Raw genomic sequence first — 139,432 nt, forward strand, 5'->3', positions numbered from 1 at the left:
CACTGGTAGGTTCCAGGCTCTCCACCCCCCCTCCTGACTCTCCAAGATGAGCAACTGATATTTGACCCTCCTCAATCCTTTCCTCCCAGGGCACCGTCAGTTCTATAAGGGCCACGTGTTTGGAAGCTTGGGACCAGAGCACAATATCTGGACACAATATTTCAACACTTTCATGTATAAATGTGTAAATAATGATGAATAATTATGTATATGTATCATCCTGTAGTCTCTTCCCGCTAAACGTACTGAGGCCAAAGATGGCTGACCCATTAGAAAAGCTCCTGTGAATGTCCAGATATATTAAACTGGTATGCTTTTGTTGGCTCACCCAACTGAAATAGAGCCAACAACCAATCCAGCGCGTGGATATTATATTACTACCACCGTGCAGTACCATGAGGTAATTTGAGCAAAATCATGCAAAAATTCTCCATAAATACCTCACTCAAAAGCCCCCACCTACTGTTATGAGAGCTTTTTGATTTGCCAAAATGTGTGACAATGAGTCTTTCTGAAGTTTTGGTCGTCATGCTCATGTAATTCATCAGCATTAACAAGCATCTTTCCTAATAATTCTTGGATCCGAATAATTCATGTAATTAGACTCACAAAGTAGAGCCAATGAATTGGCTACAGCCAGTGAGTAAATCAGATTAAATCAGTTGGACACCTGCAGTGGAAATTTGAAAATGCAATAACATTCTCAACTGCAGAGAAACACTTAAAAACAAGTTTGAACTAGTTAGACCAGAGATATCCTGCTGCATGGCCCAGGCTGTAAAACTGCACTGTGAACAGCTGTCATAGAAAATAAATAAATCCATTCAATCACTGACCATACCAGGCTGCAGTGGCTAGTGGAGGGGTCCACCCTGGTCAGTCCCACGCTTCACACACACTGGGCCCTGTTTAAATGATCTGTTGCTCATGATTTAAAGTGTGTTTTGGGTGTGTCCATTCAAATTATTTAAATGATGCATGATCTGATCTGGCAGACATCAACAAATGGTTGTGATTAGTTTTTGATTAATGTGTTTTGTGCTGGGCATGAATGAGGCAAACAGATTCCTTTAAAGGCCTTTCACTGTTGAAGTGACGGATGGAGGAAGTTGGAGCTTTCTGTTGAAGAAAGAACTTATTATTCACTTATCTGTCTGAAAAATATTTCCTGACCCTGAAGTTTAATGGTGTTTCCTCTGAGGAGTTTCCTCTGTCCTCTCAGGTTCATAAGTAGAGTTTTCAGTTCCATGGATTTCACTGCGGGACATTACCGCATGCATGGGAAAGTTTGACTTCCAGCAGCCTTGTTGCTGTAAATACTTTCTATACAGAAGTGGAAATTACTTGGAAAACTCCCTTTAATCATCAATATATTTTAAAAAAGTTTGATGGAAATAGGGAAAAAAATTTTTACACACATTTGAGGTGGTTGTCTTTTTTTTTTTTTTTTTAAAAGAGAAAATATAAAATAGGACATGGAAACTTCTTTTTTCCAAGAAACTCTGATGTAGTGAATCTTTACCTCATGTGACCGACCAGCTGTTTTTTTCCCCCCCTGGCTGCTTCTTCCTTGATATTCTCAAATGTTCTCCTTATTCTCAAGTCAAAGTGCAACAACATGGCCAACAATAGCTGACAGCAAAGGACGACTGCAACCTGGAGAAGTGAGAGTAATGTCTAAAAACCTTTCTCCATTTGGCCAAGATGACATCATCTTCTCCTACTTTATTTCAACCATGTGAAATGTTGCTTTTACTACCATCCTTGGATGAAAGTATATATTGTGTAGCATGACCAGCTGACAGAAACACGACTGGTTCACATTTCCTCTTTCTGTCATTAGTCAGGATCAAGGATGGCTGCTTCAGCAATTAGATGAATAGAAGATCACGGAACATGAATTATTTTCCACCCAATCCAGCAGTTCTTCTGAAGACCCATGGGGTTGACGCAACGTCCCCACAAAGACTCTGTTTTCATATATATATATATATATATATACATATATACATATACATATATACACACACACACACACACACACACACACACACACACACACACACACACACATACATATATATATATATATATGTATATGTATTTTTTTAGACATTTAATGCACAATTGCTGCCTGGAGATTTTTTTTCAGGAAAGTGACCGTGATCGGTGCTTGCCAAAAAAGAAAGGACAGGTCATGACTAATAAGAACAATCTGCATGCCAAAAATGCCCGAAGTTGCCATTGCTGCCCATCCAGAGCAAGACACTGCTGAAGCAGTCTGCAGGGTTTTCAGAGGTTTGTGTTTTAGGGGTCTGAGGCTCCTGCGTCTTTATGCATTTTAAAGAAGACGCAGTCCTCAAATAATCAATGATGTTATGCTGGTGGTCTCATGAGTAAATGCAGGTATTGTACATGTGTTTCTCCTGTCATCAAACAAGCTGAGCTTTTGACAGAGGCTGCAAGAACCTGAAAGCAAGCCAGCAGACTGTTTAGCTACCGCTGCAGCAGGAATTCACCAAAGTTCCCTTAGGTGAAACAGGCGTGACGTACACAAGAATAATCTTTCACACTGGAATGTTTTACTTGAGCTCTTAAATATGTTTGTTGCTGTGTGCTTAACAAGCAGCCTGTAAGTGCATTTTAATGTCTGTACACTGAAGCCTCTAAGGAGCTGGGGAAAAAAATAAAAGAAAATACTGCGCTACTGATTTTAGACCAGTTGTTGTCAGGCACAAACTCTACGCAGCCTCAAGAGAGGAATGTAGCTGTTGGTTGGTTCTTGGTGGAGGAACAGATGATGAGGTGTGTGATTTCAGGTCAATGGTTAGCTAATGAACACATGATTCATTCATGAACTGATTGCGATCCAAACTGTAACAGCTGTGTCACCTAGGAGAATAATATTCTGCTCCTCTGATGAAGGACGCTGAACTCGAGTTATGTAGTTGCATCACAGGCTGCATATGTTGCACACACACACACACACACACACACACACACACACACACACACACACACACACACACACACACACACACATTCTCTCTGTTGTGGCAGACTAAAATGAATGACTGCAAAGAATAAAGGCTCCTATAACTTCTGTCACTAATCGCGCAAGTTATGTGCCTCAATGGCTTTGGGTTACAATTATGTGTGTATTTATTAGTGAAATGTACTCAGTGGCCTTTGACATCACAAAAACAGCTTTTGCGTCACTAACTTGGCATGTTTTCACTCTCTTCTGTTGGTCTGGAAAAAGAACCACCAGGCTGATGTTTTATGAAACTTTGTGGAGACCTGAATCGTGCACCAAGGAAGAATCAGTTCTACTTTGGGCCAGCTCAGTGAAAGAGCAACAATTCTTGCTCAGGGCAACATTAGAGCACCCTGGGGCTGTGGAGTATCACGCTTCCAAAGCTAACCTTACCCAGCGACTCAACTTCCCTATAACACAATGAAAACTATAAAAAAAAATCCTGATATTATGATAAAACATACACCTAAAGACACACGGAGGATGAGGAGTTCTGGTCTCAAAATTTTGTCATTTTTGTAGAATGTTGAAGATTTGAATCTCTAAGTGAAATGCTGTGGTGGAAGGAGAAAGAATTGACAGTTTTGTATTTCAGCAAAAGAAAATAAAAGAAACCTAACTTTTAAACAACCTTTGACAGGAGCAGTTGCGTCCACGCCTGTTAGAAGTGATGAAAATCAAATTGTTGCAGGTTTTATTGCGGATGAAGCCACAGCATCTGCAGTAAATGAATGTAGGCTACAGGAAAATCCCAGTGGGGAAGGCCGGCATTTATCTTCCCTGTCAATTTTTTTTTCCACCTGGGTCCCTTTCGGTCACGGGGCCCCTGGGCTTCAGCCCCTTAAGTCTGTTCATTAAAACAGGCCAGCTCACGGTGGAGGTCTGCGCTCTGTATGCGGTGATCTGCTCCACTGTGGGGTGCAGGAAAAGTTCACATTTGTTGAACTTGACCTGACCGTGCTGTTGATTTTCTTCGTCTACAATAACAAACTGAACTCAAGTTTGAGACCTGAGAAAACACGTTGAAGAAAAGAATCAGTTCAGTTATAGTTTGAGTCCCTAAAACTACTAGAAAAGTACTGCTGGTGACTTTTGTGAATTTTCATCTCTATAAAGGCTGGAGTTTGCTGGTGTATCTTTCTTTATCCTTCATCATTACCAAATATGGATGAAAATACATGTAAAAAGTTGTCAAAGAGAAAATAAGGTCAAGAAGAGTAAAATTACTTCAGTAATTACATATAATTTATAAATAAAACAACTCTAAACAATTGACAGTTTAGGAAGTGAACTTTATTTAAATAAATAGCCACATAAATAAACAAATCCTCTTGAGCTAACATTCTCACATCTTTCTGTTGCCCTCCACACACACTCACGTAAGAACACTCGCACGCACACACACATACACAGGCACACACACACACACACACACACACACACACACACACACTCAGACATGCACATGCTCATACAGTCAAGTAACAAAAGAAAAAAAACCAAATGAAATACTTATTATCCAAAGTTTATCAAAAGGGTCATCTTACAGATTTGCATCAGGAGATGTAGTGTTTCGATCATTTCTGATGTTTTTTCTTTTCAACATGAGAGAAAAAAACAAGTTCAGCAATAAGAAATAGGAGTAAAGTGCAATCCTTGCTTGTGTGGTTACACAGCAAGGTCAAAGGTCAGAGACAATATCAAAAGGGGGCCTTTCTTCCTTCAGTGTTCAGCTCAGAGATGTCGACCTCTGATCGTAGGTTTGTTCATGTAAAGGCACAAGTGACTGGAGTGAGTGCAATCAATCAGAAATATCAACATTGCGTGTTTCCGATGTAGAAAACACAATTATAACCGCTGTTTGTCACTGATATGATCCAACTAACTTCCAGTATTTCTACATTTTTTTACAAACTCCACAATAGAACACACTGTTGCAGGAATTTCTACCCATTTCTAGTCACTCGTGGACAAGTGAAAAATGTTTTCAAGTTCTTTGAAAGGAGAGTACAAAAAAAAAATGAATACCACCGCGGTCCTTACAGCTAGCGATATAACAACACGTAGCGTTAGCATTTGGTGGGTCACAGCAAAAGTGACGGAGACTTTTGGTTAAAAAAAAACAAAAAACAAAAAACCCACCATGCAACATTTTTGAGGCTGCACTCAAAATGAAAATTCAGTAGTGTATTTACGACAGATCCCTCTTCTCTTGGAGCTGTTCACTCTTTGGTAGAAACTAAAATTGTTCTTTTCAGTTATAGAAGCTCACAGCGTGAAGAAACAGCATTTTTTGAAATACAGTCAGCCACTCCTCAGTTTTCTACAGTTTCATGTTAACTAGTACCGTTTCTAGTCAGCTAGCAAGCAGGGCAGGTCAAAAATGATTGAAAGAAAATACTCCTCAGGACAATGTCGACCATCCTATGAGTTTTAGCCCCATTCTTCTCTATTTCCATGAAAATATTGCACTGTTCCCACAAACATATGAAAAGTCAGTCCTCTTATCATACGTGTGATACTTGATTTTAAAGATATTGCTTTCAATTTTTTTTTTTTTTTTTTTGGACATGTTGCCTGAGGAGGTAGCAGAACGATCTAGAAAGAAGGTGGTCACCAAGGGGAGGGGTTGATGCGACCACACACTGCATGTGTGAAGTGCTACTATCCTGACCTGACGTACCTGTTGTGCTTCTCTCCATCAGCTAAACACTATTTTCCTTCACTTTTTTGGCTGATGAGGATGCTCGCAGTCTTTTTTTGAGGTAAAAGCAGCATTTGCACAGCTCGCACAAAACAAAGAATCACAGTTTCAGTATGAATCTAAATTCTTCACGCACGGAAGCTTTGGGCACTATAATCGTGCTACAGAGCGAGAAAGGCGAACAAAGTGGGAAGAAACACAAAAGAAATTTTTTGGTCCTCTCTCCAGTCTCAAGTCAGTAAATGACCTAAAAAAGTGACTATAAAACGAATGATTGTGACTTCCTACTTTCAAACAATGAAAAATGAATCCAAATGATAACCTAGACAGCATCAAAACATGTTTCATCTGCTAACGTCGGCTCTTATTTCAGTCCTCAGGAGGAGCACATAGATGAGAGTTGTTCAGTCTATTATTGCTTCTCTGGCTGTTTGATACGGGTTTGTGCACAGTTTGGTTACTTCTCAGTCTTTAGCTTATATATGATATCAAAAGCACACACATTTGTGTGGACACATTCTCACATGTGTACCTTCAGATCTTCATCTATTCCTTCGTCTCAAAGTCAAGTCATTTTGCTCTGAGGGCCTTTTACGGATAGAACAATCAGCCGTCTCCATGTTCTACTTCACCATCACACAGCTGCTGAGCTGCTGCTGTCCAGACAGAACCAGGTCCTGCATGTCAGGATCTGCGCTGGAGGCTGAGCCCATGTTCCACATGGCGGGTTTGGACATGATGTGGAAGGTGCCTTGTGTGGCTGTGTGTGGCTGCTGCTGGAGGCTGGTGAGGGGGGTAGGTTGCTGGCTAATGTGCAGACGAGCCTCAAGAAGGTAAGCAGCGGAGGCCACGGGGGACAGAGAAGAAGAGTAGCAGGATGAAGAGGAAGTGTCGATGGCTTGTTGCCAGAGGCCGTGCTGCAGACCCACCGAAGCCTGTGGACGAGGCAGGCAGTGCTGAGGCTTGCTCTGGAGGATGGAGGAGGTGGGCGTGTCAAACAAAGAGGAGGAAGGAAATACTGAAGTAGGTGGAGGAGAGGAGGACTGTTGCTGGGTCAGGAAGAGCAAGGGATTCTGGGTAGGTCCTGTTTGAGCAGCTTGGGCCTGAGGTTGAGGCTGGTGCTGGATTTGTAGCATCCTGTAAAACACAGAGTGAAGATGAGATTCTGCTTCTGTATCATCTGACATGTGGAATTCAACCAGAATGCAACTCACCGCTGCTGGTGCAGCACCTCCTCCAGCATGCTGCGATGCTCAGACAGGGCTGGACTGAGTGACCCACGGCTGCCGCGGTTACAGGAGGGTGGAGGGACAACTTGCCTCGTCAGACCCTTGATCTTGTTTAATCCCAGAAGCCCTTTAGTGCGTGTATTTTTTCTCAGCTGCTGGCGGAAAGCTTTGAGGCCTGTGGAGAAGCATGGGAATGTGTTACACAATACTCTTTTGATCTTATGACACGTTGGGCATGAGAAAAACAAGAATCCAACTTGATTCAATTATTCGCTCTGGTACCTTGTGTAAGGGAAGTGTCTGAGGCTCTGCGACCCTCCTGGAAGCTTGCAGCAGGAAGGCTACCCTGGATTTGTGGCAGGAGGTGGGAGGAGAGGGCCAGGGGGGCACCAGCAGGAGGCAAGGCTCCACCTTTAGCCCCAGAGGCCAAAAGTGTTGACATGTCACCCATAGCAGCCTGCAGAGTGGGGGCAGGACTGGATGAGGACTTCAGACAGCTGTCGGAGGAGGCGCCATCTGAGGGGCTGACCACAATACCTACAGAAAAACAAGGAGATATTAGACTCAGTACAGCTGACAGATGGGATTAGTGGGCTGCCTGATGTGTAGATTCATACTAACATGGAGGGTTGCACTGGTGGAAACGTGTGGACACCTCAGCCAGAGTGTGTCTGCGGGAGGTGGTGGTGGGGGGGAGCAGAGGCCCGAGAGTTTGCGTTGCCTCCTCCTCTTCTAGGTCTCTGGGTCGCACCTCCTCGCTGATGCTGGTCTCCAGCAAGCTGTTCGGTGAAATGGAGCGATTCCAGAGCAATCTGTTCAGGCTGGCCTCCACTGGAAACACCACCCGCTGGAGAGACGATTCAATTATTAGTAACTGATTGACAGACGTAGGAGTAAAGTTACATAACTGTTGAGTTAATCTCAGGTTTTATCTATTTACCTGGAACAATCCACCTTGGTCGCATTCCATCTCTGAGTACACAGGAGGAGTGTTTTTGGCAGGAATTGAAAATGCTGTTGTTCTAAAGCTTTCGCTGGACTTCATGATCACCTATCAGACAGCAGAGTATTTTTAGTCTCGGAAGGGAAGAGACCGCATTAGATCAGAGGTTCATGTTTGAGCTTGTAATGCACAGTGGGGAGCTCACCTCTGGGGTGGAGTCAGAGGTGCTCCTGGGTCTTTGGCTCCAGGTTCCACACTGACGGCTCAGCTGCTGGCTGCGATGCTCTTTAACTCGCTCCAGCAGCAGGTAGTAGATGGCAGAGAAGTGGTTGTAGCTGCTGCTCTGCAGAGACTGAGGATAAATGATAGACAGAAGATGAGTTTCACTGCACTTCCTGGAGCTGCGATCCATCACATCCCATCTCTAAATGTGTATTTTTACGCTAATTAACTTTTAACATCCTTAAAAACTCATCAACAATTAGCTCTTGTTCACTCACCTCAATAGTCCTCTGACGGTCAATGCCCAGTGTGTTCATGATTCCCAGCACTGGCTCGCTATAGTCACCCAGGTTTGAGTTGTACTCAGTCAGGGAGTGGCTCAGGGTCTGGTGGGCAGCTGTGGGGTCTGCTAGCATCCAGCGGTGCTGCTTGATCTGGGCCACGCTGATCCGCTTGGCTGGATCCACCACCAACATCTTGCGTATCAGGTTTTCACAATCTGGAAAGCGCAACAAAAGATTGAGTTGGTCTGCCGTGGATATAAATGGGAAGTTAGCTGTCGTTGTGAGCGTCAGGGTGAATAGACACCTTGGGACATGAAGAAGGGGATTCTGAAGCGTCCCTCGGTGACTCTCTGCTTGAGTGCGGGAAGGCTGGGCCCATCGAATGGAAGGGAGCCGCAGACCAGAACATAAAGCACTACACCAAGGCTCTGTAAAGACAAGAACATTAAATAAATATTTTTTAAAAGATCATTCTTTTGCTTAGAATATACTCTCTATATGTTCCTTGCTTACCCAAATGTCCAGCTGAGGCCCCTCATATTCTTTCCCTTCAAACACTTCAGGAGCAGCGTAAGGCGGGCTACCACACCACGTGGACAGAGGCTCCCCGGCATTGTAGAAGTTTCCAAAACCAAAGTCTACAAAACACAGAGAAACACAATGATTTCATTATATCCACTTGTGTGTTTTCATTGAATTCCAGTAAAAGGAGCTGCAGGCACCAGAGCTGCAGACTCTATCAAATGCGTGTTATGTAATTTTTCACCATAATAGAGCAGATGATATCACTGTGCCATGACGACAATCAGATTCCTGTATGTTAAAAGTGCTTGTTAGCTTGCCTGCCGCTGATTTTCCCGCATATTAAATAATGAGGGAAATATTCCCTCTTAATTAGCACAGCAATTATTAAATACAATGCTGTGACGATCCTAAAGCCGCAGACGCTTTATCCAATATAATTAAACAGAAAGGATTTCAGGGTTCACATTGTATAATTGTAGTTGCGGTAAAGCATAAACAACAGACTTACCAGCTAATTTGATGTTCATGTTGGCATCCAGCAGAAGATTCTCAGTTTTTAGGTCCCGGTGAACAATGTGATGTCGATGGCAGTAGTCAACCGCTGTGAGAATCTGCCAAAACTTCTTTCGTGCCTCATTTTCACTCATGCGGCCATTTGAAGTGAGATAGTCTAAAAAAGGAGGGGAGGATTAGATAATTTATGAGAATCCACGTGTGAATATTCATCAGAATTTTCCTTTAAAATCCAAACTTACCAAACATTTCTCCATTCTTTGCATATTCTGTCACGATGTACAGCATGTCTTTGGTCTCCATGACCTAAAAGATGACAAGAAAAACAGTTTAACCCACCTGGACACCAGCAGCTGGGGATGATGTGTGATCATTTATCGGAGTAAAACCTCCTTTGTGTCACTGAGTGCAGACCTTGAGGAACGGGACATTTCTGACCAAAGAAATACCGTTCCAATACATCCACCCTGCTGCTAAAGCTAGCCCCCGGTCATGTTGCAAGAGAATTCAGCCACACACACATTTAAACACACAATCATATCAACTACCCCAGCAGATTATGAACAGTGGAATGACGAAATTCCTGGTTCTTCCCTATACTCTCTAAGGGGTCGAGCAGCTGAGCTAAAGGGTTGCGCAACAAAGCCATTTTCTTCAGAAATTAAGTCCAGCATGAGTTGCGTTGCTGGTCAACTCTGAATTAAATTAATTAAAAATCTTTAATCACACTGAATGGTGGAGCTTCATTCTTTTCAGCCCCTTTAGAAAACCAATCAAAAAATATTGACTACACAGATGCCTGCGAGAGGGGAGCGGGTTTATCTGTGAGATAGAGCAGCAGCTCTCTGGGGCTCTGTCACCTTGAGGTGCAGCTGACGTCATGACTCTAAAGAACACAAATAGCACGTCAAGGGCCCTCAAACCCCTTCACTAGAAGGACATGAATAAGAGTAACTCAAGGTCAAAGAGAGAGAAAGAGGAAGGGAAAAAAGAGAAGCTTTAGAGGAAAAACATATTTGCGTCTCATGAGACAGAACGGAGGAAGCAGCAGCTGATTATCACGCAGCATAAATCATTGACGACTGACCATCACGCTAACATCACGTCAAGCCAAGGTCATGGGAAAAGAGAGGTCATCCATGCAAGAGCGGAGATAGCACCTCAGAGGACGGCTGATAGTGTTCCACTATTTCCTATTTCCCTTTATCGTAATAATTCTGACACTGTCACGCGATAAAAAGTCCGAATAACTTCTTTGAACGACGATTATCTGACTCAAGACGTTGAGAACGTATTAACTTCACTCTTACATTTGTTCTACTGGTCCACATCACCAGTCAGTTACTATTACAGCTTTAGCACAAGGCGATTAGTCCTGATGGGAAATGCTGACTAACTCTGCTGTTGACAGATTTCCCTCCAACTGTGTCTGAGTATTTATTCGTATTACAGCTGCATTCTGAGGAAAAATAAACTCCCTAGTTGAGATTACGCAAAAGTGACTACAACTGAAGATCACAACATTCCTTCATACTTTTGATTGACTGGAGCAGAAAACAGGCAGGTGTATAATCACCACACTAACTTGAGGTTGTAACCACTTCAAACTTCATTTTTTAAATTTCTAGTTAATCGTTGGATTAAGAAAAAGTCTGAAAATAATGACAATACAATATTCTTCCTGCCCCATCCTGCTGAAATGGAACTAATTATCACTTGAGTCCCCCCCCCCCCAAAAAAAAATTACAAGCACAAATTCTCATGATTTTACTGGCAAGATATGTTAACGATAAAAAATCAGCTGTTTAATTTTCAGATTCTGCTCTGTTTCAATTCTATTGTGTATCCAATAAAATGAGCTTTCCAGAAAATAATGTCATGCTTTTATTTTGACATTCAGAGACATGATTTCACAGGAAGTTCTGACTCAGCCGGACCTGAAATAATCCTCGGGGAATAAAAAAACAAACAAACAACAACAACAACAACAAAAAAACAGTAGAAAAAAATCCCTGGTGAAATTAAAAAAACAAAACAAAAAGCAACGTGTTTGTTTACATGCTTGTGGTGTTTGTTGCCAGACGCGTGCCGCAATGCTTGCAAAGGCCGGCTGAGGGGAAAAAAAGAGGATTCTCTTGACTAAGTCTTCAATTTGATTAGCAGTAAAGCAGTGCTTTGTGGGGAGGCCTTCACGTGACGCGCAGACACATTGCACTTGGACGCTAATCGGACTTAATGTTCAGACCTTGCATTACCCAGAATTCTCCTGCCTGCATATCTGGACAATCAGTTATGCTATTAAAACATCACATAAATTCTCTGCTCCCGGCACTGACTGGTAGCCTCAATATTCCCACTCCCTACCTCTCTCTCTCTCTCGCTCACACACACACACACACACACACACACACACACACACACACACACACACACACACACAAAGGTCAGAAGGGATTGCACTAATGCTCTTGTGCTGTATTTATGATTCAGTGTGCTCTGGAGTCAGCAGCTGACGCCACACTTGTAGTTAACAAATAATGGCGCCGTATATCCACAGTAATGAGGCACAAAGCTCTGCACCACAACATCCTTATTGAGACACATAAACACATCCCAACAATCGACACAAGGGCATTTTAATCCCAGACGTGGGCGCCCTGCACACAAACAACAGTACGAATTTACAGTACACACACACACACGCACACGCGCACGCACACACACACGCACACACACAGGGCAACATTGCAGAGGGATAATACACACCTGGTAGAGTTTGATGATATGAGGGTGATTTAGCAGCTTCATAATCTGCACTTCCCTGTAGATTTTCTCCAGATTGGAGGGGTTCAGCCGGGTCTTGTCAATGATCTTTATGGCCACCTGGAAAATCAGAAAAACTTTTACTTTTCTGTGCATCGGGTTTTGCTTTAAAATATGCAAACAAGAAATACTCTAACACACAGGAGAAGAGTTGCTGACCTGTGTTTTAGTGACTTTATGTTTGGCCAGTTTCACCACTGCAAAGTTTCCTTTTCCCAGGGTGCGGATGATCTCGTAGAAGCCCACCTGCAGGGGTCTTCCCTGGGCAGGGCTGGGCTGAGCCCCTCTGCTGTTCTCTGACATGATCACCATGGTGCACCAGCAGCGTGGCCTTACTGAGCGGGGACAGTTTGAGGCGAGTGCCTGCAGAGGACACATGTAGTCGGATCTATTAGTCTTATATGGCCTTACAGTCATTTCCCAGATATACAGTCTATTATAGGCCTGGAGTGAGTGAGGAGGTGTAGTTATACTACAGAGAGTAATTATTTTTAGACAAGTCAGTTTTAAATGTGACTTTAAAAAGGTTGTTTGTCTTCATTTATCACCCTAAAAGCCATATTTCCATGAAACACTTTACTTGTTGGGTCGTACACACAACAGAAACTGAAGTAAAATAAGAAACCGGCTTGACAAGTCCGACAGCTCCAGGGTTGGTAATGACATCACCACACTGTCAGTAAGGAAATATCAAACTGTGACTCTACGGAAATACCAAAATAGGCTTAAGGAAATATTAAAATGCGAGTAAAACGTTTTATTCAAACGTTAGAGCGTCTTATCCTACCTTAAAATGTGGACATAAAGCTCCTCTCACAGTTCAGACGTCTGTCAGAACCAAAGTAAACCATCCCACAGTCGAGCGACGAATCAATAAGCACCGACACCGAATAAAAGTACAAAACTTTTGCGAGTTGTTCTCAACAAGTCTCTCGGCCCGGGACTGCGCTGCGGCCGGTGTGTGCGATCCGCCGGAATGCAGAGCAGAGGGCTTCGGTACTCACAGGGGGAACTCCTCCTTCCTTTCCCCTCCCCTCCACCATAACAAATTGATACCCACCTTATTAACGTCACACCCGCGTCAGAGCTCCGAGCTGGGTGCATGTGCATGGCAAGGCCGGACCCGAGCGCAAAGAACGGGTTGCCAGGCAACAGCGCGGCTCGGGCGCCTGGTGACGTGAGTGCTGATGGAGGGGTTGCTTAGAGATGGGGAGGGTGACGTCAGTCAAGGCGATGTGTCACCACGTGATGTTTCCCTCTGCCGGGCTGCTGCTCGATCAGAGAGAGGAAGCAGAAGCAACTGGTGAGTTTCAGGAAGACGGCTGGAGCGGCTCTGCTCCATTCTGATCTGTTTTACTGTGTTAGGTAGATGGACTACATGGCTGCGTTTCTGCATCCATTTTATTGTTCATTATTCGCGTTATTCCAACGTTAATAGAACTCTTGCTGTAAAGATTCCCCTCTTAAAGCAATGCGACTTTTCAAAGATGGAGGAACAGTCCACACCCCCCCCCCCCGCCACCACCAGCACCACCACAAATGAAAATAACAAATTACTAACACACCGCGACTCACATGATCAACATTTAATAAACATGAATTTATGATTATAATGTCTACTGACTCCTGTTACACCACATCTTAGCATGAAGTCCACTTAAAACAAACAAAACAAAGACACTATCAAGATTTCTTTTCATATTCTTTCACATGACCCTCAGTTTAATAACATAAAATACGTTGGTAGAAGTAATAATACTGCACTTTGATGTCAGTGCACTGACGCACGTTTCCACCTTTTAAAATATAATAGGATAAAATTAAAACTTACATCCACCACTTAGTAATCAAAGTACAATACATATACTTAAATATAATACTTGAGTAAAGTAAAAAAGTATTTCTACTTAATGACTGTCCAGCAGTGAGTATATATTTTAGGGGGAGTTATAATAAACAATAAAAGTCCGAGCAGGTGAGCGTGAATATCAAACACCAGGTCTACACTGCGGAGTCTCAAACGTTGCAGGAATGCAAACATCATGCAAAGGTTTCAGCCGACAGGTCATGCAGTGTTTTGATGTTCACTTACAATAAAACCACTCAGCTCCACCTCTCACTGTTGTCTTAATCAAATGTGTCAACCTGCTGTCACCTGAATATCCGCTTGCATGATACAGTTGTTGTACTTCCGGAGTGGGGAAACAGCTGTTACATAAACTGTCAGATTATCAAGGTTGAGGATGTAGGACACAGGTGAGCCCCCGCCACCGCCACCACCACCCAGACATGCTGTTGAATGATAATCAGTATAATGATGAAGGATAATGTTTGTATTTCAAAATAACTTCATGCATTTGACCCCTCTAGTTGCTAAATAGCATTTTATCAGACGTAACATTTTTTTCTTGTTCACGCAATCATTTTTGGTGCATTGTGGCAATGATTTCCCCTCCTTAATTCCCAAATTCCCACGTATTTCTTTCTGATTTGTGTTTAAAAAAAAAAAACTAATGTAGGAGAGGAGGGACGTGTGTTATATACACTGAGTGTGTGTGCCAAACCACATTCAGCACCAATCAGTCACCTGCCCAACTACTTGTTCCTGGAAATGACATGAGTTCCGCACTGTCTAACTTTATCTAACACACGCGCGCATGCACAACAACCTGCGTGACAAATGAAAATGTCAACAAAAATCTTCTTTCTTTTTTTTTTGCGTGACAAAGTGTGTAGTTTCACACACATGCGGCTGCAGAGATATGCAGAAAAGGAATCCCTGCTCTCAAGCGTCTGCTATGAACCAGAAGCGTGTCATCTATCGGCCATGTTTCCCTGCACATGCACAACCAGCCGGGTCACATGTGCATTTGTTTCAATAAAAACGTACGTGGAGGTCACCGCGGAGGATATCCAGGCTTCTTTAGCGCTGATTCACTTTTGAGTTCAAATTAACGGTAAATGACGTGTTTGAGATGATTTCATTACTGGCGGAGTTTCTCTTTGCACAGGTAAGCACGTTGAGGTTTCACCAGCGCGCACTTGTAATCATAATTACCGTCAACATCGTCAGTAATGGCAAGAATGAAATCCTCGAAACGCACAAAGGAAGGCATTCAAAGCGAAGATCAGACATCCTTGTTAATCGGATGCCTCTTCATTACGTCCACCTACCACATCTAATTCAATTCAGATGTCCCCCGTGTGCTCTTCCCAAACAATACGAACCGAGATCCAGCTGTACTTCAAGGTCAGGATCACATGAAAATTCTTTGATGCTGAGATGTGCAAAACAAGATTAAAACTAACCCTGTGGGCAAAAAAACACATCCCACACTTTCACATGAAGGGACGGCCCGTACTCCCAGCTGGGGGAGAAACTCTGTCGACTCTGCTCGATTCATTTTACCTTCCACATCCACCTTTAGTCTTTCCAGCTTCCTTTATTTTTCTTTCATGCGTGAATGTACTTTTCATGCAACGGTCCAGTCAGTGCCGCTCGTTACGGTCACCCTCATGTGTGGAAAATATGTTGAGTTTACTGAAAGGTCATTCTGTTTTCTGTTTTTGTATGTGGTCGTTGTCCTCTTCCCCTCCCCATTTACAGAAATGGCTTTTGGGACTTTTTGAGTGAAAGTGAAGTAGAAAAAAATATTTTTAAATGGATATTTTGTCAATGTAAATGCTGTAGCACAGTTTCATGTTATGACCCAAACCACGTGTGTTTTAGTGGACAGGCAAAGACCGATTTTACCCACCTGCTGATATTATATGCCTGAGAGGCTGCATGCGTAGGAGATTTTCATTATTATCATCATTATTAATATTTATTCATTTTTGAAGTCTTCAAAAGTCTGAAAATCAGTGTACAATTAACGGAACACTGCTACTGGGAATAAAGGAAACTTGTGTTACTGCGAGGGAAAAAAAATCTGTTTGTGCAACTTTTCGGAACTCAAAAAGTTTCAGCTAGACGTATTTTTCTCAGTAATGAAAGGCAAGCTCCAAGGTGAGCTAGATATCCTCTTTCCAGCCAGCAGATGTTGCATTTACTCTATAATGTGATTGAGTAACAGTATGCATGTGCAAACAAGATGGGACCTTGAGCTCCTAAATTCCCCAGGTCAGACACCCACTCCCGCGTATCCAGGACCAGACGATGAGGATATCAGTAGCCATACCATCAGGGTTCTATCTCAGAGAGACTCAGATATCTTGCTGCATGCGTCACCCCTGAGACCTTTGTGAGTAGGTTCACATCCCCTTTGACCTTTCCTGGCTGCAGAGGTGCGTGGGGGAGGTGTTGGGTGACTGTCTAGAGCTGCTGCTAGTTAGAATGGATGCTTAGATGTGTTGTCCATGGACATGAGTGGCGATCTTCAACAAGGCCATCATCTGTGCGAACTCACTGTGGATCATGAGGCTAACAAACAGGGCAACAGACTGGGTAAAGCCCAGCTAGTTAGAGCCTACACCCACTGCTCCATCCGTACTGTGCCAAGCCAGGCCCTGGCACAGCTGGAGGAAGCGGGCTTAAGAACTGACCCAAGACCAAGTAGGGAACCTTCAGTTTCAGAGTCCAGTTTATGGAGGACTTTTTGTCTGCAAGCCAGAAGTTACTGTAAATGGAGTCATTAGAGGTAAAAAAGCTATGAACAAACTCTATCAGAGACACATGACACATGAGTGCCCACACATGAGCTTTGCACTTCTGTCTTCATGATCACGTTTGATGTATGCAACACGTTTTTAATCTCATCCGGCTACTTGTTAGCAACCGCTGGTTTTCTTTTTAGGCACATACATGTTTGAATGAGTGCAGAATTTACTTTCTGGCATGAACACAGTGTTAAAATATCTTCAGCGAGTGTGAAGCACAAACCATATGTCAAGCATGAAACAAAAAAAACAACACCCTGCTAACTTTGATCTGAGGGAACTGGATGTTCAGCACTGCTAATCTAACTCCAGGTTTTAGGACTCATTCCTGCACCACTCTACTGAGCACTGAGTCTATGCTAGCTCCTATTATGTTACAGTGGTCCTAACTTGTCACCTTTCAGTACAGTGTGTGTTACACTGTGTACAGCTCAGCGATGACGTAAGCGTACCCAGGTCAGGTCAGGCCTGGAGCGATGTGAGCCCGGGCCAGCAGGGGAGTAGGGAGGAGGTCCAATCAGGCTTCAGGCTGATGAGACCGAGCGAAGAGTGAGTGAGTGCACCCTTAACGTTGGCAGGCTGACCTGGATGATCAACGATGACCTACTGACTGGGTACTGACACTCGTAAGTTTTACCATTGTCTCTTATTTCACAGTCTCAATTTGAATGGCCCCTGTGAGGAGGTAACACAGGTTGGCAAGGCCATGTCCATGTCCTGAGATAATCTCCTCAATAACATCAAAGCCAACAAGCTGCCTCTCATGCTAATCAATGATGGGAGCAGTTTACCCTGTGTATGAACTTATTGGTCTGTTGGGCTCATTTAGAACACATTATGTTGAATATATCAAAAAACGGGGGCGTGATGTGTTCACTATCATGAAAACAAGTCATTGAGCATGCATCCATGCATTCAGTTTAGGTCCGCTGAGGTAACCAGGTCAAGATTTGTATCTGCATGTGTATGAAAAGGATTTTCCTGATAGACGATAACACCACCTCTTTAATGCCCTGTTAAAAATTTGCTCCTATGTACAATCTGACAAAGTGTGTGAAAAACGCTCATATCTGATGGTTTGTTGTCATTATGTTCTGGCGAGGACAGGGGTTCCATTCTTCTGAGGTGATTAATGCTCCTCTGTGTCGTCTTGTTGACTTTGGCGGGAGGCATCTGTCCTTGTGAGCTTGTGCGTCAAGACATCATCCAGGAGGTCCAACACCAACCCTCCTCAAACAAACACTTTCATTGATGAGACTTGCAGTGCTCCCACATGCATATATGTTTCTCACTGATTTGAAGCTCAAAATGTGAATTGTCATACAGAGGGCAGATTATTTTACTCAACACAGCTGGATGATTGTTCACTGTAGGAAAATGTTTTAATAATGTGATTTTCACAGCACTAGAAACTATTCTGCTTTTCTCTAAGGTACACAGAACAATGGATCGTGACTGTTGTCAGAAGTGACCGCGGTAATGGCGCCACATCGTGTGGCGTTGGCGTGACGTCTGTTAAAGAGCTTGCACCGCAGAGACAATGAAAAGGATCATTTTTGTTGCAGTCGATGCAGAAAATACACGCTTCACCGATACATCTCTCTGGGCGGTGGCTGTAAACAACACCCAATGAGTGACGTTGTTCAACCAGGGAATTTAAGTCCCCACCACAAAATGCATCCTAATTTACTTCCACTGGCATCGGCTCTGTGCCATCGCCACAAACTGAGGTGCGAAGAGGTTGTGTCACTTCATGCATTTTCTGCTAAATGACAGCTGTTATGAGACTTTTTTTCTAAAAAAGAAAAACAACCTGTATTCATGCCCAGCTGAAGGTGTACAAATCTTAAACACGTCTCTGTAAGGAAGAAACTGGTTTCTCTTTTATTTCCAAGCCTGTGTTTTTTTAATAGTCCACTAACACCAGAACATGTACAGGGGCCCTATTTCTTTCCATTTTGTGAAGTTAGTAGGACTTGATGGTGGTAATGAAAGCCAGTATGGAGGTTGCAAGGTCACTCGGTCTTGCACGTGATTGAATAGGTTATCAGAACTCAAGGGGATCCATTTGTGGAAGTATTTCTGTAATGAAAACGAATGCGTCATTTTCTAAGCTCATATAAGGCTGCATTTGTTTGTGCATGCTTGAAGACAAATTAAATTAAACTGAATAAGGACCTAGTCTTTTCGTCATTTCAGTGTAACTGATTTCAGCACAGCAGAACAGGATATACTACTTTCTGCTTTTCATAATAGAAGGCTAACATTGTGTTTTCTCCAAAACTGTATGGAGTTTCATGTCTTGTTAAGGCAATGGTTACGTTTTGGTGAAGAGACAAAAAGACTAGTTAGCTTGAGGGAAATATGCTGGTTTGTTTTGAATGTACTTCTTTGTTCAGGTCAGGGGATCCTTTTCATCATTAATGCAGTAATTAGCATGCGGTGAACAAACAAACATGGAACAAAATGATTCTGGTGTTGCTTTGAGGTCATCTTATTTCCAAGGTCTTTGTTCTGGACAAGTTATAATTCCTAAGACCGCAGCAAGGCTTTTAACCAAAGAGCTCGCGAACGTAAGCACAAGACATCTTAACAGCCATTTGCTCAAATGGCTGCTGATGTCACTTTACGACGGAGGCGTTCCTTGAGTTGAAGCAGTATTAGTTTTTTCCTAACATCCGTTCTCTTGACCAGCAATTGATGCTTTGTTCTTTTCAAGGAAGATAATATCGCTTTCAGAAATTCACAGTGTCTCCTGTTGCATCGGGGAGCTGAGTCAGCTTCTCTGATTACAGTCATGACAATAGTTGTGTAAAGCTTACGGAAGCTGGTGGATTGTTTCTGGTTTATGGGTGCAAAAGTTAAAAAAAAAAAAAATCCCCGAAACCTGAGATTAAGGGAACTGTAAAATTATCTTTGTACGCAACGCCACTCAATGCCCCTGATACCTGTTGGCTACACTGCAATCTGTTTTTATGATCACTATTCATATTGGAAATAAAAGCCTTTTCTTCTCAAGAATGCAGTGTATTGTATTAAGAGAGTGGCTGATACAGTAAGCCTGTGGTGTTAGTTACTTATCTGGAGATGTAAATACCTGGCGAGTGAGTGTATCGGCAACACAGAGCCTTCATGAATGCTTGTGTGCGCAAAAGCCCCTCTGGAGACAGAGCCATGTGCGTCATAGCACGGATTAGCCTAATATCCAGGGCTGAGGGTAGTAGGGGACACGACTGTGGGGTACCCGAAAAGGCGATAGTAAGCTTGACAAACAGAGTGAAATTAAAACTGGGTGGAAAACGATCATAGGTGGAAGTACTAAGTGGATGGGATTCCAAACAATACGGGTAGGAGAGGAGAACAATAAATATGGAAATGGACGAGAGGGCGCGGATACAAAGAGAACAGCGAGGACATCAGGTCAGCTCTCGTGATGATGAACCTCGAGTGATGATGTGGTCATGTGATGCTCTTATTTGACCGCTCTAATAAAACATGCACACGTGCGCAAACACACACACACACACACACACACACACACACACACACACACACACTGGGGGGGGGGGGATTTTAATACTAAAGACTTACTTAATCCACTACTTGCCTAACCTTAAATACAGATACATACTGATGTGATTGTGGAGCAGAAGACCAAGATAGCAATTAGGGTGAAAAAAAAAAACCCAGAGTGAGAGCACTAAAAAAAAAGGTAAAAAGATTTTTTTTAAAAATCTTCAATCAGTTCATCCATTTTTTACTTTCTGCAAATGTAAAATGGTAACAATTTTATGCACAAATTTCATTAAAATCAAGCACAGTCTAAGCTTAACATGAAACAGCTAAGAAAGCGATTATCTGAAAGTTCAGTCACCACTGATGTGAAAATAAAAACGCCTGCATCTCTCATGCGGCCATGCGTTGCTTCTTACTGAGGCGTCTGTTGTCTGACATGCACTATTTGATGCAGCGAGTTGTGAATGATGTCATGGATTCATCTCATTAACTCACATTCAAGCAGCTCTGGTCTGCCTGCCTCTTTCTGGTTATTCTAAGTGAACATGGTGCTGAAGATGCAGTGTTACAGGAGAAGGATCCTTGTTTGATGAACGCACGAACCAATGCTAAGTATGCATAGATGAGATGGGGGAAGAGGAATGACCTTAAGTCCAGATGGAAAGAAAGTTGCAAGTTTAATCCCTCCAGGTGTTGAATCTTATGCTCCTGATCCTGCTGCTTGGTGACCATATGGTCACTCAGCTGGCCCCCTAAAGCCGGATAACAGTCCTTAACTCACCAGAGGAGGGAGAGGAAGAGGAGCAGATAACCAGAAGCATATAAATACTGATAGATGATAGCGCAAGCGACCATCCAGTGCTGATTTGTCAGAGAAAGAACAGGCTCCACTCTGCATAACAGCATACGTTTGACTTCATGATAAGACTCGGAACATTATGACTCATCCTTGCACATTTCCCTCTGACTTGTCTGCACTCAGCCTGATTGTCTTGTCTTTTCTTTGTTCATCGCAAAACTGTCCTGATTTTTTTCATTTTCTTTGCCTAATTTCTTCCACCTGACCTCCCCGCACAGCTGTCAGATTCAGAGGAGATTGAGTGAAACGTAATGTGTTTTTCATTCGTTGGTGGGGAGTTTGAGGGATGTCTGCCAGAGAAAAGAGCAGTTAAGCGTGGATTAAGAGACCTAAGCTGGGTGAAGGAGGATGTCTGAAGCACAAGTGACATTCAGGACATATGTGTGTTCTGCTCCAGCCATGTGAGTGCTGGACCTTTCAGACGAATGGAGGGAGGGTGAAGGGGTGGGGGGGGGATCCTTCTCTATACCAAAGCCAAAAAAGGAAAGCAAGCGCTGGGGTCAAGAGGTCAGACTTCATGAGTTGTAGTCGTGCACGCAATGTGCTGCGGTTTAAGTGGGGACGTGACGCAACAAAACAAGTTCTTCTAACTTCTGTGTGAGAAAATAACGTGTTCTTAATAGAGACCCAAACAATTAACCTTCTCTGTTGATTTTCTTAATGAATCAATTATTTTTGCGCTAACAATCAATTACTTGCTTAATGATGGTACTGAATAAATAAGTTCAACAGAAATTCATCATCTTGACACAAGAACTTATACAAGCGCTGCAAGAGAAGGAAGACACACACACACACACACATACACAAACACACACACACACACACACACACAGAGCACAGCACACAATGTTTTCTTGTCCTCCCCCATGTGCCAGTGGTTTAGATGTGCCAGAACAATAAATCCAGAAAACATGCTCCAGTTCCCTGTTGAGCTGCATGACAGTTTTTATTTAATTTTAAGTAGCTGCACTCAGTCAGATTCCTCTGATTCTCAGAATTAAACTGCACGTACCCCACAGAACAAATGGAAAGGGACAGAATGTACTAGAAACACCAGCGTTAGCACATGCAGTGTTTGTGCAGCCCTGTTATGATCCTCTGTGTCAAAAACTTGCAATCTAAGTACGTCACAAGAAATGCAAGGATTCTTGTTCGTTTTTAATGTTGTTCTCGACCCAAACTCTCGTCAAGCCTCTGTCACATTTGCATTTTGTACATGCGGTCGAATTATCACATGGGAAAAAAAACCCTGTTGTACATGAGAGAGGTTTATGTTTGATTTTGTTGCTAAGGCTGTTGGGAGATAAAGACATCCATCAGATAATTTAACACAGGTCCCTCTTTGTTCCTCATCCAACTTGACCAGTTCTCTCCATCCAGACCACCACCAGACCATCTATTATTCACTTTAATGATTAACTTCAGATTAGCTACAACACAAAGATCACTCTTCCTTCTGGCTCCATTTACACTCCCACGCCACCTTTTCTCTCCCTCAGTCTATCTCCTTCCACTTACTTCTCCGCGGCCAATAAATGTCAGCCACTTAGGGCAGGAAAATAAATATACCAGTGAGTGGAGCAGCCTGAGATGTCACCTGCTGCAGCAGCAGCTGCTCATCCAGCTTAAAGTGCACATCATTTTAGTAGCAGAAGTGAAGAGTTTTAGCCCATTTGTGCCTCTAATGCTCCTGATGACAAACTATTGTTATAAAACAGCATCCTTCTCTCATAAACTTAAGCTTGTTCTGTCTATTGCCAACTTCCAGCTGTTGTCTGACATCAGACTGATAATATACACCATATGAGGCTCTCTTGTTCCTGATATCCAAGCCTCCCACACTGTGAGTCAAATATCATTATCTCAGTGTGATACTTTCAGTATATAATTAGCATCAGGTAGAGGGTGACATTTCAGCAGCCTTAATTATACTTTGAAGATATGCAGAGGAGGGCTAATTTTCCTACTGGAACTTTGGTATAAATAATCACAGGGGTGAAGTGGGTGACTGAATGCCACTTTTCAATTTTTTTTTTAAATTACCCCCCCTGGACTAAAGCTTCCCCTCAGAGCGCTTCATAGCATTTTAGTTAGGTCTTGCACTTATGATATTCTTTTTAAAAAATCTCCTTTCCATCTCACCTCTTCTGTAAATTTTCCCGTCTGTCTCTTCCTCCTACTCCCTCCCCCCCCCTCCCCCGGCAGTGAACAGACAGCTTGGTCAAAAGAAGGTATGAGCAATGATGTCAGCAGCCTACGTCAAACTCTCAGGGGCACGTTTACAATCCCCTTAGCCTAACTGAGACTTCCATTGAGATCGTTACACACTAATCAAATCTGTACTGCCAGCGGTGGGTCTTTGTGCATGTGCCTCAATTTTGTCCGCCAGTTCAATCCTTCGATTCACAGCGAAACAGAGAAACTGCTGCAAACCAGCATAGCCTTGAGCTAAATAGACTCCAGCTAACAAATCCATGCGACATGAGTGTTAACACCAGAACAAACAAATTCACAGTATTTCTCTTGCATGAGTCTGGATAAACAATGTCTGACCTTGATATGGCCCAGTACATTTCTTCTGGTTGTTCAGCAGGGTGAGGGTGTCATATTTTGTGTGTATCAATGCATCGTTGCTCTCCCTGCATGTTGTGGATTTTGAGAAAGAAAGAGCCATTACTTGATTTCTACAGAAGTCAAACAACAATTCCAGGAGAATCGATTCTGTGATATTGAAATGCTGCTGTAGGCTCAGTGGAAGGAGCCAGCTGGCGGGTGGTTTGCATGCTTGTCTGCACCATGATTTGGCCTAACACGGTTCCAAAGTTAATAGAAATCAAGTATGTAGAGTCTGTAAATGAAGCAGGTAAATCAGAGATAAACAAATAAAGAGAAAGATTTTAAATTCAGGAGCACTACGTCAACAATTTGCAACAAAGTGCAGATAGTCACTCTAGACAATAGTCTACTGGTTAGCAGCATCTGTCAGTAAGGGACAGGAGCACAGGCGTGTTTTACTCATCTAGAGAATGTGTGCACAACCTAGCAACACGAGACCAAGCCTAGGATTAGGATTACAAATGATGGAGGGTTGGTGAGTGCGTAATCTACGTAGTTTTTCTAAGATGGCTGCAAACTGTGTTGAGATCCACCATGCAGCTCATCTGCTTTACAAGTGGCTCTTGGCCGTCCAGTCACAAAGATGCTGTCGACGGATGTTCTAATCATGGCCTGATGTTGCAACACGTCTTCTGTGGGCATGCGGTTGACTGGCGGGAAGTCAAATAACCTCTAAGGAGACATAACATTTACTGCTGCTGCAATTTCCAGAACGGACACATCAGCATGACACATGCTGATTAAGATCGTTCTTGTTGACCTGTGACATCTTTGGTTTTGACAAGTGACAATTCAGTAGGACGATGACCTTTTACTGACCCGGTCATAAGCAGCATCTGTTTAGTGATCACAGCTTTTAATCAGAACCTGATATTCTGCACCTGTGCAAGAGAAGGGTTGGTGTAGTGAAGAAGAAATGCTTGCTAAGTGACACTAATATTCAGAATGTGTCTAAGTATCTAAATAAACGTGTCAAAGAGTTCCCAGGGAACATGGAATAGACAGTAACATCTATTGTGGCTAGCTAAGTGCTCAGATCTTTACAAAGCGCCCCCAGCTTGTGGTCTCCAGTCATGGTAGTAGCGTTAAATGAATGCTTACATCAGTCAATCATATGTGAATGTAGGCTCTCATGCTAATGCAAAGCTAAACACGGTAGTGGCTGGCAGGAACTAGTGGCCATTCTTTTTGCAGGTATTTCATCATAACACAAAATATTGGATGAATTAAAATTGTGATCTTAATATAAACATTTAAATCCAGCCTAACATTGTGACATTGTCAGCGTTCTTTTTCCAGAACTTTGAAAGCTCCTCCAAACTCATCCTCCTCCTTTTTTACTTTATTTGTAAAATCAGTAGAGTTCCTGCTGGGCCCGGCATCACGCGCACTGAGTCTGAATGTGAACCTCGCACTTGAATCATATCAGACAAATGACAGCGTGTTGGTGTTTTCAGTGGGTTCACAGCTTCTGCTAAAGCTTAGCAAGGCTGCAGAAGAGAGTTTGAAGGGAGGGGTAGGGAGCGTGAGGTAACCCATTAACTGGTTAGAGCTGTCAGAGGGGCTGTGAACGCACAAACCGAGCATTTGTGCTGCATTTACGTCAGACAGCAGCTGTGGTTCTCCCCCCCCCACCCCCCCACCCCCTGCAATACCACGAGAGTCAGCCAGACAGGAATCAGGACTGGGAAAGAAAAACACTGTAAGGAGCCATATGTTTGCTTTTGCGGACATGCTGATCCACAATGCTTACACCCGACTCACAGACACACAAATGAGATTAAAGTGGTTGTCCATGGCATTTCCATGGAGGTGACACGGGAAGATTCATACACATACATAAATCTTCCATAATCCACAACATGACATCTGCTATAATCCTCCTTGGCATTTAACGCACACGGCTGAGCGATTATAACAGGTGTCTTGTCATGTTGAAGACAGGATTATACTGGCTTCTCCAGCATACGTCCAGCAGGAAAATCTCTGGGCAGCAGACTCATAAATTGTGTTTATTGTTTTAATTAGAGCATGTGCGGTGTGACGTCTACTGTCAGGGCTTTAACTTCCCACTATTGCCTCTGCGGGAATTTGAGATGGGCAGGGACTCGGGAAGAAAAATATAAGTGCAGACGAGGCATTCAATGGTTTTAACATGACGAAAAAATGAAAAAGTATCAATTGTTCTTCAAGTCACTCCTCGCCATTGTCTTCCTTTCCACACGCTAGAATAATGCTTGAGGACCGTATACAGTACATTGTGTTTATTGTTAGAGCCATTGACGTGTGTGTGTGTGTGTGTGTGTGTGTGTGTGTGTGTGTGTGTCCTCCACAGACAAAGCAAAAGCTGTTTACTAACCAGGTCAAACTTTGTACCCAAAGCAGCTCTGGTATGTTACAGTACACACTGTTAATTGATGCTATATAGGAAAACCTTTACTGACAACACTTTTCGTGCATTTTAGCTAGAAATTTATTTTTGGGGGGAAACGACTGTCAGTTTTATTTTTTTCCCAACATATATAGTCCCATTTACATTTGGTAATTTCCTGCATCTGCAGATCTTTACAAACTGTTCTCAGACATGATTAAATACTTACCGTGCTAACGACAATCATCAAAATGTACAGGTGGACTGATATTCCATGTATTTATTTAGCAGGATGCTCAATGGGAGGGGGGGGGGGGGGGGATCTAGAATTTGGTTTGGAGCCTGTTTGAAAAATGTTACCTGTTTGTCATAGGGGTGGTCAGTATAAAATGTTACCTGTTCGTCATAGGGGTGGTCAGTATAAAATGTTACCTGTTTGTCATAGGGGTGGTCAGTATAAAATGTTACCTGTTTGTCATAGGGGTGGTCAGTATAAAATGTTACCTGTTTGTCATAGGGGTGGTCAGTATAAAATCTTACCTGTTCGTCATAGGGGTGGTCAGTATAAAATGTTACCTGTTCGTCATAGGGGTGGTCAGTATAAAATGTTACCTGTTCGTCATAGGGGTGGTCAGTATAAAATGTTACCTGTTTGTCATAGGGGTGGTCAGTATAAAATGTTACCTGTTCGTCATAGGGGTGGTCAGTATAAAATGTTACCTGTTCGTCATAGGGGTGGTCAATGTAATTCCTGGTTACTTTTCTGCAGAGGTTCCAGTAATTTGCTGCAAGTCTACAATCGTCATGACAAACAATAGCAACCCCCCCCCCCCCCCCAAAAAAAAGTGTTGTCATAAAAGCCAATTACTGGAAAGGATTTAGTGCACTTAAGCATATTTTTGCGCTTGGAACAATGCAAATCCAGGAGGGGAGAAGACGGAGTTCTTCCAGGGGAGGGGGGTCAGGGCACTGTTGCTACAGAAGTTGTCTGATGTGGATTTCAGTTCATGAAATCTGCAGCCTGCCAATTACCTTATAGGCTACTTTTACAATGCTGCTATTGTGAGAAAGTCAACAGAAAGTGCATTCTTAACCAGTGAGGGAAGGAATCATCGCTCGACTCTGAAATGGTCAAACCTGAGGCATCATCATCAGACACAACCAGTAATATATGTCTTCCTACATCTCAACTAATGAGGCTTCAGGACTTCATACACAGCACGCATTGATTTGTTTGTATTTGCAATACCTTGGTCCGTCATCTGGACTGATGTCATCACCACTGACATCATCTCTGACATCAGAAACTCGACTGTCAGACTGAGACATCATGTGAGAGGTTGTCATCCTCCCTGGCATCATCCAATCACAATGCTTCATTGCTTAGCATCCCCCAGTGAGAGAGTGACTCATGTGTTTAAGACAACGTGGTCGAGGAAAGAACGAGCAGCAAGCTGCACACTGAACGGAAACTTTGGGCACAGCTCAGATTTCTCTGACTTGACGTCACGAACAACATCAACGATGACAGCTTCTGACTTACGAATATAAATGTTCTAAACATATTTTCTGATGTTTAATTATTCCTGCATCTTTTGAGGTATTGGTTGTCCAACAGTTTCTGGGTGCGTGTCCACCACCCACTGATCTGGAATATCTTTTTCCCCTCTGAGTCGGAAAAGTTGGTAATCTCTGAGATGACCAAACCTCATGGCAAAAATAGTGTAAAATTTCTTACAAATTAGAGAATCCGAGAATAAAATCCTCCAATGACATGGATGTTGGAATCCACAATCAGGGTGCAATTGAGATTGAAAATTAATTCACCTTTTTCCTGGAACTGTTGATATCATCACTTCTCAGGCGAGGTGACGAGAAATAACACAGACATGTGATGCTGCTTTTATGGAAATGTTTCACAACATCCTTCCTCTTAATGATCATCCTGTGTTCAGTCATGAGTTCTTTAAAGGAATAGAGGCCATCAGCTAGAAAGATTTTCCCATGTGGGTAACTGCGGGCCACTTTTTTTGTTTTACAGGTAAATAAGTCTTAAATATGAATTGTCTGATCAGCGCTAGTGTGGTTACATGGCTTCCTTTTTTCGTGCATTGGAGGTTCCGTTCTTACCATAACCTTGAAGAGGTTTAGCGCCAAGTTTACAGTTTTTGTCTCGTTGACATTCTGCAGTAACAGCGTCTCTTACATTTCTTCCTCCTCAAAAAATTACTGGTAGGTAAATTGTTGGTCCCGTGAAGGAGAGAGTGCTTTGTGAAGCACAAAAAAAACATTCCTCTTATTTTTTATTGCTGGGAAGCGATATATTGTCTATATGTGTTACTTTGGCAAGGACTAAACCCCACCCTATTTAAGTGTTCACAATTCTGCTTGTTTTTACAGGTTTTCTTTACAGTTCTAAACTTTACAGGCGTGAAATTCACACGTGATTGTCCTCTCGAAGCAATTGATATTGTTAATACAAAGTGACTAAAAGAATATGATGCCTTCTCCTCTTCTCTTTACACTAAACTGATTTCTTTCATTCCATTCCTCTTGGGACCTTTGGTGTACATGAGCTCACGAGAGTGAAATGAACATTTGAGCTTCCCAGAACAATGCGACAGAAGCAATGAAGAGAATATAGTGGAAGCAAATACCAAGACAGGCACGTATGTGAGTTCAAACAGCAGGAAAGGTTATCTGCAAGCTACAAAAAGAAAAATAACACCTTGAAAACTAAACCCCGCCTTGTCTTCTGTACTTCATTCACCCCTAAAACTAAACGGATTAAGGACGTGATTTTTATGGTCTATCCTCACATGAGTTACCTTTTAAAGAGGAAGAAACACAAGTAACAGGGTTACATGTCAAATCATACAAACTGTCAGTTTAGAATTCTACTTCCGTAAGGCCTTTTAATACCTGAAGAACTGCCAGTTCATACACTAAAGTATTTTAATCACCGATGATAAGATCATTAAGATGAAAGATTTCATTGCACGGAAAATAAAAAGGGTCAGAGCTGTGAAATCTTTCTAGGTGTGACGTCAGAGCGTGACTGAACACCGGAGTGCCATAAAGAGGAAGGATGTAACCCGTCCTGGCGCAAGACACTTTCATGAAATCAAGATCACAAGTCTTTGCTTTTCTCCTTGTCTAGCCAGAGAGGTGATGATGTCATTGTTACCTGGGAAAAGGTGAGGTAATTTTTCATCTTAAAACATTATCTTCAACAGGGTTTCTCAACTTCGAGAGGAATTTATGATGTAACTTGTTGTTTTTCAGTGATGATTTAATCTGAGTGCTCTTAATCAACATTTTTCTATTCAAACTTAAAGCCATACTTCACTCAGAAGAGTATTTTGTCTTTCATGTGCTTACAAATAGGTGTTTTGGGCTCACAAATATATTTTCTTCCCCTCCTTCATCTCTTCTTTGTGATTCCAAAATGCAGAAGGGGCCAGCCATGTATATTTGGCTTGAAGCTAATGGCTTCGCATCGCCAACTACAACTTCAAGTTACAGCAGAACAGTCCAAAAACATCCATGTGTCATGTCAAGCACGTTGCACGGTACAATCTTAGTCTTCTTTATTAGTTTACACCTTTAGCTTCGAGCTCATATACGTGTCAGGCCATTTCAACATTCTTGAGTAACAAAGCAGTGAAAAAAACTTCTTTTTTGGGCTCCAGGTACTGTATCTCTCTGTGAGTACATGAAAAGCAAATGCACTTTTTGGGTGAGGTACCAATTTCATTCATTCATTCATTGTCTTCCGCTTATTCCTTTCCTTTAAGGGTCGCGGGGGGCTGGAGTCTATCCCAGCGCCTACGGGCGAGAGGCGGGGTTCACCCTGGACAGGTCACCAGTCCATCACAGGGCCAACACATAGAGACAGACAACCATTCACACTCACAGTCACACCTACGGTCAATTTAGAGTATCAATCAGCCTCGTCCTCTCTTGATGTCTTTGGACTGTGGGAGGAAGCTGGAGTACCAGAGAGAACCCACACAGGAACAGGGAGAACATGCAGACTCACACAGGAACAGGGACAAGGTACCAATTTAAATATTTGAAATGTTTTGCATGTTGAAACTACTGAGGGCCACAAGCCACATGTCTCCATCAGCAATCTCATTCTTGGAGTCACTATCCAAAGTGACTCTCTTCGTCATGGTCTCCACCCTCCATTCACCCCCCCCCCCCCCACTTTCAAAAAGTCCCTTGACCTGAATGAATCATAGACGTGACCTCTTAGATTAATTTCACGGTGGTGCTAAAAAGAGAAGTCACTTGCAGTCATCAAACCTGTCATGATGATAGCTATGGTATGCATTGCGATTTACGACGGTCAGACACACGTCAAAGCAGAGGTGCAGTTAAAGTGAGGTACGGCCTCGAAAGATTTAGGCAGAGGGGTCGTCCAAGGATGCCTGGAATTGTAAAATCTTATCAGTTGTCAGATTGTTTGAGTATTTGCCTCCTGAATGACTTACAATGCAAACATTCCCCCACTTCCACCACTGGCGTGCTGATGCTCTCGTACATTTCTGGCTGCTCATCACGTTTGTCATTCAAGTTCATGCATCAAGCATCGCATCGTTTCAGCTCAACTGACAGGTGGGTCGGATGCAAATGCCTCCTGCTAAAACATAAAACAAATCAAATACCAAACCGGAATGTTTGACTTTTTATCAGCTTTTCTTTACATCTCAATATCCTATTGGTACTTTTTTTTTTTTTTTAAATCAAATGTGTATTTCCAAATCTCTGGAAATTCAAGACACAAAATAGAATTTGCTTTAGAAAAAAAAAAAGGTGGCTTTGAAAGGAATGCAACGATTGTTCAATAGAATAAAGGAACATTAAACTGAAACTGAAAGAGAAAAGAGAACTTCAGAGTGAAAAGAAGCAGTTAATCATAATCTCTTTGTGTAAGCGCTGGCACTGTGCTGGCGTCAGAGGCAAACTGATGTCACCCCCAAAGCTGCAGCCCCTCCTCCTCCTCCTCCAACATGCCCAGAAAGACTACATCACTGCTGAGCCTAATGAGTGCCTTGCTTCTCCCCAGTGGGCACCTCACTGAGTGTAAATAAATGACTAATGACCCCCTGATACAGGTGCATCTCAGCAGTTGTATATTCAGCTCCAGACAGATCTCATAATCTAATGAGAGCAGAAAAAAGATTCATCAGTGTGGTGAAAGAACAAAGCAACATGGGGAGGCGAGGCAGTTCACTGTGAATGTGAATGTGCACCGTGAATACTTTGAACGACAGATGGTGGAACAGTGTGTGTGTGTGTGTGTGGCAATATAGCATACTTCCTCTCTGCAGTGACAAAATGAATCATGCTAAACCAAAAATGGCACAGGATATATACCAGGAGATATATATATATATATATTTTGTGTGTGTGTGTGTGTGTGTGTGTGTGTGGTCAATTTTTCCCCAGCATGTGCAGCTCTGAGATAAGGCAGTGAGGAGAAAATATGGGAACCTTGTTACTGAATGATGGAAGAAATGGTCCCATCACGATATTGAAGTGTTTGTCAGGAGAAAGAAGTACACAGTCTTGTGGGTATAAACAAATATACTATATATTTACGTTTATGAAAGACTTGTTCACTATATCTTGTGGCTGATTTCTATTTTTTTTTTTTTTTTTGGCACAAGTGTCTACTAGGATTCAATGATGAAACAAAAACATTTTGGTGGTCAAAGGTCAAAGGTCCCTGTTTCAAGCACATTTCATAAAGGCCTGTTGTGAAGTGTTAGATTTATTCCTGAAGCATGGATTAGGATTTTGTTGCAGTGAAAGATCCTGAGAAAAATATATTGCTAGAGTGAAAGTTTCCACATTCCTCACTCCCAGTGATTTTAGGGATTCTGTGCTGGATCTTACAGAAAGATGGAGGCTCTTTACCATGTCCATACATCTCCTCCACCACTTAACCAGCACTGAGCTTCTTCGTCTCCCTTGGAGAGACAGCTTTAGCTGGATTAAAAGATAGCATCATGCTCCTGCTCAGTGGGACCCAGTCGAGTACAGTAGTGTTCTTCAAAGCCAGCAGACACTTATCGCCCAGGCACAATTGGTATTTCGTTCTGTTCTTGTCCCTTTCATCATAATATGAGTACTTTTATGACAGAGACACGTCTTTTTCACGTCCAGCTGCACATTGAAAAGGGAACCAAATGATCTCTTAAATTGCAAATATAATGTGAAATATAACTTATTACGATTAAAAAGTAATCTGTTACTATACAAATGACCACTGGCTTGCATCAGGACTGTCTATGCTGGGTTAGAAAGGACCAAATATAAGAGGCGTATTGATTTCTTCATCTAGTGTTTTCATTTGCAAGCTTGTTCTATGAAGGCTTTGTCTTGCCTCTACATACAGAACACATTCACGAGTTTCATATCTTTCCAATACTAAACGATTGACAGCAGCTCAACTGAATTTGTTCTTTTTTTTTAATAATCCAAATCAAATAAAGCACACCTGGTCAAAAATGTCTTGAGGGCATCAGGAAGCAGGAAAGCAACCATGTGGAGATGCGTGTAACTACAGTGCAGTGAAAAAGTAAACATCTGACATGCGATACATTTGCCTGAACAAAACCGAGAGCTTTTGAAGGTTTAAGTACTGACTTTAAGTTTTACAATTATTTAACATGCCTGACAAACAGCCTTTGTGACTTTAACAATAAAAGGAACACTTAAACTTTTTTCTTTTGACCGTCTTTTTTTGTGAAATCGTTATCTTTCGGTTTTTGTCTTCCAAAACTAAAAATGTCTTAAAATCTACATGGGTGCAAATTGTAGAGAAGTGGGGGAAAAAAATCCATGTTGTAGTTTATTCTCAGTACCAGCGAAGTGTGTAATAATAAACCTGAACGTGTGGAATCTGCAGGCTGTAAATCTGTCAGTGAGCCACATTCACCTCCACACACAAGGTCAGACCATCAACTGCATTACATCACTGCTGGCCTCATGGTTTTCCTCTTCTGCAGCTTATTCGTTCTTTGCCCCACCCTACCCCGATTCTTCTTCCACCAAACCCTCCAATAGTGCTATGACCTTACAATGTGAAAAAGCACAAGTCTCTGCCTATTTCAGTTCCAGGCCAAAATATTTCAGTGCTAATACTTCGCGATGCTGAATTTGGCATACAGGCTAACTCTTAGCAAGGAGGAAAGAGTCCACCAAACCAGAGGACGTTTTAATAACCGGTGTCACAGCTGGCAACGTGGTTTAAATGGCGCATGCCTCACATTTGTTAAGCTAAATTAATGAGCTGGATCAGCAAGAAGTCACAACAGTTGTAATGGACGATGCTGGTTGGTCTGAGTCTGGGAAATGATTTACACCAAGAGGAAGCTGAAGTCACAGGAGAAGAATGTTTACCTTTGACCCAGACAAAGAAAAGCAGGAAGCAGGAAATACTCTGGATTATACATTACTTTGCTCGACTGCATACTTAGTAAACATTGGCAGCTCCAGAGATTAGGAAGCTTCTTTCTTCCCATGTGTACATTAAATATTCCTGCTCACGTTTGGTCTGGTTAAAGTTACTGGCGAGCTGATAGTGTTGCATTGAATAGCACGAATGCTTATTTTATTAATATAAATATTTGCAGGAATCCATACTCCAAGCCGTTAAGACTCACCAAAATAAATGAATCGCTTCATTTGTCTTTAGAGTGCAACCCCACATGCTTTTACAGTGACAGAATTGATATCCAACTAACATTGATCGCCCTCTAAAAAGAAGAAGAAGAAGAAGTCCATCCATCGTTGTCTTCCGCTTATTCCTTACTAGTAAGGGTCGCGGGGGGGGGGGGGGGCTGGAGTCTATCCCAGCATCTACGGGTGAGAGGCGGGGTTCACCCTGGACAGGTCACCAGTCCATCTCTTGGCCAACACATAGAGACAGACAACCATTCACACTCACAGTCACACCTACAGTCAATTTAGAGTATCAATCAGCCTCGTCCTCTCTTGATGTCTTTGGACTGTGGGAGGAAGCTGGAGTACCAGAGAGAACCCACACAGGAACAGGGAGAACATGGAGACTCACACAGAAAGATCCTGAGCTGGTGTCAGGACTGGAACCTGGAACCTTCTTGCTGTGAGGCAGCAGTGCTGACCACTGCACCACCGTGCAGCCCAGAAGAAGAAGTATATTTCTGATTATTGTTCACACTCTCACCAGCATACTCCTATCTGGCCATGGAAGTGGGGAATTTTCATGCGTCGTCTTTCCATGATTTCATGATCAAATTCCTAATAATGTGTAGAATAAAGCATCATCTGCATACAGGAATATTTCACGTTATTCATCCTTGGTTGGTTTTTACACCAACAATATTGTGTCAAATCTATAATATGTGCAACTCTTTTACTAAACGTTTATGAAAATCAACATTAATTTGATGTGAGTGAAAAAAAAGAAGCCAAAAAGCTACATACTGTATCATACTGTATGTGTGTGTGAAGTGACCAGAACAAACTGAAAAGCTGACATGACTATGAATTTTGGCCTTTTTTTTTTTTGAAAGGCCAAAATTTACCCAAGTAACTACAGAAGTCATGATTTAAAAACAAAAACAAAAACAAAACTTAAAATTATAGTCAGACAACACTCAACAACCCTGTTTCATCAGGACGATTTGGTTTGTGGTGATGACTGTAGTTTTTACTGAGATGGGTATGTGCATATTGTGATTTACTTGTTCTGGTGAGTTGTCAGCTCTCACTTAAAAATGTCAATGAGGTGAAGTTTCTTTAGTTTTATTTTCCATACTATACATATTTTTGTAGGAGATACAAGTTAAATGGTTTCGATGGCCGTGACGTTTTTGATTTGAAGTGCTCAATATAGTTTTATGAAATCAAGAGAAAAAATAAAACGAGTGTTTAAATTGTCTGTGATTTAAAAGAAGTTTGTGATTTTGGACTTGTTCTTATTTCGTTGTGCAACTGGTCTTGATCAGCTTTGAATGCATCACTGACCAGTTATTCACTCCTTTTATCTGAAACTTACTGAAAGTACTGAAGTTTCCCTATTCTCATTCTATTTATATGTTTAATCTTACAGTATTTCAAAATGTCACATCTTCCGAAATTAATCTTATCACTTCCTTTTTTTTTGTGGCTTAGAAAGTTTAAGACTCTAAAAGAAGAAGTGCAAGTCGGCAGTTTGCATTTAAATTTGATCATAAATTTCAGCTTACTAATCTTTAGCCATGTGTAACTGTGGATTTCACACTCTTGGAACGATGGAAGGACGATGGCAAATGTTTCAACACACAAAAGATACTGAGCTCCATTTCCTACATCGTTATGATGAGCAGAGGCCATTACTCAGACACGATTACCCACCAGTCCCATTGCTGTTTACCAACGTGATCCCAAACACTTTTGCGTCATTCTTACTACTTCTGAGTTGACTCAGAGGAGTATTACCAAGTTTCAGCAAATATTCTGGGAAGACCATCTCCATATGCCTGACAAATAGCAGAAAAAGACACACAGTCATTGACTTTTTCACATGGTCAGAGCTGGCTGGGTCAGAGCAGAGGTTGAACTTCCCTCCCCTCAGGAGGATGATTAGTATTGATGTGGACTAAGTGGGCTGATGTGAGCTGGAAGACCGGGGCAGCAAGGCTGAGTCTAATTGAAGAGTTACCGGTTCACTCCCTGGAGACTGTGTCGAAGACCCTGAGCAAAACAATGAACCCCCAATAGCTCCTGATTAGACTCCGCAATCAGTGTGTGAGGGTGAATGAGGAAACACTGCAAAGTGCTTCAAATAAAAGTGCAATATAAATGCAGTCCATTCACCATTTACAAAGACTCTGGTCTGCCTGTCTGGTCCGAGCAAACTGAGCAAACAGAGAGCAGTCAGGTGGGATATCGACCCAGGCTGATAAGATAACAGCAGACATTCCTGTGTCGATGTGCAGCCAAGGTCAATACAAGAGATCCAACGGGAGCAGACAGCAGGTCCACAAATTCATATTGGGGTGACGCATGAAGGGGAAAAAACAGACCTCAGTAAACTGTCTGATGGTCAGGAGAACGGAGAATGATTCACCCACAAAAAGGAAAAAAAACTTGCAGTGATTCAGCTAGAAAGTTAGCTTTTTTGTTAAAAAGAAGTTTTATTTTGATTGCGCTCATCTACCAAGTCTGTCGATATTTGTTGTAGTTTCACAACAATGTGCGAAAAGTCAGTTCATATTTGTATTTGAGCGAACCATTGTTATTTAAGATATCTTATATATCTTACATGTATAATTGTACATTATTACTTCATAATAATCTGCTAACCTGCCCATCAACTACCATTGATTGGAGCAAAGCTAACAAGCAGTCAGCTAGTTTCTCCAGATTTCCCCGTCCCCCCCCTCCTCGTGGGTAGAATGAAGAATTATGGTACTTCCCAAAAAGTTGGTGTGTTTCTTTAATTAAATATAACCTTTACAGTGAAGCCCAGTGGTTGGGTGAAGTGGGCAATTCTGTTGTGTATTGAGATGAGTAAAATATGATTCATAAAATCTTCTGTGTGTGTGTGTGTGTGTGTGTGTGTGTGTGTGTGTGTGTGTGTGTGTGCCTGTGTGTGTGTGTGTGCGTGTGGGCGCGTGTGTGCGCGTGTGTGTTCGTCCTCTGAAATGTTGTAAACACGTTTGTGTGTACTTGCACACTATAATGCTAAGAGAGGACCCCAGCAGAACAAAGGCCTGTACTCCAGATAGATGCTCTCTCTCTCTCTTTTTTTTCAGTTTTCTGAATATTAATGAATGCACAAATCCATAAATATTGACCTTGATATCTTGTGTAGAACAGAGGTGAAGGAAGTCATTGGGAAAAACGTTAATTGTGCCTTCTCTGGTACGCTACACGGTGGGTCAGTTGAGTGAATCGTGACATCATAGCTACGATGACGCACCTGGCAGAGGTTCATTAACATTCTCTTCATTCCAACACATTTTTACCAACAGAAACAGGTCTGGACCTGACCCAGCGCGTGCTGTCACTCCCTTTGGGATAAGCTAGTTGAGTAAAATACAAAACAGAAGAGTTGGCCAAGCTTTCCAAGAAGAGGGAATCTGACTCTGGATACATGGAGTTAACTACTAACCAGAACTGCAATACAAGTCCTGTGCTTTATATTTCATTCTTCTGTATTATTTTATGCATATGTGCTGCATATACGTCTCTACTAAGTACATTGTTGTGCAGCTTGAGTATCTAGGGTCTTGGACCGTCTAGGGTGGCCGAGATGGCTCAACTCACCTGGACTTACCGTTTTAGCAGAACAGCTTCTCTCTTCATTCATATATGCAAAAATTTATATTGATCTTGTGTCTACAGTTTACAGCCATACTAGTATTTGCACTTTGGGCTTTGTAGACATTTAATAAATGTTTTTATAATTTGCTACAACATTGCACTGTACTTAATTATCAGTCATTTGTAAGTTTTTCTTCTGTACTTTGTGTATTTACATCTATTTCTATATGTATTGACTTTACTTCTACCTACCAAGGGACTACAGATGACTATTAGCACAATTCTGTAAAATCTGTTGTGTTCCTGATGTTTATGAATGTTCATTGTTCTCATTCAAATGCATCAATTATAATAGACTTGTTACAGCTCATGGATGTAACATCATGCAATAAACATGATATGACACAGTAAAAATCTTCCTCTGGTAGACATATATTTTTACATTTAATGTCAATTCTTCCTTGTTGTCACTGGTTCAACGGGGAAAAACCTGACCCGTATATCCCCAGTTCATGTTGTATACTGCCATCTTGTGGTAAAGAGGAGAGTAGCGCATTTCCAGTCGTCATTTTTTTCCCGTTCAATCTGAGTTATTTTCCTGTCAGTAAATTTCGTTTTTTTCTCCATTGCTAATTGATCAACATTTATCTTTGAACGATAATGCAGAAATACAAAACAACAAAGACTGTGAGGCTCAATGTGACTGTGTCTGTGAAAACTGAATACAACACAAAGCAGAGCTGTAAAATGATTTTTTTTAAAGTTGGCAAACACTGGTGTAAAACATTCTCAATGGTTTGTTCGTTTGTTTGTTTGATCAACTGCAGCGAAGATTACAAACAAGTTGGAGAAGCTTCACATTCGCTTCAGTTGATCTTTGAAATTAACTTTGGCACTGAAACAGTTCTAACTTGTTGACAGATTTAAAAGTAGGCTGCCCAGTTACACCATTAGTTTTTATCATAGATTGACATATTGAGCAGTTGAGTGAGAGGCACGGTGGTGCAGTGGTCAGCACTGTGGCCTCACAGCAAGAAGGTTCCAGGTTTGAGCCCCGGCTCCAGCACAGGATCTTTCTGTGTGAGTCTCCATGTTCTCCCTGTTCCTGTGTGGGTTCTCTCTGGTACTCCAGCTTCCTCCCACAGTCCAAAGACATCAAGAGAGGACGAGGCTGATTGATACTCTAAATTGACTGTAGGTGTGACTGTGAGTGTGAATGGTTGTCTGTCTCTATGTGTTGGTCCTATGATGGACTGGTGACCTGTCCAGGGTGAACTCTGCCTCTTGCCTGAGAGCTGCTGGGATAGACTCCACCCCCCATGACCCTTCACAGGATAAGTGGTAGAAAATGGATGGATAGATGTTTCTTTTTGTCTCCTTGTTATGAATGATTTAAACAACAACAAAAAAAGATAGGATAAGTTGAAGAAAATTGATGAAAAATGGAGCAGTTGAGTGTCTTTGAGAACTAAATAGACATAAATCAGCCAACAGTTGACACAGCTTTGTGTTTGAAAACTTTCAGAGTTCCAAAAGTTTCAGATTGTACATTTATTTCAAGTTATCAACTAAACATGACTGCCACCCTGTGGCAGTAAATCGAACTACAGCCTAATGCGCGTGTGTGCTCGTGCGTGCGTGCGTGTGTTTGTGTGAGTGTGTAAAACGATTAGGTGAAGCCTTGAATATTCACAACAAAATGGATGAATATGAGGTTGAACTGATGGCTAAATAAGTTTCTTTTTCTTTGTGGTCATGTTTATTTAACAAAAATGGAAAGTAACAGTTCATTTAACCAGCTTATTCACTTTCTACTTCAAACAGACCCATAAAGACCATCAATGAATTCAAAATGTGATTTCTGCATCCATGGCCAAGGCCAAGAGACAGTCACCATAAATGTTTTATTTTAAACTGGATGAACTGATGATCAGGCTCAGAGATGGGAACATAATGGAACAAGGACCATGTGATCATGATTGCATACATATACATATATAGGCCACAGAGGGGTTTTGTGTGTGTGTGTGTGTGTGTGGAGGGGGGGGGGGCTACTTCAATTTAAATACATTAACATTTACATCTTGTGACCACGAATTAATTAAACCGAGAGAACATGTTATAGCTCGTGGCGTGCGCGGCCTCCTCAAGGTGTTTCTGGATTAAATACAGTATGTTCACAGTGTGCACCCCCTCGGCGGTTGGAGGGTGGCAGTGTCCTCGGGCAGCAACGTGCTCTCCGCCTAAATCTAGCCACAGAAGAAGAAGAGGCGGGAGTCTGGATCCAGTCCGGACTTTGTGGCTCTCTCGGTGGTTCTCAAGTTTCTGTCCAGCGGGTGCTGTTCCCTGTCTGCTTTGTGTTATCGGGCAGAGACGCACACCAGCGAGGGCGGCGTGTGTTCAGAGACACAGACAGACACCACATCAAACAACACCGCATCAAAACACATTTTTCTACCGGACTAAAGTTGATAGTGATCATTTCGCTTTTCTACTCTTTTTTGTTTGCTACGATGTCGGTAGGAGCCGAGTCTGGATTCTCGAGCGAAGAGGTCTTAAACACCCGCTTCCCTCTCCACCGGGCATGCAGAGATGGAGATGTCGGTGCCTTGTGTTCCCTTCTCCAGTGCACCTCAAACCCGGCTGACCTCGCGGTGGAGGACACCTTCTACGGCTGGACGCCGATACACTGGGCCGCTCATTTCGGAAAGGTAGCTCACGAACCGGCTGCTTAGGTGTTGCCAGGAAAATTTGAGCAAACACCGAAGTGCGACCATTCTCCGACATGAGCCTCGTCTCGGCCATTTCCTGATGTTGGCCCTGACTTTTAGCTGATGAGAGTGAAGCAGCCGTGGTTAACGGGAGGCAGACAATGGAGCTGTTACCGTCCGTTACCGAGCTAACGGACTCTTCTTTCATTTAACGGGTGTATATCGTACTTAAGAAGCGTTCAACAATGTTTATTTGACTACATTTTAATTGAACAGGAAAATTGTAATGCTAATACGATCAATGAATTACAACGTTACAATAGGTTAGCTCGACTAAGATTAGCTAAATTAGCTAGCTTACCTGTCATGAATTTACGCGCTAACAGTCGGGTAAACTGGTCAAACCTAGCGGTAGTCAAGCACGCGCTGATGTCCTTTTAATGGCAACTTTTGTATTTAAACAAAAAAGGCAGCATTCGAGGCAAAATTTTAATGTTAATGAAAAGATAACGGAACTCCTTTTATTATTTAATAGCGCATTTCATGTTTTAAGGCAGTTTCAACAGATTGAATGCCTCCCCATAGTAGAATGAAACGGTTTATACTTGCATGTATAGTTGTTCTCTCGCAGACATTGTCGTACACTTGTCCATACCTGCCTAGTGTCATTTCAGCAAAGCAGTAAATAATAATTGACACTGCCTTTGTATTTTCACAGTTGGAGTGTGTTATGCGTCTGGTTCAGGTGGGCTGTGGTGTGAATGCTGTGACCTCCAGGTTTGCACAGACACCTACTCACATTTCTGCATTTGGAGGCCACCCGGAGTGCTTGTTATGGCTACTGCAAGCTGGTGCAGATATTAACAGACAGGTATGACATAAAAGGAACTCGCAACAAATGAATCCACACTGCACACTAAAGTTTGACACTGTTTGGCTCTCAGCATAACATCCAATGTGTCAAGTAAGGTTGCAGGAATTGGCCTGGATGATAGTGCATAGACTGGCAAAGTCCTCACTCTCAGAGGAAATGCACTCCTTTTATAGGCTACATTTTGAATAGAATATGTTAAAATGCGCATGCAGAAAAGAGGAGAATTGCATGAGAGGTTGAGTCTTGACTGATCCCATCAAGGGGGATCATTCTATCTTGAGGTGAGCCTTGCGCTTCTCCACTTAACCCATTTTCAGGTTATGAATAATCATCACATTGACTAAGACTTTCTTTCAAATTGCTTTGGGTTTTGCTCATCGCATCTTTTCCCTTTCATGTATTTTCATGACTAGACTGAGGCTCCGGGGATATATTTTATGCTCCACTGCACGACTCGAGAGAAATCAGATTAGTAGGTCAGGATGACATAACACAGTGTCGTCACCAGGAAACACAGTAAAGACTTTATTGCTATTAATTGGCTTAGAATTTATTTAGCATATGTTAAAACAAATCATTTTGAAAATTCTTGGACTTAAGACTGTTTTCTGATAGTTTGAGCCAGCTGTTGAAGAGGAAGGATGACTCACATTAGGTGTATTTTTTTCCCCTCTCTCTTCTGTCTGCATTCTTAATAATGTGTGCCTGTGAACGAGTGTGGGCGGTAGTGAAGTCTGGGTGAATAGTTCAGGCTCTGCCATGCTGAGTTCTGCCCTATTCTCCGAGAGTCTGTTTTATAACCTCAAATGTAAAAAGAGGCAGTTATAGAGTGCATATTTATTCAACATAAAACTGACCCGGCATCAGAAACTGAAGAATGTCAAGACCCACACGTCTGTTCTTGTGCACAATGCAGGCTTGCTTTCCTGTATTTAACTACAGTCTTGTGTTATCTCTCAGGACTATGTGGGCGAGACGCCCATCCACAAGGCTGCCCGTGCGGGCAGTCTGGAGTGTATCAACGCTCTCTTGATTCAGGGAGCAAAAGCTGAGTAAGTCCTGTGATCAATCTTGTGTGCTCTTTTCTTTCCCTCTGTTCTATCCAACGTTTCACTTACACCTTTGCAAGGGATCACCACCAAACTCAAATCAGAGCAGCCACGATATTTACACGCAACACAACCGACAGACTGACTCAGATGGTTTGAGTATTTTTGTGTGGTGAACATCAATCTGTGAAATGCGTTTACTTAAAGGATCTGGTAATATTATATTGACGGGCGTGCTTCACATATACAGCCAGAAAGGAAGCTGCTCTGCTCATTTTCTGTAAAATCCCTGTAAGCTCTTAACTTTGTAATCAAAGCACGATGTATTGTTTCAATTTAAGCTAATGTAATTTTAAAGAAGTGTTGATTACAGCAAGTGGATAAGTCTTCCAGATGCAGTAAACCTCCATCTTAGTCTGCGATCTCATTTTCATTCTGGCTTCATCGCCCGGAAGCTCTTCATTCATGGGGGTGATGCAATTGTCAGATTTTCCTTTTGTTTTTAGAAAGGTCTTCTGTTGGAGAATGCGGTGACTGCAGAGTCAATTTTTCTCCTTGACCTTGCTCTTAAAAGTAGTTTGACCCTGATATTTTTAAAGTCAGTAGATTTGGTGGTGCTCCCCTGAAAATGTGACACATCTGTTAATCCTTGAAATTGTTGTTTATCGTTGCAACAATTCTCATTAAATTGTCCTTCGTGTGTGCGTGATAGTAATGGTTAATACGCTAAATATGTAACAAAAGTATTAATAGATTTTTCAGTCACGTTCAGTTTGTATTCAAACAATCTGACCTAACTTGTGTGACTGGAGAAGGAGTTAAGTGTTAATGAAAGTAGATAATTACCTCAGCTCACAGCCCATTATCTTGACAAGCAGTCTTGTAAATCCAGTATAATTATTACACAGACACAAGGACAAGTTAATGTCAAAGTTGATAAACTGTTCTTAACCTAGTAGGCCATGTTGCATGATCTTTGGTAAAACTAGTGTGGTTTTCTTCGTTAACATTTGTTTTGGTAAGTGTTTTAAATATAGTTTGGTTGAATGACCAAATGCACATTGTCGTTGTTTTCTGAAACTATTCCAAGCACCAACAAAAAGTCTGCAGCCCTGTTGCATTGAATGAAAATGTGTTGCACATCTTGACCTCAGGAACAAGAACGACATAAACGGTTTCCTAGTTTTGCCGTTTCTTTTTTGGCTAATGCCTTTTCTGAACAGGAGTCTTGGACTAAGAATAAGATACAAGTCTTATTGGATAAAATGATTATAATTTAGAGTGGAACATGCTTTAAAGTATGCTTCCTGGTATCAGAGTAAATGAATGAGTAACTAATTTCAGTGGAACCCTGTGCCACACCTTACCAGTTGTAAGTATTTCTAGTTATAGAATACTTGTGTTACTGTTGGTACACCCAAAGCATGAACAAAGACTTGAGAGACGTAACTCAACCTTCCAGTTTCTTCAGTTTAGAGCTCAAGGTTGATTTGATTTCTTTTTTTAAGCCATACTAGATTTATGCTTTATGATAGTGTTAACATGCAGCGTTGCTTGTTATTCAGATTCGGCCACATTTTCGGGATCTGTATAGTTAATAAGTATTCAGTGTGTGAAATGCTAAAACATTTTAAAACATTTTTCCTTCTTGGTTTGAAACATTTTACATGCAGTTTCATACTTTGCAACAGACTGCCTCATTGTACTGACACCACTGATGACCTTGTGCCTTAAAACAACCAGGGAGTTCCTAGATGTGCCGGAGACTTGTATACTCATTCATCATGTCACTGCTGAAACAGTCATGAGGTGATCGAACACATCTGAGCTCAGCAGATTTTGACTCTGAGCAAAGTAGCTTGGCCATAGTATATTTAGATGCTTTTATTAAGCACTTCAAGAGGAAGGACACTAGTCTGAATACTATCAAATCTGAACCTCTAGTTCCTTCTGATTACTACGAGAAATGCAGACGACAAAAATATACCATTGAAAAGTTAATGTGTAATATATTTCTTTAGTTTTTATTAGACTGCATAACCACTGGTGGGAAGTAAATAAAAGAACTACCCTAATGTAACTCTTATACAACTTTTTGGTTTGATTCAAAAAGATGATGTAGTTTTGTCGCTGTCAATATGATTTTCTACCTCCGTTTGTTTTTTCAACTTTTCGCTTTCCAAGATGTGAAGCGATATACAGAAATATATATATATATACATATATACATATATACATATATATATATATATATATATATATATATATATATATATATATATATATATATATATATATATATATATATATATATATATATAATTACTGTTTTATCAATGTGATTATAAAGGGCCAATCAGAAAAATATGTTAAAGGATCCATAAAATTGTCAGTTTTGTTTTTTAAAATCGATTCAATTTTTTTTTTTTTTTTTTTCCCTCAGTATTCTGTAGCAAATTAAATCCCTGGTTGCTTTGGCACACCAAATTAAATCTGATGTCCTGGTGCAGACATGTTTGTGTGTAGCGCTTTGTCTCTGTCTCTTATGTGCATTTGGTTTTCACCTGATGAGCAATATGCATAAGTGATAAAAATGATATGTGATTTTTTTTCTTCCTCCTGCAGATTACAGTTATTGTATTTAGTCTGTTTATGATCAGATTATTCATTATAAGTCATGACCCAGAAATATAGTGGGAGGGAAGCTAATGCACACTAGGTGGGAATGAGGCTCATGACAAAATAACTTTGGATTAAACTTAGTAACGCTGGTGCCAAAGACTGCCACCGAAAGACGTTTTGTGTTCTATTACAGATATTCACCAAAAAAAAAGACATTTCAAAGCATAGAAAATATTAACAATGAGAATTTTTAGCTAAAAATGTACTCTACATTGAAAATGTGTTGGTTTTGAATCATGTTTGTTAAAAAAAAGAAGAGAATCAGTATATCTGCATAATTTAGTTAAAATATATATATAAAAGAAAACCCGTCCATCCATCCATCCATCCGTCCATCCATCCCTTTTCTTCACTGCTTATCCGTTAAGGTTTGCAGGGGGGCTGGAGCCTATCCCAGCTGACATCGGGTGAGGGGCAGGGTTCACCCTGGACAGGCCGCCAGTCCATCACAGGGCCATCAGGAGCAATTAGGGGTTCAGTATCTTGCTCAAGGACACTTTAACATGGTCACCGGGCGAAGTGAGGAACAAACCAGTGACCCTTCGGTTGCTGAACGGCCACTCTACCCCTGAGCCAAGCCTCCCCCCAATAAAATAACGTGAAACTGAAAAAGATCAATATTGAAGATGACTCCGTCTTAGATTTAGATTATCAATATTATCACCACCAATATTATCTGAAGCAGATAATGATATCACCAGCATCAAATTTGAGAACTGGTCTGACAACAATACATCAGCTGCAGTAAATGGGGGGGGGGGGGGGGTGATGATCTACATCTTATAGACCCCTGTGATGACCTTTTGAAAGAGTCCAAACATACACAGTTCATTTTGTAGTTGCAAATACATTTGAACCAAATATGCTCCAAGACATGAATGTGGTTGATGGATGGATGGATGGCTGGATGGATATAATTTGTTGGTTCACCGAGGGAAGCGGTGTTACTGCACCACTGTCAAAGAAGAAAGAAAAAATATATAGAATGACAAATAAAAGCAGAGTTACAGAACAGGACAATAAATGGTAGCGGTATGTACATTATATAGATTAATACATTTTTGTATTTTGACTTGATTTACACAGAATTAATCAGAAAATTACAATATCACATGAAGAGCTTTTCATGTAGATAATTAAAAAAAAAAAATCATAATGTACAATACACCCCAATGTGGACTAACTCCAACTACAATGAGGCACCAGAGGCAGGACAAAAGAAACTAATAATGAATAAAAACAATAAACAAGAGACTATTTTTGTTAGTAACAAATTAAGTATTAATCAAATGCAATTTAATGATTGTTAGTGTAGGCTAAAGGTAAAAATATAGAAGGGATGAATAATAAAAGACCAAAAGGGGAGTTTTATTGAGATGATTAGAGTTACAAATAAAAGTTAAAAGAAAAACTATTGAGGGAATATATACCTAATAATGGTAATAGCGATACAGGGAGAAAAAAAACAAAAATGAAATATGTACAAAAATGAATGGACAAAGAAATGTAAATATTAAATGCAGCAGTGCCACACAGTGATGAGGAGCAACGGCAGGAAGGTACAATACACTATAAAACTTCCAGTGACAGCCAAGCTGAACCAGGTAGTGCGTCATGGAGGTGGTGGCATCTTTCGTCCAAAACCGATTGAAGCATCTGACCTTTGAAGTTCTAGCCTTACAAATGAGTTTGTGGATCCTTCTGGCATTTGCCACTGATGCTGACACCCATCAGACCACGCACTGTCACTCACAGCCACAGACGGGAAGAAGATCTGCATCATCTCGTTGCCTGCGTTCAAACTTCGTCTGCAAATAGTTTGCCCTTCTTCTTCTCCTTGAACAAAGCATCACTGTTGGTCCTCAAGTCCAGTCTCTTGTTTATGTGGACACCCAAATACTTGTAGTGCTCACACATCCGACCTCCAGCCCTCACTCAAATGTTTATGGGCCTTGTGGTAATTCTTGTTCTCCTCAAATAGACCATCATGTCCTTGGGCTTTAAACCATGATGGTGATGTTTCTGAGCAAATGTTTTGCTTCCCCTCCCACCACATAATTTCTTATAGTTTACTCTTGTATGCACGCTGCACACTGATTGCAAGACAGCTTAGTCGTCGCGAGGAAACAACAAGTTAGTCAGTAGCGTGCATTCATATATTGTCTTATTATATGGTTGAAAAGTAATTGTAGAACTCTGCTGTGGCGAAGAGCCTTTCCTGCTTTTCTTTGTACTGGCACCACAAGGCTTTCAGATTCAGCCAAACAGCAAGTCTGAGGTCTCTCTTAAATCTGGCTCCACCGCTGATTCAACACTCAGCTGGTCTAACGGGTCACTGCGCTGCTAGATTCACTACAAAAATGCAGCAGCGGCAGTTCATGACAGTTCCACCTCGTCTGTTGACTGTCTGTTGATAAACCAAGGCCCTACAACCTCTTATCTGTTGATTAAGATATGTCAGTCTTGAAACTTTTCATGGAATGTCATAGTCTGCGATCTGAAATGTTCATACCATCTTGGATTGCCTAACAACTCAATGGAACTTGATTTATGCTACTTGGAGTCTTGTCATGAGCCATATGTCCGCTTTCTCTTTGGGCCAGCCAGTTCACATTCACAAATAAGAGTATTTTCTCACAAAAGCTTCAACTGGAGGACCCCGACTCTTGACAGAAGACGAGGAATATAACATCTGAATAGTCTGGTTGGACGATGAAGAAGAAGAAGAAGAAGAAGAAGAGGAAGGCAGGGACATGCGTCAACAGAAGGGCTTGTCAAATGGAAGGCTAATTTTCACTTATTTGTGACTTCAGATCTTTAGACTGAAATCCACAGAGATATGCATTCTTAATCAGGAATGTATCTCCCTTTTTTCATTTTTCTTCATGCAACTTAAGCCTTCTGATGCGGTCAAACCAAGGACTGGATCATGCTTCCTCCCCCACCTCAGAATAGGTCTGTTTTGCACCCCTTTGCGTGCCGTTGCCCTGTAAAATCCTACTGTAAGAACATCTTCCTGTTAAAATTGACTGTCAGTGCTTTTCATTGCCAAGTAAATAAGCAACATTATATTGGCTAATCTGCTTATCAAACCATACAAACTTTATATTAAAGAAATTTTCCTATTTAAAAAAAAAAAAAAAAATTTAACTATAACAATCAATTTCACCCAGTGGGTTTTGCTAAAAATCTCGTAGAAACTGTCCATAAAAATAAACTGATAATAAATGACATTTTCATCTCCACCTCAAAATGTGATGTTAGTTGGGTTGAAAGGAAGTTAAATGAATAATTGACACCCGTTAAGATAAACAGCATGCGGATGTATCATTTATTAATCTTCCTCCAACTCTGTCAAATGAAATGTTTTTGGTTTTTGGTTTTGTTTTTTTGTCATGAGCCTCAAGGGTGTAGGGTGGTCCATTAGCAAGCTAGCTAAAGGTAGGGCAGTCCTTAGAGGCTTGTGTTGATGAGTAGAGCAGAGAAGGAGGCTTAGAGCAGCTGAGTGAGATGGGTTAGATTTGCATAGCACCATGTACTGACCTATTAACTGTATAATGCTAACAATCATCCTGTTACAATGGTTATTCACTGTCATTTCACTGTCACAAATATATTTTACTTTATGCAAAGAAATGTTTTATTTTGAATGTCACAGTATTAACCCTATACAATATCATAGTCTGTTTTGACGTCTAATCTTTGTCACCTTTTCCTTTATGAAAGTGACAATAAGTTACAGAAAAAGTTTTCTACACTGTTAACAGAAACGGAACCGTACATCTTAATGTTTTGCAGCCATTGAATTGGAAATGACTTGGTTTTTTCAAGTAATCCTAGAAAGGGGGAGAATAGACACTGCTGAGTCTGCCCCGTTCCCTGGGATAGCCGCACTGTTGTGGCATTGAGTGTTCTCACTATCGCTTCCTATCTACACACTGGCAAACTGTTGAGGTATTTCTTGCGGTGATTGGTTTTAATGCTAGGTTTTAATGAATCAAAACTAAAGTTTTAGACCTGCATGCTTTGCTTATTATCCATGATTGTTCTTATATCTAGTATTTGTTTTTATTTTATGATTTGTTTTTGATTTTGTGAACTAACCATAGGAGCCCTTTATATGGACAGGTTTAATCACGTGAGTCCCATGTCAACCAGTAGCATGATAATAGGCTGCCTCTGGAAGGTTAGACGATAGTTAGAGAAGATACATATGTGCTTAGGACGGAAAAGCAAAGCATACCAGGCATTTACAAAGAATTAACGCTTCCTCGTTAAATCATCATACCAAACTGGCAGGGGGGGGGGGGATTGGTGTACTTCTGTTGGATCAGTGCATATTGTAGATGTCAGGTCTCACTAAAGGAATGCTCACTTTATTAGATGTTTGTTTGTTTGTTTTTTTACATGTCATCTCGTAAATTAAATTTGAAGTTGATTTACAGAGAAGTTAATAGACGTCAGGCTGCAGAGCAGGGGGGGGAAAAAAATGGAGAGGGGGAGGGGATTTCCTGACTCCAACATGAATTGAGACCAGGAGGAATTTTTGAGCAATGACATCAACTGGAAAAATATTCCAATTTCTCTTTAACTGATCATTTTCTGTATCAAAATACAAAATTGGTCCAAAACATCTGCATTTTAAATGCTACAGCATTTGAAATCCTTTTTTTTTTCTGAACAAAAGCTGATAATATCTGTAACTGCCAATTAGTGAATAAGAGCTTTACTCTATAAAAGGATGGGTGGACTTAAAAGTTACTCCTCCTTCAACAGAGAACGATGATTGATAGCAAATATATTAGGGAGACAGAAAGTTTGTGGAATTTGAGCTTTGAAAATACATTGCAAGGACATGTTAAAAGTATCAGACTATTATGTAAATGATGAAATGATACATTTTAATCCGTAATGTTTCTGTTTCAGTTAAAACTGGTGTCTGTCTGGCCCATGCTGCTTTGTTCAGGGAACTCGTCTTGGTCATAGCTCAAACATTTAGAGCATTAAATTGCTGAGTTAAAAATAGCAAGTAATTAGTAACGAGTAGGATTTTCCTTCCTTAGTGAGACCAGTACCAATCTACCTTAACTCGAAAGTGGTTGATATAAGTAACCTATTGGAATAATCTTTTGGAAGCGTTAATTTGAAGGGGACGGGTAATGTGCAACAAGTTATTGTGTGATTTTTTTTGTTTGTTTTTTCAATCTTAAATGTTTTTCATGTGCACTATTTCTTGAAATGTTTGATTGCAGAAGTGTTGATTTAAAAAAAAAAAAAAAAAAAAAAGATGCAGAGGAAGAACCATTCCTAAACAAAATGAATGACCAAACAGTCAGAGTGGGCTTGACATTGTCTTATTTGTGGAGGTCATTGTCACTTGGTTTTATGATAAAGGGCTTATTGGATTTTTCAAAGCGTAGCTAGTTTTAATGGTTGATTTATCGAAAGCATCCACCAAACAATTAGCTCCTACAAAAAAAAAAATCTTGCATATGATTCTTTGATATGAACATGAGATAAGATGCAAATGAAGTTAAACTTTTGTCGCACTTCTAATACAAGTCGAATTTTGGATGCAAGCCAAACGTCCCAATTATTCCACAAAGAGTTAGCTGTTTGCTCGGAGAACTCAGTTAACACTGGGGTGACCTTTAGACACACAACAATGGAAATGGCCGGCAGAGAGGAAAGAAATTCTCGTCATTAAACTAAAAGGCATCGTCTGTTGGTCAGTGGGAACAAATGTTTGGATTTGCACTATAGTTATACAGCAGAAAGAAGAAATGGACTGTATTTATATCAAGCAGTCTTAATACTAAATAACTTCAGCAGCAATATACATAGTTGGTAGTTCATTCTTAAGCTATATACTTACATTTTAAGGAGTATTTACATATGTGGGCATAATGTCTAGTGAAATGGCTTCCACACTTTAATACCATGTAATTTAGCAGAATCTGATCCGACGAGCTAGTCTCTTCCCTGTTTGCTCATTCATTCTAGCGCTCAGCTAATCTGCTGCAACTGGGTATGATTAGCACAACTGAACGTCATGCACAGGCTGTAACCTGACACAGGAACAGATGAACAAACGCCATTTCATTCTCTTGTTTTTCCCTCTTCAACCAAGATGAAGACTACACATTGGAAGTCAAACTATTCATAAAGCTCCACCCTTTCAAGTGAAGACTTCTGGATCCTTGAAGATCACGCTCTGTTCTTGTTCCATTCTCTGTATTAATCATTCATTCAATGGATTTTCTACTGAAGATGCATCTCCTCTTTCACTCCCAGCCTCCTCTGAATGACTTGGCTGACTTTGGACTCATCGTAGAGGAATTCTTCAGTCCTCCTTTCTCCATCTGGGTTAAATCCTTTTTTGTTTTAGCACTACTTTTTTTTCTCCTTTGGCTGTAAATTTAGATCTTTTTTTATGCATTATACATTCGTAGAACAGATGCACTCCATGGTTTAATTTCTGTAGCATACATGTGGACATCCAACGCTATTACCTGGAATTTTGATTGCATATCTCAGGAGTCCTTGAGCAGCATCACCGGTGGAAATGTGAGATGATGGCAGCTTTTCGGTCTTCGCCGTGTCTGACTTGATGGCACATTTTTTTGCAACAAAGCAGACCAAGCATTCTACAGCTGATCTCCTTTGGGTTCATTGCCCTCCCATGATGCAAAGAACGTCATCCAGTCACATCATTTTTAAGTAGTCATGTAAATAAATGTGTGCATACCTTCAGTTGTCTTGATCATGTCCCTTTCGCAGCAGACAAGTTTCCCAAATTTTTTTGGAAACTCTTTCTAGCTCAATAGAAGATTCAAATGATCCCAAAGGATCAGTCGTCATCTCTCATGACGATGACGAAGAGGATGTGAGAGGGTAGAGCAGAGCAGGCTATTTCTATACACATTTTTTTTTGTGTGTCTGTCTGTCTGTCTGTCTGTCTGTCTGTCTGTGTGAAAATGTACTTAATGAGTTTGTGTGTATGTGTGTGTGTGCCTGTGATGAGTGTGTGGATGTGTCTTATCTTGTATTAATTTGTGTAAAGCAAGAAATGTACATTGAGTGCTCCTGACGCTCCTTCTTCCCGTTGTGCAGCATGAGGAATGCCAGTGGGCTGACTGCTGCCGACCTGGCCCATGCCCAGGGATTCCAGGAGTGTGCTGAGATTCTCTCCAATGCCCAGAACTTCCAACAAAACATGGCTCAGTCCCATAACGGGACTTTTCTGAATGGCATGACCCTGAATGGGGGCCACGCTCACCCCACTATCCAGGGGCGTAGCTTTGTGAATGGCGTAACCAACAGAAAGAGGTCATTTGATGGCAAAGAAGCAAACCCAGTGAAGAAGGCTAGACCCAACGGTACGTCACTGAACCACATCTACCAGATTTTAGTGTTGGATTTTAATGTCTTTCAACCTGAAAGCTTTACTTCCCCTAAAAAGTAGAACTTGCCTTGCAGTACTCACCCTTAGGCATCTGGAACTGGCATTTTTTTCCCCATAGGAGGGAAAAAAACATCTTAGTATATTCGTTATAAATATCAGCCATGACATTCCAATATTATTGTGCAACGTCCATTATTGGAGCTTACCATGGGTAGTCTGCTGCAACCACAGGCTATATTTGGTGTTCTTGAACCACTCTTGGATCAGCATTACAACGTTTAATCCCCCACACCACCCCCACAGCTGTATTTTTCCTCCTTCTTTCATCACACATTCATGCTTTGCAGTAATTTAAAGAGACTCAGATTGCAGTGGAACTCACTTTATGGTAAAAGTACATCCAAGTGTTAGGAACACACTAAATTTGGAGTTGATGCACTGCACGGAGAGGGAGAATACATTTTTGCTTTTAACTGTAAATGAATTAAAGGTATCTGTTGAGCCACTGGAATCATAGGATCCTCTATTTTCATTTAAAAAAAAATCCAGCATAATTTTAATTAACGATTGCCAGAAAAAAATAAAAAAGAATGCTGTAACAAAGAGATTCAATCAGAGGCAGCCATCTTTGTATGGTCGTTTTCTGTTACTTTGTATATTTGGTTGTTTTTTGCCTTGTTTGAAGCTAAAAGTGAAATCATCTGTTCATGTTAAATCTTAACTTGGTTTTCTGTGCATCCCTCCATGTTTAGGTCTGGGCATGCCACCAGAAATGCTGAATGGGAACGGACCACTGGGTGGTGCTGGAGAGGCCCAGATGGAAAGCATGACCATGGAGTTGGCAGCAACCGTAACCTCAGGTGGGCCAGGACCCTTTGCATTTGGGCTGAATGGGTTTGCACCACCACAAGGGACAGGGCCCATGGATCAGTGTGAGGACCAGGGGGGACAGGACAGGTCGAGCTCAACAAATAAAGAGCTGGAGGTCATCACTGTGGCTTCAATGCAGACCCCTTGCCGCTGTACCAACTCTTATGCTTATCTGTAGAGGGCTTGTGTGTGTGAGTGTATGTACAGTGGCACACTGTAATATTGGCACTTGTGTAGAATCATTTATGTTTTTTGCCTATCATATGCATTATGGCATACGTTATTATGAGTTAGGGGTTGGCAAAACTATAAAGGTGTCTAGCATTATGTGCGAGTGTGTGTGTGTGTGTGTGTTAGAGAGAGCTGTATTTTCTACTTTTCATGTATCTAATTAGACTTTGGTGGATAAAAGTATAAAGATTTCTTTGTCTAACAGATATATTTAATGCATCTGTCCAGTTGTATTGATCAGTGTTGTGTTAAGGTTCCTGATGATAATAAGAAGATTTTTGCTTTGCATCATTCCCGGGTAACTATGAGATTGTTACTAGCATTGCCCTGATGTGATTGGTTCAACAGTTCATATATTGGCATATGAACATCATTTAGGTTTCATGAAAGAAACAAACTAAAATAACCTTGGTTTGGTTGTGGTTAGAATTTAGTACTAAATTTACTTGCACTGTATCTTATAAGAAAGGTAAAAATGTAAGTCATTTGAATATCACTTTATTTTGATAAGATTTCTTTGATGAGTTAGCAGATTTAACTGAACTACTTTGGTTTGAATGGCTAAAGCTGTTGTACACCCACATGCAATATATTTAGAAAACTGAAATGTGTATTTATAGTCTGTTAAAGGAAATGGCAAAAAAGCGTATTATTGGCATATGAAATATAATATATCTATTAAGTAATTAGAGGATCTCTTGAGTAATACATTCTCCCCTTGCAGCTGAGTCAGCTATATGACATTCTGCAGGTATTTCTCATCTGAAACATCATTTAATTAATGAGGACATTTATTTAAATAAATGAGTGCCGGTCCTGAGGGCTTCTGCTCTACACTGAGGAAATGTCTCCTTGTGTAAACCTGCTGCTGTGCATTAGCTGAACTGTTTAGAATTACCTGATGCCAAAGCAAATCCCAACTTGAATGTAGCCTGCAGAGTGAGTGAGTGTGTGTGTGTGTGTGTGTAAAAATATATATATATATATATATATATATATATATATATATATATATATATATATATATATATATATATAATCTATGATTCACTGTGCAGCTGTAGTATGTAGATGTCATGTACTAAGACATTCTGTAGTGCTCCAGGGTTTGGCTTTTAGTTGCTCTTTGCATTCATTTTGACTGTTTGTTTTTTTTTATAGATTCTTCAGTATAGTGAAGGTTTACTGTGTTAGAAAAGGACTACATGTTTTTAAGTACCTAGCAAGGCTTGCCTATTTACATATTTTATAATATTGCCTCTTATTTTGAAATTGGTAATCGGCCAGTTTACAATCAGTAGCTGTAAATAAATAGTACTGCTCAAGAAACTTTGCATGGGTTTCTACTTTGCAAAAAGCCTTATTACTTGAGCTGTGTTGAGTAGTTTAACAATAACCTAATTACATTTTTTTGACTTGTATTGACTCCAGTAAGGGAAATTGTTTCTTCCTCTGTTCTGTGGTTGTATTTCATGTGACAGGTGATCTCTGTTCACTTTGTTTCACATCCCAGAAAGACTGAGTGTGTAGTCATTCTCATTGGAGTGTGGGTTGTTCAGTACTGAGCAGGTATAGCTTTGTACTTGATGATGTAAAATCATTAAATGTTGTTCAATTTTATAAATGTGATTGTAGTGAATTGTGAGTTTTTTTATGTATTTTATTCATCTCTTAAAACATGTTTTACTGTACATTAACATTACATGTGAACAGATTAATACAAAAAACGTGTTTTGAACATGAAGACTCTAATTTAAATGGTGTGACAATGAAACATCAAGTGCCGATGTTGGACTTTTACTAAATATACCATAGCATACCAGCCTAAATACCAGTGTGGAATCACGCGTTCAGTGTGTCAAGCAGCACGAACTGTGTCAAAGGAACCACAGTGAGAATGTGACCTATTTAAAACCAGGTTTGGGGTCATACCTCGTACAATTGCATAAGACTGGTGTTTAATGTGCAATTGACCAATCAGCCTTTCTTTGTGTATCCAAAGGCTTGTAGCATTTTTTTCCAGTATGTTGAAATGCCTCTCCAACATGACTTCTGATCCAGCTTCATAATGACCTGCGTTTAAGCTAAACTATCAATCTACTGTTGTTTTCTGCTTTTCCCAATCACTTCCTATCACGACTAAAACTAGGTATATGGTCACAAATTATTTATTCATATACCCTTTGACTATTTTATGTCTTTTTTCCAGTGGATTTTTCCTCAAATGGTCAGAGTAAACCACAGCTTCCATTTGAGTGCGACCCAGCCGCAGCACTCCTGCCCAGCGGCCAGCACATCTACAGTGAGTCACCTGAGAACAACCAGACAGCAGGCAGTCAGGTGGAGCACCAGAAGTCTGTGACAGCAGAGCAGCTGTATGATCATGCCTTCTACAGCACCATGCTGCTTTACCATGGATCCTAAATTACAGAGGATCCTCTTAACAAGCTGTCCTGTTTGCCTGAGTCTCATGTAAGCATTAATAAGCATTTCTTCGCCTTAAAGCCATTGAGTGGTGCAGTTATTCATTGAATTATGTTGTAAAGGGCAGGCCCATTGTGGATGTTTTTGTTTTTGTTTTTTTGTTGTTGTAGCTGAAAAAAAAGAATCAAGACGTGAGTCCTTGTTTTGAGTTAAAGTGATTGTTTGGTTTATGCCTCAAGCTTGGTTATGCTGTAAATAACCTTGTAATACCTACTAAAGTAAGCATCTGTATTGTATTATTGTTTCTGCTTGACTTAATTTTTGTGCAAAATAAATTTTTATTAAGTTGCTAATCAAGTCCTGGCTATTTTAGCCAGTAATGCATTATCTGTTTAAAGATTGCTGGCCGGATAGAAAATCACTATTGTGATACTCTAACGTCATCAGTTAAACATTTTTTTCTGCCTTTAATGTGGTCGAGTGTTTATTTCAACTAGCCAAAATGTGTGCCTGCTATTCATAATCTACCCGTATGAGTGAACAGTTTTCTTGAACATGATTTATATGCAATATCGGTGAGTAGCGCATCCATGGCTATCAAACTGCCGCCTCACGTGTTCGTGCACAGTTCCAGTGGTTTTCTGTGCCCAGTCACCTGTCAGCACCAAGCCCGACCTTCATCATGGCTGCTGCACAAACACAACGTCACTGGGACGGAGGACGCCTACGCTGGAAATGAGGGGGTACCAGCCGATGCCGTGGAATACATTAAGAGTAAGTATCCGTGTGTTTTTAGGGGAACATCGTGATGCCTCCAAAATACGTAACATGCTCCGTTAGGGGAACTTTATGATGACGCTATGATACCAGGCAGTTACAAATAATTTGGCATTTTCACAAGTCCCCTCCCTAAACGACATGGTATCGTCCTTAAAAAAGGCTGGGCCAACCCGACAGACAGGAATTGGATTAGACGACAGAACGACGACTTGAGGCGTACACGAACGGGTTAATTAGAAGGGTGTCAAATAACATTTAAAACACTGAAACATTTTGATAAAAACTACTGCTCAGCGTTTATACGTGTGTCAGAGTTCGAGCCATGTCAACACCAGCTAGAAGGAGACTTATGAGAGATTTTAAACGGTGAGTTGGTCAGAAACCATCCCGATGCCGACGGCTGTAGTTAGTCGAAAACAGCTAGCATTAGCCCTGCTAGCGTTAGCTTGGCAGAGTTAGCCAGGTGTCAATTAACATAAGGAAGTTATTTCGCTAACTTACCATAGAAAATATAAGAAAATTGTAAACGCCGTGTAGTCCAGCTCGTGTTTGTACTGCCTTCAGGCATGACATCGAAATAACGTTACTTTTTAGAGGCACTTAGCTCGTAGCTAAAGGCTAGGTAGGTGCTAGCTCACACCCGATGTCAGATTAGTTGGTTGCGTTTACCGTGACAGTTTTTCATGTTTTTTTAATAAACGAACATTTTAATGTCTGTGGTAAAATACTGTCTTACCAACAAGTATAAAATCTATTTTTTTCCCCATGTGGTCGATTTATGTTTTAAATAATTTCACTAACCTGTCCAGAACAATTGTAAAGTTGGTATGTGTCCGCAGTTTTCATCTCAAATGTGATGAGCTCAGCAGAGTAATACACTTTAATTTTAACATCAATTCTATACATTTTTGCTGATCAATGCTAAAATAATCTGGGTCACGAGCTTTATTAACCTAAATCATCCTCATCTCCTGCTGTCTGTGGGAACACTTTGTCCAAGGAGGATTGTTATAGTTTCTCGTACTTGTGAATAATTTATTTACGTATTTCATCCAATCTGTTCTTCCGATATGTTTTCACGCCCAATAGTTTCAGATCTCATGATTGCACTGATTAGCCTCTACCATCGTGGTCAGATGCTCAATTTATGCCATGAAGTTTATTTTTGTTAAAAACAGAAGTCTCGTTTTATTTTTTGCACATATAACTGTTCACGTATTTATGAATTTATCTGGGTATGAAATTTTAGATATGTGTGTGTGTGTGTGTATGTGTGTTTCACAAGTATCTAGAACCAAACTTTCAGAGGAAAGCAGATTGCCTGTTTCCATTTGGATTGCCTGCTAAAGTCCAAACATGTAAGCTCCCATTCTGATTGTGCTCTTTGTTAATAAAGACTACAAGAGGATCCCCCTGCTGGTGTCAGTGGCGCTCCATCAGAAAACAACATCATGGTGTGGAATGCAGTCATTTTTGGGTAAGAATAAGATTAATTAGCCAGTATTAGATTAATAACCTGCCTATGATCCAAATTACAAAATGAATAACTTCATAACTTTTACTTCTCCTAACTCACAGCCCTGAGGGAACTCCTTTTGAAGACGGTAAGTATTTTGTTTTGTGTTTTAACAAAATAACTTCTCACCATGAGACCGCTGTTTAAGAATAAGTCCACAGTTTCCACACTTCTCGTTAGATAAAGACTCATGTAGAGGAGGATTTTCTTCTCGTGTCAGTGTCTACATCGGTATCAGTCCAGCTACCATTATGCATTGTTGGTTTGTGTTTGTCTTCAAGTGATCCTCAAAAAAAAATTCTATTCAGATGTCTTCTTAAACTCACCAGCAAACCTAAGTTACATTGTTGCACCTTGACTTGGCATTTAAATGTTAATATTAACATTAGATTTAATGAATGCCTTTTTTGGTCTTGTCTTTGTTGCAGGTACTTTTAAACTCATTGTGGAGTTCACAGAAGAATACCCCAACAAACCCCCCACAGTACGATTTGTGTCAAAGATGTTTCATCCTAATGGTAGGAGCGCTGTTCAGTACTTGAGTTTATTATCGTGGGAGTTCTTGTGGAACAGGTTTAATGGCGTTTTTATCCTCAGTCTATGCAGACGGCAGTATATGTTTGGACATCCTACAGAATCGTTGGAGTCCCACTTATGACGTGTCCTCTATTCTTACATCCATCCAGGTATCTGCCTACAAATACTTGCTTTTTTTTACACTTTGGGTATTTAATGAAACACAATTAAGGCAAAAAGTGAATCAGTGCTATTGCTGAGATTTTTTAACGTGTTTGACACAAAGTCATCAGGTAATCAATCATCACGAGACAAAGGACAATTCAAATGTAGAATGTCTCCAGATATTTGGGGTTTTAGCAGCAGTAGAAACTGTACGGTTTTCTCTATCGAAAGATTACACTTTCTTTCAAAACTTCATATTACAATTTGATGCTATGACTGAAAAAGGCCAGACTTTGTAATCATATTTTGTGTGAATTTTGTAATACTGATATTACAGTAAAGCAAATGTTGTACATCATTATGGAAGTTACTTTCACAAAGTCAAACATTTGGTGATGAATTTGAAAATCTTGTTTTTGCTGTTAAACCCTGGGGACAGTTGATTGGATGACGCTGAAACCAGACAGAACGAGCAGGTTATTAACCGTGCGCTCTCCCGGTGACATCGGCTCCTCTCCCAGTTTGATCTGCTACGATGCTGGCAGTGTTAATACAAGCGGCATTTGACGAGGGTGTTTATTTTTATCTTAAATTCCAACCTCAGCTGCTTTGTTTCCTCAAGTTCTCACGGTATTCATGTTCCATGGGGGTTTAGAAGATTAACGAATGCAGGTTAGCTATTTTCCTCTCCAAGGTTTTCACCTTCGGTCTTCATGATCTCTTCCTCAGTCCCTGCTCGATGAACCAAATCCCAACAGTCCAGCCAACAGCCAGGCAGCACAGCTCTACCAGGAGAATAAGCGCGAGTACGAGAAGAGAGTCTCTGCCATCGTAGAACAAAGCTGGCGAGACAGTTGACCTGGCCGCCCTGATGGCTGCTCCCTCCGTTGTTAAGCTGTGTGTGCTGAAAGTTAGTGGAGAACCTCTTAATCGTTCCCCTTCCCCCACCCACCTTTTATTGATTTTAAGATTTTATGCACTTTACCTTCAACTTCCCTTCAAAGAATGTTTTTTCTCGTCCGCCAAGAGGGAAATGTCTTTTGTATTCTCTCCCTCTTTTCCAGCCCACCTGGGGTTTGTGCTGAATCTTGCCTTGTTTTTGGTTTTGGTTTTTTTCAGTATGAACTTTAGAGTGCTCCACTTGTCTGTCGTAACTTCCATGACTCATTATGTTCATCGTCTTGGAGGGTTTCTCAGTCGGTCTTGGATCCTTTTCCATTTTGTTCCTGATGTGTGTCTTTGGGCTCCTGTGTGCCCCCCCACCACTACCACCGCCGCCACCACCCCCCCCCCCCCTCGGTAGAATGACTAACATGAGCATCATGGACTTCAACAAAACCAGACATCTTTACACCACGTGTCTTTGTTGTGCTTTGAACTGTTACATGCATGACAGAACGAGTGTATTTATGTTCAGTACTCGTGTATATAAGAAATCTGCAACTGAAATTATGTACAGATTTTGCACTGGTTGTCCCCCTCATGTCATTTTTTTCAGTAAATAAAAAAAAAAAAAAATCAAATTTAGTCTTAGATGGAAACTTCTTTATTGTAACTGCAAATGTAGTATTTGACCTAAAAATACTTTTGACAGTACAAACGTGAGCATCAATTTACTACGGAAAGGCAGCACAGAACATCCTGGTCTCGCTCTACCAACACAGTGACACCACAAACTGACAGGATGAATGGATGCTGCAGGAGGCTCCATGTACCATCAGATGTACCTGACATACTGTAAACAGGCTTCATACACTTTTTACCAAGAGAACAATTGGTTCTTGCAGCGCCTTCATGGCAATGTCTGTTTAAACCAAAAAAAAAAAGAAATCCGCTTCTAACTTCAAATGCTTGAATGACCAAATTTCTATGATTTCCAAAGGTGGTTTTGGCTTTATTTTTCAAATTGGAAATAGCTTTTTTTTATTTTCTCCCAAATTCCACAAACCCTCCAGGTTTTAAGAATTGTGTATGAAAATAAAACAATGTGGAATTTAAATAATCTACAGAAGCTGATATTTACTGGCTCGCAAAAAGGTCGACTTATTGGCTAAAACAACTTCACACTGCACCAAATTTTTACAGATGCTTGGGAATAATTTAGAAATGTCAAAAAGAAAAAAGCCATTAATTGCTCAGTAAAGAGAGAATTGAAGAACTTGGTGATATTTTTTCAGAGTCAGAACCTTGATATCAAAATACTTGTGTAGATGCTTTATTCAGTGGAGAGGGTGAGGATGTTGCATGCACGACAAAAACAAAGCAGTAGCTGCAAGACGTTGCCCTAAAAACATGCGTGTGTTGTATAGTACAGTGTTCAGTCTTAGCATGTAATTGCAGTCAGGAGGAAGTGATGTGGTTTCTCAGAACATAGGGGTTACAAAAATAACTATTTACAAGACCACGCAGATCAATTCACAACTTCCGAACGGCCAACTGAAACAGGATGAGACGTGAAGTAACAGTGAAAGTGTTCATGACGCCCAGCAGGGGCAGCTACCTGTTGTAAGCCCTCTCCTTCTTAGCCCTCTCCAAGGCCTTGTCCATGGTCTTCTCGTTCTCCCCCCGACACTTGGGGCAGTACCACTTGCCTTTAGGTTTATGATGAAGCCCGACACAAGAGAAGTGGAACCACTCGATAGTGCATTCATCGTTGTCACAGCCGATCATCTCGCCGTAGGACACCTGCTCGCACAGACAGTATGTCGGCTCGTCCGGGTCAATGGGCAGGTCCGGAGGCGACACTTCTCTCTCCGACTTCCCCTTGGACCTTTTCTTCTTCTTAGAAGATGTTTTCGCCCTCTTTTCCCTGGACGCCCCCGCTCCGACTTCCTCAGTTGGATCCAGACCTGCATAACTTTCCCTGTTTTCTCCGTTTTTCTGTCGTCTTGCACGCTTCCCTCCTCCCTTGTCTCCTGCCCCCGAGCCAGGGGTGACCTCCTCCCGCTTCTTATCGTGGTGGCCAGTTTTGCCCGGAGTGATGGTGGCGGATGCTGATGACGTCATGGATGCTGCCGAGGTTGCCATAGACGCTGCGGTGGGAACATGGCTCTCTGGGACTTCTTGAGAGGAAAGGAGGAGTTCAGAATGCCAGTCAATCTGGCGTGTTCGGTTCTCCACCAACTCCACCTGAATGAAAGAATTCTTAGTTTGTTACACACAAAAAAAAAGTTTGGCTTCTCTTGTTTTCTGTTTTCTAATATAAGGTGAATCGGTCCTTTTTATTGGGAAAGTGACATGTTATAAAAACCAGGAAGACAATAAAATATACAAATCTAGCATTTGCAGTAGGGGTAAGGTTTCTTTTAAGGTTCTGTATACAACATTCATGCTGTTGGATGTTCCACTGGATCACCAGCATCTCACATCAGCACTTCGCCATCTTCAGATATCCCAAATCAGGACCTGTAAGTTGGACATACTGAGCGTCTGCAGCCAGCTCTCTACTTACCATTTGTCCAACAATCTGGATCTTCTCATCTCCGAGCTCTTGACTGCGGATCAGCGCCCTCTGAATGGACAACTGGAGCTTGCGCCTCTGAAGGGAGTCTGACTCCTTGCGATAGCGCTCGTAAGCATCGTCGAGCTCCTTCAGAACATCTGGCCGAGAGAGAAGAAATGCAAAGTAGTCTCAGAACCCACACGCAAATTAATACAAGTACATTTACCGCTAGGTTTTCGGAAGCCTAAAATAACATCATGAAAGCAAATGGCCGACCTAGGAGATGTTCAAACAAACATCTCTGTTGAACTTGGCGATCAAACGTGCCCCCTGTACGTGGATCAGTCATGCTTGAGTGGGAGGAGAGGGACTGACTAGTAAAGTGATTCATTCGCTGGTAAAACGTCTGTTGAAAACAACAAACTGGTAGTTTTCAGGATAAATGTGCTGAGAGAAAGCTTCATAGTGACTTTATTTGGAGCAGTAGATGCACGTCTGCAGAGTCAAAGTTGAACTGGCCGCTACCATCGGATTCATCATTAGTTTGTTGGGGACGTTGCAATGTTTTTCGGAAGACGCGTAAAAACCAACCAGCTGCTTTACCTTGATACTTGGCATCAATTTCCTTCATGAGAGACACACTTCTCTGCAAATCGAAGGGGAGTGACTCCACCAGGTCTAAATACTCCTCCACATAATTCACCACGACGTGGCCCGGGTCGCCATTGGTGGCGTTCAGCATTGTGATTCACCTTTTGATCACAGGACGCTCCTCCACCTGGTGATAACACATAGAATGAATATAATTAGACTTTTGATATTGATGTAGCGCAGAGATGCTGCTGATCAATCTGTCCTTGTGACTGCGTGTCTTTTTTTCCAAACTTAAATGTCAACACTAAAGGCATCGGGACTCCCGCAGCTCTTTAGTCATTTCACTCTTTACTAAGTCAGAGAGGCAGTTTGAACAATTTCAACTTTGGGAAACAGTGGTGACAACTCTTTATGTATTCTTGACATTCTAGACTATATAAGTTATGAGTAAAGATAAACAGCAGCTGTCGCCCTACGGTGGAGTCATGGTGGTTCATTAGGAATGTACAACATGTACTCATTTGTCACATATCAGCGACATTTTCTCCATCATTTAATCTGAGTTACACAAAGTTGTTCTCAAGTATTTTCCAGTGCGATCCTGACTATTAATGACCACTCATTTCGGAGGTTTAGGACCGTGAGTACCACTCGGCTATCCGGACCCTGTGTACGTGTCTGTACTGTGTGGATTAGGTTTACTAGACAGTAGAAAATCAACTCAGCTCATGACGCATTAAACGGACCTTTGATTTCAGCCCGAGGGCTGGACGTTACCTCTGAGTGGACATAATCATGTCCACTCAGAGGACGACGCTAACATCGAGCTAATTTGGCTAGCAGGAGCTTGTTTCCCGTTGGTAACGTTAGTTGAGTAACGTCACCGAGGATGTGGATACCCGACCGACGGGACACCCTGACATCCTTAGTAAAAAAAAAACAACCTGCAAGCACGTTTCGTGTCAAATTAAGACCATTACCAGCGTAAACGCTCCTCTCCAGGGATGTCATGAGACGATCGTTAGCTTCTAACTGTAATATAGTGCTAGCGGTTCAGCTAGTGCTGGGGTTCGTTTAGATAGTTAAGAAGTACCTCAAAGTTTTAGCGTGTAATTTTCTCATAAGCATTATGCGACGTAAGTTGTTGTTTCGCTTGGATGTTAGCTTGCTTTCGTCGCGAACCGAGTTAGCAAGCCAACTTGGAGGTTTATTTAACGTAGACTTTTATGACAAACCCTTGGGTTACTAAATATTAAACAGACATCCCGTTCACATAAACCAAGCAATCTAGAACAAGCACACATGGAATAAAACAGTAAAACCTTTTTAGAATCCTGGAAAATTAAAGCTATTTAGCTTCTTAGTGATAGCTTCGAACGTAGCTAACGTTGTAGCAACAGCGCAAGAAGCGTCGCAGTCATCGGCGCCACAACAAACACGAGGGATTCCAGTATCTGGTTGGTTCTTTGCTGTTAACAATGACTTACCTGTTTGTTTATTAGTTCTTCTTTACGTGTTCTGTCTTCGTGACACAGATACGCTGCTCTTGTCGCCAGGGCAAGATCATGTGGCGGAGTAATGTTGGGTCACTGAGGCTGCTGTAACTCCGCAGTGAATCCAACAGCAGCTAATGCTAATGCTAGCTGTTAGCTTCGGTATCTGAATGAATGTATCGCGTTGGACCCTCTGTATCGCAGCGTGTAGCGCTTCAGTAAACAGAGTTCATTTACCGGTTACACGTGTTTAACTGACGCCAACGCCTTATTTTAAACATTTTGCTAATTGAAAATATAAACTGCCAGTCAATGATACTTAACCACAACCGGGATTTTTTTTGCGCATCCCGATCGGTAACATGAAAAGTCCGATCTGGAGTTTAGAAAGTGGCACAAACGGATATGACCGGCATGTTTTCATGCTGCAACTCGACACTGCCCCCCTGTGGCTACTCAGGTGCTGCTTTACATTGAAGATCGCTTTCAGGAATTTATTCCAAAAAGATATTCACGCAAAAACAAACTTTTTTATTTTTATTTTTTTTTAAAGTTCAAACAGGTTTGTAGTTTAAACGTCATACTGATTCAGTTTACCTTTTCACCTCAGTTTACTTTGTGGGCTGGGCAAGAATTTAGTTGCTTCATCATGTTTGATCCACCACAGGGTACAGAGCCCAGGTGAGAGGGGAGGAGGAGGAGGGTGGGCTGAGGGTTAGTCTCGACTACAGAGAGGCTGACAAGGGAACAACCTGGTCCGGGTAGAGAAAAAACACTTCTGCTGGAAGATTTTTGAAGCTGTGTGGTGAAAGCCACAATTCCCAGGGAGCCTCTGGACCCACCACCACTGCATTCTCTGTATGCTGCTGAAGACAGGAAGGCTGGCTTTTCCTATGTGGCTTCATCATAGTCAAGATTCTATCTGATTAGACACATCAGCTAAATATTGGCTCTGAGGCTGTAGTCCACACGTCTCCAAACGTCAGGCAAATCAAACTTTTAGGAACACTTTATTTGCCAGTAGCCCACTCTGGGTCACGATTCTTCCATCTGAATCACGACATCATCTTTAGAGGGTTTTTTTTTTTTTTTGTAAGAATGAAACATTGAGTATATACTGGTTTAGGAAAGATTTCATGTAGCAGTTTTCAGCTTTCAAACAGCTTCTTGAAGACGGCGCCTATTTCCTGGATCATGTCGGATGTGGTTGTGGATCTGCCGTGTTGCTGGAATGCTTGTCTGTTGCACTGTCTGGTGAGAGCACAAGCTCCGAATGCTGCAACCACTGATGGATTCACCCTGGAGGAGGAAAGAAAAGGAAGATTATGAAAAACAATACAGATTTTCTCTCTCTCTCTCTCTCTCTCTCTATATATATATATATATACACACATACATACACACATACATACACTAACAGTAGTTAGTGGTTATTCTATGAGTAAGGCAAACCCTAAGAGTGTCTCTAGCCTGTGTGAACCACAGTCTGTATTTCAGGCATAGGTTTGAGGTGAGGGAAGCAGATGTTCAACAACACTTACTTCCAGATTTTAGGACTCACACAAGTGATTATAAAGGGACAAGGATGGACTTTGTAGCAGAATATTTTGAAAATCTTTCACATTCATTGACATACATCTCAGGCAATGTGCTTCAACATCTACAACCATGAATGCTGTTCTTTTACATACTTCAGTCAGGCAAAAATGTCCTCACCCTCTGATAATCCCTGCTGTAGAGGCAATATGGGCCCAGTGTGCCAGCACTCCAATAGATCCAGATAGAAGATCTCCCTGCCCACCGCATCGTCTCCCACTGCCCTCAATACTGCATGATATCACTGAAAACAAGAGCACATGCAGTCACGGGAGGAGTGGAGCGGTGGAGCAGGTGAATGATCGGACCCGAGACGTGAGGTTGTAGCCACAGACCTTTACTGCCGTCTGTAATGAGATCCTCCGCTCCTTTCAGCACCAGCGTGAGGTTTCCCATCGCGACGCTCAGCTGCATGACGCTGCGCTGGTGGTCGCTGCCTTCCATGGACTCATGATGCTGAAACACACACGCACGCATGAGATGAGACACGTAACGTACTTATGGAAGCAGAGGAAATTATGTGCAGCGTGTGATTACAGGGCTGGGAGACCCACCAGTGCCTCATATAGCCGTGTGAACTCCATGAAGTTGGGAGTCAGGATGCCCTTCTGGTACCCTTGAATAACAGACGGCTGCTGTGTAACCAACCATAATCCATCCTGTTGCCAACAAAATACACACACACACACACAAAGTTTCTGTATGGCTTTCTAAAAGAGAAAAGGAGAAAAGAACAATGCTAAACTTCATTTTATTGAAGTTGAATACTCACTGCATCAATGACAATAGGAATATCTCTTGCTTTCGACTTCTCGATCACCTCCTTTAGAAGAGAGCCGGACAAATGTGACGTAACACATTTTTCAGATTAAAGACTTCTTGAACAACTTTCCTCATGTTTCCAGAGAACATGGGTCCTCCTTCATGGAGATATCAGGATAGTTTGGGTGTAAAGGTGTGTAAGTACATTCTACATGCCTTGGCTGTTTTTAATAAGACGTCTTCTCTCCCTAGACCGGGTCCCACTACAAGGCCGTGCAGTCTTGGCAGCCATTTTTCTATCTCTTCCACTGCATTAGGACTGTCCCTTAAAACAAATACACACACTCTTTAGCTTCGTTGGAATTAGGGACAGAAATCGAAAGACAGCAACATTAGCGAATCAGTATTATCAGTAAATCCGACCACTCCAAGTTGATCAATTCCTTGAATCAATGCCGGCATGTTTAGATAGTCACTGCTCTGAGGACAATGATGCGTCTACGCTGTCCAAAGAGAGGAGCGACGTGATTTATTGAAACGTGTTGAATTGTTACGGGTGTGTATGGGTACTTCTTACATTTTCTTAAAGGTGTTCAGACTTGATGAAAACTCATCAAGCGTAGACAAAGATCAGGACCCATAATTAGAACTGATCATAACGAGGGTTTTAACATGTTGGTACACATGAAATTAAAAAAAACTAAATACAATTTTAGAAAGTATCTATGAACTTTATCTCATGCATGATTTACAATAAAACTGCGTGGAATTATTATGCTATGATAAAAATGAGAGAAATTATAATCGCTTATACAAATAATTGGATTTTGCTCACCAGAACCTGACATGATGGAAGGATTCTATTCATCTTTCCATTTTAGGCAGGCAGTATTTGTTACTGCAGTTGCAGCAGAATCACAACTTTCATTTTGCATGAACTAGAAAACTATGTTTGTTGAAATTAAACTGAAACGGACACAAAACGGTCTTAAAGTCTCTGTGTCGACTGACACCCTCCGTCCATTATGACATCAGCATGTACTGCAATAATCATGAAAGCTGCCAGGGAAACAACGTAGTAATATCTGACTTTTTGCAGTATTTTCAAGCTACTTATGAAGCCAAGGCAGTCTCAATGTCTTGTGCGGGTATCTATAATATCAAAAAGAGGACGATCTCCAGAGTTTAATGAATTTTCTGGGCAGGTGACACAAATATTCTTCCGGTACCAATGATCGGAGAGTCAGTGATGACACTACAAATGTCCCATCAGATTGATTATCAGCTAATTATCCCCACCAGTGAAATCGCCACTTACAGGACAGGATGAACTATGAGCTCGGGGCTGTAGGATTTGATTACAGTTGCAGCATCTTTGGTGCAGAACACGTGAGTCAAGTCAGCACCCTGCGGAAAAGAAACAGGCACTGTAGTTCACCCGCAAATACATATCACTTCAGACTGGGTGACATTCATAAAGTGATCAATGTGAATGAGTGTTTACCACTTTCAGTGCAGAGATGGCAGCAAAGTATGGCGCTCCTGTATAGCTTTAAAGGGTCCAGATGAAAAGAATTAGTGGTTAATATCTTTGGTGAACATTACTGATACTGAAACCAGTCTGTAAACATACTCTTGGCACCCGCCAATGATCCCGATTCGTCCGTCTTGTCCTTTGTGTTTTTTGGTTGTCAGCGGAGGAACGATCCTCTTTGCCAGTGACAGCATGTCATCATCCATGCCTCTGTGGGACCCCAAGTTGTAGTAGCGTTCAAACACTGGGGGAAACAAACAAAAAAGTTTGAAACGTGAACTCTATCCCAACTTAGCTTCTTCTCTTAAACCCGTCACATGTTAAGCATCAGGGCCGGCCCCCTGGCATAAACAGTCTGCAGCTGTTTAGGGTCACAACCTCTAAACAGGGGCCACATGATCAGTGTGACTTTCCAACTTGATTTCAGAGTAATGCATGAAATTACCACGATCCTTGAACGTAGCGTTACGTGGTGGTGGTGTTGCTGTCTCAGGACGCAACTGAACTGAACTGAACGTCCCTGGATCGCACAAATCTGCAAGTTAGTGATGATATAAAAATGGCTCCTTCAAGAACATGTAAGTCTGAAGATGAAGGGCGGAAGAAGATGAAATTGGAGATAAATATCTGATTTGCAGGTGCTGGTCATATAATTAGAATATCATGAAAACGTTGATTGATTTCAGTAATTCCATTCACAAAGTGAAACTTGTATCATTTATATATTCATTCCACACAGACTGATACATTTCAAGTGTTTATTTCTTTTAATTTTGACGATTGTAACTAATGAAAATCCCAAATACAGTATCTCAGAAAATTAGAATATTATGAAAAGGTTCAATATTGACGACACCTGTGCCACACTCTAATCAGCTAATTAACTCAAAACACCTGCAAAGGCCTTGAAATGGTCTCTCAGGCTAATTATGCAGGCTCCACAATCACGGGGGAGACTGCTGACTTGACAGTTGTCCAAAAGACAACCATTGACACCTTGCACAAGGAGGGCAAGACACAAAAGGTCATTGCTAAAGAGGCTCTGTGTCCAAGCACATTAATAGAGAGGCGAAGGGAAGGAAAAGATGTGGTAGAAAAAAGTATAAAAGCAATCAGGATAACCGCACCCTGGAGAGGATTGTGAAACAAAACCCATTCAAAAATGTGGGGGAGATTCACAAAGAGTGGACTGCAGTTGGAGTCTGTGCTTCAAGAACCACCACGCACAGACGTACGCAAGACACGGGTTCCAGCTGTCGCATTCCTTGTGTCAAGTCACTCTTGAACATGACACAGCGTCAGGAGCGTGTTGCCTGGGCTAAAGACGAAAAGGACTGGACTGCTGCTGAGTGGTCCAAAGTTATGTTCTCTGATGAAAGTAAATTTTCCATTTCCTTTGGAAATCAAGGTCCCAGAGTCTGGAGGAAGAGAAGAGAGGCATAGAATCCACGTTGCTTGAGGTCCAGTGTAAAGTTTCCACAGTCCGTGATGGTTTGGGGTGCTGTGTCATCTGCTGGTGTTGGTCCAGTGTGTTTTCTGAGGGCCAAGGTCAACGCAGCCGTCTACCAGGAAGTTTTAAAGCACTTCCTGCTGCAGACTAATTTCATGGAGATGCTGATTTCATTTCCAACAGGACTTGGCACCCGCACACAGTGCCAAAGCTACCAGTACCTGGTTTAAGGACCATGGTATCCCTGTTCATAATTGGCCAGCAAACTTGCCTGACCTTGAGCCTGTAGAAAGTCTATGGGCTATTGTGAAGAGGAAGATGCAACACGCCAGACCCAACAATGCAGAAGAGCTGAAGGCCACGATCAGAGCAACCTGGGCTCTCATACCACCTGAGCAGAGCCACACACTGATCGACTCCATGCCACGACGCACTGCTGCAAAAATTCAGGCAAAAGGAGCCCCAACTAAGTACTGAGTGCTGTACATGCTCATACTTTTCATGTTCATACTTTTCAGTCGGCCAACATTTCTAAAAATCCATTTTTTTTGTATTGGTCTTAAGTAATAATCTAATTTTCTGAGATACTGAATTTGGGATTTTCATTAGTCGTCAGTAATAATCATCAAAATTAAAAGAAATAAATGTGAAATATATCAGTCTGTGGGTAATGAATGAATATAACATTCAGGTTTCCCTTTGTGAATGGAATTACTGAACTAGATCAACTTTTCCATGATATTCTAATTATATGACCAGCACCTGCATATCTGATATCTAGATGTCTGATTCAGGTCAACTGATGGTGCTTCACTTGCACCACTGACATTCACGGCGGTAAAGTGAACATTGCCTTCTTCACGACTCGCTGGCTGACCTGAGCACAGTTAAGCATCACATAAATTTGAGTGTAAGGCTAGATTTGATTGTTAACGAGCTACCTACATTGCTTCAATACTTTTTTAATAACAATGACATTTCGCATATTTGGATGGAATTGCATTTGTCTATTTGTCATTACTAAGCATCGAGGATATCTAAGGAATACTTTCCAGCTTTAAATTCAATTACATGTCTGATCTAATCTAATCTATTCAGGGATTAATATTGAAAGATCTGGGGGATCCAAGACCAACTACCTTGACAATAATGGTTGTTGACAGAAAAGCAACTTTTATAACCTTTTAAATCAAAAGGTATTTTTAATTTACCTATTTTTCATATTTAGTAAGATATTTGCTATTAAAGCATTAATTCTTTCACTCATTCACTATGTGTGTGTGTGTGTGTGTGTGTGTGTGTGTTATTTGGTGGTTCCCAGTGTTTTGGGGCCATAATCAGAATCTTGTTTGGCGCAGCTAAGATCTTAGGGCTGCTCTTGGTAAAAGTAAACATGTTAGACGACAGAAACATCAAATGCACAACTAAGACACAGGAAATAACTGAATCCAAATAAAGATTCATATAAACATTCATAGGCAAACATCCATCATCCCCGCAACTGAGGCTCACTGAGACTTGACAAAACAGCCAATAGCTTTCAATCCACTTTCTCGTCACATATTTCACCTCCTGGTCGCACGTGTGACACCGTAACTAGTACCTAAATGTTGGGTGTCTGGGTTCAACGGCTGACTCTGTTGGATGAGACAGCGTGTTGGGGACGACGGCTGTCGCGGAGGACTTGACTGGCTACGTGTACATGATGGGGAGGCGCGGGGGAACATGGGAACACAGGCAGGGGGAACAGTCTTAGTGGGGGTGGCTGTGGAGCTGGTTCTGGTTGAGGAGATGCTGGAGAACATTTGCCCGAGCATCTGAAGCATGTGCAGCTCCCTGCTGTGTTCCGCCTCCCTGCGGCGGTCTTCTGCCTGCAAGCGTTGCTCCTCTATACGGTAGAAGCTGTCCTCAGCCTGGGCGCTCTGCTCCAGGAACTGCTCCATTAGCTTCTCCATGGGGAAGTTAGCGCGCCGCTTCCGTGGCCGTTTAGGTCTGGTAGCTGAGTAACTACCGGCCGACTGGCTGCTTTTGTGAGGTCTTGCAGAAGTGCCTGAAGGGAACACGTGTGAGACATGCTGTGATCCATGTTTGACCAAATTAAATCAGTTAATCTTGAGTATTAAATCTTGGTGTTTTTAGGGCTGTGCAATACGACGATATACATGGTTTGGCAATATTCAAGTTGTTGTAGTGTAAATCGCCTTTTCTACGTAACTGGCTGGCACTTGACGTTCTCCTGAAGACACACGTAAACAAATATTGAACCAGGAGCTGGACCCTGAGCAGCTGGGACAAAAAGTTGAGCTTCTCTTTTGTTGAATTGATTCAAATTGATTTTGGACACAGACCAGCTCACTGGAAGAAAGAATGCCCCTGTTTCCCAACAGTAAACTCAGACACAACAAAGCTTTCGTAACATCTCCCCAAGTATCACATCAAATATTTTCTATTGGAGAGAGTATATGAATGAGACACACAAAAGTTAAGTTCCAGTAATACTTCACTCAAAATGTGTAGTTCAAGTATGGATAAATTAGTGTCTTGAGCTCCCTGAGATGTTTTTCCCTTCTGCACCACAGTAAGAGCCCGCAACGTGGATAGATTCAGGTGAGGGAAAGGGTTCACCCTGGACAGGTCACCAGTCCATCACAGGACCAACACATAGAGACAGACGACCATTCACACTCACAGTCACACCTACAGTCAATTTAGAGTATCAATCAGCCTCGTCCTCTCTTGATGTCTTTGGACTGTGGGAGGAAGCTGGAGTACCAGAGAGAACCCACACAGGAACAGGGAGAACATGGAGACTCACACAGAAAGATCCTGTGCTGGAGCCCGGACTGGAACCTGGAACCTTCTTGCTGTGAGGCGACAGTGCTGACCACAGCTTATATCTAACAATCACACATCCAGGTTGTCACAAATAAGTAATGCAGAGGGAAAGCATCTCCACGAGTTTGTGAGTACTTGAAGGGAACAGTGCACTTATTGGGAGAAGTATCATTTGAAGTACTCAGAGGAAAATGCATGTTCAGACGTTGCTAGTGGCTTTTATCTGCAAAACACTATATGATAAAGAATTGTGAAAATGGAATGAGACAGCCATTCCATTTTATCTGCAAAGACGCAGTCCATATTTACACAGTTCAGGAACAGAGTTTAATACTGAGAAATGCCTCACAGGCCAAAGTAGAGAGGGCGACACACAAGGCACAACCCCAGATAAATGTGTCTTCGGCATTTTTATAAATATTCATATTTGAGTGTTGTGATTATTTTGTTTGCAACTGCAATTCAATGTATTTTCTATTAACTTTTGTAAATACTTCATAGTTTGTAACACACAAATGCCAAAAGAACACGTTGTTCTCGGGATACGTGCAGTTATTGGGATATAATCGTTATTAGGATGTGTGTAATAATCTGGATTCGTTACGATCAGGATATGAGAGTTTTAGTCATATGGCACAGCCCTAGGTGTATTTCTCCAAAACTTAAAGACTCATGCACAGCAGCACTTACTGTTATTGCCCACTGTCACTTTAACAGGAATAGGGATGGGAACTGTTGGGTATTCCAACTTCACCTCTGTCTCTGCAGGAAAAGGATATTCCCCGGTTCCCTCAGAGTAAGCATCCTGAGCATCCTCTCCATCCTCCTCCATGCCGTCCCCGGCCTCCTCTCCTCCAGCCCCGCTTTCTATGAACTCCTGGGGGTCAAGGGCAGGGCGATTGCTCAAGATCCTCTCCATGGTGTCATAGAACTTGCAAATCTTGTGATACTGTCCGTTGTTCCGCAGATTACCTTCCTTCGCTAGCAAATATTGCCTCTTGAGGCTTTTTATGCGCACCCTGCACTGCTCCGGTGTCCGCTCGAAACCCATCGCCCCCAGCCTCCGGGAGACGTCGCGGTACACGAAGCTGTTTCGGAAGTTTCCATCCAGCGCCGTCTGAATGTCCTGCTCCCCCCAGATATTCAGCAGGGTCCTCGTTTCTACGTCCGACCACAAGAAACCCCGCGTTGTATTTGCTTGCATAGCTACGACTCCTGTAACCTGCTACGACAAGGAGTTGAGTAGAGACGTTGACCTGCGGATTATGATGGACGTCTGCTCCGGATCTTTGCTCCCTAGCTTCATCAAAGCCGCCACTATCCGAAATATCGCCAGCTAGACAGCTTCAAAACCACTTACATAGTTTTACTTTAGGAACCATCAAACTAGCTTGAACACACTAACTCTTCGTACCATTGTTAATAAAACCTAGCTGGACTATGTTTATCCTTCACGTCGTTAGCAAAATGCGTAATTTATAAATTCGACATAAACTGACCAGGGGTCGGCATTTCAACAACCTTTCCAAACCTTTACGTTGTTTGTAGGATTTAGGAAACTGACCTCCGATCAGTCCTCAGAGGCTAACTTAACCTCCCCGCCTGCTGCACCGCCCATGCTAGGTGTCTGCGGGGTCCTAAAGCGCCCTACCTCCACAACTAAGCGGGACGCTAACCTGTCAACCAACCCCTCGGCCGCATCAGTTACTCGGTAAATAACGTTGTCAGGACGTCGGCACGGGGAAAAATGTTTGCATGCTAACTTTAACTTTCATTTTACCTTTCTCGTTCACACAAAGCCAGGTTGCGACGAGTGAGAGGGCTACTGTGACACAGCAAAAGGCGAGCGTCTGAATCTGTTGCAGCATGTTGTTATTCATTCACCCGCTGACTCACGAAGAGGAGTCCCCCCGGGGTTGTAAACACTCAGTCTTACCTAAACAGGAGCGGCTTTTCAGGGCTGTGAAACAAATGAGCTTGATCATGGGGCTAGCCTAGCTTAGCCTAGCCGATAGCAACACAGGAAGCACAGCGGATTATGATGCCTTTAAAGACCTCCCGGAAACTCCTACATCCAAAAAAAATTTCTTCCAAGACTGTAATGTCGTTGGTCATTTGTCACAACTTATATAATTTAATTTTTCAATACAAGCTTTTTAGTCCTTTAAATTGTTGTCATTACATTTCATTATTAAAGATTTTAATGCCATTATGCTGTGCCATACGAGCAAGTGACTCATAAGCAAAGCCAAATGTTGATACTGGACAGGAATGCATTTGAATAAACCCCCTTCTATTGTATTTTGTTGGTATTTCTATTTTACACAAATATTGATGTCCAATTCATAATGTCCATCAAAAGTTTTCATGATATATGACAGAGACTCCAAATCAAGACCATGCAGATATTATTACTGAACTGTACCACGACACTTTATTGGATTTTACTTGGTTTTGAATAGCATATTAATATTCATCCTTCCATCCATCCATTTTCTTCCGCTTATACCTTTTAAGGGTTGCAGGTGGGCTGGAGCCTATCCCAGCATCTACGGGCGAGAAGTGGGGTTCAACCTGGACAGGTCACAAGTTCATTGCAGGGCCAAGACATAGAGACAGACAACCATTCACACTCACAGTCACACCTACGGTCAATTTAGAGTATCAATCAGCCTCGTCCTCTCTTGATGTCTTTGGACTGTGGGAGGAAGCTGGAGTACCAGAGAGAACCCACACAGGAACAGGGAGAACATGGAGACTCACGCAGAAAGATCCTGAACAAACATCTATCTATATCTACATATCTATCTATCTATCTATATATATATATATATATATATATATATATATATATATATATATCACTCTCTCTCTCTCTCTCTCTCTCTCTCTCTCTATATATATATATATATATATATATAATACGTTATTTTTGCCCTGAGGTTGCAAGTACTCCCATCCAAATAAAAATAAAGTAATACGAATATAAATGTGTTATAGGTATGTTAAAAAAAAGTAAAGTACCATATAATAAAATGCTAACTGCTATAGAACATATGTAAATGTATACACACACTGGAAAAATACAGAAATTAAGAATGGGTGTGCATAAATGTTGAAATGCAATAAATTTATGGAGCTTAAATGCACTTGACACTTGATATTTGACTTTCCTTTTCAATTCATGAGTATTTTCTTTCATTTGAAGCACATCTGGGGTTCTGTTGGGTACTTCCTGATTTGTTATTTTGAAGATTATTTATTGTATTGTGTAATTCACCAAATCTTGAAATTGACGTGCTTTTTTTTTTTTTTACCTTTAATCTTTATTTCGTGAAGCTTTCTTATAAAAAGGGCCAATGTTTATTTAAAATGAGCATCAGCAGTCCTCTGGAGGGCAGCGCTGCTCTTTGCAGCCTGCAGCATGCCTGAAAATTCGAAGAAGAAGAAGAAGAAGAGCCGACTACCGTTTTCCGTGTTGTGGAAAAATGGCGCAGCCGGGTGGAGGTGTTCCGTTGAGCACGGTGAGTTGTATTGAAGCGTACTGATGAATTTAGAAATGACAACTGTGAAACCGCAACATGGCGTGAAATGACGGTTACAACCGTAGTAATTCGGCTTATGAAAACACGAGTGCTAACGCGCTGTGACGGCCCGTCTCTGACGAACCCCGGGGATGTTAGTCACCAACGCATCACTTAAGTTATGCTTTCACTTCTGTCTAAGTTCTTCAAACTACCTCTCGATTAGGTTAAAATATGTAAAGACCATTCTGCGACCCGTTAATATCTAATAATTTAGAAATTCTGTCCTGAATTAGCCTCCTTTGTTTTAAAAATATTAAAACGCATAATTTCACGTTATTTACAGTTGGCTTTTCACAATTTCACACTGTGCGGAATCAACTAAATGCCGTCCTAAAGCTACTAGTATTTCACAAATCTTTTAACTATTGTATCAATACTAAAGGTTTATCCATCCATCCATCCATCCATTTTCTACATCTTATCCTGTAAAGGGTTGCGGGGGGGCTGGAGCCTATCCCAGCAGCCTTCGGGCGAGTTTCGCATGGGACAGATCGTTTGTCCGTCGCAGGGCCAACGCATACATGTATAGACAGACAACCATTCACACTCAGTCATACCTACGGTCAATTTAGAGTTATTGACATATTAACGTTCTTTAAAAAAAAACGTAAATATATCTGTACAGAGAATGTAGAAGACTACATCCTAGTGCAATCCTTTGCTGTTAGCAGTTCCGGCCGAGCCTTACGGGGGACCTTAGCAGAATTTGACACCAAACACCACCATCACCAAACGGAGTAAACCGTGTTTGACGATTATTGACACAAATGTCACACTATAATGCTACATTATCAAGTGTTAATGCAGACGGATTGTGAACTGTTGTCACCCAGTCCACAGATGCATGAGGAAAGGGGGGTGCCCTTTGTTCAAGAGTGGGTGCAAACCTGGAGTCATGAGTCATGACTCAAATGTTGGCAGGTATATTGATCATGAAGTCAGAATTTTCCTGTATTGAATCAATCATTCCTTAAAGGATGTTGTCACTTCTTTAAGATATTTAATATCTTTTTTTTTTTTTAAACAACAACACCAAAGCAAAAAAACACTTGTTTGGTCGCTTATTTCTGCTTGCCTTATTCATCCATTGTGTTGTTTATGGGAGCAAAGGTTCGTCAACACTACATTATGGTGTCAACAATTTCTAGCACATAAGCCACTTTCAGGACATCTACTTTTAATGCTGCTGACGTGTTGTTATGCCAAATCCCAGCCCAATGACACGTTCTATCGTGCCTCTTCCTCCATCCATGCCTCAGCTGCCCCAGCCTCTTAACTGACCTTTAATACCAAATCAACACCTCCCTCAAAAGGATGTTGTGATGTATCCACCGGGCAATACGTTATTACAGAATTCCTTTATTGGGATTCTATCTTTATTGTTGGCAAAGTATCGCGAGTTTCCCTGATTCCGTCATGTAATAAAAGTCCCAATTTGTTCCACTTTCAGCTTTGTCCCAAGTTCCTTCATAGCAACTCTACCAGCCACACCTGGCCCTTCAGCGCCATTGCTGAGCTCATAGGTGAGTTATCATCACTAGCTAAACTAAAAATTAATCATGTTTGATTCGGTGCAAAACTATCACAGGAAAACTGAGGAAAAAGCAAAGTTTAGGAACTACTGACTCCAAAAGGCATTGCAAATGATTTTTGCTACCACCTGATGATTGCAAAAAGACATTTCCTGACCAGCTGACCATTTTTCTCAGTTTTTAATCTCAGGAATGGGAATTATGATAGAGGTTGTCCAAGTAGAGGGAAAATGACAGCGGTTGACATTCACCTGAGGATCTTGTGGTTCGTCTACTTTGGCTGTTAAGACATTATGTTAATAATCACATCCACTAAGGTGAATATAAATGGGAATTTACTCTTGTGAGACACTGTTGACATCTCTGCAATTGTACTGTTTTTAACCGTTTTCCCCTGTAAGATATGGCCACACCCGTCCACTTGAATTTGAAGAACTCTTCCGTTAAATCCTATGCAACTACATGTTTCATTCTGGTCTGAGCTGAATCCACATTCTTTAGTTGCTGTCGCTAGCTTCCTTACTGAAGTATTTGGATCAAGGGGAGTAGGTCGAGGAAGATTGTCAGGCAATGTGAAGCTGCTCTAAAAGAAGTTTCCTTTGACAGACAATGCCTACGACCCGGATGTTAATGCCAAGCATTTCTGGATCGACAGTTCGGTTATCAAAGAGCAAACGTGCCTCATCTTCATGGACAATGGAAATGGCCTGGACCATGAGGGAATGCATAAAATGCTCAGGTATCATTGCTGCCTGTTTGCATTTTTGGAATTTGAGAAAATGTAGTTTTTATGTTTTTGAGTAGTCTGATTGCCCCTTGACTTGTTTTAGAGTTTAGGGGTGTATTTTTCTGTTCTGGCATACATGACAATGACCACCGCCATAGGGGTATGAACCATTCTGTGATTCATATCCTCACTAATGTTAACCTCATTCCTAAGCTTTGGATACAGTGACAAGACTGCTGCGAATGGAGTTCAACCAATTGGTGTATATGGCAACGGCTTCAAGTCTGGATCCATGCGTCTTGGCAAAGATGCCATCGTCTTTTCCAAGTCAAATAACACCTCCTGTGTTGGGATGCTCTCCCAGACCTACCTGGAAAAGATTGGTGCTGGCCAAATTAGGGTGCCTATAGTCTGCTTTGAACAGACAGACACTGACAACTATATCCTTTATCAACACCATAAATGAATACACACCTGAATGAAACGAAATGTCATCATGAAAGGAAAATTTGTAATTCGGTAGTTTGACGTGAAAAGGGTTTGTGTGTGGTTGGATGAAGACTTGGGCACTTTTATTATCATATGTGGTATAATATTTTAATATTACAAGTTCTCCTTGACATCAGCCCCACTCCATGTAAGAGAGGAACACAAAGCCAGCCTGCAGGACATTCTTCGCTATTCTCTTTTCAATTCAGAGATGGAGCTGATCACCGAGATCAAAGTTATTGCTTCTGAGTGGTCTACTGGGACAAACGGCACCCGTATCATCATCTGGAATCTCCGCAGGTCTGTAGTCAACAGTTGGGTTTCATTTGACAAACAGCTGTGTTGAACAGCATGAAATGGGACCAACAACACAGTTGCGTGCTCAGTTATTATGTGTGTTACCTTTTGTTTAGTAACTGATCCACTAGAGGCCTATTAAGACAACACCACTTTCAGTTCCATCCAAATTTCCTGAATTTTTTTTTTTATTTTTATTTTTTTTTATTTTCCTAGCAACCGAAGGGTTGCCGGTTTGATCCTCACTTCCCCCGGTGACCATGTCAAAGTATCTTTGAGCAACATACTGAACCCCTAATTGCTCCAATCTCTCAATGTCAGCTGTGGTAGGCTCCAATTTATGATGTAATTAGGGCTCCATCGGAAAAGAGAGCTTGCACTCTATTGGCTCCCCTGAATAAATAAAGGTTTTCAATTCATTTCAACTCGGATGTATTGAAGTGATACTAAACATGTGCTGTCCAGACCCATTTACCTGTTGTGTGTGTGTTCATCAGGACCTCCAGTGGTGCAACAGAGTTTGACACTCAGACAGACCGTTATGATATCCGAATTCCATTCGATGTCTTGGAGGAAATGAATCCGACTTCACAATCTGTGGAGAAAATCACTTCATGCATCCCTGAGAGTGATCACTCTCTGCGGGTAAGGAGTAGTAACATCCAGGGGCAGGACAAACGGTTGATGCTTATTTTTTATAAAGGCAGCTTGCCAAAGTCATCATGTGTCAAACATTGGAAGGGGACCAAAATGTTGCCAATCGTCAATGAGGGTCAAAACTCTTAACATGGAAGTTAACATACATCAGAAATCAGCTCATCAATTCAAATGTTATTTTGCCACCTCTGGAGCTAATAAATATGCATGAATAATAATGAATATAGATTGTTGCCTGTCCCACTGAGGAGAAAATGAACTGTTAGTGGGTGAAATGCATTTTTATCTTTTATCCTTTTTTTATATTTTTTTATGCAGAGTAACTGATTATTGTGTGTTCTGTGGGTGCAGGCATACTGCAGTATTCTATACCTGAAACCTCGAATGCAAATCATCATACGTGGTCAAAAGGTGAAAACCCAGCTCATTAAGAAGAGCCTGGCTGAAATGAAGACGGATCACTACAAGCCCACTTTCCTGGTATCCTTCATTGGAGGCTGGTTGAAGCTGGGACTCGTCTCTCTGGTTTTTAACATTGAATATTGATTGATGCTTTTCTTTCTTTTCCTTAAATGTAATTTAAGAACCAACGAATACCTATTACTTTTGGTTATAACACAAAAAGTAAAGACCAGTATGGTATCATGATGTATCACAAGAATCGGCTCATCAAAGCCTACGAGCGGGTGGGCTGCCAGCTCAAGGTTCGTTGGTCACGTGCTCAATTGTGACACATCCTGAAGATGTGAAATTGTATCACCTGACGCTGTCTTACTGATCTCCACCTCTAACAGGCCAACCATAAGGGTGTGCAAGTCATCGGGGTCATAGAGTGTAACTTTCTAGAGCCCACCCACAACAAGCAGAGCTTTCTTGAGAATGATAAGTACAGGTAGTTGTGTTCGGTGTTTATTCAATCTAATCATTTTGCTTTAATTAACGTAGGAATGAGTCATTAATACATTTAAATCTGAACTGCTACATTTACAGGAAAACGATGACCAATTTGGGCACCAAACTGGAGGAATACTGGAATGAAATGCACTACATATTCAAAAGAGATAATCCGAACAGCACCGTACAAGTGGAGGATACCATGTTAGTACATTGCTAAACAAACTATGATTGGTTATGTTGAACTGAGCAGGTTCTGAAGCTTGGCTCTGTGTCTACAGGAAGCGTCCAGATCAGAACTGGGTGCAGTGTCATCTCTGTTCGCAGTGGCGCAAACTCCCAGATGGCATCGACTGCAACAGGCTGCCAGATAAATGGTCCTGCCATATGAATCCTGATCCTCAGTTCAGGTAAACTGAACATCATCAGAGTGTGTTGAAGTAGCGTAATCTGGATGAAGCATGTGTTCATTTACGGTGCGCCCCAGTGGCAGAGAGCGGTAACGCAATGACCAGGACCGCTCGGACGGATGAATTGACTAAAAAAATCTGTCAAAATGCTAAAACTTGACAGCTTTAAAATGAATCCTTGATCTATTTCAGGGTTGTCAGTAGTCTGGAATGGTCAAGTACTCTGTACCACTAAAAGATTCAGGATTGTAGGGACTCTGTGTGCTCATTGTTTTAAAATGTGTCGAACCAGGAGCTGCCAGGTACAGGAGGAGCCTGAGGACTCTGATGATGACCAGCCTTCATACCGTAAGACGTACAAACAACAGTAAGTTATATTTTCCACAATTTTGTAACATAAAACATAACATCATTTGAATATTCACATCAATGGGAATTGCTGATAGACTGTTTTGTGGTTCAGTTTTAATTTCTTTCCACTTATTCATTAGTTACAGGGAGAGAGAAGACAAGAAGAAGCAAGAGACGAAAAAACATTCAGTGAGAACAGTTGCTGAACGCACTCGCCACCTTTGCAGACACACGTAGACTAAAAAATTATTGACACAACTCCCTGTTTCCAGTTCAAATAGTTAAAAAAAAAAAGGTCAAACGTAAATGTCTTTATTCTTTCAAGCAGCAATGGAACATTCATAACTGTGCTAAGTAAAATGGATTTTAAAGCCGCCCTGGGTCTACCTGGCCTCTCATCCAATTGTCCTTATAAGCAGTACAGAAGGTAGGTCCTACTGCGTAGGACTGGTGACAACTGCATCTTTGGACATCACACACACACACTTCAGTCACTTCATCCAGACGTAACTTTGTTTGTCAAAATAATATACTCTTGAATAAAGGCAGTATATAATGCTCTGTCGTGTAAAAAATAAGGGGGGGGGGCCAATGCTGGCCAAAGATCACAAAATAGAATCACAAACAGACATGAATCCACTACAGTGAGACCTGGACCAATGCGCTGTAGCTGTGCTTTGTTAGCCAGAGAACTACGGTCCATCAGATCCACTCTGTGCTGCCCAAGACATTTGGTCTTTTTCTTTCGTACCATGCATGCTAGCTCCTATCAGAACAAGTGGAGTTTATTTATTTTATTTTATTTATTTACAAGTTTATTTCTTCTTCTTGGGTGAAGAGTAAACAGGCCCATGCACTTATTTAGGGGTTTTGCCTTTAGGAACTGAAATGAATTTTTATGGGTACCCGGTTATCCTTTTGAATTTGACTTAAATCAGAGTTCTAAACGTAGTGGTGGTGTCATACATTTTTAATTTTTTTTTCTATGTAGGAAGAAGTGGAACAAATGCATCAGGAAGCTCTTGTCTGGCATAATGAGGCTCCAAGATGGCATGAAAACCTGGAACGGCAGCTGCAGCAAAAGGTGCGTCACTCGGCATTGGAAGTGAAGTTGATCCATTTTTTGGTACAGGGATGCATTTTTGATTGTGATGAATCCAAGAAAGGTGAGACTTGCTACGAATGGGGGGGAAAAAAAGAATTTAATACCACCTTTGAATTGTTTTTCCTGACAGACTGTCCGTTCCCCCTCTACTCCCGTTACCCCAGGGAGCAGGTTTAACATCTCCACACCTGGGAGGGGTAAACCAACTCCACTGAGGTCCGCCATCATTTCACAAGCTGGTAATAAAAAACAAACAAAAAAACTCTTTGTGTGTCAGAAGAGATAAAAAAGTTTTAGAGATCAAGAATTATCTATTTCTCCAGCCTGCAGTCCATCCGGTAGCAACAGTCTTCCAGTTATTTCTGACGTTTGCTCTCTGTCACCAGCTGCTAACAGGTCAGACATGTTCTAATCCATTTTTTTTCCTTTTGGGCTTATCTATATCCACCACCAAATACAAGCTGCGTATTAACTGTACTGCATGTACTGCAGGGGAAAGAGAGCACAGCCTGTTCCACAAACCACACCTAAAAGACCAAGAGTTAACGGCTTCCATCGAGGCCCCTCCAATGCGTCCGCATCAGTAGATGCCAGCCCAACGATCTCGGTTATCCCCATCGATGATGGCGATGAAACAGACGATGAAATTTTCATCTTAGAAAATGCCAGCACCCCCAAGCCAAAAAAGGCAGGCTTTGATTTGACAAAGGTGAAGATGGAGGAGAGAGGTCAAGGCGATGTTAATGTTGGCATGCTGTTAGAGTGCAGCGACGATGCCGCTGTGAGCGACGCATCTGAAATGAATGCTGCCGGTAGCAGTCTGTCCCCTGCTCCGAACCCAGAGCTGGTTAACACCACCACCCAGACAGAACAACCCATAGTAAAGCAGGAAAAGGAAGATGAAGAGGAAACAAATGACGGTGAAAAACACAAGAGTTCGGATGCAAACAACAGTGATGGCACGAGTGAGCAAAGATCACTAAACCAAGAGCCCAGTGAACACAGATCAGTTCAGACATCGCTGAATAGAAAACATCTGGATAGCGATGAAGATGCGGGACCTTCCCGTCCAGCTGCTCATCTGAACCCCCCCAATATATGTGAGGTACAGGAGCAGCAGGACCAGCCCTTTGAGCTGATGAGTTCCACAGCTCATGAGAGGGACTCTTTGAAAGAGCAGGTCCAACAACTCACCAGCCAGCTGTTGGACCTGCAGAACCGGCTGCAGGAGGAAACCTCAAACAATGCGAAGAAAGTGTGCCATCACCAAGCCAGCCAGACAGATGAGATTGAGGAGGAGAAGGACTACAGAAGTCTGTTTGAGAAGGCCAACCAAAAAGTTGCTTCACTGATTGAGGACAAAGAGGCTTTAGTGGCAGCTATTAAGGCCAAGTCCAGTACTGCCCAAGAGGAGGAGAAGGACATGCAGGAGATTGTACTCCAAGTTGACGGAGTCATCCGAGAACTGGCCCAAAGTAATAAGGAGAGGGATGAACTGCGCGCTCAGGTTAGTAGTCCAGAGAAAGCCAGGAAACAAGTTCATCTTCTTGAATGTTCTTTTGTTAATGTTTGTCTCAAACAATAATGAGGTGAGCGTCAACCAATGATATAAATGATAGCTTTTTACATATGTGTCTTTTTATATAAATGAACAGTATAAACAGCGATGCGTAACCCAAGTTGATTTGTTCACCTGATTCATGGGAACCTGGTGCTCCTCCATTTTCTGTCCTCCCGCGGCCCCGTGTGTCACCACCAGTTGAAGAATGTGAAGGAAGAAGAGGTGAACGTGAACCAGCTTAGGCTGAAGCTGCTGCAGCAGAGCGAGCACACACAAGAAGGAAGCACAGCTCGGCTTGGAGCCGATGACTCCTCTGTGAAAACCGACTCAGATGGATCCAGAAGGTCGGAATAACCCTTTATCTTTTTTGATTATCAAAATGATTTATCACCAAGAACAGAGCAGAAGTGATGTCTATTTGAATTTCTTCTTCTATCTCCCTGTATTTTTAGTTTGATTGAGCTACGTCAGAATGTGGGGCGACTGCTGGTCACCCTCATGCCTGCTCTGGACCTGTCCCAGGTCAATTTTGAGTGCAGTGTTATTGATGAGATCCTGGAGCAGTACGTCTCTAATTTGGAGTCTGAAGCAGGACTGGGGCCCAGTGACGGAGCAAGAAATGAATGGACATGAACTGACTGATTCATTCCATGCCTCAGGTGTAAATATTTTTAGAGGTGTGTCTGTGTGGGGGTGGGGGTGAGGGGGCATGAGTGTTGTATTTATTTGAAGGAGCTCTGAGATAATCTGCACTTTATTTGAATCTTAAGTGTAAAATCCTGCTGTCACTGACAGTGCAGTCCCTGTTCATCCATGAATTTTATCTCTTACATTTCATACTCTGTTTTCTGGGAAGAATTATTTCAGGGCTTATTGATTGGTTTGTATAACTCAAGTACAGTCTTATTCTTACCTTGATTTGCTAAACTAAAGAATCCAGCGCAGCGATGATAAAGTTAACCTGCCTCCATTTCTCTCATTTCTCCTCGTAGCGTAGTATTTTGTACAACATTCTGTCTTTACAATGTGTAATAATAAATGTATTTATATATTTCTAATCTATGCTTTGTGCTACAGTGTTGGGTGGTGCTGCCAGAAAAAAACTGGGCCGGCAGCTCACACTCTGATTTCTGAGTAATTAAACTGAAATCTCAAACTTCTGTGAAGTTAAAATGCTTGTGCTTTATTGAGTGATTTCATCTGCAGTGGCTGTCTGGGTAAACGTATCCATGAGCCGTAACCTTGTACTTAGCATGTTAGAATTTGTTCAATTGAACTCGTCAATAACTGGGATCGTTCACTCAGGAGCGCGTGCAAAATCAAATGTGGCCATCGGTCACTTCTCTGTAGGAGAAATCACAGCAGAGACGTTTCACTGACGAGATCTGGGAGCCAATCAGTCGCTCTGTTGCGACGCCTGCGTGCAGCTGCAGAACCACGCCTGCGACATTTTGAAGTAGTTCATGGGTGAAATATTTTTACTGGGGAACGTATAGTATTTTTAAGATGGAAACATTGTGGCATTAAGTGTTAATTGAGCACAGTAAACAAAATAAAATAAAAATGAGTGTTAACTGGAGAAATTATTGTCAAATTATACATCGTTCTCTGCCTCTTCAGTGACACCCGAGGTTGATGACATCAGAGGGTGCATCCCCTCTTCACAATTTCTCTAGAATATAAAGTACGTATGTACTCAATCCTCTTATTCCAGATCAGCTTTACAGTTAAGAACTAATACCTAAACTCTAACCCTACAGTACTGAGTAAAAGGGGGAAAAAAATAAAAAATCAGCCAGCCAATAAAAACATGCCGATACTAATGATACAGAACTATAAATACCTCAGCCAAAAGTCAGTTGATCCCTACAGAAAACACAACCACAGTATCTGCTATTGATATAGAAGATGGAAGAATTTTGTGTAGTGTCTGAAATTTTAAAAAGATAATAACAATACAGAGAAAAAGAAAACTAAGAACAGCTTTTAAACAGCAGGGGGGACATGAGAATGCAGTTTTTGCGCACGAGGGTCTTTAGTTGCTCTTTACTTACACTAGAGTCTGAAATTAACGAAGACGAAGAAAGTAAAACACCTGCAATCCCCAGAATACATGAGGTCACAAGTATAACACAAGTCATTTCATTTCATATGTCACAGACGACGAGCAACCTCAGTGACAGTTTAACATGTCGAGGTTTCGGGACACTCATTACTTTGCGCAAGCAGCATGGAGGGATTTTATGGTTTTATTGAACATTCTTTCAGTTCACTTCTCATTTTTTTGAAGCTAACTGCAACTTCATTTCCTGTGAAACTCCAGCAGTGTTGTGTGGACTAACAAACGTCCCCTGACCTTCTATCGGCATGAGCGTGATCAGATAATGGCTGAAACCTTCTTTTTTGGGTGAACTATCCCTTTAATAATTGTCCTTTCATTGCTGGGGCAATGTGGTATCAATAAAGCTCAAATAGAAAATATAATTGCAACTAAGTATGAACTGTATATTTTACAACATATTTTCAGTTGTGTATACATAATCTATAGACAGGGGGTGAAGTGGTTGACAAGTAGACTATCCCTCTTTTTTGAGTTGATAGCTGGTCCACGTCTGATACCGATTCCTCGCTGCTGATCAGGACCACGGGGGAGTCCATCGGCCAAATTAGAAGGTAATAAAATAAGTGATTATAACATCATCAACTCTATTTAATTTATAAAAATCAAAAGTCAGATCCTTTCCCATGATCTCCAGGGTAAAATGAAGTTGTTTGGGAACCAAAGACCATTGGATCCTCTGCCCCTACTAGAGCAGCGACTGCTGAATCCGTCCCTGCTCCTCCAGCATCAGTAGTCGCTCTAGCGTAGCAGTGCTCATCCAGAGTGTTACCAGTACTGCTGGAGGCATCTGTGCTGAACTGCAACAAGATGGTGTCAAGATCTTGTTCACAGTCTGTGTTCTCTGGGTTGTTCAGCATCAATCCAGTAGCAAGAGTATTCCGGTATTCACCCTCTAACTGGATAGAGTCCAGGCTGCCACGGTTCCCACCACGAGCTGAAAGCACACGCACATGCCACCGTGTTGAATGCAAGTCCACAAATTAATGAAACTCAATACTTGTTTCACATACCTCTTATCCTTGTGTACGCACTTTCAAGGCAGCCTTGATTCAAATGATTTGTCAGTAGGTGGGACACCTGGTAACGTCCCCGGACATCACACCAGATCATTTTCAAGCATACGATGTTGTGCTGCCACCCTTCTACGCACGGGATCTTCTTGCCTCTGTCTACCAGCTGCAGGCGGGGGAGCCACTCCATACACTTCTCCAAGAAAGGAAAATGCGCGGATCGATCAGAGAGGGCAGACTTGAGTTTGTGTGAATCCTTGAGTTGCTTCGAATTGAAACAGTTGAAGATGCCATCAAAGTTTTCACAAAACTGAGCAGCAGCCATGTAGTTTCTCTGTGTCTGACCTGTCAGCTGCTTGATCAGTGCCAGCGTCTTTATCCCCACGGCAACCGAGTGGCTCAGGACCTGAGTGGCAAACTTTACCCTGGAGGAGGCAGACGAGGGGAGGTACACATGCTTCGTGGTGAGTCTGCAACACAATCGGATGTCCTGTTTACTGTCATATGTATAGAGATCCTCCAGAGTGGCCCAGGTGATGTGGCCGCCATCCAGCGTGAAACCGTGGTTGCGCCAGTTGTCACGTATATTCTTTATCAGACATGGTGGATCCCACAGGCAAAAAACTCTGATAGCATCAAGTTCAAAGTATGGCTTCTCCTTTGTTACACCAAGATCAGCAAGCATAGAGCAGTTAGCAGCCCCCTGGTCGCAGATGAAGACTAAACACTCCATCCCAGTCTTCCTCAGCTCACTGATAGCCTCCAGCAGCAGTGACCGAAGCCGGGTGTGTGGTATGGGCCCACTTGTGAGGCAATATCCAAAAAGTTGTTTCCAATTCCGAAACAGCCCTCTAACCATGAATGCTGAAGCATTGTTGGCAACACATGGAGTATGCTGACCTTCCCTAAAGTCCTCCAGACCTTCCACTCTGCCTGCAGACTCGCTGCAGTGGATGGCCTCTTTAAGAGACATTTCCCCAGTCATGATGACACAAACCTTATCTGTGGCATTTGTGTTCTCCACAGCTTTCTTCATGTTGTCAAGGACATGTTGATTAAATCCAGGTTTGAAATCAATGGATCTGGATGATGCCATGAGCTTCTGTAGTGTTCGGACTGATGGCATAGAGAAGACTGTGGACAGCAGCTTGTAGCACTTCGGACTGGTTTGAAACAGAGCAGAAAAGAAGGCTTTGTCCCGAGTTGTCCAGCGTAAACCGTGAGCCTTGCGTTGAGACATACGCACCTGTGTACTCACAAAGGCATAAGCTTTGGCCGGTAACAGTTTCTTCAACTGCATCAACACAGACGCCTTAACACCTCGTTTGTTGTGCTGCTTTAGTTCACACACTCTCGCCTTCAGCTTGCACACCTGGGACTGCAGACTCCTGATCTTCTTCTTCAAGGCACACTCCTTGGCTGCAGCTGCAGGGTGCGGTAGCGATGATGTCAATTGCAACAGTGGTACCGGTTGTATCGAAGGTCCTGCTACAGTTTGATCAGGTCTTGTAACATCTGGCTGTGAATTGGGTTGCTGAACACTTTCTGTAGAGGAGGAGTGGACAACACGGCTCTGTCTGCTGGAGGTCTCTGTTGGAGCTCCTTCACCTGCATCATCAGGTCTGCTAACATCCATCTCTGATGTGAGCTGTTGAACACTTTCTGCAGAGGATAAGTCGACATGTCGCCGTACGCCTGGAAAACAAGTTAATAACAAGTTAATACTGTAAAAGCTGTGTTTTCATTTAAAGAAGCATCTCAGAGTCTCCCGGTATTCACACAATGAGAACATTTACATACGCAACTCCTGTCGCTTCTTTGGTGGTAGCTCAAGGTCCAGCGGCAGTGGTGGGTCAGGGGCATCAACCCTTGTGGGTACTGCATTCCAGTTCAGTCCACAATGGCTATAAAATAATGAAGAGCCAGAGTTTACATGCGAAGGAAAAATATTCCTTCTTAGAGAAGTGATTTCTACCTCTTGCTCTGTGTAGTGCAGCTAACTTTGATGAAACTTATGTAAACATGTCCATTTCTGTGTGGACCAAGGTTGTGATGGAGACAGTAGTAACTCTGTCCATCGTCATATACACAAATAAGTCAGTTTGTTCAGTGTGACCCAGGTCACTCTTCACTAAAACTAATCCTAGCCTGGAATCTACTCCCTTTTGTAGGTAAAAACCTCCTTATCTGGGCTGTCAGAGAGCTGTCATGGCTAGCAATCATATATGTTTGTGTGTGTGTGTGTGTGTGTGTGTGTGTGTGTGTGTGTGTTTTTCATATATACATACACATTAGATGGTCTCTTGAACTGACTAGGGTGAAAATGTGCACTGCACACCCTGTAGATCTGATGGAGCCGCTCACAGCTGATCCTGGTCAGTGATGCATTTCTGAGGTTTTGCACCCACCTGGCACACCTGTAAGGGTCATAATATTTACATGCACGTTCATACATGGATGTATTTCAATTGTCTTCAGCATGTTCTTATATTAAATTGAACAGGATTATCGGTAAATTATTCTACAACAGGAGAGGAATAGCAAAATAGATGAGTTCTATAGCAAGAACCGTCAGCTTCTTTAAGAGTTTCACAATACTACCGATCGGCTAAATAAATGAATCTTAGCAGCAGCATAATATATAGCCTATAGCACTAGCACTAGCATAGCTAATTTGCAGTAGTAGCATATCTTCCACTTGGAAATACTTAACTAATTTTTACTCTTTGCTAAAAAAAAAAAAACAACCTTTACCTGCTAGGGTCTTTGGGGAAACGGTGAAAGGCGACCTCTTTGCAAGCAGACTGGTAGTTTTTACAGTTGACTGCTGAGCATTGTTTACTTTGGCACAGGTATTTTTTCTTCTCGGTCATCTTGTCTGTAACATTTAAATTACTGTTGGCGTTATTCTGTTCTGTTCCCATTGCCTCCACAGTCCAAGATGGCGACAGCGCTACCACACCAACTCCTGTGAGGAGGGGACTGTCTGGTGCGTAGCTGCCAACTGCCGCTAGATGGCGATACGGTAGCGCTGCCGCCATCTTGGACAAAAGTTTGCATCCTATTGAATATACATTGAACAGCAAGGGAATTTTGTTGTTTGAATTCAAAATTTTGTAGTTAGTCCTAAAGTAGACGCCGTAGCCAGACGTAATTATTGAATTGCCTCTATAAGACGAGACCCTATTAATACGTTTCACCAACACTCACTGGGGTCACAGATGATTTGCCATTGTCATTGTTTTACAGATAAGGATTATGACACAGTTTCAGACTTTTTCGTTTGAAGAAGCAATAATTATCAAAGATGAAAGCATATAATGAATCGTAAAGTTTATAAATAAAATTTTTAAAATAGCATTTTTTTTTCAATCGTACATTTTTGAGTGAATAATGTTTGTCTTATTTGTCCAGTCTAGTGATAATATTGATTTAGAGTTCGTGGTTTACATTATGCTTGGGGAAAAATCAACTGAGCCATGCCGTCTCCCATAAAATTTTTATCTATAATTATTTTTCATCCAGTCTTGTAATAATATCTATTTTTATAAAATCTAATGAAGCTTATTGGTCACCGCCTCTTCCGCGTGTTTGTCCAATCATCGCGCTTCACTCGACCGGAAGTTTTGAACGAAAACGTACGCGGGAAATTACAGTGGTCTTCAACAGCACAACAGAGAAGGTAATACACTACGGTTTACTTCGTAAACGGAGCGGTTTCAAGTAAAGCATGAAATCTTTTGGTATTTCTAACATGTAGCCAGTTTCACTAACAGCAAGGGAGGCTGTCCTGCCCGGTTTTATCGCAGGTTCACCGTTAGCTGCTAACAAACCTCGCTAAAGTTCTTGCTAACACAGTGTGAATTGAGCGACTGCGAGGCCTAATTATCTTCATAATTTTCTTTCTGTCGCCTGAAGACCGTCTTTGATAGCAACACTGACAAATGTCATTTAAGTACTTTTCTTTCTCTTAAGGTCATTGTTGGCTGTTAAAATGAAGGTGGTTACTTGTGAGATTGCGTGGCACAACAAAGAGCCCGTCTACAGTTTGGACTTCCAGCACAGCTGCGATGGACGCACTCACCGCCTGGCCACAGCTGGAGTGGACACCACGGTTAGGGTGAGTGAACACCACGGTATCTACAATATATCTGACCAGTGTGTTGGAATTGACCTGTTCCAAGGTGTAGGCGCGTACTGCATCTATTTCTGTCAGTTGGTCTTCAGTAACGTAGAGTAATTTTTTTTATTTTAGACTACATTTTTGACCAAGGAAACAAAGTGCATATCAGGCAATTTTGTTAAGGGACATTTTTACAAATGTGCAATGCAATTTCCATGGTGACAAATCAAAATGCTTAATGTGATGCTAAAAATTATTCTCCCATCAGATGAGGATCCCCATTGGTCCTCTCCAGTTTAGGCTGAAGTGTTGTGCATCACGTTGAGCAGAGGCGGGGCGGGCTGGGTGCAGGTTAACGTAACGGGAAACATTAGTGGACAGAAAATAGAATTTGGCACAACAGAGAAAAAAAGACAAGTGCGTGTTTGAGCAAGTGGTTGCTTGTATTGGGGTTCAGTTTTCTACCGGTGTTACTACCATAACACAAATATTTCATTTCTCAAGAAATAAAAATACAGCCGTCGTTGAAAGTATTCAAGTTTTATGATAGATACGGCAATTCTGAAGATACTTGAACATCACATGTATTGTATATGACAGGTTTCCTATCCAGGTAGTTGAAATTGAAATATGACTTTGCTTTATTTGTTGTTTGATTAACTCGCATCACATTCTGTATGATCGTACGCTTTGTTTATAAATGGTAATCTTTTTAAAAGAGCGTCCTTATATTATTTGATAATTAGATTTCAAATAACAGTAGTGGCTTAGAAGTCTTCAAATCAAGCTAATAGACCAGTTACTGTTTGTAAAACCCTCTTTTCATGTGGTAATAGCTTGTTTTTTAATAGCTTAGTACTTATTACTTGCACTAAACACTGGCTTACAATTTCCTGACTTTTTGCCTGGATGTTATCACAATCACAGCTGTGGAGGGTAGACATGGGCCCAGATGGGAAGGCAGTGGTGGAGTTTCTGTCTAATCTGGCCAGACACACCAAGGCTGTTAATGTGGTGCGCTTCAGCCCCAGCGGAGAGTTTCTGGCCTCGGGAGGAGATGGTATCCCGCACATAATACACACATCAATATTTATATATCTGCAGTTTTAAAGATGATGTCAATGCTTCATGCAGCTTTAGGGCAGCTCAGAGGTGACAGAACTGCTCATAAAAGATTCAAGTGCTCTCGATCATTTCTGTGTTGTTTGGGGCAGATGCAGCCATCCTGCTGTGGAAGCTCAATGACTCGAAGGAGCCCGAGCAGGCTCCTGTATTTCAGGAGGATGAAGATGCTCAGCTCAACAAAGAGAGCTGGTCTGTCGTCAAGACACTGAGGTAATTTCTTGTAACTTTGGCAGTTTCAACTCGTCCAAAGCAGAATCTCAAAGTCCTTTTTGTATCGATTTGCCTTTATTGGAAGGTTAGTGTAAAGGTGGTGCATTTGAGTCACCGTAAAATGCTGGGAACCTTGTCTGTCGACAGTTAAAACCTTCCCACCAGGGGCTCTTTTTCAGCCTTTTAAGTGGAACAGCAGAAGAACAGTTTAAAAACACCGTTTCCATAACAACGTTGTAAAAAGCCCGTGGTGTGATTTGCATGTGATGCAGTGTGAAAGTGAAACCTCACAAGTGCAGCAGATAAGCAAGCGGATGATGCTGGCTGTCAGACATGGTCTCTTTTATTCAAAGGTGTCATGTGACTCATTTCAGGGGACACATAGAGGACGTGTACGACATCTGCTGGACCCGCGATGGATACTTCATGGTGTCTGGTTCTGTAGACAACACTGCTATTATGTGGGATGTCAACAAAGGTTTGCTGAGAGAAAACCCAGAATACTGGGAAATGGGTTTTTCTTATTACATCTCTCTGTTAATAGAAACTTCTGGATTCTTTCAGGACAGAAACTGTGTATCTTGAATGAGAATAAGAGCTACGTGCAGGGCGTGACCTGGGACCCTCTGGGCCAGTATGTTGCCACTCTCAGCTGTGACAGGTAGGAATACACAGATCCATTATGAGTCTTGAAGGTTGTATATTAATCCTTATTGTTACAATGATGGTATCAGTCTTTAAAGGCACAGGTGTGTGATTTATATTGCGTGATATCGTTGTTTTTCCTCCTTTTTTAGGGTGATGCGCGTGTACAGCACTCACACAAAGAAGAAGGCCTTCTCTATCAGTAAGATGAGCTCCGGGTCACCAGCAGACGGAGAGGTCGGTATTATTTTTCCCTGTGATGCTGCGACCTAAATGGTAGAGTCACAATTCTGAAAAGTCTGTGTGGGGAAAATGTGACTATATTCTCACCTGGTATTGTTTTTCTCTTCAGTTTCTTCACATCCCGGACCAGGGCTGCGCAATTAATCGAAACTAATGGCAAACCGCAGTGTGTCTGCTGCAGTTTTCAAATCATAGGATGGTGCCGCATTTGCTAAAGTGCTTTTTAAAGTCAACATCGTGACGCTGCAGCGATGTCCTTCCCACACATCCTGAACAGTCTTAAGAAAACATGTTTTGTTTGATACAGATCCCCACAAAAATAGCACCATGATCATGTGACGGATTTTTCAACAAGAGTGAGAAAATGATGTCATTTCAGTAATTAATTTCTAGGTTTCTTAAAAAAAAGTAAAATTAACATTCCCTCTCGTCTCGCTGATCATAGGGAAATGAAAATGTTAGTCAAAAACGTCGCAGTTGAATATTCTTTTCAAAATCTTGTACCCTAATCTGGATTATGTGAACTCAGTTGTATTGCTGCTCTCAATTGATACAGCAAGAAATGACAAATCTATGTTAATCCCGAAGTACACAAATCTATTTCATACACAACCTCTTCACTCCTCTTCCGGTCCAAACAAAAGACATCCTTGTTGGTTTGAAGCCTATTCTCATTTTTGAGGATTCACAAACGAGATGTAATCCCAGTTTCTTCAGCCGCACACGTGGTCACGCCTGCATGATGACATGACGTTGCAGAGGACTTTGACTGTGATTAGCGCCAACTCAACCCTCTGTTACCAGACAACTCAAATGAAAAGGGAACATGGCTTCATCTCTGGTGGTGTTGTGAGCCCTGTTTGCCTCTTGCAGTATATTCAGATAAAGTTTGAATCTGTTGAAAGTAGAACAGCAATCACAAAGTGTCTCGCTTGTCTTTTAGCATTGTAACACAAAAACTATGAGACTGATTTTCACCAGCCTCAGTGGAGCGGTTTAAAGGAGGATCATTAACATGATAAAGAATCAAGTGTCCTACATTATTTCTGCGTCTTTGCACTTTTCATAATGAACTGAAATACATTCCAAAGCTGTTTCTGTTCTGGCTGCCTGTCATCAAACATCTCACTGTTGTTTCTGAATATTATATGTTAAATTTGATATGAAAATATGGCGCACAATGATTTTTGTTCCGTCCTGGTTCTCAACACTGGACTCTCTGTACCTCTGCAGGTCAAGCAGCAGAGAATGTTCCACGATGACAGCATGAGGTCATTCTTTCGGCGTCTTTCGTTCACACCAGATGGGTCTTTCCTGCTCGCTCCAGGTACACACCCAGCACGCCAGACAATTCTCTGCTCAGTGCTGCTTGTAAAATGTACGTAGACCAAATTTTCCCTGTTTTTAACCTCAGCTGGATGTGTGGAGGTTGGAGAAAACATCATGAATACCACCTACATCTTTTCCAGGAAGAGCCTCAAGAGGTAACTCTTGTCATGTGCATGGTGTTCACAAATAAAGTGAATTAGGTTTATGTACAAATCTCCATGTGTCTTGCAGGCCTGTAGCCCACTTACCATGTCCAACTAAAGTCACTCTGGCTGTGCGCTGCTGTCCCATCTATTTCGAACTAAGGACCAAGAAGAGTGAAGGCAAGGGCACCGTCCTTCATGGTTCAGACAGGAGAAAGATGCCATTCTGTCATACTTATTTCATTAACCCTTTATTTCTGATCAGATGGTTCTGTCCAGACCCTCCCCAACCTGTTCCAGTTGCCGTACCGGATGGTGTTTGCTGTGGCCTCCGAGGACTCGATCTTCTTGTATGACACACAGCAGACGCTTCCTTTTGGCCTGGTGTCGAACATTCACTACCACACACTCAGTGATGTCACATGGTAAATGAATGTGCTTCCTCCATTATTGAATGACCATTAATTGTAGGAATGAGATGTGATGTTTTTCCTGGACCTGAGCTGCATAAAGACCTCATCTGTAAAGAATGTTTCAATAACAACAAAAACAACAAAGTGCGTCATAGCACAGAACAGCTAGCAAAATAACAGAGCAGCAGCTGAAGTCCTCCGGACAGTGACTGTTTACGTGCACGCTAATACGCCGATATTATTCTGAAGTTTTGGAAAATTCCAGATTTAAGAAGTGTCATGTTAACAGCATATTCCAGTTGGAATTTTGGAATTGACACTTTTTTTTCCAAATTTCTAATTTTCTGATTAAGATGTGGGGGGAAAAAAATGACATTCGATGGGTTTTGGGAGCAATCAAACAAAATTTTGTACAGCATGTTCATAATATGTGTTGTGACACACAGCTTCTCACATGTTTACTGCCAGATGTAAATGTGCTGCTAGCATCTATGATCCATATATAATGATGTATAACTGGTCAAATTTCCTGAAATACATCCAAAATGTTATTAATCACTTAACATGTCATAACAAAGAAAGCAAACAATAGAATAACCTCAACCATCCCTTACTTATCTTTCATGAATGCAAATTAAGAGAAAATGTGTTGGAAAGTCTTACATTGCGTAATGCTTGAATCAGACTGGAAGAGAACGATGACCACTAACTTAAGCTCCGCCATTTCTTCCAAGCTGAAAGAGCCGTCATTTCCACGGCTGCATATCAACAGGATTATAACTAGAATTCTCATTTTGTCCTGGCTATGAATAATTAAGTCATCATTTTTCAAAATAAGAGCAAAAGCAGAAGGAAAAACTCAGGATGCCCTCAGGCACAGTAGTGTGTGACTCCAAACATTGGCTGCCTCTGGCCCCGTTAACGCCATGCCATGATCCTGTGTGGTCTTGATTGATCTGATCACAAGTGGACAGCTCAAGCGATCACACGCATCTGTACTGAGGAAGTGAGTTCCCCTTTAAACTCAGATTAGATAATTCTGTTTTTTTTAACCAGTGGGAGGCAGCGTTGCCCCTTCAGTACAAAGTCTGCTGGAAACAAGGAGAAGAGGAAGGACATCAAACCAGTACAGACTATTTCTTGGTGTGTTCCTAAAGATCTGTTGTTCTATGTGTTGTTTCTGTCAGGTCTGGAGACGGTTCCTTCCTGGCCGTCTCCTCCACAGATGGCTACTGCTCCTTCTTGTCTTTCTCTCCCGGGGAGCTCGGCACGCCGCTGAAGGAGCCTCCCACATTGGAAGTCTTCACCCCAAACAGCAGTGTTGAGAAAAAGGGCAAGAAGGCGTCCGCAGCCAGGACCTCGTCTCCTGTGTCCCAACCACCCAGCTCAGCCTCCACCCCCACCCCCCAAGCCAGCCTCAGCAAAGAGGCCTCGTCTGTTGCATCCCCAGAAAAGAAGAGCACCCCCTGTCTTAAGCCTAAACCTCAGCCACGTAAGATCACCCTCAACACCCTGGAGGCCTGGGGGAAGCCCACCACGCCAAAAAGCTCTGTTCCTCAGATCATAAAATCTGAAAGCACAAGCGCCCCCTTAATGTCCCAGGCCCATCTCACTCCGCTGACCCCAAACAAATCATCTAATACCCTGCCACGCATCGCACCCCTCACTCCCACCACTCCCAAAGTTCTCAACAGTGCCAGTACTCCTGGAACCAAAACTCCAAAGGGACCCACTCCAAGGTAAATATGAGGGAGAAAAGATGAGGGAATCAATTTATTGAACCACTGACACTGCTGTGTACAAGGTGTGTGTGTGTGGGGGGGGGGGGGGGTCCTCAATCCTTAAACCTTAACCCTTAACCCTTGATTTATAAGAACAACAGCCCAGAACTAAACGATATTTAATTAACAGTGATAATAAAATCAAGAAAAGTTGCAAATCTTTGCACTGAAGTGGCTGAGAGTTGGCTGCTGCGTTGATCATCTCAAAGATAAACTCTTGAAGCTTGACTGTTTTCAGCCAAGGGATTTGATTTGGTCGTTCGCCTGTAAATTAGTGTCCATGCTCTCATGTCATTTCTGGGATTTGATTGAATCTTGTTCACGCTGTTTGGGACATCATCTTTGTGAACTTGATGAGTTATAAAGAACAAGCCGAGTTACAAACTGCTTACTGTACCAATAAAAAGCATTTGAATTAATGAGAATATGAAGAAATTACAGCATGAAGGCACCAGTAAAACCCCTTAAAGAACAAATAAGTTTAACACGCAAGACATTCGAGTTTAATATATGGAGTATTTCCCCCAGGATGACAGGCTAATTCTGTCTGGTCGTCTGCTAGCACACTGAAATCTGATTGTCAATACGTTTTCCACCCACTTTGGGCGGATACCAGAAACGAGCCTCGCAAACACGTCAGAGATGTGAGTTTACCTGCGTAAACGAACGAGCTTCCGTTTTATTGATGTGCCGTGTAGACGTGAGACTTAAAACATATGCAGAATTAACTGACGATGGTGAAACTGATATGCCTGTAATATGTTAATGAGTTTATCCTCCAGCAATATCAGCCTTAAACTTTGTATTTCAGTAGGAGGTTTGTGCGCGTGTGTGTGATTGTGTGTGATTGTGCTCTGTCATACAAAACTGCAGGCACTGGTCCAGCAGCTTATGGAAATGCTTGAACTATTTGAATGTGTTTTGAAAGTAGCAAAGACTGCATTCACCTCCTCCCCCTCGATGGTTCAAGTAGCCAAGCTGCTGACCTCCAGTACTACAGCCTGCAGAGATTTCTACTAAAATTAGAAAATAAACTGTGAAATGTATTGAAATTAGTTTTATGAGTAAACTTTTCAAAATTCTCCAAATGAGCCGAGGCTAAAACCAGCTGTATGGGCTCACTGTGTTTTCGGTGGTTTACGTGTGTTCAGCTGTAGCAGGGAGAACAAAGCCTTGTCTGGTATTAGGGATTCGTTGGACCCCCCACTGACTATAAAATAGTAATCACTCTGACAGACTGCTCGTAGACAATAGCAAGTCTGCACAAGCTTTGTTTTTTTTTTTTTTTTGCTTTTCAGCGTCTGCATTGACTAGTTTTACTAGAAACAAACGAACACGACTGATGTGATGGACGTATTTCTGCTCCTGACTTGTTATTTTCTGTTTGCAGGCGAGTGTCTTTGACCCCGGTTGCGTCCCATTCTACCAGCTCACTCTTCAGCGCTCCCTCTTCCACCGAGAAGGCCAAACATGGTCAGTGAGGAGTAGAGTTTATCGTTTATCGAAAAGATCTACAGTGGAAAGTCACACTGATACTCCATCCTCATAGATCAGGGTACATTCACAGAGCATCGGCCCTTGTGCCTTTTATGTATTTATTGATAGATTAGTAAAATGTAAAGCGGAGTCGAGAGAAACACTAGTATTCATCTTATCAGACAGATTTTAATGGCGAAGCCTGATTATCTGTGAAAGGTAGACGCAACCTCCAGAGATGCTGATGTTGGTACCGCAGAAATGAATCATAATGTGTGGAGACACAAGTCAGGATGAATTCTAGTAAAAGTTAAAAGATCATGACCCACTGTTCTATTGACATATTTGTTAATGAGAACAGAAGGAATGTGCTCACAGCCATTGACCTCAGCTCATTACTTGAGGTAAAATGTAATGAAATAGTGTTTGGTAAACGTATCAGTCTAATCAGCTGATCTGGATCAACTGGGAGGCTTGGTGTACAGTCAGAGGTTGCCATGGTGATGATAACTGCTCAGGGTGTGATTGAAGGTTTCAGCTGAAAGACTCATCTCGATCTCTTGACTTCTTACTCAAAGGCCGTAACTGCAGTCGCCTCAAGTTCTATGTGGTGAGAGTCAGGAGACTCTGCTGTGATTTGTTTGTCGTGAGGCTCAAAATCTGGAAATACAAGGAATTTCATTTTCAGTTTCCCTCCTGAAAATCATGGGTAGTTGAGGGTTGTGCTGTTCACTTAGAAGAATATGGAGCAGCCTTTTTTTGTCTTTAACCTCGACATCGAGTGAAAAAATTTCACGTCCTGAGCTTTTTGCTCAAATCCAACTTGTATTTGTTGGTATAATAATAAGTCTGTGTACTGATATTTGTTTGTTGATTCAAACACATGTTCAGACTTTAGTACAGTTCAGTGCCTCATTGCAGAGGACGGTCCATACAAGAGCGTAATGCTTCTGTCGCTTGCATTTTCATTTTCCCCAGGACGTCCCTCTCCTCCATCTGATCCACTCTGCCAGCCTCCAGAGTCCAAACGTCCCAAGACCAGTGACGCCACAGCAAAGAACAGCATCACCCAGCCTTAATGTTTCCTGTTTGCTGCTATCCTATCGGACTGGAGCACATAGAGGAGAGTGACAGTTGAAGGAGCTTCTGTGTAATGTCAGTGCAGATTTAATACTATAATGCAGTGTCACTGGTTGATCTGCACTTGATAAAATCTTCATCATATACAAGGTTACAAAACAAAGGTCTCTGAATGATTCTGCTTTGAAGCGTACTTCCATGATACATTGAAGCTGTCACGTGAGGATTGCTCCGTGTGTGTGTGTGTGTGTGTGTGTGTGTGTGTGTGTGTGTGTGTGTGTGTGTGTGTGTGTGTGTGTGTGTGTGTGTGTGTGTGTGTGTGTGTGTGTGTGTGTGTTCAACCTACATTTTTAATGTTAAAACCTGGAGATGAAACCATCCCTTAAGATTTAGTGGTCCCTGTAAGTTCTGAACATGTAACCTTTAAGACTTCCTCTCATCCTCGAATAAAAGATTTTTGTATTAAAAATGCGATTTGTTCTTATTTAATGTCAAGCTGATGAATTATGTAAGATGTTCTACCAGATACCCCGTTCATAATGAAGATGCTGCTCAAGTAGCATTTTATATTAATACATTTAATAAAGTATTTATGATGTGCATCACTGTTTTTTGAATGCATTCAGTTCTCCTAATATTTAGAAATTCTGAGGTCATAAAATTTTGATGTTTATCATTATGTCTGTGATACTTTATATTTAGTTGATATTTGAAACTTTTATGGAAAGAATTAAGATTTGCTACATTGCACGTCCCAGTGCTGCCCTGTGTCAGCGGTGGGGGGAAAAAAAATATTTACATTGACAATTTCCAAACTTGGGAAAACTTTTTGAAAAATGAAGTCAGAAATTTCCGGAAATTTAATGAAAATTTGAATTCAAAAAAATAGATCATATCCCTCCAATCAATACTGATTTAACACCTGTGTATGTTGTCTCAAACCAAAGTGTGGATTTTGCGACTAGATGCAGATGTTTATTTGGTGCTGAGAGATTTACAAGTTGACGCTCTCGTCAAAACGGAGCCACGGTAATAATAACAGATTGCATTGCCATATTTTGTAGGTGACATTGAGGTGATAGAGGCAGATTACATTATCAAATCTACTATGATTTTTTTTTTTTTTTAGTATTTTCTTGCTAAATCATTTCCAGGTGCTAAACAATTAGACAGCCTTAACTTAAATATGTGTATCCTGAATTAAATCTCTAGAATGATTCATGTTTAACTTGACTGGGCTGAAATTGAGCCAAATACTAGTACACTGATATCGTGCCCGAGCAACCCACCTTGATGTTAGAGGGGAAAATAACTCGCTTGAGTGGCAGCTACGTCAGCCAATCATATTTCGCCTGGTGAAGGCTCTTTAAAGCTTCCGCAAATGGCTTTTGTCGGAGGGCGGGGGGCATTTGTCTCGGTTAGGCTGATGATTAGCAACAAACAGAAGGTTGCGAGTTTAAAATATTTGATTAATTGACCACTAGCATGGACTTTGAGGCAAGTGGAGCGGTATGAACCGCGTCGATCGTCTTATCGGAGCGTGTTCGCTCGCTTTTGAGGAGACCCGGTTTTGATTGGCAACATTTTGCGTAAATAGCGGAGGCAACCTCGCTTTTAGGTCGCTGAAGTGGCGATGCTGAGCTGATAGCTGCGTCATCATGTTGCTTCCGACTCGAGTTGGCGAAAAGAAATCACAAGTTAACGCCAGAGCTGAAGCTGTACGTCGTCCCCCATCCCCGGAGGCCACTCCCGGCCCTTGAAATCGATGGAAACCCAACTACTTCTACGAGGTTGGCGGTGAAGCTCGCACTCGTGCGGACGGTTAAATTGGTGACTTTACATCACTTGGCTCGGCGCTGTTGGCGCGAGTCTCTTCGGGCTGAATTTATTATCTCCACTCGGATGGACATTCAAGCATTTCTGTTGATGTTGCGTAACCGTAGAAGCAGCCAAATTACTCAGAAATTTGATAATAACGTTTGCCAGACAAAAAGTGGGATCTCTTTAATATTTAATGTTGACTAGGATGATAGCCAGAACTGTTCGGGTAGTGAGAAGTGATGCCTTCAGTGACAGCTAGGGTGCTAAGCTGGAGCATCCCGTGAACTGCTGCTGACTCCCTCTGGACTTTCTACTTTAGCGCAAAACAACATTTTATAAGTGAAAATACTTTGATTTCAACAATTGTGTTCCGTAACCGTCCAATCAACCCGGTAGCACTCTGCCAAAGTGTGTTTTGTGGGACTTCGGTGGTCTCTCGTCTCCTGTCACCACCTTCACGTGGACTTTGTATCCGGACGGTGCGTGAAGTTTGGCTCCCCTCCCTCTGAGGACCTAAGGAGGGAGTGGTGGACAACCTCAGAACGGGAGACACTGTGGTGCTCCTAAAACCGGATAAAGTTACCTTTTACATTAGAGAACAACCCGGGTAAGATGGCCGGCGACTGCACCCACATGAAGGCTCATTACTCAAATGCAGAGACCGGTTGTCCGTCCAAACCTTGGCTGGACGGGAAGATGGAGTCGACCAGCTGCGGACCATCCCCACTATGCTCGCCTAACTTCGAGGTGATCGATGGGCTTCTCTACCGCAAGAAGCTGGAGAGGGGCTTCATCAACTACCGGGAGGTTTTGGCTGATGACCGGAGACATGAAGCCATATCCACTTTTCACCGGCGACGGCCTGGCCAGCGCCACCTCTCCCTTGAGGAGACCTACAAATACGTGGCTGAAAACTACTGGTGGGAAGGTAGGAACATCCCTGTCTGACACCACTTCCTCACTGCATTATCTTCTGCAGGCCTCTAGAACTTCTCACATCTCACTGGTTATCTGTCTTTAAGTTGATTAACTGGTTTCGAGGGACTGTTGTAAATTTTAAACTGATCACAGACCAGTGATTGACATCAAGAAGCGTGATTAATGGCTCTAGTTGTTTTTCTGGGTTTTCTTCTTTGTGGCTTGATTTATTTCAGATGAATCGAGCTCAATTTGATGGAAGCCACAAGCTTGGAAACATTAAATATCTTTTGATGCAATCATACTTGGTGTTCAAAGTTTCAAAGAGAACTCGGAGCCATCCACCTCATGATTTGAGGACAAGAACTCTTGACCTGCTCTGATTTTGACATGATTGGTCTCCACACAGGGATGTACTTCCAGATCAGAGACTTTGTCCGGGACTGTCCTGAGTGTCAGTGCCAGCGCGGCAAGAAAACAGAGGTAAGTGCCATAGAAGCTGTCTAGACAGAAGGTTACACGAAAAGTAAAACATTTCCAAACATGTTTATTCCTCATATTTAAACAAATCCTTCATCATCTCACAGGTTTGTATTCACACTTGCTCGCTCTCATTCCCACTCAATCCTGCTTTCACACTCAGCCGTCTCTGACGAGAGCGTTCTCACGCTTTGTGTTCCTGTAATGAAGTCTTATGTTCTTTACATCTCAGGAGTTGGGTGGCAGAGGATGTGTCACAAAGACAATGACATCACACAGCGCCGATGTGCTAAGCAAACTGAGGAGCCAGCGGGAGGCGGGGATGTTCTGTGACATCACCCTGCGGACTAACGGGCAGTCGTACTCAGCTCACAGAGCCGTGCTGGCAGCCGTCAGTGATCACTTCCAAGAAATCTTTACAGAGATGGACTCCAGTATGAAAGCAGACATAGATCTCACTGGTAAGATCAGACTTGTAACGGGTAGAAAAGGTCTGCACACTGTTGGGCTCCCAGTAGTTCACTTTGCGGGCAACTTTTTTGACCAGAATGATCTTCAGGCTAAGTGACGCGCGGTCAATCCTGATCAGCTGTTGAACAAAGTCCTGGAGATACCTCAGGAAACGAGGAACAACATAAAGCACCTAATCTAAAAGTATATTTCACAAAAACCTGCATATAACAAGAAGGGGGGGAAAAAAAAAAAACTTTTAAAGACCCCAACCTGAAAAAAGTACTCGTGATATCTAATCAAGAGTTCCTGTACGTATCTGTCTAGGACTGTGGTGCTGCGTGAACAAGAGAGAACTGCATATTTACAAGCAGTCAAATACATGAGAAAGAATCTACACCACCTGGTCCACAAAAACATTCAGTGAGTCAGCAACGGTTTGGGTTTTTAATTTGTTGAGGGAGACAGGGCCGTCTAATAGGGGGAAAAAAAGGCCTAGAAGTTTTCACAAAGAAACACAGCCATGCTAAAAGTCGTTGATACACACCTTGTTTTTTGTCCTGCACCCGTGTGTTGGTTCTTTCTGGATGTGTGTGTACTATCTTTCGAAGACCAGGCATCTTTTAACACGGGTAAAATCCCTGTTGTGACTTTGCATCGAAAATTCATTCAGTATTTGACTCCTTCCTGTGTTGATACAGAATGTTACATCAATCAAGGTAAAGGGAGGCTGCATTTCTTGCCAATATTGAAAAAGACTCTTTGTGCTCATTTCATGTTTAGACTACAGAAAGACACAGAACACGGTGTCAGAGAAGCCCAGCACCGACTGGCCTTTCAGTGGTGTAAAACTACCCATTTACACCAGCACAAAAGTTCAAATGGTCACAATGGTGTAGGACACTGGTGCTGCCTACAGGCTTCACATTGAGCCAGTGCTCAACTAAGGTTTCAGCTTTGTTCTCAGAAAGTGTCTCCTGCGTCTCCTCTCCTCTCTTCTTACTTTACTTACGTATCAATTTAAAAAATTGAATCACGTTTCATTTATATTTAGCCCCCCCCCCCCCCCCCCCCCAAAAAAAACAAAACAAAAAAACAACAACACTCTGCTTTCATCCTTCAGGAGTTCTGGTAAGTAATGAAGTGTTCTCGTGAAACTCTTACTTGATACCAAGTTAAACCGTAGCTAGTGAAGTAGTAGCTTTGACCATTGACTGTCACACTTCATCGACATTCAGGTGAAAATTGTAAATAAAACAGTGCAAATATTCAGTGTCCAATCTAAACATAGCTGTAGATATTAGTGGGATCTAGCTTCCTGTTAGCTTGTACACAAAATCAATATATAAAGATATAATGTATCCCTAATATCTGATTTCTAACAGATCTAAAGTCAAGTATGCAACTTTCAGCTTTGCCTCTGATTATTTTCAGTTGATGCAATTGGATAGTGTTGCAAGCAGGCACATGTCCGTCACAGTGCTGATTATTATGTAATAGCCTGAAATGTGGCATTTTCCTAGAAAGTCAAAACAGAAAAATCTCAAACTGTTGTAACCCTTGAACAATGGATCAGCCTGTAGCTGCTGTAAAAAATGCTAAGATGTTTCAAGGACACCCTTGTTTTTCCCTTCAGTTTTAAATCCTAATTTTTAGAGACTGCATTTGCATTGTGGTTAATACCACAATGCTCTGAGTGTTACTTTTTCAGTTTCCATGATTCCAGCTGGACGATCCAGACTCTGAGCTCATTAACTTTATTCTAAGATGTCTGTTGTCGAATAGGAGCGGCGTTGTGTTGTGTCTTCGTTTTTGTTGCCATGTTCATGCTTGGCTTGCACTCTCACAGCTGTTTGTGTGATTCTCTGTTTACAATGGCTTTGATCCCTCTCATCTCTCTCACAGATCAAACGGGGTTCAGCACATCTAATTTAAGACCCTTTTGTCACCTTCAGGTTTCAGTGAGGAAAGCCTCCTCTCTCTGCTGGAATTCTCCTACTCCTCCACCCTGTGTGTTCGCCAAGAGGACCTACCTGAAGTCATCACCATGGCCCGCCACCTAGGCATGTGGCCAGCAGTGGAAGCCTGCTCTGCTCTCATGAGAGAGAAAGAAGCGATCATGCATCCTGGCAGGGACTTCACATTAGCTCGCGCCAGTGCATGTCACGAGCGTCATCGCCAGCAGAGGAAGAGGAGTTTGGAATTTGGGGAAAACATTAATGACAATTTCAGTCTAATGCTGGATGAATCCGATGAGTCCTTGAATGGAAGCCCAAGTCACAATTTGCGAAGAATGACAAAACTCAGAGGTCATAATGGCCTTCCTCCGAGTCCCTCACAGAGGATGAAGCTCATGGACTTCAAATCGCCGTCCTCCAAGAGGGCCACTGCCTCCAGAAAAGCCATTTCCACACCTCAGTCACAGAATTACTCAGCCATGTCTCCATCAAACACCCGTCTTCTGCGCTCGTCACCTGGAGCTGCCCAGAAGCTTCAGAGGTTGCTGCCTATGTCAGAAAGCCCTCAACGAAACAGAAAATCTCACTCACTCACACAGATCTCGTGCACCTCCAGATCAAGGCCTGGCGGGGTTTGTAGCCCTGTTAGAGTAAAGCAGGAAGTAGAAGAGGTCAGAGAGGATGAAGAGGATTATGCGAGAGCACAGGAGAAGTACAAGCTGATGAATGTCTTGGGCCTACAGAGAACTGCCCTCCTCCCCAGACCAGATGATCTGATTGGATGGAGACAGAAGAAAAGACTCAGGAAGCTGAAGGCCAACAACTACTCACTAACCAAGAGGCGGAAACCTCGCTCCACCCCACCTGCACTACCGTACGGGGCCATAACACTGTCACTTCCCCTCTCTAACCCTGTCAACAGTCTCCTCCTCAACAAGTCAGTGAAGACCAAACCTGGTGGATCACTCAGCACAGAGAAGATTACAGTGAAGAGGAAAAAGAGTACACCTCAACATGTCCCTCCCAGCGACAGGAGCATGCGAAGTAAAGGGGTCTTGCCAGATTTGTTCCAACCTGCATCCAGGCTCAGCTTTGGAGGGAGAGAACTCAGACGGTCAGTGAGGAAGAATGATGGTGTCCATCCTCCGGTCCAGCAGCCTTTGCGACATAACACCAAGAAACCTCTCGTGAGAAACACTGTTAGGATAAAAGCTGAACCAGCTGAGTTCTCCATCTCAGGTCTCCATCTTCCAACAAACAATCGCCACACACCTCCACAGAGGACACAGGCCAGAAATAAAATCACTGTGGAGACAGTCAAAACATTACGTTACAACAGCAGCCGGCCTGCGCCCAAGACCAAGCTCAGGCGGGGCAGTACAAAAGAAGTGGGGAAGACAAAGCGTAAGCCCAGAGAAGAGGGGAAGAAGGGGCTGAGGGAGGTCATGGACACGGGGAGGAAAGTAAAAGATCACGAACCTGGTGGGATTCAGTTATCAGAGCATGCTCCACTGCCATCCATCTACAACCACCCCTTGTATAAAGTCATCAAAGAGGAGCCAGCAGACCCCATACCAGTTGATGCTCCTTTCCCAGATCCTCCTTCGCCAGACCTGGGGAAACGCCAGAGCAAGCCCCCCATTAAACTGCTGGACTCAGGCTTTCTGTTTAGCTTCTGTAGGCCAGCAGGGGTGCCCATGGCAGGACTGAAGAAGGAGGAGGAAAGCGTGGATATCTGCTTAACACGCTCTGTGGCGCAAGTTCGAGAGAAGTTTGGAGCAGAGGAATCCAATCACAGGGCACTGAGAACCAGAGGGCTGCCATCCACCCTGCCTGTGGTGAAGAAGGAGAAGGAGGAGAAGAGGATCAGCCAAAACAGGGTTTTAAGAAAAAACACTCATCTGGCCAAATCTAGAGAGGCAAAGGCTACACGAACCATACCAAAGGTAGATGAAGGGGGCATTGCCTTGCTGCCATAATCTAGGCCACACCATCAGTAAAAGCAGTTAGATTAATTTCATTTTTGTTACATTTTACCTTCTCATTACTCACTTTACTTCCACTTCCTTCTTGTTTTTGCACATGTATGATGAACCAATTTTGCTTCTACAAATTTTGGGTGAGCACATCCCTAATTTTACCTAATGTCTTCTCCAGCAGAAAGGCCAAGTCCTCCCCATGAGCAGCAGGGGCTGCATCGTGTTGGACTCTGTTCGTCGAGCGAGGCTAAAGCAGCTGCGGGGACCGAGGAGTCAGGCCCCAAAGGTCCCCAAGGCAGCCCACGCCTGCCTACAATGCCCAACCTCCTACAGGGACTGTGATGCTCTCATCATGCATCGCCTCAGGCACATCGAGGGCAAGCACTGGCCATGTCCGGTAAACACTCATGTTACTAAACATTCACGCGACCCACATAACATAACAAGGTGTTTGCTACAAGTAAGATATTTTCTTGGAATCAGGGTGCGAAATTGAATTATTTTTTTTGTTCTCCGGCTGAATGTCGAATAAATATTCCAGTTTTTCCGGCCATTTAATAGATAGATAACCTTTGTTTGGTTTATATTGTTTGCATTATTTTCATTTTGCAGCAGCAGTCATTTTGCTGTCAAACAGCACTGTTGCTTGATAGTTTCACGGCGATGGAGTGGACCTGTGTGACCACTGACAGGCACATCCAGCACCAAAGTTGATGCTATTGTGACTCCTATTTTCTATTGTTACTGCTGGCGACGATCTGTCAGGTCCGTAGTAATTAGACACCAACAGGAAGAAGCTTCTGTGGATCGATCCGCTCACTTCAACTGTTGTTAGCTGCTCGTCACTGAGGATGAGCAGCTGCTGCCGTCAATAGTAGATAAACAGATAAATACTTGAATAACTAAATGCAAGAAAATGAAATAATATGAAATCGTGACTCATCTTGAAATCTTGAAGCTTTCTGTGAATAATTTGTCAAAATTAATTCATTTGGAGGCCGTCCCTGAAACTTCATGTCCACTGACTGAAGATGAGTTGTAAAATTAAATTTTCAAAAGTTTTTGAAAGTGGTCGACCAAATAGGCCTTAAATGGATCTCAGTAAATATCAAATATATTGATATTCACTCAGACATACCATCCTTGGGACATTGTGAATACGGGACCTTTACCTTCAAAGGAGTATTTTCAAAATGCAATCTTTTTTATTTTTATTGTTAATGAAAAAGAGTTATTCTCCCGCCACTCCCATGACATCACAGATGTATCCACAATGATCATTTCTGAGCTGTTAACCCTTTCTCACCCGCTCTATGTCTTGTAGCTCTGCAGTAAGACCTTCTTTCGCCTGAGGAATGTTCGGAACCACATCCGCACTCACGACCCCAAGCTGTATAAATGCAGGAGCTGCATTGTCGCTGGTTCCTGAGGTGAGGACGCCCGCCAGGGAGGGACTGAGGTGGGTGAAAGTGCCACCTTTATAAGGCTACACTTGGGTAGCTGATATGGTCAGCAGAGTATCTGCAAGTCCTTTTAAAGAGAGTCTTAACGATCCAATAATCGGACATTTAAGCCTGGGAAAGTTTTAAAATTGGATTAAACGTCAACATTAGTTATGTCTTGATTTGAATTGTTTGAGTTTGGATCACGATGTCACAAAACCACATGACCAACAAGGAACCAACAAATGCAAACTGCATTCTCATCAGAATTGCTGTTAGAACACGCAGGTGGTGGCCCTGTATGTGGCGATATCATCCAGTGAAACAGTTTCTGTCAACATTATTTTCATTTAATGAGATGCGCAGCAACATCTGGATTGAGAACACTGCATTTCGTGTTTTAAGTTGATTGGAAAAAGTCAAATTTGAAGGCCAATCCCCCCCCCCCCCGAAAATGGGAATGAATTCATGCACCCCCTGACTTTCCCCCTGAATCCTTTGATACATTTGTTGCCAGTACAGACATGAAATGGGTCTTGAGTTGCATTCCTAATGGGAGTCGCAGTTCTCCTTTAACGGTCCCAAAGATCTCAGAGAAAAAGCTGTCGCTCCATTGCAGTGCACTGTGATCGCATGAGCTCAGTGTCATCATTGATTATTTACTGTCAGTACTCTGGTGTTTATTTTTGTAGAATGAAGGCTGTCGGACACCAGCAAACAAGCCTGAGAGAGAGAGAGAGAGGGAGGAGCGTGATCGATCAGCGTGTAAATAATGAATCCGTCATACACAAGCACAACAGCGGGGAGGTATAATTACTCTGATTCTAATCATTGCCGTTGTCAATGATTTCTTATTATTAATTATTTAAATAACCAAACCAAGGTTGCTGTGTGCGTGTCTGCAAGAGGTTAAACTTGAACATTACACTCAGGGGGCGGGGAAGGTGATGCTGCGTATGAAGTGAGTTCGCATCACGGCTGTGTACAAAATGAAATGTAAAGTGATTGTTTTAACGATTACAGTTACTTATTGTTATCATTTTTCTATGTATAGCTGAATTTTTTTTTTTTTTGAGTGCACTTATATCTTAGCTTATGTCAAAAACCTAAGAGCTGGAGTTGAATTTGAAGGTCGGGAGTCCTCGTGGGAATACTTGAAGTGATGCGAGCGTCAGAGGAAATACTTGAAGCTGGGGGAGTTTGGGGATCAAGACTGAGTCCTTTGGGTGTTTCAGTGGGTCTTTGTTCATTGGTGTGCTAACTTCTAAATGACTTGACTAGTCTCCCTCCCCTCGGTATTGATCTGCTAGTCTCACGTCATCCCTGAGCGGGGGGGGGTGGGACTGTTAAGATGACACCACTGCATGTATATCTGCAGGCCATTTGTAGTCTCTTTTTCTAAGGCTGCCAATTTTAAAAAGGGAAACTTGTGTCATTTGTAATGTGAATTTCTAAATAGTTATCCACTGTCATTACAGGTATTTGATTGATCTCTTCCTCCACTTTAACCCAAACCCCTGTCATCTTGTTCTATTTCAAATTCCCCTCCTACTGAATAAATGCAGCGTGTGCACATAAAGATATGTTTATGGTTCACGCTTTCCAAATAAATGAACTGTCTATTGCCATCTGCTTAAGACCGAATAAAATTTTGCCTTTTAGATGCTGTTGTTCTCAATTTAATTTTTGTTTGTGCCCGGGTGACAAATTGATATTTGAATATATTACAAGGGTTACTCTGTGTTGTAAAGATAGAACAGTCGAGTAATTCTTGTAGAATGTGTTTATATTGCAGAACACAAAGTTTAAGAAGATTTGATGTCTTGGCGGCCAAAAACATCACACCCATCGCTTCCCTCCAAACGTGTGGCTCTGATAGTCGTCATGTAGTATTTTCAAAAGGTAGGAAACTAAAGAGTCAGTAATATGCAAGATAGAAGTATTTATTTAACTATTTATATGATGTTGTAATCTCATTTATGTCAAATTGAGTTCTCAAGCAAAGATTCTTAACCGCCATTTTAAATTCTCACCTTTCAACTCAGAATTCTCTGTTTTTCGTGACTAATGTGAAATGATAGACAAACTCCTGCCTGAGGAAGATGATTCTTCGATCCAGCTGTGTGTTGATCGCCAGGACGTGAAAGATGACTGCTAGATTGATTGAAAATGACCGTGATAAATTCTTCAAAATTAAGCTTTTTTTTCGATCCAGAAAGAAAGGAATTCCTTGCACGATGTTCAACCTGCCTGTTGGCACAGTTGTGACGACAGTAACATGAAAGACTGCAAGTCTCTGTGATTGCCTTGCCCTCTCGGTGGATGGCTTCGTCATCAGCTTCTGCTTCCTGTCTGGAAAACTGAATTAGTCCTACACGAAAACCATTTCTTGAATGAACGGAATAACGTCGCATTTGCCATTTATAAACAAAATAATGCAGGTAGATTAAATATGTGTCAAAATTAAAGAACACCCGGGGACAGAAGAGCTCAGTGTGTAGTTGGAGTCCACTGGTGAACAAGGATGTTTCAGCCCCTAGGAACACTGTGCACAACCTCAGCACACGAGGCTCAATGTCTTCACACCTAAAAGCAACATGTTGGACAAAGAAGGATACTTGGAACTACGATCATGGCATGGAACTGCAATCATGTTCTCCTGGATGATCTGCAGCTGTGTCTGATGATGATGATGATGATGTATGATCCCAAGACTAAAAACCTCCCCAGTAGCATCGGACAGTTTGCACACATTCACATCAACAGAAGACAGAGGCAGCGATCCATTGAATGTGTGTTAGCCCTTCAGCTGGAGGAGTCACTGGTCTTCATGCTAATCCAGGCGACCAAATATATAATCTACGCTGACGTCCTCTGTAGTTTATGTGGCCGATTGATGCCAAACTGCTGATGGATTCAATTGACAGAGAAGTGAAAGGCTTTCCAATATAAATGTATACTTAATCAAGATCTTTATGCAGACAAAAGCTTTTCACTTGTAACTTCAATGCATTGTTCAGAGTGGCAGCACGGTGGTGCAGTGGTCAGCACTTTGGCCTCACAGCAAGAAGGTTCCAGGTTTGAGTCCCGGCTCCAGCACAGGGTCTTTCTGTGTGAGTCTCCATGTTCTCCCTGTTCCTGTGTGGGTTCTCTCTGGTACTCCAGCTTCCTCCCACAGTCCAAAGACATCAAGAGAGGACGAGGCTGATTGACACTCTAAATTGACCGTAGGTGTGGCTGTGAGTGTGAATGGTTGTCTGTCTCTATGTGTTGGTCCTGAGATGGACTGATGACCTGTCAAGGGTGAACCCTGCCTCTCGCCTGAAGGCTGCTGGGATAGGCTCCACCCCCCCGCAACCTTTTAATAGGAATAAGCAGAAGAAAATGGATGGATGGACATTGTTGAGTAAATTGCAGCTGTTTTTGTAATCTTAATGAAAGTAGGATTGGTAAAATAATATTGCTTCAAAATCAGTTTCTTGGCTCCAACACTTGAATTTAATGTTTGTTTTTCTCTGGTGGAAATAAAGTTTCAGTGCTTCAGTTGTTTTCTGCGCTGATGTACAGTTGTCAGATTGTGTGGAAAGTTGATGGGAAGTTACAACTGTGTGTGAAGTACAGAAATGCTGAAGATCTGTTTTAAACAGTTTCCATCCTCTAGCCTCAGCTTTTCACCAGAGATCACCAACAAACAGAGCAGCGGGGACATATATGTTCTACTTTGTTACACTCAGAAAAAGAAAGAAAACTTTGGTGTGTCACTACTTGTGTTTTTCCTGAAACATCGTAAATGGTGGAACAGTTTTTATTATTCTTTTTGTAGAGTGGAGAGGAGGCACGGTGATGCAGTGGTCAGCACTTTGGCCTCACAGCAAGAAGGTTCCGGGTTTGAGTCCCGGCTCCAGCACGGGATCTTTCTGTGTGAGTCTCCATGTTCTCCCTGTTCCTGTGTGGGTTCTCTCTGGTACTCCAGCTTCCTCCCACAGTCCAAAGACATCAAGAGGGGACGAGGCTGATTGATACTCTAAATTGACCGTAGGTGTGACTGTGAGTGTGAATGGTTGTCTGTCTCTATGTGTTGGTCCTGTGATGGACTGGTGGAAGAAAATGGATGGATGGATGGAGTGTAGAGATGATCCTTTAGGTTCTATCGCTAAAGCAACAGTTCCTACTCTGGTCACTAGATGACAGCCTTTCCTAGTGGATGACAATGGTTCCCCAATAACAAAAGGACAACAATGCAAAATGGATCCAACCATATTAACCCTTACCTCTGGACACCACCCCCAAAAGATGAGAAGGATGTGACTGTGACCCCCACTATGGAGGTTGTACTAAGTGGAAGAAACAGTTTTCTTTTGTGGGCAAATCCACGACACCAATCGTGTAAAACAATGTCTCTTTTGTCATTTTAATGATATTTTCGGGCATTATTTTATGGGTCTTTTTTTCTTAAATCAGCCATATTTACAGTGCTACCAGTTATTTATTTGCAGGGACTTGTGTAAATCCTGAAGTTTTGGGGGATTTCCTACATTCAAGAACAATCATGAAATATGAAAATAAACATTCCCAGGCCTGGGAAAGTTTTTGAAGAATAAATAAGGCATAAATATTTTTGGAAAGTCATCAAAAAATGTGGAGAATTTTTTTTTTTAAGATCTAAAATAAGGGGATTTATTCCATTTTCTATATGGCTTATCCATTAAGGGTCGCAGGGGGGCTGGAGCCTATCCCAGCTGACGTTGGGTGAGAGGTGGGGTTCACCCTGTACGGGTCGCCAGTCCATCACATGGCCATCAGGAGCAGTTAGGGGTTCAGTATCTTGCTCAAGGATACTTTGACATGGTCAGCAGGGGAAGTGAGGATCGAACCAACAACCCTTCGGTTCGGCCCTTTGGCGAGATAGCCACTCTACCTCTGAGCCATGCCGCCCGTCTCTTCTGGCTCATATATACTGTGTATACATATATATATATATATATATATATATATATATATATATATATATATATATATATATATATATATATCACATGTAAATGGATGAAAGTGTGCTAATGAAAACTTTCCGAATAAAAACTATTGCTAAACTTATTCATGATCCCTTAACTTAGTTTAAGAGTATTAGCTATGGTGGTGGTAGACGCCAGTGGCATCATTATCCTAACTTCTGGCAAGACATAAAAATATGAATTAACCTAATAATGACGATGACTTTTAATCATCTCCAAAAGCAAACATCAAGGTAAATATAGAAACTGCAAAAAAGGCTGAGGTTTTAAAGGTCAACACCAAGTGACCTCCCTCTGTTGAGTTATGACTCTGCTTGTTCACAACCATGACCACCATTAAAGCGTTTTACAGTTTCTGTTAATGAATCTAAAAGAAATCGTGTTGATTTTGCACTCACAATAGCTTCAGTGTGTGTTGCAGCCTATTTTAGAGTCTCGGTGTCCTCACACTGCAGCATTATTCGGGGGCCTTGGGATACTTTTTCAGACTCATAACCAGTGGGGCTTACTTGGGTTACCCTCGTAGCACCAGCAACTATATATGCAGGCTTATGTGAGTTTAGGGAGCCATGGAGAGTACGCCCAGGAACAGCTGACAATTTATGCTAGTGGGGCCCCCACATTCTCAGAGAGAGAGAGAGAGAGAGAGAGAGAGAGTGAGTGAAGGGGTGGGGGAGAAGGAGAAAGGAAAGGAGGGAAAAGAAGTGGCATGGAAAGGGTGAGGATGGGTGGAAGCAAAGCAGACCTGGGCTGAAGGGGTAAGAGGGGGATAGAGAGAGAGAGAGAGAAGGACTAGAGTGAGAGAGAGAGAGGTTGTCTTGTTTGTAGCTTGTCAGCAATTGCTTGAGACAAGCTTTGCCTCCATGTGTGAAAGCTACTTGGCAGGAATGCTCGGACTGTACCAAGTGCGGCTAGGGAAGAGGGGTGTTCCACAAGAGCCACAGACCCGGATTGAGGAGCCAGTGTGTGGTTGAAGTAATCCCTCAGTGGTGTCGGCTCTTTGATGTTGTATCTTTGTGGATGTGTGGATGTGTGTGTGTTGAGGGGGTGGCAGTGTGTGGGTGTGAATGGGGCTGGAGAGAGTGTTCTGTATGGATATGTGCTCACTCTCCCCAGCAGCAACAAAAGAGAGGGAATGAGACACCCCTGCCCCCCCCCCTCATCCCCAGCTCTCAAGAGAAAGAAAGAAAGAAAAAAATGGAAAAGAAGATGATGAAACCTGAAGTGGTCCTGCAGTGTGAATTGTGTATACTTGCATGCATACACTCGCACAGATGCTCAAATGTTTATGTGTGTGTGTATGTGTGTTCTACACACAGCTGGTGTGTGTCTACATGCTAGCAGTGTGAATAGCCTCTTCAATTTAATCTGTTTACTAACAATCTGTGTGTGGATTTCTGCATGCAACTGATGAGATGTTATGTATTTTCTCCCCAGTAGAGGCTGGTATTGTTTTAAGAATACATATATATGTGGGAGTGTGTGTGTGTGTGTGTGTGTGTGGGGGGGGGGGGGTTCAATATCCAGTAGCCTGTTGCTTTTTGCCGTTGACTGCTCTCATCAGAAGGAATGCAGACTGAGATGGATTCCTGCAGGATTCCTGTTCTCTGGCTTCATTATTCCCACTGCCGCACTGAACAAACAAGCGCACACGTACACATACACACACGCACGCGTATGCGCGCTTGCGTACAGAAACACACATTTCTGCTGTTTGCTGACACCAAGAGGAATATCCCACAACCTAAAATGAATCCCGCTTTAATATTAAGCACGAGATGAGTGGTTAAGATCTTCTCTCAAAAAATAACTAGAGCAACTCTAAATAACTGCTAAATGTCCACCAACTCTTCCTCTCGTCTCCTCCCATTTCTCTCTCCCTCGCTCTCTCCTGCTCTCACATTCTCACAAATGCACACACAGTCTGCTGTGTGCTGTCACAGGGTTTTATTTCTACACTGATCCTTTGTGTGTATGTGTGTGTGTGTGTGTGTGTGTGTGTGTGTGTATAAAAGCAGTAAAGTTTGAGAACGTCCAGTCAGCAGTAGGCTACAGAGGTGCAGCAACAGTCTGTCTCTATATTACACAAGGAAAAGGTTTAAAAAAGAAGGGAGAAAGAAAGAATGGAGCCAAGAAACAGGATGTAATTTTAAATGAATTAGGCCGTGAATAATTTTAAGGATGTCAAAATGCATTGGGTTGAAGGCGTTTATGCAACTGGAGCACTCGGTTCACTGGTATAACGCTTAGGAGAGGAAATTCTTTATTAGGACTGGAATGCATCACATGACAGATACACAAGCACACAGACTGACATGTTTAATTTGTGCACATATGCGTTGGCACACACCTACGCCAACACCTGAGTGATGCAATTGACAGCGCTGACCTCATTTGCATGTCCTTTTGAGGAAGTGTACTGTAAAGAACGGAGAGTACGAAGCTAAGGTAAGGAAGGAGAGGAGAAGAGGAGAAGATACATGGAAGAAGGCAAAAAGTAGAGCAGAGTAAATGAAGGGGCGGAAAGGGTACATGAAGAAGGAGGGTAGGATGAGGAAGTTAAGGCAGGGAAGAGGAAGAGAGGGCGGATGTTTGGGAGGAGGAAAAGATGGGGTGTAAAAGGGTACATGAAAGAGAGGGAAAGTTGAAAGGTAAAAGGGGAGGAGAAATGGATGAAGACTGTGGTGAAGGAAGGCAGGGATGAAGAGAAGGGAGGGAGGGAGGCTAGTGGAGGAGGGAGGGAAGGGAGGAGGGTTGATCTCTTGGGTTTGAAGCACATTAGTATTCATGGGGAAGAGGAGGCCACAGACAGCAGTGAAACAGAGGGACCAGACTGAGCAGAATACCACACACACACACACACACACACACACACACACACACATAAATGCACTGACGCTTGTAAGCAAACACACACACACACAAAGATTTAGATGTTACAGACGGTCTAACCACTCCACACACAAACAGTCTGGCGCTCCATCTCCTCAAACATCTCCAGGTTACACACATTAATGTGCACACAGACACTAAAAATCCTCCCCAGAGATGATTTAGCGGACGAGGCCTCTGAAACCACACACACCCCTGTTGGCCTTGGATCGAATCCCGCTTCAGAAGCGTCTCTCCTGTGTTTTCACCGCTCTGCATCCCTTTCCTCCCTCCTACTCTGTCAATAATAGCAGAACATACCAGAGGGCTCTAGATGACGTCTTCCTGCTTTGGCTTCTTCTCTGTCTCTTTCTTTCTTTCTTTTTTCTTTTTTTAAAGAGGACCTTAGCAGCTACTGTATAGCTACAGATGCAGAGAGGAGTGCAGGTGACTCATTTCACGGTGGGAGAGAAGGGCTGGGCTGAGCTCTGGGGAGAGGGTGGAAGACAGAGAACGTTCCTATCGTGGTGGAGGCCACTTGCGAAACACCGCTGACGGTGGTGGAGCAGTTAGAGAAAGAGAGTTACAGAAGAAGAAGAAGAAGGAGAAGAAGAAGAAGACGTGGAGGGAGAAACGGCAACACTCTCCGGGTGTTCTATTCATAGTCTCTCTCAGACTTGTGTGTGCGCGCGCGCGTGTGTGTGTGTGTGTGTGTTGGTGGGTGGGTGTGCGAGCATGTGTGTGTGTGTTGGTGGGTGGGTGTGCGAGCATGTGTGGGCAGGCAGGTGGTGTACAGCTGACAGTTGATTTGCTGTGACACCAGACACACTGGCTGCCTTGGACTCCTGTGGCCTAGATATCAGAGTCTCCTGGAAGCTACACACACACACACACACACACACACACACACACACACACACACACACACACACCCTTCTATGTCTTTCTTTAATTCTATCATTCTTTTAACCTCTCTTTCTTAGGCCTACATATAATTTTCTGATTGACAAGCAGGTGGTCTCCACTTGATGTCCTTCTGAAAAAACCTCAGCCTAGTAAAGATAGCACCAGCGGGGTGAGAGGAGCCAGAGAAAGAAAAGAGCTTGGAGGCAGGAGCAGAGGAGACAAAGCAAGAGAGAAACAGAGAGAGAGAGAGAGAGAGAGATGGAGTGAGAGAGAGAGAGAGAGAGACAGAGTGAGAAACAGGGGAAAGGGAGGAGTGATCGAGCACAGGGTACTGATAGAGAGAGATGGAGTGTGAGGAGGAAGAGAGCGAGATCCCATCATGTACACACAGTCTGAAGCACCGCATAGAGATGGAGGAGGCTGTTGCCATGGCGGCAGAGGCTGCATCCTTTTGTTAAAGATGTCACTCAGGGGGAATCAGGGCTAATGAGGAGGGACTTTGCGCCTGCGCATGCATGTTTGCGCGCGGGTGTTTAGTCAATGTGTATCCGAGCAACACAGTCTGCTGGTATTCCTGAGTGTTTGATGTATGTAAAAAAAAACAGATGATAGTGAAAGATACAGAGCCTGAGCTGGAAATTAAAAATAGAGGAGATGTGAAGTCAAGCAGGGGTTACACAGACCATGTAGAGAAATGTCAATGTCATAGGAGAGAAGGTTGCAAAGCAGTGAACTATGGATGATTATATCTGAGTGTGTGTGTGTGTGTGTGTGTGTGTGTGTGTGTGTGTGTGTGTGTGTGAGCCAGTGAGCTCCATTGAGCCAAATATGTGTGTGTATGTGTGTGTGTGTGTGTGGTTTGGTGCTGTGCTGCGTAGGAGGTTTCTTTACTGTACTCTTCATCTTGCTGCAAATTAGCAAAGAATCAAAGGCGAACAGGTTTCATTTAATCCGCTCTTCTTTTTCTCTTTCTGTCTCTCTGTCCTCGCCAAACAGCCTTGAGCCTCCCACAGAGCGAATGCCAACATCTGCCTGCACTTTCTCTCCCTCCGTCCCTACCTCTCTCTGTCCAACACACACACACACACACACACACACACACACACACACACACACACACACACACACACACTCTGAGCATTTGTTTCGCTGTCAGCACCGTCATCAAAGAGAGTGAGAGGGGTCTTCGCGCCATTCCTCCATTCTACTCCATTTCCCTCTCCTCACTTGTTTTCCCCTCTGTTCCCTTCTCCTCATGTTTCTCTCTCCTTCCCTCTCTTCCTTTATAGACGGATAAATAATTTGATCTGGAGGGTTTTGAAATTCCACCACTCGGAGAGGCGTGACGTTAATCTTTTATTATCTGCCCTCTCATTCTTCCTCTCCCTTTCTCTTCCATTCCTTTTTTCCTCCTTATCTCTCCTCCAGAACCTCCCTCATTCTTGCCCCCCCCCCCAAACCCCCACCCCTCCAGCCTGTCCTTGCAGTATTCTAATGATTCATATTTCACATCCACTGCCTTTTCATTTAGCCTGTCTGCACCGCTTCAGGGACAGCTACTCACGATCTTAATTGACTGAGGAGCGTGAGGTGCTGGGTGGGAGCTGGAGCCGTCATCCAACTCCCCATTGTACACACAAACAAACGTGTGAGAGACTTGATGCCACATCTACACGTTTGAATGAAAACACATCGACGCATGGGCAGGCGCGCAGTTTTGCACGCTGTGGTAATTAAGCTGTCGATTTTTCTTAGGGTCAAGGGAGTGACGCAGGAGAGCAGAGCTGAAATGATGATTTGAGGGAAAGGATGCTCAGATGAGGGGAAATGAGAAGACCAACCCCCCCCCCCCTTCCCACCACCTCCCTCCATTTCCACACCTCTCCCTCCATCTCTGCCTCTCTCCTCATCTCTGTCTCTTTGTATCCCCCCACCCACCCCCAACCCATCTCTCTGTCTGTCTGTGCCTCTCTTTGATCTCAGCCTCTGTCCCGCACTGCATATTAAGATGCCCGGGCCCTGTTTGGTATTCTGCGGCGGGCACCAGGATGCCAGTCTCCATATCCTCTCCTCGCTTCTCTCTGAAAGAGAGCAAAAACCCCTCCGTCTGTCTCAAGATGCTTATCCCACTAAATGGGTCTGAAATAGCTGGAGAACAGGGCGGGGGAAGTAGTGGTGGCAGCAGGGAAGAGAAGAAGAGGGATGCACGGAGGGGGAGAGGGCGGTAGGGGGAAGTATTAGACACACCACAGACGGGTGGCGAGGGAGGAGGGGAGGAGTGGGAAGGGAAGCGGGCTGAAGGAAGAGAAGCAGAGTGATGGGGCTGATTTTAGCTGAGACGATAATTAAACGCTATTATCACAATGGGCCAGTAATACAGCCAGCATGTAGATAGAGAAGCCAGCCCCCCCAGGTTTGCTTCTCTAAAGGAGGGAGGAAGAGGAGAGGGGAAGCATATATTAATAGAGGGAGGAAGAGCAAGAGAAAGAAAGAGAGGTAAAAGAGGCAAACAGAATTAGAGCGGGAGAGTGAGTGGGAGAGTTTAGTGGCGGGGTGATTGCTCAATGTTTGGGATTAGCATGACTCTCCTCTCCCCTCTCTCTCTCTATCTTCCTCTTTCTTTCTCTCCCTCTCGTTCTATAAGCCCTGGGGAAGGCACAGCTTTAGTTAAACTGCTCTATTAAACGGCGCCTGCTGAGAAAATCAAATTATAACTTCCTTTAATCAGCGAGTATCAGTGGCCCACACAGGAGCAGCCAGCTCTGACAGCAGAGAGAGAGAGAGAGAGAGCGAGAGAGAGAGAGAGAGAGAGAGAGAGAGAGAGAAGGAGACTGTGACTGGAGACCTGAGGGAGGCCGATATAAACCTGCTCCGTCTGCTTCGGTTCCCATGGCAACAAGATAGAATGAGGGGGAATATGGGTTGTGGAATGTCTGAATCTATCATTTCCTCTCTGTGAGCATTCATACACAAAAATAGCAGAGGATACGCTCTGTGTTTTTTTCTTTTCGGGTGGTGTTTCTAGGTGGGAACACACCTCTCATCATCCACCAGCTCCAGTGAGACCTGAGCTCAGTGCCCCATAAGGCCTCAGCCGTGTATAAGCATAATAGACTCATGCAATCATAAATCCTTCTCGTTAGGAGGCGATCTAATCGCTCTCTCCTCTGATTAGTCATTAACAGTCCAGTTAGTGAAATGGCGAGACGCAGGTGGGTGGGCAACTGCTTAGATCTCTGGGGTCTGCCTGCACTTGTTAATGATCGGTTAATAAACATTGTTTCAGTCTGCCGGCGTGCTTTCGCTCACCTGCCACAGGGAAGAGTCAGAAAACAGCGCTGCAGGCGACACTGAACACGGGGAGGAAATCACACCGAAACTTAAAATTGATTCTTTGATGGCATTAATGTGTAAAAGTAAAGCTCATGCAAAGGAGACAGGACTGAGAATAGAATAGAATAGAATAAACAGAACAGAACAGAATAGACTAGAAAAGAATAGAATAGAGTAGAGTAGAGTAGAGTAGAGTAGAGTAGAGTAGAGTAGAGTAGAGTAGAGTTGCCCGAGAAGCATCCTAGTGCATGATTATGGATCTGTGAGCCAGTGCTTGTCTCTCGTTACTCATAGCAACACTGCATACCAAGATAATAGGCAGACGGATGATTGGTCAGGCTGCCACTCTCTGGTAAGTGACCTCACCACTGTGTGAGTGAGCTCACTGTCTCAGTATTTAGATAACCCAGCCAGTGCTCCTCTCAGCACCACCACCAAACTTGTTAATGAACCAACCCAATCACCTTGCCTCTCCGACTGTACACCAACCAGTGGTGGAGGCACTGTAAGCACGTTCTTGAGGTACTTAATTTATATCATCGCATTTCAGAGGACTTTTACTCCACCAACATTTCAAAGGAAATGTTGTAGGTTATATTCCACTATATAAATCAAAAAAACCATCAGTGACTTTGAAGGAATAGGTTTTACATAGAAACACAGCCGAACCTGATGAGGATGTTGTACTTTCAAAAGAAAAGCCTGTTAACTTCAAGATGACTCAATCAAAGCGGCACAGCTAAAACACACACTCCTTTAACATGGATTAACACGTCAATCGTTAGATACTAGTTTTGATACTCAGATAAACACAATATCGACCACCCCTCTGTTTTAACGTATTTTGAATGGAGACTTTTATCAGATTATTATTTCATCTGGGTATTTATACTTTTCCCTCTACTAAAAAAACTGCGTACTTCCAACACTTTTATTTAGAAATTCTTCAAGATTATTTGCCAAAGTTAGTATCTGTAAGAGTGTCATGTGGTGACGGGTGGACCCTCTCATCCTCGCTCTCCTTGTGTCCACACCAGCATACGACTGTTTATCGAAGCTTTAAATAATGCAGATGGTAATGTGATAAGTGAACAGTCAATGTTGGCGTCCTGCTTAAAGACACGCACACCCACACAGATGGGCAAACTCACTAACACACACACACACACACACACACACACACACACACACACGCACATACACACACAGAGGGAAAAAGAGCAATAAATATGATTCATTTTTTCTCCAGCTGCGCTAATGTGACAGAATCTGTATTTGGTGAAGTATTCCGGGTTAGTCATGCCAAAGAGTTTCAGAGCTGGAGAGCCAGAACATCGACCTGAAGAGCTTTGCTAGTGTGCATGTCTAATGCAACCCAGTCTGGGAATTCTGCCAGTCTACTGTTACACCACCAGTGGGGTTTATCATACACACATGCACACACCCACACAGTTGTACACTCACACAGAACCAGAGAGGGAATATGTGTGTGTGTGTGTGTGAGAGAGAGAGAGAGAGAGAAAGAAAGAGAGAAGGAGAAAGAGAGAGAGAGACACACACACAGACAGAGAGACAGAGAGAGAGAGACAGAGCTTTGTGGTGTGTCACTGATCTTTACTAGCATGCACAAACATGTCCGACGTAGCCATGGCCTGCTTGTCAAAAGTCACAAATATGCAGTGCACATCCCAAGATTTTTTTGTCCTACAGTATATGTGTCATTCCTCCCGATGATAAAGGATTTTACAGCTTCAAAGCCATGTGCAATGAATTTAAGAGGCTTATGGTATGCTATCATATGTAATAATCAAGAAAGTATTAAGTCATTTTAGACTCCTTTGTGGTGTGCAGCTATGAATGGCAATACTTGTCTCCTGGTTGCTCCACTACTTTTGGTGAATTTACAACATGACCAAAGGAGTTCTCAAAGTGCACACTCAGCTCTTTAGCCACCAGTTAAATCTCTTTGCATCTCACAGAAGATTGAGTTTGTCTGTGATGACACCAAGGCGCTGCCAGGAGGAGACATACTGAGCATGCTCAGTGAGCTAAATTGAGCTGGCTACTTCCTATTAGCCCCCTACTAACTTGCATGTGGTTAAAAAAAAAAACGTAGTTGTGTGCCTCTTCTAGAATTCTGAATATTATGAGACCAAATAGATTAAATTCTGATGGTGCAGTGAATCGTTTCATAGGGGTTGTGTGACATTTATCAAAACATTTTATCCACGATGACAGAGTAAGCTAACAGCAAAGCAAGCAGGTGTTGACACTTGTTTGTAATAACCTTGACTGCCAGAAGATGGAGACTAAAGTGCAGCACTCCAGCTTTAACAGGTTAAACTTTTATCAGAAACAAAATACTACACAAGAAATATAAATGTCTTTGTTTTTCATAAAAATCCATGAACTACATCCACAGAATAGCATGAAAACATCAAAATACTCTCCTCTCCAGTTGAATCCAATAAATGCAAACTGAAAAAAATCATACATGTCTGAAAATATTTCCAAAGTACATATTTCAAAATAAGGATCCACATTATATTTCCAAAGAAATTAATTCTACAGCAGCAATAAGAACAAAAAAGTACCAAAAAAAAGAGGTAAAAAGGACTTTTCAATGTTAATTGGGTCCACTCTTTGAACTGGAATAGCACCAAAACTGAATGGACTCATTATTGGCCATCAATGCGTCTTTTATTAAAATACCCTTTAAATCCATCTGTAGGTTTTGCAATAGACAGACTGACTGACTGACAAAAGAATGAGGGTGGAAACACAAAACCTCTTTGATGGAGGCAAACTCCGAGCAGATTTACAGATGAAACTATCGTATCCACGTAGCTACACTGAGGCCCACAACAACGAAGGACCCTCCTGTCCTTGCCACTGTACTGTATCAAAAGCATTTCATTTATCTTGGCCTTACTGTTATGGCTTTTTTCTTTCTTATAATCACTTTTTAGGTGTCAACTACATTCATTCTACTCTTGCTGGTCATTTTAGAGCTGCATGTTTTCACTTCTTTCATTAGCCATTGGTGTCACCTTGTGTTGTGTAATGGGTTTTCAAAGTCTGAGATGGTGTGGCCCCTGATTCCTGTATAGGATCGTGATACTGCTATTTGATCCCATAGTCAGTAAACTAATAAGCCGAGCTTGTCTAATAATGCTGTTTTATGAGTCACCAAATGCATAAAAATGGTCTGCCCTGAGTCCTGTATTAGTTTCTGACTCTTAGAAAGTATGAGAAACAGTAAAATTCCCTTAAATCTACTGTATCTCGTGTGCATGATGTCCTTTTGATAACTAATATTTTTTTCACCTCATTTCCATGAGCCTTCCTTGAACCTGTCTGGAGAGCCCTGGGGAGGCCTGCCTCACACTGTGGAAAACCCTGCGTTACATTACCACATATTGAGTTTAAGATTTGTGAACCAGAGTGAAAAAAGAAATAATAATAAGCAGGTAATTCACTCAATTCATGTACTGCCTGCCTGTATTAAAGTCATTCACTCTCTTTCTCTCTCTTACATAAATACAAAAACACGCAAACACACTCTGATGTCACACGCTGATGTAAGGAGCCAACCCACAGGGGCTCAGTACCTTGCTCAAGGACACTTCTATGTGGTCTCAAGAGGAAGCGGGGATTGAACCAGCGACCTTTCGGCCACTAGATGGCCACTCTACCTCCCTAGCCAAGCCTCATGTGAGTCCTGTTAACGTAACAAGATTCCCTTCCAAGGTAGCTGCTAGTTCTTTTCAGCCGATACAAAAAAAACAAAAACAACAACAAAACAAAAAACATGAAAAGCCCATAAAACAAAAAAATACAGAAGCAAAACTAAGACTTTTAACAACTTAAAGATGGACTGTAAAAATAAACAATATCTCTTTTTTAGTGTGTTCTGTTCTACATCTGTTTTTACAAGGGTCTGAGTCTGGGTGTTTTGGAGCTATCAGTGCTGTTGCTCACTTAAATCTACTTGAATAAATACACAACAGTCACACACAGGACCTTCACAATTCTGTTCTTGTGCTTTGTGACTGTTATGAACACATAAACCAGCCTCCAGACAGCCTGCTACAGAGGAAAGTGACTTTGAAAGTCTGAATCAGTGCTCATAAAGAAGTACAAGAGCATGCACGTGTGTGCATGCGCGCGCGCACACACACAATCAGGCCAACTAATAATGTTGTGCACTTAAACACCAATTAATTCAATCCCCAGATGTCATGATTATACATTTGGGTTGGATTCAAAATGTATCTTGATTAAATATTGAGAAGGACCACTCTCCCATTGCATGTCCTTAATGTTTCACTATTCCTCTGAGGCTTGTGATAGTCAGTCCGTGATGAGTGTTTGTGTGCATGCGTGTGTGTGTGTGTGTCTGCTCTCACTGTAGCAGAAATTATTTTATTTATCAAGTGGCATCAGTCTATTTTTACTTTGCTCAACAGAAACTTTGAACTGCACATCACTGCATAACCCTGAGGCAATGAGAAGTAATGATGGACTTCTCCATGATTCTCTACCTTTGGTAATCTCCTAATGTGATCGGTGACATTTCTTTTTTCAAGAATTAATTAAGTGAACCAATTATTACAACTACCTTTAATTTTAATGAAATAAAACCTACCACCAGCTGGTCAGATGCAATGCTTACAGGGCTTCTCTGCATCACAACTTTTCCTCCTTCCTCACCACTTTTGTTGTGTTAACGTTTTTATTCGGCAATTATTTGAATTATCACTTTCCCTATCAGAAAAATATGATGTTTTGGGGGTTCAGAGTGGTTGAAAATAAAGTTAGGAAGAAGATACGTGATATGTGTGAGTGTTGAAGGGAACCCCAAAGATTTTACAGTGAATGAATGTTACTCAGCCTCAATAATAGTGTAGGAGGTCTGAAAAAACTATCCCCCTTGATGGTGTCTTCAGGATGACATCATCAGGTTTGGGCAGTGTCTCATGTCTGCTTGGAAACTACATGACATGCACATGAGGTGTGGAATTAAGGCAGTAAAATGGAATGGGAGACTGAATCAAGATTAAGTTGCATCATGGGAAATGTAGGAGTTGGGACTTAGACACTCCAAATGTTAAATCTGTACCAGCATGAGCCTAATATTGGATCACAACCACCAATGCCAATGATGTGACATGTGTGATAACAATAAAATGAGAAGAATCACGCACAAAAAACCGTCAAACATTCATAATTTCTAATCTTATAGAACAAAGATAAATAGCACAGAGGAGCTAGAACAAGAGGTGTTTGGTATTTTAATGGAAAATTAGTTAAAAGAGGGGGTCTAAAAGTATGAGCTTGTGAGCATCTCATCCATTACTCGTGGTTTTATTTTTGTTATTTGAAAGTAAAGACTTAACCAAGCCAGCCTTTATTGTTGTTGACTTAATTTCACAGTAAACCACAAAAAATGACAGTTGTGTGTCCTGATTCGTTTAGCTATATATTAGTTAATTATTTGTTAAGAGACAAAGTAGAAAAAAAGAGTAAAGAAGGTTTTTTGATAACTAATTTTCTTGTGCCTCCATTAATTGGACCTCCCCTGAGACTATTAGGAATCCCCCTGGGTAGGCCCAACTCAAACTAAAGGTTTCTTACCACACCCCTGAATAAAAATATACAACTTTTTCACTTGAAGTATGACAATATCTGCTTAAAAACTTATTTGGGAATGCCGACACATTGGGGATTTACTTGAAAAAGTTTGACATCCAATCAGATCATTCATTTGAAGTTGCCACACAGACGGGTACAACTCTACAAAACATTAGGAATAGGATTAAAAAAAAAAGAAAAAGAAAAAAAAGGAGGGTTGAGCAGTGGTCGTCCACCTGTGTGTTCCTACGGTGTTTGTGGTGAGTTGGAGGCGGACGGGAGCGTCTCTCCGCGGTCGGTCCGACGGTACAGCCTCACTGGCACACAGACCTGACCTAGAATTGCTACTTAGAATTCGGGCTAAACCATCGCGGTGCAACGGAGGGGGGGGAGAAGCGACGACAGGAAATCTTGACTGGGATGCAATGGACCACTGGAAAGCTCGGGTGAAAGGGGGGGGGACACATATTTCTATTTTATTATGGTACCGTGATAATGTTGTGATTTCATAAGTGTGCGATAGATATCGGTCGTTCGAGGAAAAGAGAGGTTAAGCAAACATTGAAGGTAAGCTCAGTGTGTGTTTAGTTTGTACAAATCCAGGTGAAAAGTGACGGTACCACAGCTCGCCTCCTGGCAACGGGCACACGCGGGTCCTCCTCCCGGGGACATCTCACTCCGGTATCCGTTCTTCTCTGCCTCTGCCCCCGAAGGCTGGCTAGCACGTCGTGTCTGGCCTGGCGGACAGTGAACACCCTTCCAGCGGCACATTTTCCAGCGCAACAAAAGCGGATTATTCACGATGTTCTCGGCGTGGTGTAAAACCCGCGGAGAAATATTGGTTTTTACCCCATTCTACCGGAGGACCGCCCGTGCTTGGTGAAAATGAAAAAAGGATACAATGCAGCATGCATGTTCTGCATTCTTCAGGAGAACCACGCCGTTGGTATTGTATTTTCTTCATTAACATGGTATTTGGTGTGATTTATAAAGGCGCAGGGAGATTACAGGCCTCGGCGGCTGATTGTGTCGGCCAGCCCTATCATCTACCGAGCGATTTAATTGTTACATTGTTAACGGAGCAACTTGAAAACGCACGTCTGTTTGAAAGGAGGTTCCAAATGGGTTTATTAGCACCCCAAAACCCTTTAATGCGTCATTTTGTGTGTGTGTTTTTTTATATGCTTGTGGCCGACGTCGTTGTTCTCGCTCTCGCCGCCGTCCAGTGCCTCCCTCTTCGGGGAAGACTTTGTTTGCGCTGGCCGAGGCTCCATGAATGCGAGTGCTGAAGTGCTCCCTTCCCCCCCAGCTCTCTCTGGCGAAACAGGAACAACTTCTTTTAGGAAAAGGAAAAAAAAAAAGTTCCTGGAGTTTCAAGCGCCATGGAATTACTTTGTCCGCCAAGAGTTGTCCAGTGAGGCGCTGAGATTCAAGGGGGGGAAGTCTACTCTCCGCAGTTGATGTGTGCTTTAAGTTTATTTATAGAGTTTTAGGTTTGTAGATGTGTGTGTGTGTGTGTGTATGTGTGTGCGTCCGTGTGTGTGTGTTTTAGAACGACTTCCTCGAGTAGGCCCGTTTGTGAGTGGCATTGTGCTGTGTTACCTTGGCGAGACCAGAGAGGTAAACATAGCAAAGAATGTGTTCAGTCTTTTTAGTTGAACTTGTGGAGGAAAATATCCACAGGTCCTGTAGTGTAAAACTGTTCTAGTAAAAGACATGGTTGGGAGAATTCCCCTGATAAATGAAGTTAATCTTGCTGCCCTGTTGAGTTTATTAAGCATTTTTTCCCCTAAGTTAATTAGTTTTCGTAGACAAATAAAATGAAATAAAACGATGTGTATTCTGGCCCTGGTTATAAGAATGATGGGAAAATATGTGCTTTGTTAGCGTTTAGCTGATGTTGTTATCCAGGTTTACTCCTGGGTTGGTTCATACGTGACAGGCGCTGAGACTGACACACACTGTTATGTGTCTCCTCAGTTTGCTAAGCATGAATATATCTAATGCACAGACTTTGTTTTCGTATTTAGCACCATCTTCTAATCTTTTTTGCTTCTTGGAGCTCCAGAAAAAGTGACTCCCAAAAGTGGATGTTTGCAGGATGGGGAACCAGACTAGCTAGGAGGCTCTTAGCAGATATCATGCACTGTCCTGTAGTCCCTTATGTGCACAACAGCGGATAACTGAAGTATAAATGAGTGTCTGGGATAAAAAGGCCAATAGTGTAGCCCCTAATGACCTAAGCTTTGCACTGGTTACGTGTTTGCTCCATGTTGGTCTTGTCAACAACAGTGACTGAGTGCTTTTCCTTGCCGTCTTACTTGTTTGTGTGTGACCCGATGAGCAAAGTTCTCTCCCTGTGTTCCAGGTGTGAATGACTTGTGGCTGTAGGGTGTCGTGAGTGGGTCCAGGTTCCTGCACAGCCTCCGTGGCTGACTGGGAGGAGCCGAGTGGAGAGCAGACATCAGCGCCCAGGGGACCTGAGGCCTGGTTCTCCATATGAGGCCCTGCTGAAAGGGCAGGGGGGCTTCTGAGGTAACCCAGTTCAACTCTCACTCTTTTTTTTTTGTTTGTTTCAGACTTGATTTGCAACATGCACATCTCCCTCATCATAAACCATACATCCAAAAGCTACACATAATCAGTTATTTTATCCTCATTTTCATCTATAAGGAAAATAGTAACTAGAAGGTGAGCGTAAACCTTGTGTGAATTCCATGAGAAGCTTTCAGAACCTTCCCCCCAAATGTAAAAGTCTATTCTGTTGTCTACACTCCATTTCTACATAGCGTTGCAGTTTTTGCGTAATCCTGCTGGCAAACAGACAAATAAATTAGCTACACAATGAGAACATATCTTCCTTGTCAGAGTTAACATAACAATAGTACCTGAACCTCAAGGGCGGTGTCTCGAATCACTCCCTATGCTTTGTATAATAATGTGCACCATTTTATTTAAGCATCTAAATTAGAGTGTTTTTGGATTACATTCAACATTCAGGTGATGATCCCGCATCGTAATACAGGTTTGAATATGCAAAAGTGATTTGATGCACAGATTTTTTTTTTGTTGTATTTGGTTTAATAACAGAGATCAGGGAGGGATTTTGGATGCAGCAAGTGTTGGTTTTCTCTACATGTAAAGTCGAATGCCGCCCCCCCCCCCCCAACACACACGAACACAAACGTGCTCTGTTTCCCACATCACCCAAATGTTTGTGCTTTTAAACCAAACCTGGGTGACATTATCAAGCATGGCAGCAAGCACTCGCAGACTTAAATGTTGTCATCATTTGATAGCTTAACACTGCTCTGATGCAACATTAACAAATGAGGTACAGGTTGTTCCAGTTCCTACCACTATCTCATTGACATTTATCTATGAAAGCGTATTCTGATGACGGAGAGCCCTTGAGTCATGGAGCAGTTACAGGCCCATCTTGATGCTCGGGGAAGCAGCGTGAGGAGAAAGAACCTCCGAGCTGCGCTGCTGCGAACTATCAGTGCGATGTTTGGTCTTAGTCTCTGATCTGCACACGCTGGCAACACAACACGGTCAAGAAAGAGCGTTTATTTATCTGCTATCTAATCCCAATGCGTGTTAACCAAAAACCACAGTGAGGTGAAGGACGCAGGGAAATGGATATTGATGCAGAGGATTTATTTTCTCTTCCGTCTTGGCCTCCTCATGTTTCTGTGCATTTGTTTGCTTCATGGGTTTTCTAATTAAAACTCACCAAGGTTGTGTTGTGTGTGACATGGAGGGATGTGTCGGAGAGGCGGTGTGTCTGGTAGCCTGTGTAGTGCGAGGCAGGGGGCTCCCGTTCCATTCATACAGTAGATGAGGCCCTAGTGTGTCAGCTTCACTCACATTTATTATTTTCCCTCTGTTTGATGTCTTTGGTGACGCTTTATTCATAAGTTTGATATTATTTTGAATGTTTTTCCTTGAGCCGACTGCCGACTGGTTTGTACTGAAGATAGATTTAGCCTACACGCATTTGCCCTTCCCCCTCAAAAAAAGTGGGGGTTGCAAGATGTTTGTGAGGTGATTTCTTGAAATGAAATATGATTAAAAAACGATTATCCCTATAAGATTGTCACTTAAATACACTTACATTTTTTGTGGACAGGCCTATTTTTTATGTGAGGGGGTTAAGTCAAGTTTAGAGCTGTAAAGATGATCCGACGATTTGATTGAAAGAAATTGAATCACCGACTGTTTGGATCATCGATGAAGCATGTCAGCCTTTTTTTTTTTAACAACAATATTGAACGTTAGTTGGTTCTTAACTCTAAGATATCACAATATGATGCTTTTTTGTCATTAATGACAGAAAATGAAGAGTCTGTAGGTTTTGCACTGTTGGATGGACAACAGAAGCATTTTGAATTCCTCAGTTTAGGTTCTGGGAAATCACGTTGAGTATTTTTTTTTTCTTTTTTTTAATATTGTTATACTGAATTTATTAATGGTGAAAATTAATTTACAGATGAATCGATGTTGAAAATAATCATAAACTGCAGCCTGTATCAGAAAGCGCAGATGGGTGCTGGTGAGATGTTATCCCGTAATCAAAAAAGATGTTTGAAATATTCGGCCAAAATAGTGTGATTGTCAAAATATGTTAACCTTTTCTGGCCAGGCCTGTTGTTGCAGCATTTGTGCACTTGAGGTTTGGGGGGGTTGGGGGCTTGGCAGTTTAGGAACCCATGAGATAGGAGTTGGAACTTTGTGTGGATTCATAGAAGTTTCTGATAAAGTTGGATTTCTGTTTACAAAGCCATGTGATGAAGCATGAGTGAATTCTGAATGCTAAAACTTTGATGGATAAAAGATAAGATCATCATCTTGTACCGCACATGATGCTGAGGTCACCAATGACACACATACAGAGCTTTTGATCTTAAATGGAATTCTTTACTCTTACAGTTTCTTAAATGTCCACGGTGGCATTTCACCAGCGTGATATGATGAATCTCCCTCCACCATTGGACAAAATGAAAATAGAAACTATCCTTCAACCTCATCAGTTTTCCTTTTAACTGCCTTTACCAGACATACAACTCGCAATTATTTAGTCCGCCGAATGACTCCTGCAGTTGTCGGCCCACTGTACTATAATAATTATTCCCTGGGGAGCAAGAGAAAACAGCCAGTATTTTCACACGTGTCGATGTAGGATCACAAGTTTCCATAGGATGTATCTGGAAGTTGAGCAAGCTGCTGAATTATTGCAGCAGTGCTCAGTTTGCCACACTTGAACACTCCTGTGTAACCCCATTAATGCACAGACAGTCGTGATCCATAATCTTCTGCATGGACGTTCTTGACAGAGTGTGAAAATATTTTGGTGCGATACACACGAACCGAACACTTTTTTATTTGTTCATGTGACTTGTTTTTTTTTTTTTCAACTCTTTTCATTCTCCAGTTTGTAGATGAATTAGAACGGCAGCTGAAGTTTAAAATAAACCTTTTAATCTCTCTCTGTTGATATATAGATTGCTGCAAATATTGCCCTTTATTTTCTTCACTTCTAAGTAGAGAGAAGCGGTGATGGTTGATGAGACATGTTGGATCAGTACCAGTGCTGATATCGGCCTCATCAAATGAATCAGCCAGTTGCGACTAATCTACATTAAATGCGGCATCTGTCACCGCCGGTATAAGTAGCAAAACAGTTCTGTAATTATATAAATCTTAAACAGAAGATAGTTGAATTTCGTAGAAGCCTAGGGAAAAAAAAAAAAAAAGCTCTGGAGGTTAGGTATTCTCTCATTTTCCTATTTCTTTGACACAGATACTGATAATTATTTTCATTTTAACTTGACAAAGTGCTTCAGGTTGAACCAGTAACAAAGACCAAAAAAAAAAGTGCTCCATAATTAAAGTCCTGTTGCTGTAGGAGCTTCAGTCTCATTTAATGAAAACTAAAAACCAACGTGTTTTTATTCTCACCTGGGGGGAGCGGAAAGAAGTCATGAACACAATTCGAACATACCATCTTGACATGTTATTAAGAAACAGTTGCACATCCAGCAGTTTCGAGCGACTTTGTCATTCATTTGGAGTTGTGTTGCGAGCCACATGGTGAATAGAAGACTCGTGTTCACTCTTTTAGCTCGGCTTTTGGTCTCTATCAACTCCTTGAAGAAATATGTGGCTCTAAAGCTGCTAAATGCTTCAGCAGCCAGCTGGTCAGCAAAAAAAAAAAAAGACTATGAGAACCAAAACAATCAAGCTGGCACCGGATAATTAAAGAATGAGAGAAACGTTATAAGAAAGAATATCAATTATAACCACTTTGATTACTTTAAGTAGATTAGAACGATACGTTAAAGCTAATTTCCCCCAAATCTGCGGGCCTTTTTTCAGTCGCTCGTCTGACGTCTGCAGTTGAAGAATTCTGATGGAATAAATGCATTAACTTGGTTTGACAACACTTTCTGTGCACATCATGTCAACTTTGGATCTACTTTTTTGATACAAACACGCACAAAAACCCCACTTCTTTGCTTGTCACATCCGCGTACCCCAGCCCAGAAATGGAGGCAGTGTAAACTGATTAACTCATCAACTTGGGTTTCACTCATGCCTACTTCTCTCTTGCTGTGCTAATAGCACTTAACTCAGTTTAGTCATTCATGCCATCCAGTTGTTCAGTTCATGGAAACCAATTCTGTTCTGGCTGTCATAAAGAAGTTATCGTTTAAAATCCTAATAAAAAGAAATTCACAATATAGCTAAACAAGGCTTGAGGATGTTACTTCACACAGTCACAGCTATAAATGGGAAATTATTTTCCCCACAGTCACATTTCATGTCATTTTTAGTGCAGGAGGTCTCTGTTTCCTATTTGTGAATGGGTAGCTGGGCTACAGGACCCTCAGGGACGTGTCTGGCTTTGTCAGAATGTACCCATCACTCTGCTTTCATGTTTCTCTGGTGATTGACAGTTATGTCATAGACCCGGGAGGAGGGGTCCTCTCACACAGAGCTGTTCTCGTGAGGGATCAGGGGGCTGCGACGGCCTGCAGTCACCTCAGCTATTCATGCTCAAAGCTGCCAGCCAGGCTGAGGTTGTCTCCAGCGACCAGGACTGTTGTCACCGGCGAAGGTATCGCCATGACACAAAGATCTGCAGCTCAGGTGTAATCTGTTTCAAAGGGCGGAGGCTGATCTGGAGTCATTCATATCTGTCGGAGCGTTCAGAGTTTTGCCTCTGCATCGCCTCCTTGTTTTGTTTTTTTAGTCCATTTGGTTAAACAGGAAACTGACACATGGAACAATTCATAGAGCTTTGAAATTTGATAATAGTTTGCCACACGTCCATCAACTGTCTCAAATTATCATTATCATTGTCTTGTGAGTGTAACCCAGAGGAAGCTGAGCACTCTGGTAGTTTTTGCAATTCGTTTTTGGGACAAGAAAATAAATGAGAAATTACTTCTTCTTCTTTTTTTTTGCTGGAGTTTGTGAAAGGGATTCATGATTTTTTTATTATTTTTTTTAATCTCAAGTTGTGATTAACCAGTATTGAGCTTGTGATGTTAAAGGAAATGCTAGTTTTGAATCATTCTTCTCATTTTCATTGAGAGCATCTGTTAAATAGTAATGGTGGGTTTTTTTTCCTCTATCAAAGGTGCGGTCTTAAGTCTGTATAATATGATTTGTAGAAGGTACGAGACCTCTGAAGCACCACCAAATTTAATTTAAAATGACATTTTGACATAGTCAGTCCTTGTTAAATATTACATCTTCATACAATTTGAAAATGGAATTTAGCCATAATGTGATTTTAATTAATTTAGATTAATTGTGCTGCCCTACTCTTTACTTAAACAAGCATGCTCCTGTTTGTCTGCAGAATCGGATTTGTAGAGACGGTATTTTGGACTGGGAATTTGGAAATTGGATGCCGATACTGACGTTGTTCACATATCGGCTGACTTCATTCACGGATCAGATATCGGAATGATGATGCAGATCCGGATTTCATTACATAGCATGCACTGGATCATGGAACATGAGTCACGTGACTGACCCATTCATACGAATACATTTACCTGGAAAACATTTAAAATTAAATCCATTTGGGTAAACGTTTTGCTCTACTCGCAAGAATTGTGTTGTGCTTTATTACAGCCTCATGAGTGTAACGTAATACCAAGTGAAACAGTATTTAAGATATGAAAGAGTAAAGGCTCCATATCAAAATTTGTATATGTATCAGCAAACGGGGATCAAAATCTGGTCAGAATTTAGAAAATGCGGATCATGTATCGACTGATTTGTAGTCCGAGGTGTGTCTGTAGCACTTCAGTGTGTTTTGACACATTTGAATATTGCACTTGGCTGTATGTTTATTGTGATTTAAATAATATTTCAATTAACCGTTGCCCGATTGTCTCTGGATCAGGGCTTCGATTGAAAAATAGCTTCGAGAGAGAGTGAGAGAAGCTGTGTGGAGCTGAGTAGTTCTGTTTGATACAGACCTTTTTTGTTTCCAATCTAGATTGACTGAGGTCTCTGGTGGAACTTGAATGTGGTTCAGTTAGTCCAAGGATAGATGAGTGTTTTCATTTTGAACATCGGTTGCAAAAATGTGCTTTCCAAACCTGTATTGCACTTTTTTTTTGTTTGTTGCACAAACATTTGAAATTAGACATTCATTGTACAAACCTTTTAATTGTTGTTTGTTTGTTTTTTCCAAATGTAGTCAGAGTTAATATTGACTTCTGTTTCAGCAGTTTGTCTGTCAGTAGGATTGCACAAAGACTAGAGGATAGTTTTCATCCAAACTCTATAGGGTTGTAGTGTGGGCTAAGAAAGAGTCACGTGATATTTGAAGTGGAGCTTTTTAACTCATTGAAATACTGGATTTAAAAAAAAATTTTTTTGCAGTGGCTTTGGCAGAGGGCCGTGCTGCGCATGTAGTATTAAGATGTAACTGCAGTGATGGTGGCTTTGCAGACATTTTGGCACTCGCCTGATGAGATTTTTGTTGTCTTTGGCACCAGTAATGATAAGAAGTAGTAATAATACTGCTCATTGATATTGCAGTCATTATTAGTACCGTCTTGATCTGTTACCATGGTGCAGATTTCAGTCCATTTATATACATAGTGCACTTACAGGGGAATCACTGCTCCCTTTTGACTTTGTTTAGAAAATCATGGCTACTCTAAATGAATACTTCAAAAATCTATGATATTGATTCGTTATGTGTTAATTTGACAAGTATCTGTATCTGCTGTACTGCTGTTCTTTTTAGTGTTGCAGTACAGATATTGTATTTTGGTAGTTTCTGGTTGCTTTGTCATTAAGCGTTGGTGCTTCATTATATTCTGAGTATATTTGATGGGATGGATAAAGAACGCCATCAAAGGTTCATTAGGACAGAATTGATTGACGCGTGTCTGAAGTTAATTGGAACAAGAAATCAAAAGGTTCCCTCCTTTCTGATTCTAGATGAGGTGAACTGCCCATATGTCAGGTGTTCTACTGCAATACTTCATGTTGCTGAAACAATTACATTTTTTTGGCACGAGACGTACAGCTCAATTTTCAACTGTTTAAATCTTCATTTGTATGCATGTTTCACCTTTTTTTTGTTAGTGTTGTCAAGTTGTTTGAGCTGCTTGTAGTCATAAACAGCAGAAGTGAAATTTATATCTCAATGTACAAATTGTCACAAAAAATTGTGAATATTCACAAGTCGCCACAAGAGATGATGAAAAGTAACAATGTCCTCTTTCCTGACAAAATACCCCCCCCCCCCCCCATATTTGAGTGAAGGTCTGTTGCATCTTGGATGATGATAGATAGATAGAAAGATATTTAGATAAACTTTATTGTCTGTTCCAAATAGAAAAACAGAAATTCATCTTTGGTCACAGCTGTAAGACAAAGTTTAAAAACACTAAGTAATAGAGAACCACACGCCTCACACATCAAGAACACAGTACAATAAAATAAATAAATAAATGAAAGACAGTCCAGCTTATTTTACCTTATTAAGGGCAGCTATTGCAGAGGGGATGAAAGATTTTTCTGTAGATGTTTTTCCTGGCCAGTGGGGTTCTGTAGCGTCTGCCTGATGGCAGCAGCATGAAGGAGTGGTGGAGAGGATGGGAGGGGTCCTCAGTGATGAGGCTGGCTTTCCTCATCTCTGAGCGTCCATATAGTTCACACAGAGGAGGTTAATTTGGCATCAGGATTATTCTTCAGATTACGTACTTCTTTTTTTTACGACAAACTAGCATGTGGCTCCCTACCAGTGCAGAGATTTCAGAGCTAAAGGAGGTTTGGAGAGAGAAGAATACAAACTCTGACTCGTGGAACAGTTGATGCCATGAACTTGTAGTGCAGTTTTCACTTCTTTTCGGACATAAGGACGACTAAATACTGACGCATGTGGGCTTTTGGCTTGGCGCCAGAGGCAGCAACCCTATAACAGCAGTGAGTGAGTGAGTGGAAAAGTTGAAATGCGGCTGCGCAGCATATAGTGTGGAGACTTCTATGTTCGCTGAGGGCAGTTCAGTAGCGAGAAAAAGAGAGTTGCTCATTCACATTTTCTTTTGCACTGGGGTATTATTTTTCCTTTTCCGCTGAGTTCTGGATCTGCTGGATTCTATCAGCTGAAAACCTATAACTAGCAGAAGTGGCGAATGCAATTTACTCCTCTAAAGTGAGGCCAACCCTTTAGCCGAGTGGTAACCACAGTGGTTTCATATTCTTTGGACACAGGTTGCCAGCCAGGTGATAGGGTTAATCTGAGTAATAACCTAATACTCCCTCACATGGGTCAATACACAATACCTCCTCAGTCAATGTTACAATATTGTCTCCTGTGAGTAGCAAGGTGGGGAATTAGTTGGGAGAGAGTCAGCCGCCACCACTTCCTGCACCACAGCATGCTCGCTGATGCTTTGCAAAAAGTACTCCATCTCTGAGCCGCTCCCCAAAGTATTGCACGGCGCCTCCCCTAGCCAGGCTTAGTTCCATCGGCATCACCAGTTTAGTGGCGTTTGGCAGCCCATGCCAATCTTGTCTGGCTCACCTTCTCCTGAGATTGTTTTACATCAATATTGTAATGTATTGGATAAAGAGGAGCTGATATTTTGGCACCCAGGGGTGTGTTTGTCATCTTCCGGCCTCCGACCGTACCCAGGGTAGACGGGTTTGTTTAAAGGCTCACTTCTCTTGGAGAAACATTCTTATAACCCAACTGTAATACACACATCAGACATATGAAAATGTGTGACTAGTTTTGCTCTTACAACTGCATTTAAAACATCTGTAACTTGACCATGTTATGTGTTCTGCTGCTATTCAGAGACTGACCTTTACAAAAAACACATGAAGATATGATATCCAGAAATACAAACTATGGACCCAACACACACACACACACACACACACACACACACACACACACACACACACACACACACACACACACACACACACACACACACACACACACACATATATATAATCTGTCCCTGTATATTTAATTGGGCAATTCTTAGCCAGGGTGTTTAAAATTCCACAGGAATGACACACCAGTGCAACCTGGGGTAATTCAGGGATGTAATCTGGCTCATATTCTCTCCTGAGTGGTAATTTTGTTGTATGATAATGAGGAGGAGATGGCACGTGTACAGCATCAGTTAGCTTGTCTTAATATCCTTTTGGAAATTCCTTTTGTGCATGTCCCTATCAGTTGTTAAGCAAACCAGTTGACAACAAGGGAAGTTACAGCGAAAGACGGACACCAGCATGGTGCTCCCCTGTCAGGCAGCATTGAGCTGAGTGAGAGTCCGGAGTCCAGTGAAGCAGCTATCATATCATGAAGGGTTTCTGGGTTGTGGTCATCGGCAAATGTAGCGTTTGTTAGTCTTAGTTTGCTGTATGAGCTTGCGCGTATTCTGTTTTGAGTAGAATACCACATGTTTCCTTGCTTATTGTCATGCCAGCTCAGTGAAGATGTAGCTTAATTGAGAGATCTGACAGGCAGGGAAGTCACTTCTTAACGCTGCAAGGCCATTTTTAATGTACGCAAAAAAGCAATGGAAAATGGATTCCTTCTTAGCAGATAGCACATTAAATTCCCTCTCTGTCTCTCTGGTAAGCTTTTCCTAGACAGGCAATAGGTTCTGTGCCTGTTCAGGAGCCTTACTTTGAACCATTTTGGGCAATATATTGGTTTTGATTGGGTTTCTGTTATTCTAGTCTCATATATTTAGTCCGTATATGAGCGACTGCAGTCTGTAATTTACCTACTTTTTTGTTTTGCGTCTACATCCTCTTTGGGACGTAGGTACAGAGGAAGATTTGCTAGGTATGTGAGTTTGTTATCCATAGTGCAGCACCCACTTTTGGTGATGCAATGATTTAGAATAGTATCTGTTGATGATGCATCAATCATCAGAGAAACTGTTTGCAGTTTTGCAAATTCAGATTTAAGCACAAATGACCAGTCAGCGTTAGGGGTAGAAATCAGTAACTCAATGTCAAGATACTTTAGCCTCAGTGACAGATAGCCCAAAAACACAATTTTGCCTGAGGGGGCTTTACAAAGCACAACACCCTCTGTCCTTAGAACCTCAATTCCCTTTTTAACTGGGGAAAAATAGCAGAAACCTCAGGGAAAACCCCAGTGGAGGGATTCCTCGCCCAGGGCGGACAGACATGCTACAGATGTTGCAAGTACACACAAGATCAACAAAGTCACAATATAATAAACATTTGATGACAAACATTTGAT

General features: G+C 42.1%; 10 protein-coding genes across 25 annotated transcripts in view; 6 read left to right on the top strand and 4 right to left on the bottom strand.

The window, feature by feature from the left end:
* Positions 1 to 4,308: 4,308 nt before the first annotated feature.
* Positions 4,309 to 13,318, bottom strand: sik1 (salt-inducible kinase 1). The gene is made up of 14 exons (XM_086220450.1): positions 13,068 to 13,318; positions 12,440 to 12,643; positions 12,224 to 12,340; positions 9,700 to 9,763; positions 9,453 to 9,614; positions 8,933 to 9,057; positions 8,724 to 8,847; positions 8,414 to 8,634; positions 8,119 to 8,265; positions 7,911 to 8,021; positions 7,592 to 7,817; positions 7,253 to 7,507; positions 6,956 to 7,145; positions 4,309 to 6,878 (listed from the first exon to the last, which is right to left on the bottom strand). Exons 2-14 carry the CDS (start codon positions 12,590 to 12,592, stop codon positions 6,365 to 6,367), a joined length of 2,409 nt encoding a protein of 802 aa, XP_086076576.1. The 5' UTR covers positions 12,593 to 12,643; positions 13,068 to 13,318; the 3' UTR covers positions 4,309 to 6,364.
* A 26,566-nt stretch (positions 13,319 to 39,884) lies between these two features.
* On the top strand, positions 39,885 to 56,611 carry ankrd10b (ankyrin repeat domain 10b). Its single transcript, XM_086220459.1, has 6 exons — positions 39,885 to 40,322; positions 41,041 to 41,193; positions 42,157 to 42,248; positions 52,041 to 52,306; positions 53,085 to 53,192; positions 55,643 to 56,611. The coding sequence occupies exons 1-6, from the start codon at positions 40,125 to 40,127 to the stop codon at positions 55,855 to 55,857; spliced, it is 1,032 nt and encodes a 343-aa protein (XP_086076585.1). The 5' UTR covers positions 39,885 to 40,124; the 3' UTR covers positions 55,858 to 56,611.
* A 191-nt stretch (positions 56,612 to 56,802) lies between these two features.
* ube2al (ubiquitin conjugating enzyme E2 A, like) lies at positions 56,803 to 60,341 on the top strand. Its single transcript, XM_086220462.1, has 6 exons — positions 56,803 to 57,003; positions 58,034 to 58,114; positions 58,216 to 58,241; positions 58,582 to 58,671; positions 58,751 to 58,839; positions 59,564 to 60,341. Exons 1-6 carry the CDS (start codon positions 56,960 to 56,962, stop codon positions 59,690 to 59,692), a joined length of 459 nt encoding a protein of 152 aa, XP_086076588.1. The 5' UTR covers positions 56,803 to 56,959; the 3' UTR covers positions 59,693 to 60,341.
* Positions 60,342 to 61,033: 692 nt separating this feature from the next.
* ing1 (inhibitor of growth family, member 1) lies at positions 61,034 to 64,711 on the bottom strand. 2 transcript variants are annotated; one of them, XM_086220460.1, is made up of 4 exons: positions 64,358 to 64,711; positions 62,880 to 63,054; positions 62,286 to 62,434; positions 61,034 to 61,963 (listed from the first exon to the last, which is right to left on the bottom strand). In XM_086220460.1, exons 2-4 carry the CDS (start codon positions 63,016 to 63,018, stop codon positions 61,331 to 61,333), a joined length of 921 nt encoding a protein of 306 aa, XP_086076586.1. In that variant the 5' UTR covers positions 63,019 to 63,054; positions 64,358 to 64,711; the 3' UTR covers positions 61,034 to 61,330. The 2 variants fall into 2 exon arrangements, with proteins under 2 accessions (XP_086076586.1, XP_086076587.1); XM_086220461.1 differs by lacking the exon at positions 64,358 to 64,711 and adding an exon at positions 63,851 to 63,991.
* A 222-nt stretch (positions 64,712 to 64,933) lies between these two features.
* naxd (NAD(P)HX dehydratase) lies at positions 64,934 to 74,565 on the bottom strand. Of its 5 annotated transcripts, none has more exons than XM_086220458.1 (12): positions 74,477 to 74,565; positions 73,231 to 73,417; positions 71,309 to 71,755; positions 68,355 to 68,499; positions 68,226 to 68,271; positions 68,040 to 68,128; positions 66,938 to 67,046; positions 66,732 to 66,782; positions 66,514 to 66,618; positions 66,295 to 66,415; positions 66,080 to 66,203; positions 64,934 to 65,662 (listed from the first exon to the last, which is right to left on the bottom strand). In XM_086220458.1, exons 2-12 carry the CDS (start codon positions 73,370 to 73,372, stop codon positions 65,512 to 65,514), a joined length of 1,530 nt encoding a protein of 509 aa, XP_086076584.1. In that variant the 5' UTR covers positions 73,373 to 73,417; positions 74,477 to 74,565; the 3' UTR covers positions 64,934 to 65,511. The 5 variants fall into 5 exon arrangements, with proteins under 5 accessions (XP_086076584.1, XP_086076580.1, XP_086076582.1 ...); XM_086220454.1 differs by having other exon boundaries at positions 73,231 to 73,701; positions 74,477 to 74,548; XM_086220456.1 differs by having other exon boundaries at positions 73,231 to 73,762; positions 74,477 to 74,540.
* A 1,372-nt stretch (positions 74,566 to 75,937) lies between these two features.
* morc3a (MORC family CW-type zinc finger 3a) lies at positions 75,938 to 85,299 on the top strand. 2 transcript variants are annotated; one of them, XM_086220451.1, is made up of 19 exons: positions 75,938 to 76,064; positions 77,578 to 77,650; positions 78,266 to 78,398; positions 78,600 to 78,826; positions 79,019 to 79,175; positions 79,670 to 79,817; positions 80,181 to 80,309; positions 80,414 to 80,533; positions 80,624 to 80,721; positions 80,820 to 80,927; positions 81,005 to 81,133; positions 81,426 to 81,500; positions 81,625 to 81,673; positions 82,476 to 82,568; positions 82,720 to 82,828; positions 82,913 to 82,985; positions 83,082 to 84,096; positions 84,349 to 84,494; positions 84,603 to 85,299. In XM_086220451.1, exons 1-19 carry the CDS (start codon positions 76,029 to 76,031, stop codon positions 84,781 to 84,783), a joined length of 3,099 nt encoding a protein of 1,032 aa, XP_086076577.1. In that variant the 5' UTR covers positions 75,938 to 76,028; the 3' UTR covers positions 84,784 to 85,299. The 2 variants fall into 2 exon arrangements, with proteins under 2 accessions (XP_086076577.1, XP_086076578.1); XM_086220452.1 differs by lacking the exons at positions 75,938 to 76,064; positions 77,578 to 77,650; positions 78,600 to 78,826 and having other exon boundaries at positions 78,270 to 78,398; positions 79,085 to 79,175.
* Positions 85,145 to 90,252, bottom strand: LOC147252237 (uncharacterized). The gene is made up of 5 exons (XM_086220453.1): positions 90,037 to 90,252; positions 89,571 to 89,699; positions 89,083 to 89,186; positions 87,283 to 88,977; positions 85,145 to 87,206 (listed from the first exon to the last, which is right to left on the bottom strand). Exons 1-5 carry the CDS (start codon positions 90,204 to 90,206, stop codon positions 86,875 to 86,877), a joined length of 2,430 nt encoding a protein of 809 aa, XP_086076579.1. The 5' UTR covers positions 90,207 to 90,252; the 3' UTR covers positions 85,145 to 86,874.
* A 629-nt stretch (positions 90,253 to 90,881) lies between these two features.
* On the top strand, positions 90,882 to 100,318 carry chaf1b (chromatin assembly factor 1, subunit B). Of its 3 annotated transcripts, none has more exons than XM_086221269.1 (14): positions 90,882 to 90,964; positions 91,258 to 91,402; positions 92,333 to 92,465; positions 92,620 to 92,740; positions 93,115 to 93,218; positions 93,305 to 93,401; positions 93,538 to 93,622; positions 94,862 to 94,955; positions 95,043 to 95,112; positions 95,189 to 95,280; positions 95,366 to 95,525; positions 96,701 to 97,252; positions 98,685 to 98,767; positions 99,749 to 100,318. In XM_086221269.1, the coding sequence occupies exons 2-14, from the start codon at positions 91,277 to 91,279 to the stop codon at positions 99,847 to 99,849; spliced, it is 1,818 nt and encodes a 605-aa protein (XP_086077395.1). In that variant the 5' UTR covers positions 90,882 to 90,964; positions 91,258 to 91,276; the 3' UTR covers positions 99,850 to 100,318. The 3 variants fall into 3 exon arrangements, with proteins under 3 accessions (XP_086077395.1, XP_086077397.1, XP_086077396.1); XM_086221271.1 differs by lacking the exon at positions 90,882 to 90,964 and adding an exon at positions 90,979 to 91,005; XM_086221270.1 differs by lacking the exon at positions 90,882 to 90,964 and adding an exon at positions 90,985 to 91,025.
* A 583-nt stretch (positions 100,319 to 100,901) lies between these two features.
* Positions 100,902 to 110,572, top strand: LOC147252239 (uncharacterized). 3 transcript variants are annotated; one of them, XM_086220464.1, is made up of 7 exons: positions 100,902 to 102,599; positions 102,999 to 103,072; positions 103,302 to 103,530; positions 105,475 to 107,423; positions 107,635 to 107,853; positions 108,781 to 108,886; positions 109,591 to 110,572. In XM_086220464.1, exons 1-6 carry the CDS (start codon positions 102,284 to 102,286, stop codon positions 108,883 to 108,885), a joined length of 2,892 nt encoding a protein of 963 aa, XP_086076590.1. In that variant the 5' UTR covers positions 100,902 to 102,283; the 3' UTR covers position 108,886; positions 109,591 to 110,572. The 3 variants fall into 3 exon arrangements, with proteins under 3 accessions (XP_086076590.1, XP_086076591.1, XP_086076589.1); XM_086220465.1 differs by having other exon boundaries at positions 107,638 to 107,853; positions 108,781 to 108,915; XM_086220463.1 differs by having other exon boundaries at positions 100,903 to 102,599; positions 108,781 to 108,915.
* Positions 110,573 to 127,083: 16,511 nt separating this feature from the next.
* bcl9 (BCL9 transcription coactivator) overlaps positions 127,084 to 139,432 on the top strand; it is a 32,801-nt gene continuing 20,452 nt past the window's right edge. For 3 of the 6 annotated variants that reach the window (XM_086220466.1, XM_086220472.1, XM_086220468.1), the window contains exons 1-2: positions 127,084 to 127,224; positions 129,026 to 129,192. The gene's annotated coding sequence lies outside the window, so the exon portion shown is untranslated. Of the gene's footprint in view, positions 127,604 to 128,256; positions 128,278 to 129,025; positions 129,193 to 139,432 lie in introns of those variants that run through there. The other 3 variants (XM_086220469.1, XM_086220467.1, XM_086220471.1) reach the window with 3 other exon arrangements.

The sequence above is a fragment of the Aulostomus chinensis genome, chromosome 12, assembly GCF_037954235.1.
Source record: "Aulostomus chinensis isolate RoL2024-O1b breed Wild chromosome 12, RoL_Achi_v1.0, whole genome shotgun sequence".
In the NCBI taxonomy this organism is placed as follows: domain Eukaryota; kingdom Metazoa; phylum Chordata; class Actinopteri; order Syngnathiformes; family Aulostomidae; genus Aulostomus; species Aulostomus chinensis.

What these genes read in the sequence shown, in the direction of transcription:
- chaf1b (XM_086221269.1), top strand. Translation starts at nt 91,277, where the DNA reads ATGAAGGTGGTTACTTGTGAGATTGCGTGGCACAACAAAGAGCCCGTC. An exon ending in GAGTGGACACCACGGTTAGG is followed by an intron (nt 91,403 to 92,332) that starts GTGAGTGAACAC and finishes TCACAATCACAG; the next exon opens with CTGTGGAGGGTAGACATGGG. An exon ending in TCTGGCCTCGGGAGGAGATG is followed by an intron (nt 92,466 to 92,619) that starts GTATCCCGCACA and finishes TGTTTGGGGCAG; the next exon opens with ATGCAGCCATCCTGCTGTGG.
- LOC147252237 (XM_086220453.1), bottom strand. Translation starts at nt 90,206, where the DNA reads ATGGGAACAGAACAGAATAACGCCAACAGTAATTTAAATGTTACAGAC. An exon ending in AAAGAAGCGACAGGAGTTGC is followed by an intron (nt 88,978 to 89,082) that starts GTATGTAAATGT and finishes CTTGTTTTCCAG; the next exon opens with GCGTACGGCGACATGTCGAC. An exon ending in TGCGTACACAAGGATAAGAG is followed by an intron (nt 87,207 to 87,282) that starts GTATGTGAAACA and finishes GTGTGCTTTCAG; the next exon opens with CTCGTGGTGGGAACCGTGGC.
- LOC147252239 (XM_086220464.1), top strand. Translation starts at nt 102,284, where the DNA reads ATGGCCGGCGACTGCACCCACATGAAGGCTCATTACTCAAATGCAGAG. An exon ending in AGCGCGGCAAGAAAACAGAG is followed by an intron (nt 103,073 to 103,301) that starts GTAAGTGCCATA and finishes TTTACATCTCAG; the next exon opens with GAGTTGGGTGGCAGAGGATG. An exon ending in CTACACGAACCATACCAAAG is followed by an intron (nt 107,424 to 107,634) that starts GTAGATGAAGGG and finishes TGTCTTCTCCAG; the next exon opens with CAGAAAGGCCAAGTCCTCCC.
- naxd (XM_086220454.1), bottom strand. Translation starts at nt 74,525, where the DNA reads ATGATCAAGCTCATTTGTTTCACAGCCCTGAAAAGCCGCTCCTGTTTA. An exon ending in CCATCTCTGCACTGAAAGTG is followed by an intron (nt 68,129 to 68,225) that starts GTAAACACTCAT and finishes TCTTTTCCGCAG; the next exon opens with GGTGCTGACTTGACTCACGT. An exon ending in CACGGCTATATGAGGCACTG is followed by an intron (nt 66,416 to 66,513) that starts GTGGGTCTCCCA and finishes TGTGTGTTTCAG; the next exon opens with CATCATGAGTCCATGGAAGG.
- morc3a (XM_086220451.1), top strand. Translation starts at nt 76,029, where the DNA reads ATGGCGCAGCCGGGTGGAGGTGTTCCGTTGAGCACG. An exon ending in GGGTGGGCTGCCAGCTCAAG is followed by an intron (nt 80,534 to 80,623) that starts GTTCGTTGGTCA and finishes CACCTCTAACAG; the next exon opens with GCCAACCATAAGGGTGTGCA. An exon ending in AATCCTGATCCTCAGTTCAG is followed by an intron (nt 81,134 to 81,425) that starts GTAAACTGAACA and finishes GTGTCGAACCAG; the next exon opens with GAGCTGCCAGGTACAGGAGG.
- ankrd10b (XM_086220459.1), top strand. Translation starts at nt 40,125, where the DNA reads ATGTCGGTAGGAGCCGAGTCTGGATTCTCGAGCGAAGAGGTCTTAAAC. An exon ending in GTGCAGATATTAACAGACAG is followed by an intron (nt 41,194 to 42,156) that starts GTATGACATAAA and finishes GTTATCTCTCAG; the next exon opens with GACTATGTGGGCGAGACGCC. An exon ending in GGCAGCAACCGTAACCTCAG is followed by an intron (nt 53,193 to 55,642) that starts GTGGGCCAGGAC and finishes TCTTTTTTCCAG; the next exon opens with TGGATTTTTCCTCAAATGGT.
- ing1 (XM_086220460.1), bottom strand. Translation starts at nt 63,018, where the DNA reads ATGCTGAACGCCACCAATGGCGACCCGGGCCACGTCGTGGTGAATTAT. An exon ending in AATTGATGCCAAGTATCAAG is followed by an intron (nt 62,435 to 62,879) that starts GTAAAGCAGCTG and finishes TCTCTCGGCCAG; the next exon opens with ATGTTCTGAAGGAGCTCGAC. An exon ending in TCCAGATTGTTGGACAAATG is followed by an intron (nt 61,964 to 62,285) that starts GTAAGTAGAGAG and finishes TCTTTCATTCAG; the next exon opens with GTGGAGTTGGTGGAGAACCG.
- ube2al (XM_086220462.1), top strand. Translation starts at nt 56,960, where the DNA reads ATGTCAACACCAGCTAGAAGGAGACTTATGAGAGATTTTAAACG. An exon ending in CTTATGAGAGATTTTAAACG is followed by an intron (nt 57,004 to 58,033) that starts GTGAGTTGGTCA and finishes TTGTTAATAAAG; the next exon opens with ACTACAAGAGGATCCCCCTG. An exon ending in AAAGATGTTTCATCCTAATG is followed by an intron (nt 58,672 to 58,750) that starts GTAGGAGCGCTG and finishes TTTTATCCTCAG; the next exon opens with TCTATGCAGACGGCAGTATA.
- sik1 (XM_086220450.1), bottom strand. Translation starts at nt 12,592, where the DNA reads ATGGTGATCATGTCAGAGAACAGCAGAGGGGCTCAGCCCAGCCCTGCC. An exon ending in GGCCTCAGCTGGACATTTGG is followed by an intron (nt 8,848 to 8,932) that starts GTAAGCAAGGAA and finishes TTGTCTTTACAG; the next exon opens with AGCCTTGGTGTAGTGCTTTA. An exon ending in GAGGTGCTGCACCAGCAGCG is followed by an intron (nt 6,879 to 6,955) that starts GTGAGTTGCATT and finishes TGTGTTTTACAG; the next exon opens with GATGCTACAAATCCAGCACC.